At 41.8% G+C, this 144,179-nt stretch overlaps 1 protein-coding gene across 12 annotated transcripts; it reads left to right on the forward strand.

Moving 5' to 3' along the window:
* Nucleotides 1-22,898: 22,898 nt before the first annotated feature.
* On the forward strand, nucleotides 22,899-97,514 carry TANK (TRAF family member associated NFKB activator). 12 transcript variants are annotated; one of them, XM_069982801.1, is made up of 13 exons: nucleotides 22,906-23,004; nucleotides 23,598-23,700; nucleotides 44,719-44,798; nucleotides 56,360-56,455; nucleotides 59,746-59,847; nucleotides 59,928-60,077; nucleotides 61,623-61,728; nucleotides 63,560-63,687; nucleotides 65,559-65,729; nucleotides 68,056-68,120; nucleotides 80,538-80,662; nucleotides 83,997-84,556; nucleotides 94,309-97,514. In XM_069982801.1, the coding sequence occupies exons 6-13, from the start codon at nucleotides 59,979-59,981 to the stop codon at nucleotides 94,483-94,485; spliced, it is 1,431 nt and encodes a 476-aa protein (XP_069838902.1). In that variant the 5' UTR covers nucleotides 22,906-23,004; nucleotides 23,598-23,700; nucleotides 44,719-44,798; nucleotides 56,360-56,455; nucleotides 59,746-59,847; nucleotides 59,928-59,978; the 3' UTR covers nucleotides 94,486-97,514. The 12 variants fall into 12 exon arrangements, with proteins under 12 accessions (XP_069838908.1, XP_069838902.1, XP_069838904.1 ...); XM_069982803.1 differs by lacking the exon at nucleotides 44,719-44,798; XM_069982802.1 differs by lacking the exon at nucleotides 23,598-23,700 and having other exon boundaries at nucleotides 22,909-23,004.
* The last annotated feature ends 46,665 nt before the right edge of the window (nucleotides 97,515-144,179 follow it).

A 144,179-nucleotide genomic window follows, 5' to 3' on the forward strand; every position in this document is an offset into this window, starting at 1 on the left:
CCCTGTAAGGTGTTGCCCTGGGTGCCTAGTGGTAAATACGGCCCTGGCTGGAGGGCTAAGGCTCCCTATCCATGCTCTACAATCTAGATTCAGGAACTTTCCAGTCTGTGTGTTACCTAAAACAGGGCCATGACCTGCATAGGGTCAGTTGAGGTTGTTAAAACTTCCTCACCCCTCTATTACCGCCTTTTACCTTCTATCCCCAGTAATTGGGACAGGCACCAGGATGGAATTAAATGGCCACAGCAGACGTGGAAACATGTTGACATGTGCATGAATAACATTTTCAGTCTTTATCCTCAACACACGTGACAACAGGGGAAGTTCTTGGAGCACAAAACATCTGCCAACTCTCTTCCTACCATTAAATTACCTCCAGCCGTAAACCTGGCTCAACGGATCACCACCTGCAAAGGCTCCTCCTAGGTCCTAAGCAGCATCTTCCCCCCAGCTCTATATTGCCGGCCTCCCCTTCAGCTTGTGGCCCTGTATGCCCACTATTGTCAAAGCCCAGTCCAGTACTACACCTCTTAGAGACTGAGGGGCAGCTTTTTAACAGATTCTTCAAGTGGTCCTCCATGCATCCCTCTCCCGTCTATTATTCACAATCCACTATGTTGAGGAACGACTCATAGAGGCTTTAATCAACCCACCTATAATAGGACTCCCCTGTACAGGTTTTTTTTTTTTGTACTATGGGGCCCTATGAAATAAACCCCCACCCTAACACACACAAACACACACACATACTCACCTGACACAGCACAGTTCCCCAGCATTCCTTCTGTCTCCCACCTCTGAAGTGCACAAGTGACTTCACTTATGCTTGGGGAGCTGGGAAAGAGAGTGGATTCTTCTGGCTGGAGGTGCCATTCTGCCTCCAACCACAAGAGAGACTGTCAGGCAGAAAGCCAATGGATTCTTGCTTTGTCAGTCACAGCACTGCAGCATTTAACTGTTGCATGCCACAGTAAAAAAGCCAGATGCTAGTCTGGGCCTTTGGGGCCTCTTGGTGCACAGGTCCTGTAGCAGTGGCATGGTCTGCCTGTATTGTAGCTATGCCATTGGTCCCAACAGAGCTGACACATATTTCAACCCTGACTGATCCCAACTGACTATCCCCACAGCCCCAGCAGAAGTTACCATTTGGGCCAATAACACACCTCTGGCAACCCTGCATGAGCTGCAGACCAAAGTCTTACCCCATTACAGCTAACCACTACCATCCCCGGACCACTTATGGTCATTTAATCACTTATCTCCCACCCTACGACACACGTCCCAGCCACATCCAAGTACAACAGCCATACTAGACAGGTCTCACTATCAACACCACCATGACATAGCCTTTGTGCACCGCAGGGGGAAATGTTGCTACTTCCATTGATTAATCAGGGCTCAGACCAACATCAGTCAAACCATGACATCTCAAATGGCATCAATCCTCCTCCTCAATAGCCAACTTTACCCACTTACAAGTTATTTGGGGGGGGGGGGGGGGGCCCGTATCCAACAAAACTTTAATTAACCCCTTTAAGGACCAAAACAATCTGCAAAGGGGTTAAAGGGAAACTATCAGGAGGTTAGACAAATCTAACCTGCTGATAGTTCCCTATAGTGCATGGGGGTGCTGAGGATGAAGGTATGTCTCTTTCCTTCATCCTCAGCGCTGTTCCAGTGCAGTTTTAATGTAGTGCTCCATATGGTTAGACCCATTGGAGAACTGCCCCACCCCAGGAGGGCTGATCTGCCGCTGGCTGGCCCACCTCTACTAATAATCATGAATTGTATTAATTGGAACAAATCAGTGCTGCTGCTGTTGGATCCAGAGATTGAGGTTGAGCCAGGCCTTGAGTTACAGATACTAAGACCGGAGGGCTCCTTTAAATATCTGGGACTTATGATTACTGCAGACATACGGAGATTTGAAGAGCTGAATATTTCCCCTAGATTAAATAAAATGAAACAACAAGCCCAGATATGGAAAAAATTACCCTTATCTAGAGCGGACAGAATGGGGTTAATTAGAATCATATGGTTACCCCAGTTGCTGTAAGTATTGGCAGGAGCACCAGTATGGCTGGGTAAACGGGTGTTTCGGAGGATAGAAGCTGTATTTAACATTCTTATCTAGAGAGGTAGAAGAACGCGTATTAGAATGAAATACTTAACCTGAAGAAAAGGGAGGGCTAGCTATGCCTGATGTGTTTAGATATTATGTAGCAATGGTATTGACATGGCTGACTAAATGGAAATAGGTGCAGGTACTGGCAAATTGGGTGGAAGAACAGAAGGGAGTAGCTGGTAATATATTTGAGGTGCTGGAAATGAAAAGTCAATCAGGGTACCCTAAATACTCTATACAGAGGAAGCTGTTAAATGCATGGTGTCTTGTGAAAAAAGGGGAGGGGGTTGTTGGGTCTTAATTTTACACCTTTGTTTCGAAACAATCACTATCCAGAATTGGAGGGGTTAACAGACCCAGAATATTGGTTACAAAGTGGTTTGAGGTATGTGGAACAGTTTTTTACAGATGGAGTCTTGAATAAATATGAAGACCTATGCAAGTCCACTGATAAGAAGCTGTGTAAATTAAAGGGATAGTGCGGCGCTCAGAAATTATTCACAGAATAACACACATTACAAAGTTATAAATGTATGTTATGTCTGTGAATCGCCCCCTTTCGTGTCCCACCACCCCCACCCGTGTACCCGGAAGTGTTGGTGCATTATACATTACCTGATCTGTGTCGAGGGCCGTCCGCCATCTTGTGCCAAACGTCATCTTCGGACGGATGGCCGAGTCGCTGCCGCTAATCCCCCCTCCGCCGTGTCACAACTGTGCTCAGCAGCGATTGGCTGAGCACAGTTATGCTCAGCCAATCGCAGCTGAGCATCGGATGACGCTGCAGAGGGCATACGCCCGAAGAAGACGTCACTGAATTTAGATCGGAGACTGGTGTTGGCACGTGACAGGTGAGTATAGCGCACCACACTTCCGGGTACACAGGTGGGGGTGGTGGGACACGGGGAAGGGGGCCATTCACAGACATAACATACATTACAAAGTTGTATAACTTTGTAATGTGTGTTAGTCTGTGAATAATTCTTTACCGCCACACTACCCCTTTAAGATACCTCCAGTTATATATGTCAGTAAGAACAGTAACAGATGTAAATAAATGCCGGGTGATGAGCTCCAAAGTGTTTACACAAGTCATCCAGATGGACGGTAAGGCTGCAGGGAGAGTCACAAAAATGTATAAAATATTGGGCGCACTAGAAGATGGGAAACTGACAATGAAATCACAAGAAAAATGGGAAAAACACTAGGGGTTAAAGAGCTGGAATTTTGGGAGGAAGTGTATAAATCTGCAAGGGATCATATCACAAATAGTTCAAATAAGGTGACACAGTTTTTTGTAAATCATAGATTATATTATTCAATAAAAGATATGGTGAAGTGGAAAAGAAATAAAAGTCAGAAGTGTATAAGATGTGAAGACACGAACACAGATTTAGATCACCACTGGTGGTTTTGTCGAAAGGTGGTAACTTATTGGCACGATATTTTTTTAGTTATGACAAAGAATTTTGAGTTAAAGGTTGAAAAAGAATATGAATGTGCAATATTGGGGGTGATGGAGGTGGACCTTACACCTAAAATTAGAAAAGGAATCATATATAAATTGTTCTTTGTTGCACGGTTAGTGATTTTAAGAAACTGAATTTTGCCAAAGTTTTTTTTTGTTTTTTTTTCCCCCTTTCTCCCGCCATTGGTGTCCGAGGGGAGGGGGTGGGATAGGGGGTGGGGTATAATTAATATAGAATTGCGTACTCCATACTATACCTCATAATAAGTAAAAGTCATGTCTAGGTCTAGGAAAGGAGTAAATGTTATTGAACTAAAACCATGGATGAATATATGTTATATTTGTAACCGGAGAAGGAAGAACCAGGGTGGCTGGTTAACCTTATGTTGATAATGGGTGAAAGGATGGGTTGTAGGTGGGGCCGTGGGTCTGGACACAATCGGGAGAGAGGTAAAGGTAAACGAGTGATTATAAGATTTGAGGGATCGCCTCGGTTGTTTTTAAGGCCGGCACTGCTCTTCTTTAACCCTTAGACGACCCAGGGCGTATAGTTACGCCATGGAAGTCTGTCCCCAGACGACCTAGGGCGTAACTGTACGCCCTGGTTGTTTCTCCCGCTATGAAGCGTGCTCCGGAGCGGACCTCACCGATAATGACACGCTGCAGCGATCGCGCTGCCGCGTGTCATTAACTCCTTAAACGCCGCTGTCTCCTTAGTCCCCTGTCACTTACCGATCGGGACCCCCGCAGTCTGACTGCGGGGGTCCCGATCGGTAAAAAAGACCGATGGAGGTCTCTCACCAGCCTCCGTGCGGTCCGATCAGCGATCTGCTGCACTGAGCCTGCACAGGCAGGCTCAATGAGCAGATCGCCAATAACACTGATCAATGCTATGCCTATGGCATAGCAATCATCAGTGTAAAAATCAAACTAATGTATGTAGAAGTCCCCCAAAGGGACTTCAAATGTGTAAAAAAAAAAAAGTTAAAAACACTAACACACTACCCCAAAACCCCTCCCCCAATAAAAGTTGAAATCACCCCCCTTTCCCATTATATAAATAAAACATATAAAAATAAATAAACAAATAAACATATAATATACCGTAGCGTGCGTAATTGTCCAATCTATTAAAATATAACAAGCGTCATTGCGAACGGTGAACAGCGTAGACGAAAAGAGGGAAAAAAGTGAGCGGATTACCGATTTTGTTACATTATATATAAAAAAAATTAATAAAAAGTGATCAAAACGTCCGATCTTCACAAATATGGTATTAATAAAAACTAGAGATCATGGCGGAAAAAATGACACCCCATACAGCCCCGTAGGTGAAAAAATAAAACCGTTATAAGCGTCACAATAGGCCCATTTTATTTATAATTAATTGCCAAAAAAAAGGATTTCATTTAAAAAAAATATATAACATTAGAGAATCTGTGTAACCTGCATATGGTTGTGTTCAGACTGACCTATAGAATAATAGTATCACGTCGCTGTTACCATATAGTGCATTACGTAGACACAGGAACCCCCCAAACGTTACCATATTGCATTCTTTTTTACGGTTTCACCAATTTATATCTTCATAAATAATATATTTGGGATTCCATCATACATGTTATGGTAAAATGAATGACGCCATTACAAAGTACAACAATTCCTGTAAAAAACAAGCACTTACATGGCTTGTAGATAAAAAACTGAGAGTGCTAGAGCTCTTAGAAGGGGAGGAGGGAAAAACGAAAACACTAAGATCAAAATTTGCGCGGTCCACTGGGTCATTTTGGGCCTGGTCCTCAAAGGGTTAAAGGGGTAGTGCGGTGGTAAAGCATTATTGACAGAATAACACACATTACAAAGTTATACAACTTTGTAATGTATGTTATGTCTGTGAATGGCCCCCTTCCCCGTGTCCCCCCCCCCCCCCCGTGTACCCGGAAGTGTGGTGCGCTATACATACCTGTCACGTGCCGACTCGTCTCTGATCTTCAGTCTGCGATGTCGTCTTTGGGCGGCCGGGCCGAATCCCTCCGAGCGTCCTGAGTGCCGCCTGCCCTCTTCAGTGTCATCGTCCGCCCTCTTCAGTGTCATAACTGTGCTCAGCCAATCGCGGCTGAGCAGCCGATGCAGCTGAAGAGGGCGGCCGGCACCCAGGACGCTCGGAGGGATTCGGACCGGCCGGCCGAAGACGGCATCGCTGACTGAAGATCGGAGACGAGTCAGCACGTGACAGGTGAGTATAGCGCACCACACTTCCGGGTACACGGGTGGGGATGGTGGGACACGGGGAAGGGGGCCATTCACAGACATAACATACATTACCGCTGCACTACCCCTTTAAGTCTCAGTAGCAAAATTATAAATATTTATTTAATTAATTCTTATTTATTATATATAATTTTATTCATTTAGTTTTTTTGTTTTTTTTTTACTTAGTATTCTTTACTATTATTATTATTTAAGTTTTAATTTAAGTTTTATTTCACTTATTTATTTATTTATTTTTATAACACCTGAGGTGTGGAGGGATGATTTGGAATGGAAGCTGACGGGGGGGACCATAATTTATCATGATAAATGGTGGATGAGGCCCTTCCGGGAGCTTAGTTGAGTGTATGGAGCACGGGTGGTCTACCTGAGTGGGCTTTCCTGTGCTCCAGGAAGGAATGGTTGGTGGGAAGGGATCTGCTGGGCAGAACGGCTCCAGAGATGGGGCGGTTCGGCCAAAGAGGGTACCGTGAATGGATGGAATTACCAGGTGGATAAAGAAGTATATCTCTGTAATCTTGTAATTTAGTTTTGGTTTTTTTTTTTGTTTTGTTTTGTTTTCTTTCCCTTTTGTTTGTTTGTGTTTTGGTTTTTTTTCTCTCCTCTTTTTCTTTCCCCTTCTTCAGGGGGGTGAAATGTATGCAAGGGGAGTGGAACTCTGCTAAGGGACAACCGAGTGTGCTGGCTAAGTGTTGACTTTATAATTTTTCAATTAAGTTAGTTTGTTGTGCTCTCCCGGCGGTGTCTGGATTCTGAGGTTAGTATAGTGGTAAGATATAGTGATGGTGTTAGTAAACTGGGATATACTGATGGTAAGGGGAAGATTTTAGATAGTACCTGGTAAAGGGATGGATTGAGCCCCCTGGTGAAATCCCCTCCGGACCATAATGCTGTTTGGTTATGTTTTATAATGGATGGTAATGAACTAGACCGGGTATATTTAGCAAATGGAGATTGTATGGGGTAGGATGTGGATAATTGAGGTTTTAACATGATTTTGTACTATGGAAAATTAATAAAGAGAAGAAACTAAAAAAAAAATACAAAGGTGGAATCTACTGTACCCTAAAGCATTGCCGTCCCTTTAATAAACTTTTATAGATAAGAGTGAAAAAAATAAATTAAATAAAATAATCATGAATTGAGCGGGCCAGCCAGGGGCATGCGCTCTGGGGTTGGGGCAGTGCTTCAAACGGCTTTACCATATGGAACACTAAATTAAAACTGAACGGGCACAGCGTTAACCTCTAATAGTTCCCCTTTAAGTGTGTTTCATCCACATAAGAATCGGCATAGAACAAACTAAACAGGAAGACTTCTCAGGTGGAATTTTATTGTTTAGGTCCCCAGAATGGCAGACAAATAGTTAATTTTTTTAAATTAAATCTATTATGATATTTGTTTTTTTCTGCCAAGATTTTCAGCCGAGATTTGAAAAAAGGTCTTTACAGGTACATCTGCATTTCTATTTAAAAGGCATAAGGTGTATTCTTGGCTCCCTAAAACCTTTACATTGATGTGCACAATCTCCGTCTGTCTTTTTTAATGCTGCCAAGTGGCATCTGTTGAGAACGCAGCTACTGTACATAGGTGAATTGCTGTGTTTTGCTTTAATAAAGTAGCCCACCTGTTTAAGACAGAAAAGAATCTGCTTGTTCTGCAGAAGGGAAGGCTGGACACGTGTGCCCACTCCTCCACTAAAATCAATGAGAGTAACAGAAGTAACAAAGAGAGTGACAGCTCCTATGGAACTAGATATGTCCTATAGATCGGATTCCACCTCTGGACCCCCGACTACATGGCAAGTGTGATTGTTCAGCCATTTCTTTCAATTCGGAAAAATTAATCAAGTGACCCAGAGACCCACCTAGACGCCCCTTCTCAGGCAGAACAAAGGGGAAGGCAAGGGATCCCCATTGCCTCAATGGGTATTAAACATGGAGTACAGACGCAATCGGGGGGATTTATGGAGGCTACATCCGGGGCGCACACCAGGGAGAAGGCGCAAAGGGGGGCACCAGGGGGGCGCAGTAAGGCGGGGAGGAGGTGTGGCCACCTACAGTCTTTATAAATGTCCCCCAATGACAGTCTTACGACATCTGTACTCTGTGCACTTAGCTTTCCAAGTAAAGCCAGGCTGAAACTAAGGGACAAAGCATGCAGTTAGGCACTTCTATCCCTTTTTAGCAATCATGGGGGTCTCAACAGCCGGACCCTCACCAATTACAACTGTCGCCATGACGTGTCAAAAATTGGATAAAAGTTTAGATGGGCTTAAAGAGGTTGGACAAGGTAGTCATAATATTCACGCAGGGCCGATTCTAGGGCCGATTCTAGGGCCGATTCCCCCCCCCCCCCCCCCTCAGAGCAATAGTCAGGGAGAGAAGATCCAGGACAGGCACAGTGCAGCACCGCAGTGTGTATGGGACACCACAATAGATAACAGTGTGCTCTGTGCGGTGACCAGATTTTTTAACTGTTTGAGCCACTATGGGCCCCCTGGGAGCTTCAAAACAAACAACAATCTACAACTGCTGACCTCTGACCTCAGGAGCCGGAGAAGAGCCATAAAACGGGCTGCTCTGTTAACTCTTTCAGTACTGCAGAATGTAGAGTGTTACTGTGCATCACTTACATTCTACAATACAGTAAGAGTTAACAGCAGTGCAGAACATTACTTTTATGCCTCTTCTCCTGCTCTTGCACTATGCTGAGGTCAGCTCGGAGTTCGGCAGTGCAGAGAAGACATAATATAGCGTCCCCGCTGCTGTTTACTTTTTCTTTTCTACAGTGTGTAAGTGATGTAGAGTATAATAAATCTGCATTATTGAAAGGGTTAACAGCAGGAGACACTATATCTCTGCCTTATGTGATGTGAATACCTGTGAATACGAGGCTTCCAGTGCCTCCTCAGCGCTTCTCATGAGGCAACTGACAGGAAACACGGCTGGGCACTGACTAGTTGTAATGATAAGGACACAGGACACTGATGCCGCCCCCCTCAAGGGCTGTGTTATCTGCTGCCTGAGGCAAACACTTCACCTCGCCTCATGGCAGATACGGGCCTGTATTCACGGTTCTATCCAACCCAACCCCTTAGTCACTATCTTTGGAATGTACCCTACAGTACTTCCGGGATATGCCAACGCATGTTGCAGCATACTCGTGCCAGTTCCATTGAATTCAGAGGATCGAACACAGTCTACTAATGACTACAGTCGGACCATTTCCAAGGGGGCCACGGTTTTGAGTTCAGCAAAAAAAGCAACAGAACACACTTGAAAATAGACCAAAAGACAACAACTAGTAGACTAGGTTTGGTCCATTGAACTAAATTGGACCTGACACAGGAACTTTTCAGATTCTAGTCAAAGTCTAGTCTTTTAAACTATTGTGCTAAATGACACCTGAATTCGACCAGAATTCCTCAGTAGCCCAATGGGTTCTATCGAAAGCATGCCCAGCCAATGGCATACAGTGGAGAGGGCTCTTTTAGCAAAGGTCACCGTTCACATGATCCTATTTGTTCCATCTTCTCCAGGCTGCGGCATCAAAACGCAGAGTTCATGTGAACTCAAACCTTATGTAAGTTCACCATCCTCCATAATTCCAGATCTGCCATGTTGATCAGTGTGGAGACATGCAGAGGACACCCACAATGCACATGAAGATGGCCTTATGACGCTCCTTGGCTTTGCATTACTAATCTATACACATATTGACTCTTTATTCGCATGTCACCTTCAGACCTTACTACATGAAATCCAGTGCCGGAAAATCGAGCATGATGTCTAGATCACATCACCATCATGACTTTTCTGTTTGTCATAAGTAATTCCAGCAAAACCTGTCTAATTGGACACCGTCTCTTCTTACCCTGACACAGCCATCTGTCTACACATCATTCCCCCAACTGCCTCCTCTCCACTAACACCTGTTCTATTATAATCCCCAACAAGAATTGATTCTGTCGCTTTCTCCGCTTCAGATCATGTGCTGGATACAGATGAAAAGGAAAATTACAAACAAGTGTATTTTATGTTTTGCTATCAGCCCTTTGGAGACAAAGAGGCAGATTTGTCGATGTGTACAACTGGTCATGAAAATGGCGTCTGGGTCAGGTTTCATTTCATTGCCATAATTTATGTATAGATTTCCTATTTACCTAATGTCTTTCTCTAGTTTGCTATGGCTATGGGCCAACCAATGACCTCCCTACACGCCTCATGACCCTATCATGACCATATGACTCTAAGGGTCTGTTCACACAGTGTATATACCAAGGCCGCTGTTCGACATGTTCCTGCAGCAGATATTACAATGTCGGCCCTGGAACATCATTTTGTTTTATTTAGAGTGTGGGCACAATGCAGTGTGTCTGCAATCCAATTAACCATTGAAGTCCATTAAATGTACGGCCGTCAAAACTGCCATATGTTATGTGGATAGGGAGGGAACAACAGCCGTTGTTCCTGCATTACTGGCCACAAATAATTGACAAGAAAATTTGTGGAAGGCCGCTCGACCGGTTACTTACTAGGTTGTCCCTGGTGACGCCACTTCTATGGTGGTTGGCCGGCAGTGCAGTAAAGCTAAGCCGGTGATGGTACTGTTGTGACGCTGGTTCTCCCTGCTTAATGTCTGTGTATGTAATAGCCCAGACAGTGTGCAGGAAACAGTATCAAGCAAGCACATAATATGACAGGTCAGCACTCACTTGCTCTAATAAGGCCCTTAGACTATTCTTTAAAACAGTGCTTCTCAAACTTTTTGTTCTCGGGCCTCACTTGGCAGTCCATATTGATGCTCGGGCCTCACCAACAAACACCTACTACTATGCATTGCCTGATACCACCATATAATGCACATTATATCCCAAAGCAGCACCAAAGTGCAGAAATAAATACTGCTCCACCTGCAGTAACACAACACCACATACTGCTCCACCTGTAAACTAGCACCACAGTGCAGCACTCCTTCCTCTGTGACCCAGCCCTCTACTCACCTGCCAGCTTTACCGCACACACACACACCCCAGTATGATTCCATTCTTAGCGTCCTCTCTCTGGTGCAGCTCTCTTTCTCCTCCTTACCCCATTTCTATGTATCCAATGCTCCTGGCACTGTCAGAGTGTGCCACAAATAGTTAATAATCCCAATGGTGTTCCACAAATAATTAATAACCCCACTAGAGCCCCACAAATAGGTAATTTACACATGTATACATACAGATATTACAGTCATCAGCACACATGTATACACACAGATCAGCACACGTGTGTGTGTGTGTATATATACACACACACAGACACACACACACACACACACACACACAGATCAGCACACATGTTTATATGTATATATATATATATATATATATATATACACACAGACACAGATCAGCACAAATGTATATACATATATATATATATATACATATATACACACAGATCAGCACACCTGTATATATATACACACACACAGATCAGCACACATATATATATATATATATATATATATATATACACACACACACAGATCAGCACACATGTATATATATATATACACACACACAGACACACACAGACACAGATCAGCACACATGTATATATATACACACACACACAGATCAGCACACATATATATATATATATATATATATATATATATATATATATATATATACACACACACACAGATCAGCACACCTGTATATATATACACACACACAGATCAGCACACCTGTATATATATACACACACACAGATCAGCACACACATATATATATATATATATATATATATATATATATATATATACACACACACACACACACACACACAGATCAGCACACATGTATATATATATATATATACACACACACACACAGATCAGCACACATATATGTATATATGCACACACACACACACACACACACACACACACACAGATCAGCACACATGTATATATATATATATATACACACACACACACAGATCAGCACACATATATGTATATATGCACACACACACACACACACACACACACACACAGATCAGCACACATATATGTATATATATATACACACACACACACACACACACACACTTACTTAGCAGCATGGGCCCTGGAGCTTCCCTGCAGAGTATCTCCTCCTCCTCACACAGCGGCTCCGGCCCCTTCCCTTCTTCTCCGACATCCTAGCACAGGAGGAAGCAGCTAGAGGAGATAGTGAGGGGCCCAGGGGGAGTAAGGAGGGGGCCCTGTGTCTCTACTGCTTCCTGCCTGTGCCGTACACCTGTCAGGAGATTGGATGCAGGGAGGCTGGATGGCCGGGTCCCCCTGGATCCCTGTTTGACTGCATCTCCCTGTTTCCTCCCCAGCGGGCTGCTATGAGAGTCCGCCCTCTTCTTCCTGGCCGATCAGGTGACCCTGCTCCCACCACTCCTGCGCTGCTGCTGCTCATAGATCCCTGGCTGAGCGGGCAGCTATCAGCAGTGACTGGGGCTTCCCGACTCCAGGCAGGGACCTCGCGCCTCACCGGACTGTGGGCTGCGCCTCACAGTTTGAGAAGCGCTGCTTTAAAATACTCTTCTTTATATCAGTAAGTGGTCATCCCCTATAATGATTTTGATAAGGATTTACAGTCATAAATCTGCCACTAAATAGTTAGCCTACCTTTGACATTTGATAAAATTACGTCACGTATATATATATATATATATATATATATATATATACATTAGAGTTAGTTTTTGGCAATAAGAAAGAAAGGCAGAGGACCACAGGTGAGAAATGTTGCTGCCCACCTTAAATTTTAGCAAATCACTAGATCAAAATGAGAGAATGAATCAGTCCCTCATAAATTTAGCTGCTTTCTCTTTATATTGTCAGTTTCACAATTAATATCTTTCTAGGTAACGTTCTTCATGTACACAAACCAACAGTTTTGTTATTTTCATCACCAAGTGAACTATAAGATTTCATAAAGGGGATTCCAAAACATAAAAAGTCATAGTGGAAGAGGCAAAGATAAATGAACACAATTTTCCATTCCTTGTAGTTTTTTACACAAATTCTACATTGGTTTCTCACATCACCTACTCAATATATCTACAACAAATGGGGACTGCCATAATACTGGCTTGTGTGGCCTGTAAAAATGATCAAATTTCCTAAATGGAGTCCATAGTCCTTTATAATATCTGCCACAGTGATATCTAAACACTTTACTTATTTTCAATTCGATAAAATTACTTTATGCTGTTCAATATATTACCTGTATGCAGAATTCTCCTAGGCTCCCCCTAGTGGTGGCCACTGGTAGCAATGATTTTGTCCTTCAGCTCAAGTCTGTGAAGCTTATCAGGAAAACAAAGCTCTAATTGTTATAAGAAATGAATCAGTATAGAATTATGCCCCTTTTTAGATTGAAAAATGGTATTTAAGAATGGATATTTGTAACGCCTGGTGTAGTGGACCCTCTGTACCGTCACTAGCGATGGCACAAACCGCACCAGGGAGCGGAGTCTAAGGGGCCGCTGGTTTTCACCAGAGCCCGCCGCAAGGCGGGATGGACTTGCTGCGGCAGGCGACCCCCAGGTTGCTACCCCTGGCTTGGTTGCTAGTGACGGTAGGCGAGGTGTGGCAGGAGTAGTAGGCTGGTGATAGTGCTGGCAGTGGTATATAGGCGTCACCGCGGATGACAGGCAGAGCACAGAAACAATGGACTAGGCAGCGGACGGGGACTAGGAACAAGGACTGAGGTCAGGAACAACAGGGAGCTGGGCCAAACGCTATGGGAAGCTATGTAGAGGCTCCAACACGAGGGACAGGGCATGCTGGGATTTATAGGGAGTGACTTAGTGCAACTTCCAATTAGGGGCGGACTGGCCCTTTAAATCTTAGACAGCCGGCGCACGTGCGCCCTAGGAGGCGGGGACACGCGCGCCGGCCGGGACAGACGGAGACAGGAGAGGGGCGAGGTAAGGCGCCCCCCGGGGCCGAACTAGTAGCAGCGCCGGGTCCCTGCACATGGACCCCGGCGGCTGCATGGGGCAGAGGGAGGTTGCTGCGGCGGCCCGGAGCACGGGATGCCGCCGTAGCCGTGACAATATTCATGTTTTTTTTTTTAACCCAAACGCTCAGCATTTGACTACCAGGCTCCAGAGAATTTGGATGCCACCCTAGGGCTGCCAGGAAAACGCGGATACAGCCTATGGCCTATGGCTGTATCCATGTTTTCAAGGACTCCAACTTCTCCAGATGCCTACACGCCTTTTATGAGCCACTAAATATTTATAATATCGTATGTCAAGGCCATAAAAGTTCTAGAAAAGTTTGATAACTCAGTGACAAACACAGCTCTACTACTTCTATAACTGAATCCCCAAGTGTCTTTCACAAGTGCAATACACTGCTCTGCATCTGTAGAACAATTTGGAGATCTTGCAATTCAGCTATAGATGTAAACACGGTTGGAATTTTTTTTTTTCATAGTATGTTTGTGAGTAAGTCTGCCATATGCTCCACTAAAAAAGCATGTTAATTACTGAAGATAAATTACATCAAAAGGAATGCAAACTGCTACAGATTGACGGAGCTGTTGATCAACAGGACATTATTCCTGTGTTATGGGAATATTCATTTTCATATATGCCCAAAAATGTGCAATCATTTAATAAGTGCACTTACTTTAGAAAGAAAAATTAATGCAAGTAAAGCGACATATAGAGTCTCAAACATAAAAGTATATACTATATAAACCAGAGATGGGGCACCTTCGGCCCTCCAGCTGTTGCAAAACTACAATTCCTATCATGCCTGGACAGCCGAAGCAAAGCTACAGAGATACAGTTGTCCTTGCAATGGATGGAGCACTATGTACCACTGTAGGCTGTGCTCCCTTCACTCTCTAAGGGGCCGCCACACATTTCCAAATTCAGCGCCCCATTTAAAGGCATTGTCTTGCTATAGAAAAAAAAATTAAAAGGAATTAGGCTGTCCTAAAGTGGTGACCCAGGTTGAGGATATCAAGCACATGGAAGACTTTACGACACAATTGCATGACCACTCCTCTCGTTTTTTCCTCACCTTGTCCTACTGGGACCAATTCACCGATACAGATGAATACAAATCTCTTCTCACTCAGTGAGGTGCCAGGCTTTCTCTATGCCCCCATTTTTCCCTCCCCCCATTTTTATTTCTCTTCTTCTCTTCTAGAGATGATCGAACATCGGGAATTGTCAGGTTCGATCGAACTCAAACCTTCGTCATTTGATTCCCGATGCCTTCCCGTTCCGTAGAGAAGGTGGAGACAGCCTGAGTACAGCTTGGAAAGCACGGATACAGCCTATTACCTATGCTGTATCCCTGTTTTCTAGGTGGTACTTGGGCTGTCTCCATCTTTCCCACGGAACGGGAAGGCATCGGGAATCAAATGACGAAGGTTTGAGTTCAATCGATCTCTATTCTCTTCTACCTCCTTTGCTCCTCTCCTTCTTCTTTCTCTTCCTCCGGCTTCATGTCGTTTTGCCCACTCCCTTTACCTCTTTTTTTTATGCCCAAGATGTTTGCGGCAGTGATGAGCCAATAGTAAAATATTCGAATATTCGATATTCGTACGAATATCTCCCAATTATTTGAATATTCGATTGAATATTCGATCCCATTAAAGACAATGGGAACAAGTATTCGATTATTAAAAAAAATATAGATAAAAAAAATCTATTCGACCATTTGGAGGTAAAAACCGGAGGCTGGGGGATTTGAATGCTTATCGAATACTTATCGAATATTTTACTAACTATTCGATAATATTCGATAGATCGAATGCCTTACTATTTGATCGAATATCTATTCGATCGAACAGTATTCGCTCATCCCTAGTTTACAAAAGTCTTGTTATATTTCCTCCCTTCTTTTGTTATATACTTTGCCTTTTAAAGTGTAACTCGGCCAAACTTGTTGTTTATTGTATTGTTCACATGTTGTGTTCTGTGTTTTGTGACCCGCGCCTATTGGACTCTGTTGTATTGTTGCCTTTTTATTTGGAAAAATTAATAAATTAAGTGGTGACCCACGTCGGCCAGTGATGTGACGGCAAATAGGTATTTCCTGTTGTTTAAGGTAAAAAGTGGTGCGCACTGAGGACCTGGGTATTGTTGGGATAGCAACAGTGGGGGTTGAGTAGGTAAGTATTTTTTTTTACTGACCCTCTAAAAATGTATTCAGCCAGACAACCTCTTTAACTCTGGTGATCCTTCTACTTGATCCTTTGGGCTCATTATCATGTTAGAGCCTGTGCCCACCAGAGGTTCCTCCAGTATTGCGATGTTTAGTCCAACCCTGTAAGAACAATAGAAATAATCAATGAGCAGATTCGATTACATCATGTTCATTGCACAATTATGTTATCATTTTAGACTAAGTCACCATGACAGCAGGAACCAAGAATCCTTTACCTTGTAATGTAATCTATGGACTGTATCCGGCATGATGTCACATGACACATTGCATTATGGTGGTGGGTCTATCGTAGCTCTGTATTACCTGGGCCAGACAAAGAATGAATCAACTAACATCATGTAAAACATCCCAGCAGTCAAAAATAAGTAAGATTGAGACTGTGCTTGGCAGATAGAGGCAAGCAGCAGCTGAAGCGATAGAGAGAGCCATATGTTTCATGCTGTAAATGCTTCTACATTTTAGCTGACTGCTCGGTGGAGGAATTTACATATTAAAAAGTTGTTGACTTTATTATCGGCAAGATAGTGGGGCAGATACGTCATTGTGTTAACTCCTGGTTTCTGGCACAAATAAATTCAAATATGGTATTTGGGTAAAAAAAAAAAAACATCTTTATAAAATGCTCGATATTACTCACCTCACCCTGTTCCAGTGCCCAGTCCCTACTGGCAACCTCAGTTCTGGCAAGTTGGTGGGAAACAGACTCAGCTCTCCTCTGCTGCACCTTTCGGCTTGGACTCTCCTCCTCTTCTTTGCCGCCTGTGTCAGGTCGATGACCAGAGCCTCCTGGTTATGTAAAGGGGACTCTTTGCTATCTCATCTGTTCAGTAAGGTATTTCTATATTCTCTCTATTGTATTTGCACTGTACTTGTATAAGATCTCAACCTGACTTTGACTCTGATGTTGACCCTGTTCCTAACTAGAGATGAGCGAGTAGTGAAATATTGGAATTTCTAATATCAAGTCAAGTAGACCCCGATACTTCACTATTTGATCGAATATCGAATCCCATTAAAGTCTATGGGAGAAAAATGCTTGACACTTGGAAATCAAAATTCGACTACTTGGAGGTAACCAAGTCCACAATGACACCTCTGGATGCATATAGGACAGCAGGGGAAGCATGCCTGGGTGCATCTAACATGCCAAAGTTGCAGTATTACGCCACTATCACAGCCTATCAACTACACACTCCAAACACAATATAACCTCAATGTAAAGTGGAAAACATAAATGGAAATCTTCTTTCCTCTACATTGGCATGGACAGAAAGACACATTTTAAGTCAAAGAAACATTTTCATGCACCCCTTTAAATCACGTTGCCTATGACAACTACAGATGGCATAGGCAAGGGGGAAGTCAAACAGCACCCACGGCTAACTGTGATTGTGTGTGTGAGATGCGGTCAGACACGTTCTCTTTAAATAAGGGAATGTGTGTCTCATGGCACACAAGGAGTATACAGCCATATACCCTCTCTATGACGTATTAGAATGCCCTGCAGCAGGCAACAGGCGTTACACTTTGTGTTGCGCACAGCATGCAAAACAGTAGCACCATGCTTTTATTTTTTGCCTTGGCACGCAAGGAGTATACAGCCGTATACCCTCTCTATGACATATTAGAATGCTGTAAAGCAGGCAACAGGCGTTAGACTTTATGTTGCGCACAAGCTCGTAGAAAAGTAGCAGCACACTTTTATTTTTTGCCTTGGCACAAAAGGAGTATACAGCCATATACCCTCTCTGATGTTTAATAAGAGTGTCCTACAGCAGGCAACAGGCGTATACCCTATACAGACAGATACACTGCAGCCCATTCCTCAGACTGCACTCCAGCTGCCTGTCTGTCTGTACCACACCCCTCCCTGCATAGTTATTGGTTAAAAAAAAAAAAAAAAAAAAAATGCCAGGGAAGGTGGGTGTGGAATCAAATTTTTACTGGGGTTTTGATTAAATACTCGATCGAGATTGAGTATTTCGAATAGAGTACTATTCAACTGAATATCTACTAGATCAAGTAATACTCGCTCATCTCTATTCCTTACCCTAATAATTCATTCCATACATGTCATTATCTGATCTCTCTCCTACCTGAAGTTTTGAGCCTGCTTCTTTCTGCTAAAGACATAGAAAACTGTATCTGAGCTGTTCAGTCTGTCTTTACTCTCTACCCCCTCCCTTCCGAGACAGCTGATGTAAACAGCTTGTACAAACTTTATAATGTTGGAAGGATTAATTAGAGTGCGTTCATCAGCAATTTGACCTCAGATTAACCCTCCCAGCATCACAAAGAGGCTACAAAGTTGCAGAGAGAGACCTGTTTACAGCCATTTTGGAAGGGAGGAAAGGGGGGGGGAGAAGGAGAGAAAGGTTTATACACATTTTTTTGTGTCTTCAGCAGAAAACAGCAGCTCAGAACTGGGGGAAAGAGATAAAGACATGTATGGAATGAATATTTTATCTAACTGAATAACCCTTTTAAGAAATCTATTTTTTAAATAGTTTGTTCACCAATAGGACTGCTGATATGGTACCTTAAACAAATTTTAAATTTTTAGCACCATAAACCTTACTTGTGTAAGAAAGAAATTTGGGCATGGGTCACTATGACACTGCTTGATGTCAACCAACTTGGGGGATAATTCTGAAGGTAAGTATGGAGGTAATTCTAACTGCTGAGACCCCCTGCTGATCAGGAGAAGGAACAAGGAGCAGATTCAATCCCTAGTGTCATTTATCTGCATCCATTTTCCCCAGAGATAAATTATAATGGATCTTCCCGGACAGATCACAACGATCAGGGATTGAACGTGCTTCTCCCCATCCTTCCTTCCTTCCTCTCTTCTCTCTGCCAGCCACAATGTAATTAGCTATTGATTATTAAACTCTCAATATGCTGCTAAATATTAAAGGAGAAGTCCAGCATTTTCTAAAAGCCGTCAACCTGCAGGTGGAGGGGGGAAACTGATTACAAGTAGGAACTTACCTCTCCCCGTGCCCATGGTGAGGAACTCCATGACCTCTGGGATGTCCATGATGGACACCATCTCCAGGCGCTCATTACATGCATGGGGAGAGGTAAGTTATTTATAATCAATTTCCCCCCTCCCCCTGCAGGACTTCTCCTTTAACTGAATGTCAACTACATGAATGGCCCTAAAAAGGCTTTATAGAAGCTTCTCTTTTTACATGGCTTAGAGAAATAGATGGATCACATGTCTTTCAATAGTGTCAGATCACTATAGTGCAAGATCACCATGACTGTATGAAGAAAACACTATGCAGTATGCAATACCTTGGTGTACCTTCATGCTAACCTGGTTTATCCAAAAATACACAAATAGAGCATTTCGGCAACAGATGCTCTTTAAGTCTTTGCAGCAGTTTTTTTGGTTTTTTTTGCCTTTCGGTTCACCATACAACATGAGTCGATCTTCATGAACTTCTCCAATAACGTTGACAGATACACAAACGTGCAACCCCATCGTCCTCTTATATTGGTTTAGTCTAAGGGCCCTATTCCACCGGACGATTATCGTTTGCATAATCATTAACGATTAACGATCTCAAACGACCGCTATTCCGAAACACCTGAAAACGTTCACTCATTTCCATGGAACGATAATCGTTACTTATGATCGTAATTGCGATCGTTTTTCTTCGCTATTTATTTGCTATTGCGTTCGTATCCATTGCGAACAACCGAACAATGTCTTATTTAATGTGAACGATTTGCGAACGTTTTGCGAACGAGCAACAATAAAAATAGGTCCAGGTCTTATAAAGCGATCAACGATTTCTCGTTCGGTTGTTAATCGTTAACTGCATTTCAACCGAACGATTATCGTTTATATTCGAACAATTTAACGATAATCTGAACAATAATCGTCCGGTGGAATAGGGCCCTGACTTTAAGTCCATATTGTGCATTTTACTTAAACTTGTTAAGTTCTTCTCCGGAGAGTCAGCCTCGTATTCCTTGTGATATAATTATCATAATAGATATAAATGATCCCCCTCATGCATTTCCCTAGCAGCGCTCCTGTTCTGCAATGCTACATCTCTCATAAATATCTTTTATTTCCACCCACTAATCCTCGGTGACTGGTGAACGCCACAAATTAGAATGATGCCGGGAGATCTGAGCGGAAAATCTGTCACCGCCGCAGTAAATGGGTAAAATGTTATCGGAACAGGTGTGTTTTGCCTTTGAAACAGCATCGAGGAATAAGAAGATGTTATAGCAGCTGCTAAATGGAAATGCTGAAATCCGGCCAGATTATGTTTTTTTTTTTTCTTCCTCTCGGTTTTAACTTTTTCAAATCATAGTTGTGTTGACCAGACAGATCCAGAGCAGATTTCCATCATCATCATTGTTCACCATCTTTCAAGCTCACACCCTTTAGGGACACAAAAACAAAAAAACTTGATTTTTGTATGACTTTGGGTAAAAACACAGATCTGAATTTGTACTGTGTTTTTAGGTGTTTTTTTTTTCAGCCAAAAATAAAGCATGTCAAAAAGGCTTAAGGTTTTTTTTTCTTTTATTGTATTTTTGCTTGTACAAAGCCTCAAAAAGGATTTTAAGTGTTTTTATTACTTTTTACATGCCTTTGATTATATATATATATATATTTGCAACTTTTTGTTCTGCAATTTTTAAATTCCTATAGAAAAATCTATGAGGAATAAGAGCAGAAAAATGCCATACCAAGTGCATGTGCGAAATGCAACAAAACAGCTGAAGAAGAAATTGTTTGCAGAGCATTCAAGGTATGTTCGTATGTATCTAACGGGGTACAAGGGGTACGCTGACAAAAAAATCTTTCAAGTCAACTGGTAGCAGAAAGATAGATTTGTAATTTCCTTCAGTTTCAAAAATTTCCAATCCTCCAGTACTTATCAGCCGCTGTATGTCCTGCAGGAAGTGGTGTATTCTTTCCAGTATGACACAGTGCTCTCTGCTGCCACCTCTGTAGAACAGTAGCAAATCCCCATAGAAACCATTATCTGCTTTGGACAGGTCCTGACATGAATATGCAAAAGAAGAGCCTGTGGAGCATCATCAAAGAGTCTCGAAACACAGGACTAGCCAGATATCCATCCGGGACCCAGCCAAGGGGTGACTCCTGTAAGGAAACCACCAGAACCACCATATTAAGTGGCTCTATAAGTCAATGTAATGACAAGGGGAAAACCAAGGCCAGGTATCCATCCACAGACAGCTGTTTCGGGGTGTTGCCCCGCATCAGGGTGGAGCAAGATTCTGGCTAGGTAGGAGCAATGTCTAGTAGAGCCATAAAAGAAACAGATCACTGATCTCAGGGAGACCAGCCAAACGACAACACTGCCGGCTGCTAGTTCCTGACATGGACAGAGGTGGCAGCAGAGAGCACTGTGTCAGACTGGAAAGAATACACCACTTCCTGCAGGACATACAGCGGCTAATAAGTACTGGAATTAATAGAAGTCATTTACAAATCTGCATTTTTGCCGGAGTACTGCTTTAATCCACTCTGAATTTCACACTGCAGTTTTCAAGCTGCAGACTTTATGCTTCAGATACACTGCAGTGGGTAAAAGGGAATGTGTTATTACAAAATGATCATGCTAATTTTACTTTATATATTATAAAATGATACTGAAATTTTGCCGTTTTCATTCTGGCCACAAGGCTTAAAACTAAGATAAAACTTTCCGTTCTGTCTGTGATGATAAAGCAGAGGCTTGTGGAATGACCTTTGCACAGGTCACAGAGGTCAAACAGTATGCTTACAAATGTGTTTCCTACAAAAAAAATTAGGGTCTGGAGATGTTCAATGTGTCTATGTCCATGAGGCTTGCTGTAAAGCATGTCCCTAAATGCTGTTATAGGGATTATCCAGAATTCTGATATTATTTTTTTTTATTAGTAGCACATACTATTATGGAGGCAGCCATCTTGCTTAAGCCCTTTTAAAGGTGTTAGAAGAACCTGGTCACTTTGTTCCAGAGACATCACCACTCTTGTCTCCAGTTTGTGGTTTGCAATTAAGCTCCATTCACTTCAATGGAACTGAGTTGTAAATCCCCACCCAAACAGGGGACATGAGTGGTGCTGTCTCTGGAAGAAGGTGACCATGTTTTTCTAATGCTGGATAACCCCTTTAAAACTGCTCAGGCAAGATGGCCATAACAGTATGCAACACTAATTAAAAAAAAATATATTACTACCAGGACAAAGAAACAGATTGACAAAAGAAGCAGTTTCAGTATCTGGATCCCTTTAAATCAGGGATGAGGAACCTTCAATCCTTCAGCTGTTGCAAAACTACAATTCCCATCATGCCTTTCCAGGCATGATGGGAATTGTAGTTTTGCAACAGCTGAAGGGATGAAGGTTCCCCATCCCTGCTTTAAATGCTCTTCATAGTTTACTGACGACTTTCATGTATCCCCACCCCCCCCACTCCAAATCTCATAATGTCCTACTGCAACAATTTCATTGAAAGAGGAAGCGTATGTGCCCTGTCATTTCTACGGGACGTCATCCAGCTTGAGCTCCGTGAATACAACTCGCAGTTCTTGTTCTATCCGGTGATTCGGTTTTTTGCAGAGACAGAACTTTAAAACAATTCAAAACATTAGGTATTCTAAGAAAAAAAAAAGTGTAATGTCTAAGAATAGCCCAGAATTACACAGCACATGGGGTTAAGCTACTGAAAGCAATTGGTTGATAGGTATAACAAATAAGGAAGCGAAGCTTGGGGATTCCCCCTGGAAGTTCCCAGACATTACTAGCATATGCACAGGCCAGTGTACTCGCTGAAACTTCACTGGCAAGACCTGCCGAGCCCATTCCTGGATCTAGAAGAAGAATCGCTCCTTTTAGATGCAGAACCAGAAACGTAAGTGCAAATATAACACTTCAAGAGTTCTTAACTCAACTTTATTCGCTTAATGTAAAGTTTAGCATTGCTGTGCTCAGAACACAGTGAGAGTTCATATTCCAGATCATGGGGGCAGTAATGTGAGCAGCATGAAAGGGTCACAGAAGTCATTTTACATATGCATAGAAAAAAGTTTCTGCATGGAAGTTGTTTTGCATTATATTTAATCGAGAAGGGGGGGGGGAATGACCACAAAAAATACTACTGAAATGTAACGTTGTGCACTTAAACCACTGCAAAATCACAAGAAGGTGGCTTAAAGCGTACTACAACTGGTCTAAAGATCACCGGGATCTACAATGCTTTCAGTTCGGACCATCGGATCTGTGGTCGGACGGAACCCGACGTAGTTGTGAATGCAAAAATGTTGATTTATCATCCGGGAAAAAAAAAAGGATTGTGAGATTTTGATTCCATTTTATGAACAAGGAACAGAAAAAATTACACAATGCACACAATTGTCATTGCAGAAGTCTGCTTTACCATGTATACTGATTTTTATATAGTGATACACACATTTTTTTTCTTTTATCTGTTTTTTTAACCATTAGATGACCTGTGACGTACCGGAACAACATTGTGTCACTGAGGGGGCACATAGAGGGCCCCCAACATGAGCCCTCTCTGTACCACACCACTCCCGGACGCTATCAGGTCGGTTCATGCCGGCTATTTAACCATTTAGATGCCGCTGTCTAAAACTGAATGCAATTGTGGGAAGCCGATTTGTTCTGCTTACCACCCGAGGCCTCTTCTGTGCTCCGGATTCTGTTCCGGCTCGGTGATTGCTATAGGCTGCCTTCAGCATTGATACATGCATTACATAGGTAGGCATGGTATTGCTCATAGAAGTCCACTGGGGGGACTACAAAGAAGTGTCAGTTTTTTAATATATATATATATATATATATATAAATACCATCAAATAATAAAAGTTTCAATCAGCCCTCCCCCCTTCTTATTTTTCAAATAAAAAAATAGAAACAATTGAAAAACTAAACATGTTTAGTATAGCCGCATGCAGAATCACCCTAATTATTAAATGATAATCTCATAGGGAATTGGCGAAAACTGCAAAAAGTACAGAATTAGAGATTTTTTTTTGTCACATTACAGATTATGGCAAAAAAATTGACACCACAAATAGCTTCATGAACCATAAAATAAAAGTGTTTTACTTTAAATATATAGTATATAGTAGTAATAGAGTAATTTTCAGCACATACTATTTTTTTTTTTTTTTTTACGTTTACATTCTTTAAAAGTAGTAAAATAAAATAAAAGTTGTATAAATTGCCTATCTTTGTAATTGTAATGACTTGAGCTTAGATGTCAGTTTCATTACAGAGTGAATAGCGTAATGATGACACCCCTGATAGCCTTGTGGCACTGTAATTATAAATCCCAATCACAATCCACCGTTTAGTTGGTTTTAAATCTCTGAATGAACAGATTTTGTCATTGCAATAAATAAATATATATATATATATATATATATATATATATATATTAGAGAGAGAGAGAGAGTTTGGATTCTTGAAAGAAATTCCTTATTTTATTATTATTACAATTTTTTATGCAAAAGTTTTATGAATAATCTTGTTAATCTTTGTCATTTATTTTATTCAGAACAAAAACATTATTCAATTTTTTATTAGTAGTAAAGTTAGTAAAATTAGTAGTAGTGGAAAAGTAGTAGCATTATAAATACTGGCAGTAATAGTGACAGCAGTAGGCGGGGGATGGAATTAGTATTACTGGCAGTATTATTTCTTTTTATTTATGTGTTTTTACTTCCAAATTATTTACTTTTTCTATCTATCTATCTATCTATCTATCTATCTATCTATCTATCTATCTACTGTATATCCTGACCCTGCACACATAGCGGATAGCAATGCTATATATACATGCAGTGTTGCCATAGCTCACAATGTGAAATGGAACACACAATATAATGGAAAACAATAGGCCATGTGTTTTCTTTTCGTACGGGTTTATATTGAAATACACATGAAAAATGCATAGTGGGAACATGAGGTATTTTGAGAATCTAGATGCTCAACAGTGGTTCTATATATCCAAACTGAGCATCAAAGATCCAGAAAATCTTAAAGGCCTGGGGAACCCCCCCACCCCTGTTATAAAAGAATGGGGTTTCTTTATACAATATGTAACATTAATATTGGCAGTGATACTGCCATTGGAAAAAGTCTGACATGTTGCTGAGTTTTGGTCATTTGGGGTCTTAGTGTGCAGACCCCCAAACAATTGTTAGATTCCTGGAGAAGTGCACGGTGATGGTCTTCACTGCCCCCGCTCACTGCACCAGACAAGCTGCATGGACTCACAATGGAGTGTGTCACATGCAGCGGGACGGAAATCACAGCGAGCCAGGGAGTGAAGCGTATACCCACTTCTTCCGGCTCTAACAATTGCTGGGGGTCTGCATGCTCAGACCCTCACAAATCAAAACTTTTGATGTGTCTTTGCAACATGTCAAAAGTATTTTTTTTTCTGAAGAGAGGGACACTTTAAATATATTATAGATCTATTTTGCATAGATTTTGTAATGAGCCGCCACTATGAGCCCATAATGTACCTATAATTTATAGGGAGGCAAAAATGATTGTGCATTCCATATAACGTTATGACATGCTCTATCTCATGCTGTACTAAGGAAATATATTCCCCATGGCTTTGCTTCTAGGGGAGAATATGGTGAAAGTACATGGAGTGGCTACCCTTCTGTATGGGCCAATTCACACCATATTTTGCTCCGTTTGATTATTTTTATTTTTTTATCTGAGGTTTTGTTAGTTTGTACGGTTTTGAACAATAAAAGGGACACAGCGCTGAAAGCCCATTATAGTGAATGGATTCCAATGGGTGCCGTCAGTGTTTGACATCCAGTGGATCCGGCCCGGTATGAGACATGCCTCTGTTTTATCTTTCCATTAGGATCGTAGCAATAGGATAATACAAAAGCCTCTGTTTTTTTTACATAAAACTTTCAAACAACACATAAAAAACAATACAAATAAAAAAGCAAAAAGCATTATTAAAGGAATTGAACACCACAAAAAAAAAAAAAAAAAACTGGTAAAAACTGATACAGTGGGCCAATCAAAATAAGGAACAATTGATCTTAAAAAAACCTATTGTTTTTTTTTCTTCTTTTTTTTCTAGGATTGAACAGGATGAAATAACAGGATAGTGTTAACCTAACGCTAAAGGGGTTGTCCAAGCAAAAAGTATGAGATTGCGGGAGGTCCGACCGCCGCACCCCTTGCTGATCTCCATATCGGGCACCTGGCTTTTGTGTTATGAATAGAGACTTGGGAATGGCACGTAAGCCGCAGGTCTATTCATTCCTATGAAGGTGCTGGAAAGATCCAAGCACACCAGAAGATTGCTGTACTCGGCTCTTTCTGTCGGCTCAATAGGAATGAATTGAGCCACGGGTCAGGTGCCGTACCTGCGGCTGTATTCATAACACAGAAGCCTGTGGCCGATATGGAAATCAGCGAGGGGTAGAGAGGTCGCCCCCCCCCTCCACAATCTCTTACTTTTCCCCTATCTTGTAGAAGTTGATTTTGCCCATCCAACTATTTTTTGGGCTACAGCAAGAGGTATAACTTAAAAGCAGCTCTCTGTAAATAAAATGTTTTTTAACACCCCAAAATATGTGCCAAACTACAGATGTATGAACAAATAGGGAGAAATGAGGGCCCGCAGACTGCCCAATGACTTGGAGCTGGCTATAGTTACAATTTCTATGAATGGATCATTGTGGTATGGAAACCTGTCGGTGTTTCATGCTGTCCGTGCTTGTGGCTGCATAAAACTAGTGACAGGTTCTCTTTAAGGGTATGTTCACACATAGGTTCTCTTTAAGGGTATGTTCACATATAGGTTCTCTTTAAGGGTATGTTCACATATAGGTTCTCTTTAAGGGTATGTTCACATATAGGTTCTCTTTAAGGGTATGTTCACATATAGGTTCTCTTTAAGGGTATGTTCACATATAAATTTTGTGCTGCTGATTTTCTGTTACAAATTTGAAGTTTTGGCTGTTCAGACATGATGGGAGTTGTAGTTTTGCAGCCGCATTGAGGGCTGACACCCCTCTAGGCAAAACTGAGACACTAGATTGTGGTCTGGGGGTGATTCTGTCTCTGGTGTTCTCTATATCTGAGTCACTTGCCGCCCACTGTTCACATGCACTATTTAGCGATAGTAGGTAAAGAGGGGGCCGCTTTGCTTGGGCTTCCCCTTAGTTATAGTGGAGAGCTACATATAGAGTCGCTCTTGTAATTGGAGGACTGCATGTAGATTGACTGTGGCGGTGCAGCCTCCCCGCTGTGCCCGTCTATTGGAAATAAATTTTAATCTAAAAAAAAATAATAATCAATTCTGACTTGCAAATGCAAGTTTGTACAATGGGTTGTTACTGCCCGCTCTCTCAGTTCCTCTTTATTAACAGTGATGGAATAAACAGATGGTAGTACATGTCGGTACTGTTATATTGGATGGGGCTTTATAATTAAGGGCTTTTCATGCAAATAGAGACACAAAAATACAGACTTTGATTAAGTTACTAGATGTAACCCAAGGACTTCTGGGAATTATTATGGGAGAACCGAGAGGCATACTGCAAGTTGTATAACTTAAAGAAGACCCAGTATTATTGGTTTTACCCACAAATTTAAGAAAAATGCAGTGTTTTTCATTAAGTTTTTAATAAGAATTTTGGAGGAGATTGATGAGTGAAGCACAAACATTTCATTATTTAAAAAAAATAAGATTTACTACTACATTGCACCGTAGTTTGTGTCATTTTCATTGCATGTTATGGGGTCGATAGCTATGTTTTTGTTTTATATTTTTTAAACTATGATGTTTTTTCTTGAAGTTTCTCTTTTGGACTTCTCTAAGGAAGAAAACATAGAAACATAGAAGATTGTCGGCAGAAAAAGACCACTGGGTCCATCTAGTCCGCCCTTTTAGTATTTTCTTTCTTATTATCTTAGGATAGATATATGTTTATCCCAGGCGTGTTTAAATTCTGTTATTGTAGATTTACCAACCACCTCTGCTTGAAGTTTGTTCCAGGTATCTACTACTCTTTCAGTAAAATAATATTTTCTCACATTGCTTCTGATCTTTCCCCCAACTAACCTCTAACTGTGTCCTCTTGTTCTTGAGCTCAGTTTTTTACTAAAAACACTTCCCTCCTGAACCTTATTTAGTCCTTTAACATACAGTAACTTAAAGGTTTCAAACATGTCCCCCCTTTCCCTTCTTTCCTCCAGACTATACAGATTCAAATCCTTAAGTCTTTCCTGATATGGTTTATGCCTCACACCCTCCACCATTTTTGTAGCCCGTCTTTGGACCCGTTCTATTTTATCAATGTCATTTTTTAGGTGAGGTCTCCAGAACTGGACACAGTATTCCAGATGTGGCCTCACCAGAGCTCTATACAGCCGGATCACAATCTCCCTCTTCCTACTGGTTATACCTCTAGCTATATACCCCAGCATACGATTTGCTTTCCCTACCGCCTGGTTGCACTGGTGACTCATTTTAAGGCTGTCTGATATCACTACCCCTAAATCCTTCTCTTCTGAAGTCTTTTCCAACACAGTACTGCCGATGTGATACTCGGATAGAGGATTCCTCCTCCCCAAGTGCATTATTTTCCATTTGGAAACGTTGAACTTTAATTTCCACTTGGTCAATAGTCATGCATTTTGTAAAATAAAACATATTTCCAATATTCAAGCGTTTCTTTAAAAGTATAGTTTGAAAAATATGGATTTACTAATCCCCCATGTGCTGTTTTGTTTTATTATCTGTTACTCCTGGTTACGGCCCACCAGGCATCCACTTTCTTGGGACGTCTATGCTCAGTTCAATCCTCCTATGATCTGTCCCATTAGTACTGGCAGTTGAATTTTCTTACCTTATTCCTCAGCCTAATTTCCATGAGGTTTCTAGGTAAATAACTAGGCTAGTAAGACGGCAGGGCTAAACCGTCCTCCAAAACGGTGCACCAAACCACCTTACTAGCCTAGGGATTTAACTACAGACTGCAAAGAAACCTACCTTCATCCTTAGAGCTCTGTGCACAATAGGGACATGTCAGCAGATTATATTTGTCTAACCCAATGATAGTTTCCCTTAAAGTTCTTGCATTCACTAAAGAATAACATTTCTCGAATTATGTGTTTGTTAGTCCTCCCTGAAATAGACAAATAAATTGTCAACTGGGAGTTACCATTCCTCTTGGGCGTGTCCCTATGCTTATACTTTGCATTGTCCAATCAGTACTGACAATGTTAGGCATTGTAGGGACACGCCCTATTGACAAAAGAAAATGGTAACACCCATTTGTCTTTGTACTGAGTAGGTCTGACACAAACACTGTTGCATTTTATAGAGAATACAAGTATTTACTAAAAACAGGCAGGTCACCAGAGTTGACGGGTTATTTTTACACATACTTCGTACTTCCTACGTCACTGTTTAGCAAAGTAAACTCTTAAAACCTTCTTCTTACCTGTTCCTTTCATAATGCATAGGTAAGAACACTAACATAACACTTGACCTCATTTCTTACATATTATGTAGATCTTTGTTGTGGAACTTGAGAACTTTTCTTTGAAGCGCAATTTACGTTGCTAAGCAATGTCATAGTTAAACGTAGGCCAACAAACACACAGCTAAGATATATATATATATATATATATATATATATATATATATACTTATAAAAGTATTTTTACAGGATGAATTTTTCTATGTTATGGGCACAGCTGGCAAACTGGTGTAGTGTATCTGTCTGTGCTGCCTGCTCAGATTCAGCATCCTTAGAAATTGTGATATATCCATGCATAGGTTCTGTCTGGTATTGCAGTTTTTAATTAAGTGAAGAAGAGCTTCAATATTGGTCACAACCGATGGACAGACATGACGTTGTAAAAAAACAGAAGGTGCAACAGCAACCTACAGGTGCAAGGGCTTACCATATATACTTCTCCCAGGGTACACATGGTAAAAACCTGCTCTGTAGATATTAAAAAGTTAGGATCTTAGCAAACTATTTGATCAAACAGGGTGCTATAAAAAGAGATCATTAGGCTCCTATCTGCCCAGTTGTAGGCTTATTTAGCCCAGGAGAGGCCATTGCTAGTGTGATAATGCTAGAGTAGGGACCATGTCTTGGCGACACCTTAACGTGGTGACATGGTACACTCAATTTGATCAAATAGTTTGCTAAGATCCTCACTTTTTAATATCTACAGAGCAGGTGTTTACCGTGTGTACGCTGGGAGGAGTATATACAGTAAGCCCTTGCACCTGTGGGTTGCTGTTGCACCTTCTGTTTATTTATCTGTACTTAAGCCACAGTGTGACAGTGTGAGTCATAGATGTGCTGCCAAATTTTCCTTTTTTTCTGTAGACATGACGTTGTGTCTGGAAGTGAACAAGATCCTTTTTTTTTTAAATCTAGGACAACCTTCAAGCATCCTACCTGTGACACACGACTAGCAGATGGCAATGTCTTAGCACAATGAACAGAAGCATTGCCATTGATAGCACAGTGTTGCACCACAGTAACCCATTTATTAACCTGCCCCCCCCCCCCCATTTGACCATTGTTGCCCTCGATTCTTGTTCTTGACCAAAGATGTAATCTAACACTTGGAGGTGACTTGGGCTTCACAAACCAGGAATACAACTAACACTGACGCTTCTACCAAAGATATGTTGCCCTGGTGCCAAGACAAGGCAACGATATTCAATAAATCACGACATTCAAAGGGCTCCTACCACAGATTGAAAATCATAGAAACATGGTCTGTCTAGCCTATTGGGAGCCCTTACGGTTAAAAACTGTACATAGGTGCAGGAGCAGACTACCTTCTACTTAAACCCTTATGTACTGCAGTGTGTTAGTGACCCACAGTTCAGCTACATGCTGCAACACAAAAAAGGGTTAAAAAAAACCTAGGAGCTCTCTGGCTTACCGCTCTGATAACCCTGACCTTGAAGCTTTCAGCAGGAGAACAGAGGTGAGGAGTTATCAAAGCAGTGAAGCAGAAATCTCTTTGTCTTCTGCTTTTTAACCCTTTTTTGTGTTGCAGCATATAAGTGAACTCTGGTTCACTTACACACTGCAGTACATAAGGGGTTAAGCAGAAGGACACAGGACGGCTTTTACCTTCCCTGTGCATCCTTGGCCCCCCTGTGGCATGGGCCTATAGCAGCTGCTTGGCCTGCCTCTATGGTAGCTACGCCACTGAGAGCCGCTAAATGACATAAGGCCTTTAAATTGGCTTCACATAGCTGTAATATGTAATAATGGTCCATTTTAAAAGAATATTCCCATTATAGAATATAATCAAATATCACTAGGATGTGCCTTACCATTCTAATCAGTGGAGGTCCAACCTATGGAGTCCCGATGATTCCCTGTGCAGGGGGTACAAAACAGGGGGGTAAAACAGCTTCGAAATGTATTCCATAGAGCTTATAATTGCAGCACCCTGCTGTAAAAAAAAAAAAAAAATTCAATAGAAATTTTTTTTCTTTCGAGAACATAAAATATCCTTAAATTATGAAATATCACTTCCCCTACTCCCCAACCGTCCAATAGCATCCTGGGCAGCCGACCACTGTGCCTACCTCTCGTCCTACCGCTGTATAATAGATGATCTCACGCCATGGATAAGATTTTATGCAATTTTTTAAACTGGGGCCGGGGCTGCAACATTTGTCAGAAAGTCAAGAGGAGATTTCTATTTCCCTTCCTTGTAAATGTGACAGTGCTGTATAGTCAGCCCTCCGCCCATTGCCATCTGCCCACATACTTTCTGTGGTAAGAGGATAACTGACAGTCGCTATCACAAGGCACACCAAGTCCCTTCCTCATTTATCTTATCTCTCTGTCTTCAATTATTCATCTTAAGAAGGCGAATACAGCTTTGAGAGCCTCAAAAGAAGAAATATCAAAAAAATGCATTGAAATAAAACCTGCAGTAATAATTGCACCTTGCCCATTATATTAGATCCCTGAGCTCATTGTTCAGTCCTCTACGCCTGAACGTCATACTGGATGAATTAAGATTTTATTGCATCTGAATAAAACTTGCAGAAATCCATGTACTTGCCTCCTCCATTCAGTTTCATGGAGATATATTTTTAGTTGCAGAAAATTAGTGCAGTAAATCTACCATGTGCGAATATACCCTTAGTAGGCACTTAGCACCGGTGGGTCTCTGTCCTTGTTTTGCTTTTCCCCCGATTGCCACAATGCTGCTTTCTCCTCCAAGGAAGTTCCTGATATGACCCATAGAGGTCACCCATGAGCTCTGGCTACAACTTTTAGAACCATTGAACACGTTGCTTATGTGTCTCCCATCAGTATCTCCTATTTAAAGCTACATAATGACTTTCATACATGAGCAATATTGTCATTTACCATAGCAAAGGCCTTATCCTGGTTTCTGGATCCTGTTATAGGACTTACTGAGCTCTGCTATATGATTGAACCAGCCTCTGGATACTACATCTATTGTTTCTGGGTCAGTGTCAACTTTCTACCCAAATCTGGACTCTCATTGCTGTTCTATTAGGTCCTTGTACCAGTCTTACCTGGTCTATTGGGCAAGCAGATACACACACCAGAACCACTCTCAGGAAGCGACCTTGTTTCCTTTGGCCCAATGCCAAACCAAGTAGCACAGTGGGTCCACATCTGCCGCACATTACAGGTGACATCTCTGAAGGCAGTTGAACTAGGAGTAATATTAAAGGGGTTATCCAGCGCTACAAAAACATGGCCACTTTCCCCCTACTGTTGTCTCCAGTTTGGGTGGGGTTTTGAAACTCAGTTTCATTGAAGTAAATGGAGCTTAATTGCAAACCGCACCTGAACTGGAGACAACAGTAGGGGGAAAAGTGGCCATGTTTTTGTAGCGCTGGATAACCCCTTTAAGCTCTATTCATATACAGAAAATATCTTAATGCTCTATGATTACTGACTCACATAGTTTCCTTGAGACATGTCAAAAGTATTTGCTGGTTGGGGTCTAGATGTTCAGAACCCCGGTGTGCTGCCGCTGCTCCTGTCGCGCAGAGCAACATGCAGCAGGCTGTCACCGACAAAATTGTAATCTTTCAGCAGGTTGAAAGACCATGATCAGGTGATATTGTACATGTCGGATGATGACTGCCTTTTAACATGCACTATTACACTAAACAATTTTCGGCCTGAATGTTCGGGAATCGGCCAAGTATGGTCGATAATCGTGTAGTGTAATAAGACCTCCATAGGAGTCTATCTCCTGCAAGAAAGGAAAGCACTTGGCCAGTGCTTCTCCCTAATGGTTCTAGCGATCGGTGGGGCTCTGAATAACTACGATCCAAATGATAAAAGCTTTGGTCAAAAGATTTTTGAAATGGCAGTGCCTATTTGCCTTTTGTTCTCTTGGAGATAATTAAAAACCAGAGAAGTCTAGCCGCTTTATTCTAATGGTACGTTTACACGGAACGATTATTGTTCAAATTTTCGCCATAACGATCGCATTTGAGTGATAATCGGCTCGTATAAACACAGCAAACGATCAAGCGACGAGCGAGATATCGTTCGTTTTGATCTTTCAACATGTTCTCAAATCGTTGTTGGTCGTTCGCTAAAAATTCGCAGATTGTTTCGTGTAAACAGTCTTTCAAAGATTCACCCTATGTGAAAGATGGGCTTAAGCGATCTTAAAAACGATCTCAATAACGAATATTCTTACGAATTTTCTAATGATTTATTTGTCTAAACGCTGATTGTTATAAAGACCAAATTGTTGCTTCAAAATTGTTAAACGATCGATTGAGCAAATTATCGCTCCATGCAAACGCAGCATTAGTCTAAAGGCCCTATTTCACTGAACGATAAGTGTTCATAAACTCGCTCCAACGACCGCTCGTTAACGATAATCGCTTCGTGGATTTGGTGTAAATGAGCGAACGACAAAGGCAAAATCGTTATATTGTCGTTGAAATTTGTTTTTCAGCATGTCGAAAACAAATCGTTGGTCTTTGAAAGATAATTGGCTAATCGGTTCGGCCAATGATTCGTATCATTTGAGCAGGATCTGCCAATGATCAGCTAGTTATTTAGAGCAGAACCTGCCAGTGATCAGGTGATAATTGGGAACAGGACCTGCCAGTGATTGCCCATTGATTGGGAGCAGGACCTGCCAATGATCAGCCAGTGATTGGGAGCAGGACCTGTCAATGATCAGAAAATGATCAACTAATGATCAGAGCAGCATTGGAACAAGGAAACCGGGCAAGGTTTTCAAAAAAGAACCACGCCACCAGAATCCCTATGCCAGCACTGATCAGATAAATGTTTAAAAAAAAAGCAATGTACCTGATTGTGCATTTCCCAATTAATATTGCACCAAACAATTTTCACTTAGCCCCAGTCCACCACTGCTCCCCTTCAACTCCCTGGATCCCTATTTCCAAGTTAAATGCTTGGAAGCTGGACATGCCAATGACCAGCCAGTGATTGGGAGCAGGACCTGTCAGTGATCAGTCAATGATTGTGAGCAGGACCTGCTAGTGCTGTGATAGCGAACCTATGACACGCGTGTCAGCACTGACAGGTGTTGCCAAAGTCACTGACACATGGCCGCATACAGAAAAGTATGCAGCCGCATGCAAGCTCCAAGACAGCCCCGTGCTCTTAAAGTGTGGCCTGACCCCACAAATTCCCTGCCCCACGTACCCCCAGATGCAGCTACTGGGACGTCACCTGGCACAGTAGCTGCTTACGGACGGCCACAGCGGTGCCGCACTCCAGCCCCGTCTTGCTCCTGTCTCCAGCGTCCTGGTGCCACAGCCCGCATCCTGGACCATAGCAGTATTGTAAGTGTGTGTGGGGAGGGATGGGGGTCGGGGGATTGGTGTCCGGGGATGCGTTAGTTGGGGTATTGTGTGTGTGGGGGGGGGGGGGGGGATGGGACCAGGCGGGGTAATGTGTGGGGTGGTGGGGTCAGGTTGGGCAATGTGTATGTGGGTGAGGAGGTCAGATGGGATAGTGTGTGTGGGGATGGGGGGCAGGTAAGGTTGTGTGGGGGGATGGGGGGTCAGGTGGGGTATGTGGAAGGGTCAGGCAGGGTAGTGTATGAGTAGGGATGAGGGTCAGGTAAGGTTGTGTGGGGGATGGGGGTCAGGTGTGGTAGTGTGTGTGGGGATGGGAGTCAGGTAAGGTAGTGTGGGGGGATGGGGGTCAGGTGGGGTAGTGTATGTGAAAGGGTCAAATAGGATAGTGTATGGAGAGGGATGGGGGTCAGTTGGGGTAGTGTATGTGGAAGGGTCAGGTGTGGTAGTGTGTGTGGGGATGGGAGTCAGGTAAGGTAGTGTGGGGGGATAGGGGTCAGGTGGGGTAGTTTGTGTGTGGAAGGGTCAGGTAGGATAGTGTATGGGGAGGGATGGAGGTCAGGTGGGGTAATGTGTGTGTTTGTGTGTGTTATGGTCAGGTAAGGTAGTGTATGGGGGGATGGGGGTCAGGTGGGGTAGTGTGTGTGGAAGGGACAGGTAGGGTAGTGTATGGGGAGGGATGGGGGTCAGGTAGGGTAGTGTGTGTGAGTGTGTGTGTGTGTGTGTGTGTGTAAGGGTCAGGAAGAGTAGTGTATGGGGAGGGATGGGGGTCAGGTAGGGTAGTGTGTGTGTGGAAGGGTCAGGTAAGGTAGTGTATGGGGAGGGGGTCAGGTGAGGTAAGTGTGTGTGTGTGTGTGTGTGTGTGTGTGTGTGTGTGTGTAACGCTCAGGTAGGGTAGTGCATGGGAAGGGATGGGGGTTAGGTAGGGTAGTGCATGGAAAGGGATGGGGGTCAGGTGGGGTAGTGTGTGTGTTTTTAGTTTACTTCACATAGTAAGTACAGTTAGGTATTACAGTTACGTATTTTTGTTATTTAAACTACAAATAACACAAAATTATGGTGTTTTTTTTTCTCGAAGTTACACACCATTCGAGTTATACTTATTTTTTTGCCGAATACTGACACACCAAGCTCAATGATTGGAAGCAGGACCTGATAATTAGAGACCTGAATTGATCATAGACCATATTGTCTATCACTTAACATTTCACAGAATGTTTAAAAGGAACAAGTCGCAGAATGCAATCTCCCAAATTAGAAAACAACTTTTATGTTTACAAGAACTAAAGTTATTACAGAGATCTAACATACAGTATGGAGGAAGACCGAGTATCACTGGGGTAGATGTCAGATGAAGGAAACATCATGGCTGCTACAACTACAATATGTGTAGGTGTCAGACAGTTGATTGTATACCACAACCTCCAACAAACAGGAGGCTGAAACTTCCTCAAAAGTCCTGATAATGATGGGGGATGAAGACGCTCTTTGCTATTCAAATGATTTACAAGCTACTCTCTGTTTGCAAACTTTGATTTTTTTTTTCTCCACAAGACCGGAGTCATTACTTATTAACGTCATCGCTGGAGTCATGTGGTTGACTTGTACATTATGTTCAGAAATGTTGTTGTATCCGCTTCTGGGCTTAGATTCATTGCAATGGTAAAAGTGATGAGTATTGACCTGCTCCTGCTGCATAAACACTACCAGCTCATTTCTAGATGCTAATCTGCAGAAACAGGATATTTAGCTTGAACTCTGCCAGTTAGTTTCTCTTTTGATATAACTTGTTTTGCAATGTGTTGGTATGTCACATAAAGGTAACAAGGAAACCTGCAATAAAAATCAAGTTTTTACAACTGAAATAAATATGTATGGGAACTTTAAACTGACAGAAGGGACCTCTTTGTCCTGGAGGACCCAAAACTGGGCGCTGCGTAATGCTGCATTTCTCCTATGGTGGCGCTGTAAAGGCCTCCACCTGTATAACCCCACACAACACTGCATCAATAAATACTGCTTCACCTGTATAACCCCACACAACACTGCATAAATTAATACTGCTCCACCTGTATAACCACACTCAACACTGCATCAATAAATACTGCTCCACATGTATAATCCAACACCACGCTGCAACAATACTGCTCCACAAGTATAACCCAACATTACTCTGCAACAATAAATACTGTTCCACATGTATAATCCAACACCACTCTGCAACAATAAATACTGCTCCACATGTATAATCCAACACCACGCTGCAACAATAAATACTGCTCCACCTGTATAACCACACACAACACTGCATCAATAAATACTGCTCCACATGTATAATCCAACACCACGCTGCAACAATAAATACTGCTCCACAAGTATAACCCAACATTTCTCTGCAACAATAAATACTGCTCCACATGTATAATCCAACACACACTGCACTAATACATACTGCCCCAGCTGTAAACCAGCACCACAGTGTAGCCCCCCCCCCCTCTCCATTACCCACCCCTCTACTCACCTGCCAGTTTTCATACACACAGGCAGATACAGGTAGACACACAATCAGGCACACATACAGGTACTGGCTCCCTACTTCACTTTCTCTTCTACCTGTGGCATCCACTCTCTCTTCTCCTTGTTCCTACTTCTTCTGTCTACTGCCCCCTAGGTTAAGGACTTGGGAGATCATGGTCATGTGACCATGATATCATCCCATGTCCTTAACCTCCTGTTTGTACTGAGCCCACAATAACCTGTCATCATCATCATCAGTGTAGTCTCTGCTTTGGAGTCCCTGCTATGTGCTAATTTCAGGAACAGGTAGGGACCCTGTGCCTCACCAGTGACCAGTGCTTCACATTTTGGCATCGTCCTATGTTATTGTTAGGTCTGGGCTTGTCCGTTGGTGGCATGTTGGTGAGCTGGGGGCAAGGGCAGCTTGTCCATTTTGAGAAAGGTGGCAGAATCCAGAGTGAGTAATGAGGAGTCTATAGATATATTGCATGGTGGGTTAACTAGTATGCTTTTGGGGGAACCATAGAAGAGCATTGCTACATTAGCAAGGCTTGGAGAATGTCAATGGATTAAATAATTGTTGCAGTAAAATAGTATATAATAGTTTAGCTGCAGGAAGGGACAGCTGGTGTGGCTCTATGAAGGTTGTCATCAAAGTGCCATGGTGTGAAGGGGCTGCTAGCCTTGTTCGAGTCTGTTCTAGTCTGCTGGGGTTGAGAGAGACTTCAACCCAGAGGAGAAATGAGAAGGCTTGGATTGTTGGAGGCCTCAATAATGAAGGAGGACTATAGCTGGAACAAAGGGGAACCATGTTAAACACCAGCCTGAGGAGGACCAGTATAGTAGGAGATTGGCTTCCATAAAACCTGACATGTGGACTAGGTAATCCAGTCCTGTATTTAGTGAACTGTTGAAGGGATCCGTCAAAAAAAGCTCTAAGCAATAGAGTCAAATCCAATGGGGACCACAGTCCTGTTTTATAGAAAGTTGTATTGATAAAGTTATATTGTGAGTTGTTATTTAATGGTGTTACATTGTAGAGGGTAATGTCAAGGCATCTTTGCTGTAAGGTCTGTGTAAGAAATACACTGACTTTTCTGACATTACAGCTGTATTCTTTACAGCACTGTTTAAAGCCAATGGTCTCAATGATAAGTGAAAATCTCAGTGATCAGTACTCGTTTGCTGAGCCTTTACTAGGCTGCATCAATGGTGTGGTCTGGCTGCACAAACCATTTCTGAATCATTTGTGCAGCCCTTTAAAGCATCCCTGTCATTTACCCAAACTTTTGAGATATCAGATAGACGTATCAAAAGTTTTTATCACAATGACAGTGAAGACAACCGGCGCAGATACATTATGTGTGGACGCACACTTTAGGCCATTTTTTTCCATGACCATAACTTTTATATGTATATATTTTTAACATAGTAGGAAGACTTGTTTTGCAGCCCAACAGACAGCCCTGCGGACTTCTATCAGCCTACACAGCATTTCCATTAAGGGTGAACAAAGGGAGCTCTGGTATTACCCTTTTGTGATCAGATGCTTCCTTTTGAATGATGACAACCATCAATGGCAGCCATTACACTTCCTGGAATGACTGTCACTTAACTCTTAGATAGATAGATAGATAGATAGATAGATAGATAGATAGATAGATAGATAGATAGATAGATAGGAGATGGATAATAGATAGATAGATAGATAGATAGATAGATAGATAGATAGATAGATAGGAGATGGATAATAGATAGATAGATAGATAGATAGATAGACAGATATGAGATAGATAGATAGATAGATAGATAGATAGATAGATAGATAGATAGATAGGAGATGGATAATAGATAGATAGATAGATAATAGATAGATAGATAGATAGATAGATAGATAGATAGATAGATAGATAGATAGATAGATAGATAGATAGGAGATGGATAATAGATAGATAGATAGATAGATAGATAGATAGATAGATAGATATGAGATAGATAGATAGATAGATAGATAGATAGGAGATGGATAATAGATAGATAGATAGATAGATAGATAGATATGAGATAGATAGATAATAGATAAATCGATAGATAGATATTAGATAGATAGATAGATAGATAGATAGGAGATAGATAGATAGATAGATAGATAGATAGATAGATAGATAGATAGGAGATGGATAATAGATAGATAGATAGATAGATAGATAGATAGATAGATAGATATGAGATAGATAATAGATAGATAGATAGATAGATATGAGATAGATAGATAATAGATAGATCGATAGATAGATAATAGATAGATAGATAGATAGGTAGATAGATAGATAGATAGATAGGAGATGGATAATAGATAGATAGATAGATAGGAGATAGATAGATAGATAGATAGATAGATAGATAGATAGATAGATAGATAGATAGGAGATAGATAGATAGATAGGAGATAGATAGATAGATAGATAGATAGATAGGAGATAGATAGATAGATAGATAGATAGATAGATAGATAGATAGGAGATAGATAGATAGAAGATAGATAGATAGATAGATAGATAGATAGATAGATAATAGATAGATAGATAGATAGATAGGAGATGGATAATAGATAGATAGATAGATAGATAGATATGAGATAGATAGATAGATAGATAGATAGATAGATAGATAGATAGATAGGAGATGGATAATAGATAGATAGATAGATAGATAGATATGAGATAGATAGATAGATAGATAGATAGGAGATAGATAGATAGATAGATAGATAGATAGATAGATAGATAGATAGATAGATAGGAGATGGATAATAGATAGATAGATAGATAGATAGATATGAGATAGATAATAGATAGATAGATAATAGATAGATAGATATGAGATAGATAGATAATAGATAGATCGATAGATAGATATTAGATAGATAGATAGATAGATAGATAGATAGATAGATAGGAGATAGATAGATAGATAGATAGATAGGAGATAGATAGATAGGAGATAGATAGCTAGGAGATAGATAGGAGATAGATAGATAGATAGATAGATAGATAGATAGATAGATAGATAGATAGATAGATAGATAGGAGATAGATAGATAGGAAATAGATAGATAGATTGATAGTCATGACTACCTATTAGTGGCATCCTTGGGGGGTTAACTACAGTACTATGGGCATCCTAGGGGAAGAGGGTTATGTACAGTATTGGGGGCATCCTAGAAAAGAGGGGGTCAACTACAACATTAGGGGCCTCCTGTAGGGAAGAGGGGTTAAATACAGTACTGGGGGGGAGGCGGCATCTGCTTAATTGGAAAGGGTTAACTATCTACGACAAACTGGGGGTGGCAGGGATCATCAACTTAACTGCAGGTGTGGCTTACCTACTGAGGGTATTAACTTAATGGGGTTGGGGGTTAAATACCTATTGAGGGTATATTCCCATTTGAGCTTGTTGTCCTATGGATAACAAGCTGACTGTTGAAGATCTGACTGCCAGGACCTACACCAATGCCTGGGCAGCCACACTAAGCGCCCCACTCACTGTAGGTAATATGTGTCCCTGTTTTCAGGATTGAAGGAGGTCCCGGTGGTAGGACCTCCAGTGATCAGCTTAGTGGTCTATTTAATTGTTGGGGTGGTTAAAGTGCACCCATCATTAGGTTTCCTCACTCAATCTTTGTGCAGTCGCTCCCGCTGCTGGAATTTTGGGTAATAATGCATAGTACCTGACCCGTTCAGTCCCATGTACGAGCCCTATTTAATCAGAATAGGCTATGTAAACAGAACCGACCTGGTGTGGTCATATCCATAGTTACCTGGACGCCTAGCGGTGGGAGCCGATAAGGTACGCTTTCAACTCTTACATTTGTGGATCTTGGGGGTATTGTAATACTTTGCCTTGCCCCGGGTGCTACCAACCCTTGCTCTGCCTCTGACTAGCTTCTTCTATTGAAGAACGAATTAGAGGAAACAATCGACTACTAATGAATAAGAGTAAAAGTCCACTAACAATGAGGAGGGAACCCTCTATTATCTGTCTCTATTGAGTGCATGTGAAACATTTCCCAGGACAGTCGGAGCTGCACATAGTTTTAGGTTGCACAAGTGACTTGTCTGAGATCACTGAGTGTTACAATGTGCCCTGAAAGCGTGTGCAAAGGAGGTGTTCCTGCTGACGTCAGAGGGAGCGTGGCTCAGCTTTCACTCAGTTTCCTCTTCCCATTGAAACTTACTAGTTGTATTACTTAACCTCATCTGCATAGGGGCAGGTCTGGTCAGCCTGAAATGCAACTGCTATGTGTCTATTCTTCCTACTGCGTCCTAGGCAGAAGCTCACTTCCGTGTTTAGTGCCAAGTCTACACTGGTGAGTAGTAGAAGGGGGTCTTAACAATGGGGGGGTTATCTAGGGGTATGTTATCAGACTTTGTATCAATGGGTTATTGTGTACGGTGACACAGAAGAAGACAGTGTGCCGTTAGAAACGTATACGCTGGAGGTTGGGGCTGAGAAGTGGCAGATGAGGCTTCATACAGATACTGTAGATGTAAGGTTGTGCACGTGGAAAAGAGAAGTTCATGTCATCATTACGTACTAAATAGGAAAACACTGGGAAACATTTACATAGAAAAGGACTTGGTTAATGTAACTGTAGACGCCAGGGTCAGGCGGCTGCTGCCAAGGCAAGTAAGGTCACGGGGGCATAGCAAGAACATACTGTACTTCTATCACTGGGCAAATCACTATTCAGACTCCACATGGAATATCGTGTAAAGTTTTTTGGCACCAGTGCACACACCAAAGGGATAAAGGGAATGGTGAACTACAGTTTCTTAGAAGATTATCAAAATTAGGGTTACTCCATTTAGAAAAAAAACGTCTAAGGGATAACTATTGTACTAACATGTCCGTAAACATTACCAACCACACCTGAGACCTGCTGGATTCCAGAGATACAGTCGGGGGCAGTGGGCCACGGGAAGATCCAACTCATGTGCCCCATTGAAGCCAGCGATTCAGATTTGGTTGATAGACACACTCTGACACACGCCTCCAGGCTGAATCTCAGGATCACAGCAGGTCTCAGGAGTGTCTGGGCACATGCAAAAAGTTACTTGAAATTACAAAAACACTTTAAGGTGCATCTAATAGCAAGGGGTAAATGTCCAAATACAAGAGCATACTATTCATATGGCATTCTGAGAAGCAAGCAGTGATTATACCAAAGCGAAGAGGGTACATGGAATCCGAGGAGTCATGGTGGATAGAAGGACACTGCAGCCAAAGGCTAGGTTCACACTACGTCTTTTATAACAATGGGCGTCATTGCGCAAATAACATTTGTTTGTTTTTAATATAACGGATGTTATTTGCGCAGTGACGGCTGTTCTAAAAGACGGGCCTCATTTTTTCATAGTGTGAACTTATCCAAGCATAGGCATGCTGACAGTATACAACAGCAATGCCCCCGTGGGGGTCCATGTCACCTGATACGATATCAGCTCTAGTCCCTGCTGCCCTCACTTGTCATGGACAGTGCTTGTTTTATGGACCGGGACTAATCTACCATTTACGTTAAGAAAGAGACAACCAGTCCACACACAAATGAATTGGCTGTCACATTGGCGCGGACCAGAAGCGGTGTCCTACCGGGAAGCAGAGAGGGGGAGCAGGGCAGCTTAAGCTGGTAGGCCATTATTTTATATTCAGTATTTAATTGTTTAGACAGAGAACTGAACGGTTATGTTTTCCTTGCAAAGAGACGTTTTATAAAAATCACTATCTGATAATGAAAGTTACATGCAGGAAATAAATCTGGTGTGGGTTTGTGGACACGTTGCCGCACACACAGGCTCTGCCACACACAGCCTCCTGCAGGCCCGGGCACAGCACTCAGCAGAGCTACAAATGGCAACACCTTGCATTGGTACATCAGGGCACGTGTATCCATGTCTCATCCAGAACAGACTGCTCGGGTGGATAGGAGCTCCATGCTTAGGATGACCATGTTCTAGATACCCACAGAGAAGAAAATCAATGTGGACTAGGCATTCTTGCAGCATTCCCTCCACATTATAAGTTTTATTGCATGCATACGCATTTGTATTAGGGGAAAGCCAGGGACAGAGCGGATCTTCTGATTAACCCAGGCTCTGATACAATAATGTTCTCCATTGGTTCAGCAAGGCACTCCATTTGGTGCTGTCTTTGAATCCAGTGAATTACCACTAGGGTCTATGTATCATGATGGTTCACAAATAACCTATTAGATTGTACCCATATGATTGGTTGTGCAATGCAATGTAAGTTGAAGTGCACGTGTTCTATATAGATGGAGGGTTAGGAAAGAAACCCTGGCCCAACAAAAAAGGCTGGAGGACAATGTTTCCTGCCCACTTGCCCCACCGATTGAGAGAATGGGGACGCAATTGCCCTGCAATGAATGAAGCTCATCTGTACAGCCACCATAGCCTACACTCTATTCATTGTCCATGGAGCCCTAGAATGAGTTCAGTACTCAAAGTATTTAGCAACCCCATAAAGAATGGATGTCCTGACAGCCAGATCCACAGAAACAGCTTGGTATCGCCTATCCTATAGATAGGATACATTATACAGTGGTGGACATTACATTATTTAGTGGTGGACATAACGTTATATAGTGCTGGACATTACGTAATATTGTGTTGGATGTTAAGTTTAAGCGAATGTACCATCAGTACATTTGTTTTAAGCTTTGCACATAAAATAGAATGGTGCGGGGAAGCTGGTGCCACGGCCCCTTGTTTGAATCCGTTTCTGGCGTATGGCATCGTTCTATTCCAGGCACCAGCTGGGGGTGAATCACTGGAGGCGGACTAGCCTGCCCCCACTGGGAGGAAACCTCTGTCCCTCTATGACGCGGCTCCATTAGTGCCCAGGAATAGAACAGCGCCGTGTGCGGGAACTGGGGTACAGTTCAATAAAAGGACAGCGGCTCCGGCTTCCCTGCGCCGGCGGCATTCTATCCATGGGCACAGCTTAAAGCGAATGTATTGATGGAACATTTGCTTTAAACACTAATGTATATAGTATATCATACAGCGCTGTACACAAGAATATACAGCAATGGACCAGACTATGTATGTATTAGGATTTGAAATAAGGTTGTGAAAAGAAAATGCACCACAAGCTCTTAGACCATGTTCTTTTGCTCTGTAGACTTTCATAAATTTGGGGTTTAAGAAAATTTGAAGAATAAAACACAAGTCAAGACTATTGCTGATGATCCTGGAGTTCAGGTTTGTGTTTTCTTTCTTTGACAATCTGATAAAAGAGAATTATAGAATCCAGCAGGGAGGGAACTGATTACAAGTACTGAGCGGTGGGACCGGCTGCAGGACCCCTGCCAGGCTCCAGTATCTCGAGAGCTGACATGTCAGGATCCAGATGATGGACTGGCCCCTCACTGATTGGCTGAGCGGCCAGTCCATCAGCCAGGACTGGCCTTTTTTTTTCCAGAGTCGTGACGTCATCACAACTCGAGGGAAATTGCCTCCTGCGGCCGGTCCCCAGTTTCCCCCCAGTTGCTGCCAGCTGCAGGATTTTATAATCCGCCGGACTTCTTTTTTAAACTATTTGAGGCCTTTATGGATTCAAGTCTTCATTTATTTGGGGATCCATTGTGAATTTGATTCAACCGTGGTGAACATAAGCTGGAACTGGATATGTGCACATAGTGGTCCATGCTACCCACATCCGGAATACTGTTTCTTAGTTATGGAGTTATAGACCCAGGAAAAGGGTTTATTTTTTATTTTTTTACTTTCAACATGTCCAAGGTATTGTTCTTGCAGGAGATATGCCTCGGCCTATTCATATGCTTGAGCCGAGCATGTGTGGCATTGGTTAAATCAGGGGGGGAGATACTGTAGCTCTTTGAAGCCTTTCCCATAAGGAGCCACATTATATTAGTTAGGGCTATTCATAAAGATATTTTTATGTCAACGGTTGACAGACAGCTCAGTCACTTCCTTTTTCCCTAGTTATTTTGCAGGTCGTACTAAGTTAGTCACTCAGGAGACAATGAGAACAACCTGACCGACAAGTGATCTCCGTTCTCTTTTACACAACTAAGAAAAAATTAGTATAACCCAGATTTGAGCAATGTTGGGCTTGGCTTGTGTCATCGACATTCTGCGATGTAAGAAAGTGCTCTGCATTCCCTGTTCTTAACTCCTGAGGAGGAAAAGGGGAAGAAGAAGAAAGGAACCGTGTGATTCATAAAAAGGAATCATCTATGTAAACATGGCTGCAGTCCTAGGACGTATCATGAACTTTTCAACATTCCATAATGTGAATGAGAAATAATACTTTTTGCCGCCAACAAGAATCTCTGGCCAGACTAGTAGTTAGCTTTATACTAGAGATGAGCAAAACTAATCTGATGAATTCCAATTCGCAGCGTATTCAGGCATCAAATTCGCTTCATAGCCATTTGCAAACTCATTAAACATGGTGGCCGCTCAAGTTTTCTTCTAGAACTGTCTTTTCGCAGGAGCAAGAGTTTATCTGTAATCCCCAGCACCCATCCAATCAGCTGCAAACCTCACTGTGATGTCAGCACCCCCCCCCCCCCCTTTATATAAGGTGATTGGCTGGAAGTGGCCAGTCAGAGAGCAGGTTGCAGCTAGCAGAACAGGGAGAGAAATACAGAGAGAGATAGGGACAGAAAGGAGAGGAGAGGAGAGGAGAGGAGAGGAGAGGAGGGGGGATTGTGGGTGGTTTTCTGTGGGAGCAGTGAAGCTATTGTCCAGTATACCAACTAACTGGGTGACTGTTGTTCCTTCTGCCAAGTCACTGGGTGCTGGGTGCGCATTATAAGAAGTCACTGGGTGCTGGGTGTGCATTATAGGAAGTCACTGGGTGCTGGGTGTGCATTATAAGAAGTCACTGGGTGCTGGGTGTGCATTATAGGAAGTCACTGGGTGCTGGGTGTGCATTGTAGGAAGTCACTGGGTGCTGGGTGTGCATTATAGGAAGTCACTGGGTGCTGGGTGTGCAGTATACAAGTCACTGGGTGCTGGGTGTGCATTATAAGAAGTCACTGGGTGCTGGGTGTACATTATAGGAAGTCACTGGGTGCTGGGTGTACATTATAGGAAGTCACTGGGTGCTGGGTGTACATTATAGGAAGTCACTGGGTGCTGGGTGTACATTATAGGAAGTCACTGGGTGCTGGGTGTGCATTATAGAAAGTCACTGGGTGCTGGGTGTGCATTATAGGAAGTCACTGGGTGCTGGGTGTGCATTATAGGAAGTCACTGGGTGCTGGGTGTGCATTATAGGAAGTCACTGGGTGCTGGGTGTGCATTATAGGAAGTCACTGGGTGCTGGGTGTGCATTATAGGAAGTCACTGGGTGCTGGGTGTGCGTTGTAGGAAGTCACTGGGTTCTGGGTGTGCATTATACAAGTCACTGGGTTCTGGGTGTGCATTATACAAGTCACTGGGTTCTGGGTGTGCATTATAGGAAGTCACAGTGAATACAGGGTCCATCTTAATAACTCACTCATATACCTATGTCCACTGCTGCCCTAGGAGAACATTGATATTATGCCGCTGATCCACCAACATCCACTACTGTCAATGGCGGACATTTTTTTTAAATTGACATTTTCCAATTTTGGCAACAGCTGTTAAAAAACTGCTGCTCTGTAATAGTCCCACTATTGTAGCTACTATAGATTGCCTGTTTTAATGAGATTTGTTTGCATGTGATTCACGAATATTCACGATCTTTCATTGTGATTCGCTCATCGCTACTTTATACATTGACATAGCTTCACAAGTTGCCTGTACACTGGTGCTTTGTAAGTGCTATTTTTTATAGTGGCAGTCCCTGAGATCTCGGCACAAGCCTGTCTATGTGAATAGTGTACATGATAATTTTTAATAACATCTTGGGCCTCAAGCTAGTTTAAGCAGGAGCTGGAGGCTCTCTACCACTGGTTTTACAAGGGTTGGCACTTAAATTATGATGGTCCTTACAAGGCATATGGGTCAGGCCATCGGATACCATTGCCAACCCTAACTTAGAATCAGAAGTCAGCTGTTTTTAAGGCCTGTCAAAAAATGTAAGTAATGATCAAACAAGTTCCTATGGACATTCAACTCTTATGTGTTCTAGTGCAGACAGTGAGGTGCAGGAATTTAATAAAGTATGTATACTTACCTGCCCCTGTGCCCCGGCAGCGCTGCCTTACCAATCGATGACTGCTGCCAGCCTCTCGCAGCTCCTGCTGTTACAACATCACATGTGATGGATGATGGATCGCCCACTCACCCAATCATTGACTGGAGCAGAACGCCACTGCAGTCACTGACTGGCTGAGCGGGCAAACCATCAGCAGGGCCACGACACACCAGAAAGCCATAAATGACATCCTGTGGCTGTCTGAGAGTGGTGAGAGGGTCGCTGCTAGGGAATGGGGTGAGTAAGTATACTTTTATAATTTTTTTCCAGCACCCAACTGCCTGCCTGTGATTTTTTTTATTTTCATGAGACTTCTCCTTTAATGGTAGCAAGTAATGGGAGTCCTAGCAAAGGGATCTCCTGTAATTACCAGGTGTGAAAGGTTCTAGCGATAGGTCATGACTCAAATAGCTTATGAACATTAGGAGTAGTTCACATCTTACAGTAGGCCGTGGAAGAAAATCTGCACTTACTGTACTTAAAGTGACTCAGTACCCACAATCTGCCCACCCCAAACCACTTGTACCTTCGGATAGCTGCTTTTAATCCAATATCTGTCCTGGGGTCCGTTCGGCAAGTGATGCAGTTATTGTCCTAAAAAACAACTTTTAAACTTGCAGTCGTGTGTCAAACTGGCGTTGCCTAGAGTGACTATGCATTAGGCTGGCACAACCTCTCTGTCCCTCCTCCCCGCCCTCTTCATCATTAGGAATTCTCCAGGCAGGTATTCTCCTATTCATCACCTGTGTGAACACTGCACATGGGCTGGATCGTTAAGGCACCTGTGCAGTGTTCAGACAAGTCATAAATAGGAGAATACCTGGCTAGAGCAGAGGGAGTCACTTCAAACATTGTATAACTGATACTGGATTATTATCATGGTATTTATGACAGCTGTACATGCTCCTTTGGACTAATCAGCTCTATGCAAACACAGCAGATGTTTTTTTGCTAAGAGAAGAACCTTAAAGGGGTTTTCCCATATTACAAAGTTATCCCTGATCCTCATTCTCTATGGGAGTGGTGGTGTATATGTGTGTACTGCAGCCCCATTCTAGAGGGAGACTTGGGCGAGATTGTGTGTGTGTGGGGGGGGGGGGGGGCATTAGACTCCCGTGATCAGAGAGTTATCCACTATCCTGTGACTTGGTAAGATGGGAAAACATGCCATCTTAATTCCTTCATCCCCTCCGATATGGCTCTTCAAATGCAGCCTACGTCTACCATAATGCTTATGACTTTGCAGAGACAGAGGGGGTGGAGTCTCAACATTGTACTAACCCTAGGTCTTAAAGGGATTGTACAGCGAAAATCTTTTTCTTTCAAATCAACTGATATCAGAAAGTCATATAGATTTGTAATTTGCTTCTATTAAAAAATCTCAAGTCTTCCCATACTTATTAGCTGCTGTATGTTAGGCAGGAAATGTTGTTTTATTTTCTGTCTGACACATTGCTCTCTGCTGACACCTCTGGCCGAGACAGGAACTTTGTCTTGGTTTTCTATGAATCCCCATAGAAAACCTCTCCTGCTCTGGACAGTTCCTGTCTCGGCCAGAGGTGTCAGCAGAGAGCACTGTGTCAAACTGAAAATAAAACATTTCCTGCAGGACATACAGCAGCTAATAAGTATGTAATGATTTTTTTTAAAAGAAGTAAATTACAAATGTTTATAACTTTCTGATATCAGTTGATTTGAAAGAAAAAGATTTTCACTGGACAACCCCTTTAACTAAGTGCAGCAAGTGATGTGTCAGTGATAAACTGTAGAATTTATTTCTCTTACTCACCTGCAGAGCCTCAGTGTATTCCTATAAGATGCAGCTTCCCCCACTTACAAGTAGGAGGCAGGGGATAGAAAAGTCAATCTGCATCTCATAGGACACACTAGAGAATCTGTACACAGCAGAGGCATTATAAGTCAAGGAAGTTTTATAATACTGCAACTAATGCTTGTATAGGCTCCCCTACTATATCACTGCTGTCCTGGTCCCTATAATTACACAAAAATATCTTCTGCAAGATTCTCTGCATTGTTGAAATAGAGAGAACATTTAGTGAGGGGGAGGGGTCTGAGAGCTGCCAGGAAGCATCTGATAGGAGATCATGTCTAGCTGTAGTTCACAAGAAGTCAGCCACACAGGAGAGAGTGTTCTCATGTCTACACAGCAGATCATGTAATTTACTGGTGGGCTCAGATCACATGACCCAGCTTCAATAATGAAGGGGTTAAAAGGGTTGTGCAGTGAAAATCTTTTTCTTTCAAATCAACTATTGTCAGAAAGTTATATAGAGTTGTAATTTACTTCTATTAAAAAATCTCAAGTCTTCCTATACTTATCAGCTGCTGTATGTACTACAGGAAATGTTATTTTATTTTGAGAATCTGTTCACACGTACAGACTCGCTGCGTATTTATCGCTGTGAGTTTCTTGCACATAAATTCACAGCGATACTGATTGCTATCAAGTCAATGCATGTGTATTCTCACTGCGTGTTTGGTGCAATTTTTACATGCGCGTTTTGATTTTCACATGATTTTCACAGGCAAGTTCAACACCACAAAAAACGCAGCTACTTTCATGCGAGTTTGGTGTGAGTTCTGTGCGAGTTTTACGCAGCGAGTCTGTACGTGTGAACAGACCCTCAGTTTGACACAGTGCTCTCTGCTGCCACCTCTGGCCGAGACAGGAACTGTCCAGAGCAGGAGAGGTTTTCTATGGGGATTCCCATTGAAAGCCTCTTCTTTTCTAGAGAGCTCCTGTCTCAGCCAGAGGTGGCAGCAGAGAGCACTGTGTCAGACTGAAAATAAAACAATTCCTGCATGACATACAGCAGCTAATAAGTAAGGGAAGACTTGAGATTTTTTAATACAAGAAAATTACAACTCTATATAACTTTCTGACAACAGTTGAATTGAAAGAAAAAGATTTTTGCTGGATAACCCCTTTAACCTAATGAAAATGGTGTGGATGGACCTGAAGTTTGCCGTTCATGGGAGGAAACCACCAGCCGAGTGTTTTGTATGGAAACCAAGTTACACAAGTTACACAACTTCTATTGACTTTAAAGGGAATTGTGCAAATGGCATAACCCATGTGCTACAGCTGGTGTTTGTGCAACTTCCATTTAAGTCATTGGGAGTTGTGCGTAACCTGCCAGATTTGACTATTTTCCGCTTCCAAACCACTACTGGCCCTTAATCTGAAGACAGGTGGGGGTCTCAGACGTGGCATCTAGATTTTCCCTGGACAACCCCTTTAATATGTACAGATGCAACTGAGCTGGGATTAAACAAATTACATTGCAGGAATATTGTTATTGAGATAGTTATGTATATGTATGTATATATACAAATTATTCTTTTTTTGTTTTGTTTTTTTTTGGGGGGGGGTGTTTTTTTTGTTGTTGCCATAGTGCTTATATTTAACAGTCCAGCTAAACGGATTCAAAAACGAAGGCACTGCAGAACACAGATACTTTTATACATTAGTCAATTCTTTGTTAAGCAGATTGTCTTCACATCCTGTGTCTGTGATTTAAAGTGACTCTGTACCCACAATCGGACCCCCCCCCCCCTCCCCCAAATCGCTTGTACCTTCAGATAGCTGCTTTTAATCCAAACAAATCTAAACTTGCAGCCTTGTGCCAAACTGGCGTGGCATAGCGTACCCATGTCCTAAGATTGTGACGTCCCTCCTCCCCACCCTCTTCAGCATTAGGAATGCCCCTAGAACAATTTCTCCTATTCATCACCTGTGTGAACACGGCACATGTGTTGGATCTTTAAGGCACCTGTGCAGTGTTCAGGTGATGAATAGGAAAAATCCTGCCCAGAGGCATTCCTTGTGATGAGGAGGGCAGGGAGGAGAGACGAAGGGGCGTCGCAATCCTAGGGCACAGACACTTTAGCCCACACCAATTTGACACAGGGCTGCAAGTTTAAAAGTGTTTTTTTTAGAACAACTGCATCACCTGCCAAACGGACCCCAGTACAGATCTTGGATTAAAAGCAGCTATGCAAAGGTACAAGTGGTTTGGGGGAAGGGGGGTCAGATCGTGGGTACAGAGTCACTTTAGGCAGACAGCAGCTCAGCATATACACAACCATTCTCTACACTCTTTATGGGATGGAGTTCTGTATTTGGTTTTATCCACACATGGAGGACTTGAGGCGGATTCAACCCCTCGTCCCCGCATGCTCCCATTTCATTCTCCACCTGTTCCGCCATCTGCCAAAAGAATAGACAGGTTCATCCTTTGGGCAGACGGTGGAATCTGCTGCAAATCCTCTGCGTATTTTCCTCAGTGTGCACACACCCTTAGATAGTTAAGGCTTTCCTGGTTTTCTGCTTCAGGCCATCCACCATTATTGTAGCCTTTCTTTGGACTTGTTCTATTTTATCTGGACACAGTATTTCAGAGGTGATGTCACTAGAGCTCTATACAGCGGGATCACAATCTCGCTCTTCCTACTGGTTATACTTCTAGCTATACAGCCCAGCATACAATTAGCTTTCCATAGTACCTGGTTGCACTGGTGACTCTCCGCCCCTCTATGACACAGTTCCATAAGAATCAATGGAGCCGTATCATAGAGGGGCGGGGTTTCCTCTCACTGGGGGTGGGTCAGCCCGCCTCCAGTGCTTCAGACAGGGCCTGATGATACATTCACTTTAAGGCTATATTCACACAACGTAAGTAAAGTATTAATCACGGCCGTTGTTGCCGATTTTCAACACTAATACTTTACCTACATTGTGCTGCAGCTGAGGGAATCCTGGCCAGAGTATATAAACATAGTATACACTCCGGCCAGGATGGCTAGCAGCACCGAAAAAACTGACATGTCAGTGCACACAATGGAGCGTGCCCGCATCCCAATTCATCAGTGAATCATCATCTTCTCTGACACCGGCTATTCTGTGACTCTGCCGGGTCACAGAACGGCCAGAATCTTACACCATGGGAACATGGCCTAAGGCTTTCAGAAATCACTACCCCTAAATCCTTCTCTTCTGAAGTCTTTGTTCCTAGTTTAGGATACTCCTCTACTAGCAAGGAAGGAGAGCAAGTACAAATAGTCTCTCTTACTGTGGGGGACGTGGCACATCTATATTTACAGTAAATAGACTGCTTAACCCTTAGGGGACACAGCCAGTTTTCATTTTTGCGTTTTCGTTTTTCCCTCCTCGTGTATATAAGGCCATAGCGCCTGCATTTTTCCACCTAGAGACCCAAATGAGCCCTTATTTTTTGCGCAACTAATTGTACTTTGCTAAGGCAGATGTAATTTTTGCCTAAAATGTGCCGGGAAACCAGAAAAAAATTATATGTGTGGTGAAATTGAAAAAAAAAACGCATTTCTTTTATTTGGGGGAAATGTGTTTTTACGCCATTCGCCCTGGGGTAAAACTGACTTGTTATGCATGTTCCTCAAGTCGTTACGATTAAAACGATATGTAACATGTATAACTTATATTGTATCTGATGGCCTGTATAAAATTCAAACCGTTGTTAACCAATATACGTTCCTTAAAATCGCTCCATTCCCGGGCTTATAGCGCTTTTATCCTTTGGTCTATGGGTCTGTGTGAGGTGTCATTTTTTGCGCCATGATGTGATCTTTCTATCGGTACCTTGATTGCGCATATATGACTTTTTGATCGCTTTTTATTACAATTATTCTGGATTTGATGCGACCAAAAATGCGCAATTTTGCACTTTGGGATTTTTTTGCGCTGACGCCGTTTACCGTGTGAGATCAGGAATGTGATTAATTAATAGTTCGGGCGATTACGCACGCGGCGATAGCAAACATGTTTGTTTATTAATTAATTTATTTATTTTTATTTATAAAATGGGGAAAGGGGGGTGATTCAGACTTTTATTAGGGGAGGGGATTTTGTGTTATTAAAAATACTTTTTTCTTTTACTTTAGACATATACTAGAAGCCCCCCTGGGGGACTTCTAGTATATGCACTCTGATCTCTCATAGAGATCCATGCAGTATAGTTATACTGCATGAATCCATGAGATCGGTGTTCTATTACTTTTGGCTGCTGCAGCCAAAAGCAATAGAATGCCGAGCCGGGATCAGCGCCATTACGGAGCAGACCCCGGCCCGGTATGGATGCAGGGATCGCCCCCCCGCAATCGCGCCGCAGGGGGGCGATCCCCCCACTAGACCACCAGGGATGTATAACCGCAAGTATTTAGAAGCAGCTGTCAACTTTGACAGCTGCTTCTAAGTACTTAATTAGCGGGCACGGCGATCGGACCGTGCCCGCTAATAGCCGCGAGCCCGGGCTACACGCGGCACCCGGGATCGCGGCAGTTCAGAGGGTGGTCGCCGCGCGACCCCCCTCTGAACTCCCATAGCGGCACGAGGACGTTAAATAACGTCCTGGTGCAGCTATGGGTTAATAAGGTATTCTGGAATTTTTTACTTTTTTTTAAATCACCTGGTGTCAGCAAGTTATACAGATTTGTAAATTATTTCCATTTAAAAATCTCAGGTCTTCCAGTACTTATCAGCTGTTGTATGTCCAGCAGGAAGTTGTGTGTCCTTTCCAGTCCTTTCCATAGTGCTCTCTGCTGCCACTTCTGTCCATGACAGGAACTGTCTAGAGCAGGGGAGGTATTTTGTGGACATTTGCTACTGCTCTGGACAGTTCCTGCCATGGACAGAGGTGGCAGCAGATAGAACTGCTGCCACCTCTGCTTGCACTAGGTCCGGGACACAGGGAATACACAGACTAGGTGAAGCCCGGACACTGCTCCCACCCACTGCCCCTGCTTTTTGGGGAACCCTTAACAGGCCGGCCCCAACCTGAAGACTGCAACTGCTCTAAAATCAGTGCAAACACAAGACAAACGTAATACACAATAATGGAGAGGTCAGCAAACCAGATCAATAACTATGGGGCAATGAGGGATAAGCTGCGTTTACAAAGACAGATTTATCTGACAGATTTTTTAAGCCAAAGCCAAGAATGGATTAGAAAAAAGAAGATATCTCAGTGTTTCCTTTATGACCCGTTCTTTGTCTATAGTCTGTTCCTGGCTTTGGCTTCCAAAATCTGTCAGATAAATCTGTCTGTGTAAATGCACCATTAAGCTACGTTTACACGGAACGATTATTGGGCAAATTTTCGCGATACCGATCGCATTGAGCGATAATTGTTCCGTGTAAACGCAGCGAACGATCAAGCGATTAGCTAAAAATCGTTCATTTTGATCTTTGAACATGTTAATAAATCGTCGGTGATCGTTCGCAAAAAATTCTCAGATCGCTCCGTGTAAACAGTCGTTGACTGATTTTACCTATGTGCGAGATAGGCTTAAGCAATCGCAAAACAAATTTTCTGTACGATATATCGTTCCATCTAAACGCTGATCGTTATAAAAAAAATCGTTACTTCAAAATCGTTAATCGTACGATCGGGCGAATTATCGCTCTGTGTAAACTTAGCATAAGGGTCCATTTACACAGAAAGATTATCTGACAGATTATCTTCCAAAGATTTGAAGCCAAAAGCCAGGAATGGATTTGAAAAGAGGAGAAATCTCAGGCTTTCCTTTATTACCGGATCTCTGTTTATAGTCTGTTTCTGGCTTTGGCTTCAAATCTTTGTCAGATAATCTTTCTGTGTAAATGGATTCTTATGGTGCGTTTACACAGAACGATCTTCGTTCGAATTTTCCCGATAACTATCGCATCTGAGCATTAATCAACTCGTGTAAACACAGCAAACGATCAAGCGACAAGCGAGAAATCGTTCATTGTGATCTTTCACCATGTTCTCAAATCGTTGTTGGTCGTTCACTGAAAATTCGCAAATCTCTTAATGTAAACAGTCTTTAACCGATTCACCCTATGTATGAGATGGGCTTAATCGATCTTAAAACGATCGCAATAACGATTTTTCCATATCGTTCCGTCTAAATGCTTATCACTATGAAAAACACATTGTTACTTCAAAATTGATTGAGTGAATTATCGCTCTGTGTAAATGCACTATTAGGGTGGGTTCAGACTGAGGAATTCTCGCGGAAAATGTCAGCGGAATTCCATCAGCTGTCCGCGCGCACATCTGGGCGCTTTTCCGCTGGCTCCATAGACATCATTCTATGGGCCGGCGTATTCTGCGATCCGCTGAAAGAAGTGACATGACACTTCTTTCAGCGGATCGCTGAATACGCCGGCCCATAGAATGGTGTCTATGGAGCCGGCGGAAAAGCGCACAGATGTGCGGGCGGACAGCTGACGGAATTCCGCTGACATTTTCTGCGATAATTCCAGTCTGAACCCACCCTCAGTCAGGAGAATGAGAGCCAAGATCTAGTAACAAGGTATCAAAGAAAATAGCAAGAGATAGCTAGTCACTCCAAATGAAGGCAGGCAACTAGAACATGGTGGGGGTAGTAGTTACATAGAAGCTGAAATCCATTCCTCAGAACGAGAACCCAGTCTGACTGGTGGGAAACACCTGTCAATCAGGAATCAAGTGCAAGGTGATTAATGGCTCAGGACGAGCACTGCAGCTGCCGCCGGCTCCTGACAATCCCTCTAATAGGAAATGTCAATGTTTTATTTCTCCTGCAGCTGCACTGTCACAACTTCTGGGCTTCCCACACAAATTACAGCTGATGAATGAAGAGGTACCAGCAGAGGTCACTCCTATGATCCCATAATCTCTGTGTAAGTCTGTAATGTACTTTAAGGCTATGTTCACACTACGGTGTGGAACATTGCCTACATTTCTATCGGGATCCCGTCTCAGTGTAGGAAGGAGGTACAGAGAAGGTTGTCCGGACTGGTTACATTGGAGCAGATATTTTGCATGGAAAGAATATTGTATCTGGATAGGTTTTTGGCTGTTACTTTTTTCTCGTATTCCCTGAAAGCAGACGGAGCTATTACCAAGTGAATATATAATTTCTAGAAGTGGTATAGCGACTATGTAGCCCAGTCATCTCCACATGACCAGACAAAGCAATGCTGGTAAATAGTTTCCCATTAGTGGGGAAACTACCCTGACTGGTCTCTCTTCCTCATTCGTGTTGTGGACAGGATGAAAAAGTGAAATTATTATTGTGACTCTGATTCAAGACTCGTTTTGTGGTAGATTTTAATTTCCCTTCTGTCCTGACACTGTGTGGGCTGTATGTGCCAGGCAGGGATCTCATGTACTTTTCCTTACTTATAATAGTATCTGGTATAAAAACAGAGCGTGCACATCTATTAAAGCTGGCTGACACTCTGTTTAGCAATTAAAAGAAATATTCATAGTAATCCACTCTGTAACTTTTTTTTAATACCTTTGGGCTATGTGCAGATAGAGGGGAAGAGTTATCAAACATGGTGTAAAGTGAAACTGGCTCAGTTGCCCCTAGCAACCAATCAGATTCCACCTTTCATTTCCCAAAGAGTCTGTGAGGGTAATCTCTCCAGAGTAGGCATGGTCCGAACCGAGTTTGGTTCAGGTTCGTACAAACCCGAACCCTCGGTAATGATTCCCGCTGTCTGCTCGCTCCGTGCAGCGGGAGGACCGCCTGGAAAACTGGGATACAGCCATAGCCATAGGCTGTATCCTAGTTTTCCAGGTGGTCCTCCCGCTGTATCCGCCCGTTGCACGGAGCGGGCAGACAGTGGGAATCCGATGCCGAGCGTTCGGGTTCATCCGAACCCGAACCTCGGCAGGTTCGGACCATCCCTACTCTAGAGTGTTAACTTTAGACTGTTAAATAGGCCACAAATTGCTGCTTTACAACTCAAAATGCCCCCCAAACAGCAAGGTGTATAATGCTGCATTTACACGGAACGATTCGCAGATTGTTCCGTGTAAACCAGTCGTTCACCGATTTTTCCTATGTGCGAGATAGGCTTAAGCGATCGCAAAACGAATTTTCTGTACGATATATCGTTCCGTCTAAACGCTGATTGTTATAAAAAAAAAAAATCGTTAATCGTATGATCAGGTGAATTATCGTTCCGTGTAAACGCAGCATAATAGTCTATAATTAACTAATGTTAACCTCTTATGGAGGACGGAGCCAGTTTTCGTTTTTTCCTCCTTGTGCATAAAAGGCCATAGCAGTTGCATTTTTCCAACTAGAAACCTACATGAGCCCTTATTTTTTGCATCACTAATTGAACTTTGCAAGGATAGGCTGAATTGTTTCATAAAGTATACTGCGAAACAAGGAAAAAATTTCGCATTTCTTTTATTTGGGGGGTATTTGTTTTTACGCCATTCGCCCTGGGGTAAAACTGTTGTGCATGTTCCTCAAGTAGTTACAATTACAACGATATGTAACATGTATAACTTTTCTTTTTTCTGATGGCCTGTAAAAAATTCAAACCATTGTTAACAAATATATGTTCCTTAAAATCGTTCCATTCCCAGGCTTATAGCGCTTTTATCCTTTGGTCTATGGGGCTGTGTGAGGTGTCATTTTTGCGCCATGACGTGCTCTTTCTATCGGTACCTTGATTGCGCATATACGACTTTTTAATCGCTTTTTATTACATTTTTTCTGGATTTGATGCGACCAAAAATGCGCAATTTTGCACTTTGGGATTTTTTTTGCACTTGCGCCGTTTACCGTGCGAGATCAGGAATGTGATTAATTAATAGTTCGGGCGATTACGCACGCGGCGATACCAAACATATTTATTTATTTATTTACTTTCATTTAAAACATGGGAAAAGGGGGGTGATTCAGACTTTTATTAGGGGAGGGGGCTTTTTACTAATAAGAACACTTTTTTTTTTTTTTTTTACACTTATACTAGAAGCCCCCCTGGGGTTAGGGCTATTTCCCCTGAGGTTAGGGTTATTCTCTCTGGGGTTAGGGTCATTCCCCCTGGGGGACTTCTAGTATAAGTGCACTGATCTCTCGTTGAGATCTTTGCTGTATACTTTTGCAGCAAAGATCAATGAGATCAGCACTCGTTTGCTTTCGGCTGCTGCAGCCGAAAACAAACGAGTGCCGAGTCAGGGTCAGCGCCATCTTGGCGGAGACCCCGGCCGCCACCAGCCACTAGACACCAGGGAAGTGCGGCAGAAGGTAATCTGATGCAGCTGTCAACTTTGACAGCTGCATCTGATTAACTGATTAGCGGGCACGGCGATTGGACCGTGCCTGCTAATAGCCGCTGTCCCGGGCTACACGCAGCACCCGGATCGCGGCGGTTCAGAGCGGGGTCGCCGCGTGGCCCCGCTGCGGACACATGACGTACGGGTACGTCATGCGTCCTTAAGAGGTTAAAGGGATTGTCCAGGCTTGGAGAAACAGTACCATTCCTGTCCTCAGTTTAGGTGTGTTTTTGTATTTTTAGTTTCATTGATGTGAATAGAGCCCAAATGCAATACCACACACAACCTGAGGACATGGAGTGGTGCTGTTTCTGCAAGAAAGTAGCTTGACTTTTTCTAATTCTGGATAACTCCTTTAATGTTTATATGTAATATTCAGCGGAGTCGCCACACTGTTCGGATTTGGCAACATTCTCCGAACCTGAACACTCAGCAGTTGATTCCCAGCAGCGGGGGCCCTAGGGCATCCTATGGCTGGATCCATGTTTTTCAAGACTCCTTATGGCAGCATCCAACTTTTCCAGCCGCTGGAAGTCAAATTCTTAGCCTGAAGTTTGCCGTTCACGGAAGGAAACCACCAGCCGAGTGTTTTGTATGGAAACCAAGTTACACAATTTGCGTAACTTCTATTGAAGTTACAGCTGGTGTTTGTGCAACTTCTATTTAAGTCATTGGGAGTTGTGAGTAACCTGCCAGATTTGACTATTTTCCGCTTCCAAACCACTACTGGCCCTTGATCTGAAGACAGGTGGGGGTCCCAGACGTGGCATTTAGGGGACACTTAATACATATACTATACTGCGGGTATACCATAAGATGGGTACCCAGGTAGGTACTCCTTTAATGCCTTTCGCTTTATATTTATTAGATTTTTTTGTTCTCCTTACAGATCTAAAACAAAGCTTTAACTCCATTAACCCCCTGAGGATGACTTAAAGTAGGAGGACTCTCAGCAGTGTCTCTGGAAACCTTAGCTTTACTTACTTTTCAGGTGAGTCGAGCTGCTGTTTTTATGAGATGACGTCAGAAAATTTCCGCTGATTCATACCTGCTGTTCTTTCATCTTTGTAGGTTGCTGTTACTCTCCACACCCTTTATAGTGATGATACAGAACTGGGAAATATGGATAAAAACACAGGAGATCAACTTAATAGAGCCTACGAAGCATATCGTCAGGCATGTATGGAAAAGGATCGAGCCAGAAAGGAACTGCAGCAAAAGGTACCTAGTCTGGGTGAGATGGGTGGGGGATAATCCAAAGTTTAATAATGTTTACCAAAAGTCTTCTCATGTTTCCCACAGGACAGGTTACTTAAAGGGCCAATAAACCAATTAAGTAAAGCATATAAATAGATCATGTAATATCATTAAAGGGCTTGCACTTCAAACAGCGCCACACCTATCTATGGTTCTGTCTGGTATTGCAGCAATGGGACTGCGCTGCGATACCTTATATAATCCGTGCTGCTGTTTTTTAGCCCTGTACAACCTAACCCCTTCTCGGCATCTGATGAACGTGATCATAAAGTTAGGTAAGGAGTATGGAGCTGGCTCAGGAGTACTCGCTATTATACAGGCAGCACCTAGTCGTAGCAGTTGGGATAGGAAACTGTTTACTGCCCCCAGAGCACCAATCCACCCCTCAACTGGCCCACTCCACTGATAATTATTAGAAGAGGTAGGCCATCGGTGGCGGATCAGTACTCTGGGGATGGTAGCCCCACTCCCAGTGCTCCAAATGACATTACAGGACACAGGATTACACTACACACTGCACAGACACGGAGCCGAGGATAAAGGTAAGAGATGTACCTTCATCCTCAGTACCCTGTGAACAATAGGGACATATCAGCAAGTTAGATTCATTTATCTTGCTGATAGTTTCCCTTTAACCCCCTCGATGATGCAGTCAATAGTGAAGCAGCATCTAGGTGGTTAACCCGAAGAAACAATCCTGATATTCTGACCAGTGATAAAATAGGGGTAGATCCATTCCCTGCACCACATTGCACAAATTATTTGCACAAACTCCATATTTGCCCCCAAAAAGTTGCAACAAAGATCCCAGTTTGCACCAAAACATTTTGAACAAAAAAATTTCTCCCCTTCAGTGTATGTTCAAATAGGCAAAACTGCATCAAAAAACGCCATTGATTTCAATAGGAGATATGATCACACCGAAATGTTACTTTTTGCCCTATGGTCCTTTTATGAAGTTTTCATTGAAACGAATGGAATCTTCACCCCAGGACCTTGCCGCACTGAGCGCAGCTTGTAGAGAACCGTGGGGCAGTGAAGCACATAGGTGAGGTTTTTGCCTATTTTAACCCTTATAATAGGCTAATCCTGTTTGTAAAAATCAGTTTACAGCTTGTGACGGGTTACACCACTGCCAAAAAGTGATGAAGACGATTCACTCTTGTCCAAGTGGTGGAGCCTCTTCATTCTTCACCAGCACGTGTACCTGCATCCCTATACTATTAGCAGCCGTACAAGGTAGTACAACGTTAGCTGTGGTGCTCAGACCAGAGCCATGTCTTGTGAAAATAGCCTATTGACAGTCAAGTCCCTATGGTCTAACATGACGGGCTATACAGGATAGGCCATTCGATTTAAAAGGCCCAATTACCCCTTCAAGAAAACACAGCTTCCTAATATGCATTATGGTATTATTTTTGGAAGAAGGTAGCCATTTTTTTTGTGATCTCATACAAGACTTTTGGCTATTTTGACCTAATCTTATAAAGTTCTTCTTGTGTCCCTCAGACAGCTGTGTATGAGAAGCAGCTACGTGATCAGCAGAAGCAGATAGATGAGCTGAAGGGTCGTATTGCAGTCTTGACCACAAATCTCTCGTCATATGCCGGAGCAGGTAACGTCCATCAAACCCATTAGATCAACAAAAGTTTGGTTTTAACGTGTTTGTGTGGTGTCCCACCACGGGTGTTGCTATTGGTTACACCCTTTGCAAAAGTCTGTACTTATGGCTGGGTTCACACTACGTATATTTCAGTCAGTATTGTGGTCCTCATATTGCAACCAAAACCAGGAGTGGATTAAAAACACAGAAAGGCTCTGTCCACACAATGTTGAAATTGAGTGGATGGCCGCCATATAACAGTAAATAACTGCCATTATTTCAATATAACAGCCGTTGTTTTAAAATAACAACAAATATTTGCCATTAAATGGCGGCCATCCACTCAATTTCAACATTGTGTGAACAGAGCCTTTCTGTGTTTTCAATCCACTCCTGGTTTTGGTTGCAATATGAGGACCACAATACTGACTGAAATATACGTAGTGTGAACCCAGCCTATAAGTGTAAGTGGTAATGTAGCAGTACCAAAGTTTTACCACTTGATATCGTTGTTGCAAGTATTTATGTCCAGATATTGCACAGCTGTAGGAACTAAAGGGTCATTGTTTTCCTATGTATCACATGAATCTGTACACCAATGGGAGTTCTTTCTGTTCTTTCTGCTTCTCACCTATCACCTTTCTCTTTACATCTTACACGCACTCCTCACCCACTCACAGCATAGTTTACACATGCTGTAGGAAGGAAGTCACATGGGTAGAGAAAGTGTAGGGTCTTCTTGCTTTGGATTCTGTAGAGGAAGGACACAGAAGAGTACGCTCCCTACAGCAGTCAAGTTGGGTCCTGGCTCCTGCTAGGTCCCTGATTCAGTTATGGTCTAGACGTTGAGCAGAGCACAGGTCACTGTCCACAGGGGATAAAGGTATAGCCAGCCCACTCAAAATAAAAGCAGGTGTTCCGGCATATCTGTGTGCCCAACCGGCACTGGCCTCATGACAAATTACTGGGAAGGGCTATACCTCGGCCAACCACTACACCAGTGGAGTCACACTGTTCCATCTAACTTGTGACCGGCCGTCTGTCACTGCTCACCGGCAGGGCAGCAACCACTCGTTCCACCACATTTGCTTTTAATAATTCTGCAATGCATCTGTTCTATAAAATAGCATAGAAAACCATCAGTTTGATATGTGCACCCCCCCCCCTATTCTCAAACATCCTGGTTATTTAAATTAAAGAAGTCCAGTAAAATTCAAGGAAAGGGTCTTCAGGGTCCCACTGATGGCCACTGGATGATTATGTCGTCTGGCATCCGGGTACTTCTCATACATACGTCTTCTAACGATTGTGCCTCCCCAGTCACTGATTGTCTAAGCGGGCAGTCAATTACCCGGATATGTAACGTTCCAGGTGGCACTCCGGGGATAGGTAAGAATACTTTGTTTATTATTTTTACGCACCTCCTGGCTTTCTCCCTCTTTTTAATTTCACAGGACTTCTCTTTTAACCTCCTAGGTGTTACTCCAGGTAATGTAGTTCAATTGCGTGGATGTAAATGGGTCTAAGCTGTAAAGCCACATACAACCTGTAAACAGGTATGGTGCTGTTTCTTGTAAGAAAGCAGCCATGTTTCCTTAAAGGTGTTATCCAGTGCTACAAAAACATGGCCACTTTTTTTCAGAGACAATACGACTCTGTCTCCAGTTTAGGTGCAGTTTGCAATTAAGCTCCATTCACTTCAATGAAACTGAGTAGCAAAACCCTGCCAAAGTTTGAGACAAAAGTGGGGCTGTTTCTGGAAGAAAGTGGCCATGTTTTTGTAACACTGGAAAACCCCTTTAAAGAAGTCATGAAACTAATACTGTTTTGCTAATTTTCCTAGCAGGGTTTGGTGTTCCACCCCTGTCTCCAAAATTCGAAAATTCAGATGGTTGGAAAGGTGAAGCTGCTACCATTGAGGTTTTGCAAGAACAGATCAAAGTCAGTCTGCAACGAGAAAGGAATCTCAAGGTAACAGTGTACACAGTCGCTGTGGCTGTATATTGTACACCATATATTGCACATATTCCACATTAAAGTCCACGTTTACATCTAAGCACTACCCTACACTTGTGGTATACATCAGAAAACAGGCCAGAACGTCACAATGTGTCCCACCAGATCCATTGATTTTAATGGACCAAAAGTAGACTAAAAGTGGTGTTTGGATGAGGAACGATGACTGATTTCATTCACTAACAGCAGAGATCTTGAAAATGTGGAGAAATTCATGAGCCAAGTATATTGAGAAACTTTTTTTTGCATAGCACTGGGAAATCCCTTTAAGGATGATGCAAGCCCAAACAAGGAAACAGCAGTTCTGCTTTAGCTTTGTGTACACTCACAACGTATAATCACTGGTAAAAAGCAACAATATGACTTACTCATTTCCCCGTTTTTCCTGAGTCCCATACTTGGTTGATATACAGTGTACCTTTATTATTAGCCTGACTTAGATTTCTGCGGACAATGAGATCTTGATTTACCAGTTCTACTCTTAACAGATTCCATAAATGGCCACTGGTACTTAAAAAAAAATTGATATACTCTAAAGACACATCAAAACTTTTGGTTCATTGGTGTCTGGGCGTTCAGATGCCTACCAAACATAAGATACAGCCAGAAGAAGCACTTGGCTGAGAACTTCACTCCCCGGTTTGCTGCAGGATACAGTCTCCATTGTAATAGTCTGGCAGATGATGAGTGTTTTCAAGGCTCGATTTAATTGTTCAACTGAGCTGCATCGGCAACTAGGACCTCTCATTTACCCAATATTCAGCCCTTAATGGTATGTGTCCCATCTCAGCTAGCTGTTGGTAATAGCTGATAGCTAACTTCCCTCCCGATTGCCCTATATACATGAATGCTTGACTTGGCCAAATGTTTTTGTATTCTGAATGTCAGGGTGGAGAGTAAGCTGCTGCTACTTATCTTCGGTGAACAAAAGTTTTCAACATGCCTCATCCTTCTCATAGATGATGGTGGAGGATAATCAGGAGAGACCCCTTAAATGGTAGATAGTCAGACAGTCTCAGCAAAATCAAGGACTTGGCTTAAAGGATACTTAAAGTAAAAAAGTTAAAATAATAATAATAACTTCTGACTAGAGATGAACGAACCTTGAACATGCTCGAGTCGATCCGAACCCGAACTTTCGGCATTTGATTAGCGGTGGCTGCTAAACCTGGCTAAAGCCCTAAGGTTATCTGGAAAACATGGATATAGTCATTGGCTGTATCCATGTTTTCCAGACAACCTTAGAGCTTTATCCAAGTTCTGCAGCCCCAGCTAATCAAATACCGAATGTTCGGGTTCGGATCGACTCGAACCCGAATCCGGTTCGCTCATCTCTACTTCTGACATATCATATTGACATGTTAGAACATTGAATTGGAAGGACGGGTGCTGAGTGAGCGGTGTACATAATTAATGAGTCTAAGAGAGTTAATTTCCCACTGCATAATGTGAATATACAGCGGAACAGCTGCCACTCTGACCGTCAGTCAGGCTGGCCCACCAGGAATTTGCCCGGTACGCCACATTATCAGTCCGGGCCTATCTATCATCTATCTGTCTATCTAACCGTCTCATATCTATCTTTCTCTAAGTATATATATAGTATATACTCAACTAAAATCCTGTCCAAACCTGTTCTTTCATTCCTTTAACCGTATATTTGATCTAATGCTGAAGAATATATACAGAATATAGTAAGTTAAGCTCAGAATAATAATAAAAAAAGATATAATTCGCCTCAGGCATCAGATATACAATAGTCTAGACCAGCACATGTAGCACGTTTTATGACGTTTGCTTATCAAATGCCACATGTTCCATTCCAGGATCAGCTGGATACAGAAAAACTCTGTGCCTTGAAATTGGAAGAGGAACGTGACAAGTTGGAGTCTGTCCTCGCCAATAAGAACGATGAAATCCAATATCTAAAAAAGTCATTGAAAGAAGCAAGAGAGATGAAGGAAAGACCAGAACAAAGAACAATGCTGGATGCAGAAGTGAGTATTGTTCTCATTACTCTGGAAGGAGTCTACATTGCCTTGTACATTATTGATGTATATAGGTGATGGCCACCTTTCTATCCTCAGGTATATAAAGTGCCTGCAGTCCAGCTGCTCCTGGTTTCTGGTATACATCAATCAGCCACTAGGAGATGATCTAACACTGCAGATTGTATATCTCATTGTCCTTTATTGCTATTTATTACCAGGAAACCCTCATCTTTATCGCTGGCTTTTCTATATAACATACAGAAAATTTTAGATTTTATTGTATATTGAGTTATGCCCTATAGAATATATCGCCTCAAAAGAGAAAAGAAAAAAACAAATAGATAGATAGATAGTGGTATAAGGAGTCTGGTATAGAGCCATTCTAATAAATTGCATATGAGAGTAGGATTCTATTAGTCTATATTGTGCTCCAATGTAGGCCATGTGCAGGGCTGGCCTTAGGGTAGATGGCTCCCTGTGTAGAATATTCTTCTGCCCCCCCCCCCCAAGTATATATCCTGCTAACACAGACACACATACAGTCACATATACACATACAAGTAGACACATATATACCCTAAAGCAGGGTATATATGTGTCTCTTTTCCCAGTTCACTGTCCCTCAGAGCAGTGGAGAGCCGGACTATATACTGCTACTATATCAGGTCCGCGGGGAGCTGTTGCACCTGGAGGATGACACTGTCTCTGCCCATGAGGAAGAGGTGGAGGATCATACTGCTCATCTGTCTTTGGTCCGGGGGAGGATCATTGGGGGTGGCTTAGGATGATGAAGTTGTAGTTCTACCACAGCCACACAGGAGCATGCTGGGAGTTGTTGTTGTTGTACCACATCCACACAGGAGCATGCTGGGAGTTGTTGTTGTTGTTGTTGTTCTAACACCAGTCTGCCAGCCCTTGTGTTTACCATCCTCTCCATTACTGTACAGTAACTTATAATTTGACATATTCAACTGTTTCTAAATGTTTGTTTAATTTCTTTTACATGTTGTTCAGAATTTAAAAAAATCATTATTTTTAGGGTGTGGATGGCGCCCTGTGCAATGTCTTCTATTGTTGAGCCCCTATAATATACCATATTCTGTAGTACAGCCATATAGCACCTAACTATAGCAGCCAGTGCTCAAACATTGTCCAACCAATGGACTAGAGACTAAAGCTGCATTCTGTGCTGCCTTTCCATAGGTTACTCTAAGAAGTATACGTTGAGGGGGTACAATCTCCAGGTGCCCTTACTATTAAGACCAGTGCACTTCCCTCCCTCCCAAAATTTAATTAATGACGGGCGATGCATCCTTTTTATTATTAGAGAAGACACATTGAAGATGTTCCATGTGGATTTTAAAATTAAATGATAGGGAAAAAAAGAGAAACGTTTTACCTAAAATCAGCTTAAAGTGAATGTACCACTAGGTGCATCGCTTTGGGATTTTCACATGAAAAGACTGGCGCCAGTGCTTGGATATCGGTGGCACAGTCCTTTTTTTGGAACAGCCCCCCCAGTTCCCCCACACAGCGCTGGTCTATTCCTGAGCACCGGCCCGGGCTGAAGCACCTGAAGTTTGCCCACTGGCCCCCAATGTGACAAAACCCCTGCCCTCTGTGGCGTGGCTCCAATAGAATCAATTGAGCCGTGTCACAGGGTGGAGGGATGAATGTCACACTGGGGGCTGGTGGGTGCCTCTTGTGCTTCAGCCCGGGCCGGTGCTCAGGAATAGACCAGTGCTGTTTAAGAGAAAAAAGGACTGTGCCACCAGCATGCCAGCGCCAGTCTAATCATGTAAAAAAAAGACCTCAAATCGATGTACACTCGCTTTAGGAAAAAGGGGGGGGGGGAAACAACTGAAAACACATCAAATCTTTGTTTAAAAAAAAACTGCATCTAAAAGTTTGGGCACACCAGAGAAACTCATTAAAAATATAGTTATATTTGGCATTTCTAGGTACATTAACTCTGATGCCACGCCCCTCTCAGAAAGCCCCACCTACTTCCTATTAAAGTATAGGAGCAGCATCAAAAGTAAACAAAGACTGGTACAAACTGCCCACAGCAACCAATCATAGCTCCTCCTTTCTTTCACCAGAGCTGGAAGCTGAGCTGTGATTGGTTGCTGTGGGCAGTTTGTAAATTTTACACCCCATGATCTCCAAAATCCCCCAAAAGTCTTGAATATTGGTGCAAAACAAGCATGTGCCAAGAGTTTAGATCTTGTTTACTACTATAGTGTCAGACAGCCCTTATATAGCTTACATGGTGCTTGTACAATGGATAGTATTCACACTTGTAACTGGATTTGTGTCTGTTTTTCATGAGATGAGAAATATGAACATTACTCAAGATCCCTCTGCAGGAGCTCCGGCCCTCAGTGATAACACAAGGTTCAGTATTATTATTATTTATTGCTATTCATTTATATTCTAGTAAAGACAAACAGTATATATGCATAGAAGCCACATGTACAATACTCTATTGTCTGTACTGTACGTTAACCCCTTAAGGACAGAGCCTGAAATGGCCTTAAGGACCGGAGCAAATTTTATGAATATGACCAGTGTCACTTTATTCATTAATAACTTCGGGATGCTTTTACCTATCCGGCTGATTCTGAGATTGTTTTCTCGTGACATATTGTACTTCACATTTCTTGTAAATTGGAGTCGATACTTATAACGAATCTTTATGAAAAAACCCAAAATAGCGTGAAAAATTGTGAAAAAATGCATTTTTCCAACTTTAAAACTTTTCTGCTTATACAGAAAATGGTTATACCACATAAATTATATATTAAATAGCATTAGCAACATGTCTACTTTATGTTGGCGGCATTTATTAAACTATATTTCATTTTTTTTAGACAATAGGAAGCTTAAAACATTAGCAGCAAATTTCCAAATTTTCAGTAAAATTTCAAAATCAGATATTTTTAGGGAACTGTTCAGGTTTAAAGTGTATTTGAGGGGACTGTGTGTTAGAAAGCCTCACGAAGCACCCCATTTCAGAAACTGCACCCCCTAAACTCTGCAAAAGCACATCCAGAAAGTTTTTTAACCCTTTAGGGGAGTCACAGAAATAAAAGCTAAGTGTGTAAGAAATTTGAAAATTTTAATTTTCTGTGCAGAGATTTTATTGTAATCCAATATTTTTCATAATTATAAACCTATTACCAGAGAAATGCACCCCAATATTGATTGCCCCATTTCTGCAGTTTATAGAAATACCCCATATGTGGCCCTATTGCGCTATTTGACGCAACCACAAGCCTCAGATATAAGGGAGCGCCTAGTGAATTTCAATGGCTCCGTTATTTTTGGTCATTTTTGACTGTACCACTTCAGGTTGGCAGAGGCTCTGGGGTGCCAAAACCTAAAAAACACCCCTAAAGGGACACCATTTAGAAAACTACACCCCTCAAGGAATGTAACAAGGGGTGCGGTGAGCATCTGGACCCCACAGGTGCTTCACAGATTTTCCAAACAATATGGCTTGAAAAAAGACTAAAGTATTTTTTACACTAAAATGTTGTTCTAGCCTTCAATTTTTCATTTTCACAAAGGGATAAAAGGAAAAAAAAAACACAAAACATGTAGCACAGTTTCTCCCGAGTACGGAAATACCCCACATGTGGACATAAAGTGCCAAGCGGGCGCAGGACGAGCCTCCAAAGGGAAGGAGCGCCAATTGGCTTTTGGAAGCTGGATTTCACTGGAATGGATTTCAAGGGCCATGTCGCATTTACAGAGCCCTCGTGCTGCCAAGACACTGGAAACCCCCCACAAGTGACCCCATTCTGGAAACTACACCCCTCAAGGAATCTAACAAGGGGTGCAGTGAGCATATGGACCCCACTGGTGACGGGCACAAATGTGGAAAAATGTGACGTGAAAGTGAAAATTTTTCATTTTTTCACTTTCATGGCACAAATGTGCCCGTCATCCAGGGGTCCATATCCTCACTGCACCCCTTGTTAGATTCCTTGAGGGGTGTAGTTTCCAGAATGGGGTCACTTGTGGGGGGTTTACAGTGTTTTGGCAGCACAAGGGCTCTGTAAATGCGACATGGCGTTCATCATCCATTCTAGCCAAATCCAACCTCTAAAATCCAAATGGCGCTCCTTCCCTTCGGAGGCTTGCCCTGCACCCACATGGCGCTTTATGTCCACATGTGGGGTATTTACGGACTCGGGGGAAATTGCTCTACACATTTTGTGTGTTTTTTTCTCTTTTAACCCCTTGTGAAAATGATAAATTCAAGGCTAGACCAACATTATAGTGTAAAAAATTTAATATTTCATTTTCACGCCACATTGTTCCACATTTGTGCCCGTCACCAGTGGGGTCCATATGCTGACTACACCCCTTGTTACATTCCTTGAGGGGTGTAGTTTCCATAATAGGGTCACTTGTGGGGGGTTTAACTGTCTTGGCAACACAGGGGCCTTTTGAATGCAACATGGCCCCTCGAAATCCATTCCATCCAAATCCAGCCTTCAAAAACCAAATGGCGCACCTTCCCTTTGGAGGCTTACCCTGCACCCGCATGGCGCTTTATGTCCACATGTGGGGTATTTCCGTACTCAGGGGAAATTGCTCTACACATTGTGTTTTTTTTTATCTTTTAACCCCTTGTGAAAATGAAAAAATCAAGACAAGATCAATGATTTAGAGTAAAAATTTTAAAAAAATTACACTAAATGTTGGTCTAGCCTTGATTTTTTTCCATTTCCACAAGGGGTTAAAAAAGAAAATGAACACAAAACGTGTAGGGTAGTTTCCCCTGAGTACGAAAATACCCCACATGTGGACATAATTTGCCATATGGGCACAGGGCAAGTCACCAAAAGGACAGAGCGCCATTTAGAGGCTGGAATGGGGGATGGAGGCCATGTCGCAATTACAAAGCTCCTGTGCTGCCAGAACAGTAGAAACCCCCGACAAGTGACCCCATTCTGGAAACTACACCCCATAAGGAATCTAACAAGGGGTGCAGTGAGCATATGGACCCCACTAGTGATGGGCACATGTGTAGGACATGTGCCGTGAAAATAAAAAATACCATTTTTTTCATTTTCACGTCCCAAATGTGGCCGTCACCAGGGGGCCATATACCCGCTGCCCCACTTGTTAGATTCCTTATGGGGTGTAGTTTCCAGAATGGGGTCACTTGTGGGGGGTTTCTACTGTCCTGGCCGCACAGAGGCTTTGTAATTGCATCATGGCATCCTCTAATGGGAATGGCGGCCATACCTATTTAGCTGGGGAAAAGGGACAATTCTAATTTATTTGGGGGTATTAGGTCAATTATTAGTTTATAAGGTTGAAAATGACAGGTGTCCATCAAATTCAACCTGTGTTGATCCAGAGGAAGGCAAAAACCCCTCGTGAGGCAGACGACAGTAGCCTCATCACAGGGGAAAAATTCCTTCCCGACTCCATAATGGCGATCAGAATAATCCCTGGATCAACGTGACCCCTGTAATAGGAATAAGGGACAGAATTTAGATAATGTAGAACCCCAATGACGTGTAGTGCGCCTTGGAGCGATCCAGTATGCAGAGGCCGGGGGGATCAGGACAGGTGTCACACTGGTAAATGGTGTCCTTCCTGATCCCCCTGTTACCCCACACTCTGCACTTCTTCTGGGGTCTCCTGTTCTCCAGTGTGGGGGACGTCACCTGGAAAATGTTGTCCTGGTGCGATACGGGGTCCTTCATATCCAGAAGCGCTGGGTCCGCTCCATGGCTGCTAAATATTAGGGCTCTATTACTACTTCTGATATGTTCGGATCGTGCCGCAAGCTACAGTAGCTCGGGCAGCGAGGGACCGGAAGAGGGGGTGCTGGTATAAAGGTTATCCCCGTACGGGTGGTGGTGACCTTTATCCAGCAGTGGGAAGATCAGTTCCCGGACGATCTCCCCACTAACTCTGAGGATGGGGGGGGGGGCATCTGGCGGCTGGATTCGAGTGTCCCTTCCTTCATACACTCTAAGGGTACGTGCACACTGCGGAATCGCGAAGGATAACCCTTTGTGCATTCCGCAGTTGGCACCCGCCGGCGGACTGATGCAGGCGCACGTCTCCGTCCGTGTCGTAGACTCCATTCTATGCACGGGCGGATTCCGCTCTGCGTCCAACGTGTTGATGGAATGACGGATAATGGAATCCGCCCATGCATAGGATAGAGTCTATGACACAGGCGGAGACGCGCCCCTGCATCAGTCCGCCGGCGGGTGCCAGCTGCGGAATGCACGAAGGGTTATCCTTCGCCATTCCGCAGTGTGCACGTACCCTAAATCTGTAAGTGTACCCTGAGGTACTCTCACAGAGTTTGTAGAATTTCACGCCATACCGTCATCTCTTATTGGGACGGTACTGGCGGAAAAGACGTGTCTGGGGGGCAGCGTACGCTACGCTACTCCCAGACACGTCACTGGATGATGAGGAGGATGAGGATGAATGGAGGAAAGAAGGACCCCCCAATTCATCCTCACTGGCTGTTTCGGTGTCGGAGGCAATAATAATGTATGCGTCCGACACCGAAAACACCCTGGGGGCCATCTTTATATGGGGATTGGTATATGGGGTATGTAGTGGTGTAGTGTAAAACTTTATTCAATGTAGTGTGGTGTAATGTAGTGTTTTTTTACGTGTTTTTTACAGTAAGTATACAAAAAAAACCTACGCCAAAAATGGTGTTGCTGATGAATGCCGCACTTATGTTCGGCACTTATAAGCAGACCGTGGCAGTAGGATATAAAAAAAAAACACCCAGACCGTGGCAGTAGGATATAAAAAAAAAACACCCTACGCCAAAAAGGAGGAGTTGCTGATTAGCAGCGCACTTTCGTGCGATGCTGATCAACACTCAGCGGTGATAGGGTGCGGAAAATAGAAAAAAAAAAAATTGGGAAAAAATTTTTTTTTTTTACTACATTCTGAACATCCCTGTAGTGGCTGATACGTGTATTACACTTATCAGCCGCTAGGGGGCAGCAGAGCGCAAGATCCGAAAATAGACGACGCTGGAGCCGGAAAAATACGAAAATAGACGACGCTGGAGCCGGAAAGAGACGATCGGGACTCACTGAAGAAGCCGAAGTCCCAACAAGAGGAAGTGGACGCCGGGAACCCGGAAGACGCCGATCAGGACCCCGGGACAGGTGAGTAATGTACAAATACCTGCTCCGGACCCCTCAGCTACCTAGCTGAGGGGTCCGGAGCAGGTATTTATTACTTGTGGGGACTTTGATCGCCGTGAACGGCCGGCCGGCTGGCCGGCCGTTCACGGCGATCGGGACGGTGGTACCGTGACCACCATTACTTTTTACAGTAATGGCGGTCGGTGCCGTCCTCGGACAGCACCGACCGCCATTTTTTTCCGGGTCATCGGGCCACCGATGGCCCGGAAAGGTTCCGATCGCCGCTATGGGCTTATCAGCCAATAGCGGCGATCGTCGGCATGGGGGGGGTTAACAACCCTCCATGCCGACAGGGAGAGATGGCCTGCTATGTATTATAGCAGGCTATCTCCCCCGATCGGGACCCGGCCGGCCGCGGCGCCCGTTTAAAGGGATGACGTACCGGCACGTCATGGGTCCTTAAGTGACAGTGATCCATGACGTGCCGGTACGTCATGGGTCCTTAAGAGGTTAAAGGAGAAGTCTGGCAAAAATTTTTATTAAAGTATTGCATTGTCCCCCAAAAGTTATACAAATCTCCAATATACACTTATTACGGGAAATCCTTCCTGGATAACATGGTGATGTCACTTCCTGCATAACATGGTGATGTCACTTCCTGGATAACATGGTGATCTCACGCCCCGACTCCCAGAGCTGTGCGGGCTGTGGCTGCTGGAGAGGATGATGGCAGGGGGACACTGAGGAACACAGGGCACTGGAGGGACAATGAGCATCCCTCTGCCATCATCCTCTTCAGCAGTCACAGCCCGCACAGCTCTGGGAGTTGGGTCGTGACATCACCATGTTATCCAGGAAGTGACATCACCATGTTATCCAGGAAGTGACATCACCATGTTATCCAGGAAGTGAAGCCTTGATGCAGTAGTAAGTGCTGGGAAAAAAACACTTTATGTGCATTTCCTGTAATAAGTGTATATTGGGGATTTGTATAACTTTTGGGGGACAAATTTTTGACGGACTTCTTCTTTAAATCAAGTGACATTTCAGTCCTACAATAAATTTTTTTTCCAGCTTGAGGCTATGTTCACACTACGTATATGTCCGGCCACATATTTTTCGTGTCCGGACATATACGTGTAAAACTCCGGCCGGGATTTACGCAAGTTGCTGCCGGCTACGTACGGTCCGCGAACTTACACCCGTAAGCTACGTACGCTTCCCGAGCGGCGTACGTAGCGATCTGACAGCGGTATTTTACTTGGATATCTTCTGCTAGCCCCGGACACCCCACAGAACCTTTTGGATCGGCAGTTACAGCATTTCTGTCCCAAAACAATGGTCTGGTTCATTTTTTACGGCGCCGCATACGATCCGGGCGTAAGTTCTTACGTAGTGTGAACTGTGCAGCTGTAGATCGTATACTTTCCATTGTACGTAAACTACGTAAATCTCCGGCCGATTATTCACTGAGTGTGCTACGGAAACTTACGTAGTGTGAACCTAGCCTTAAAGAGGTTAAAATTATAGGACTGAAACGTTGCTGCTTAACCATGTGCTGCTTAGCGGTGAAAAAATAAGTGTTTTTTATTCGCCAAAAACCGCAACGTTTCGACCTCGCTATGAGGTCTTTTTCAAGCAGTGACACTGCTTGTAAAAGACCTCATAGCGTGGTCGAAACGTTGCGGTTTTGGGCGAATAAAAAACACTTTATTTTTTCTCTGAATTTCGAGTGTCACGGCTTTCTCTATTTGTATAGTCCAGCACCTGTGGTCGCAAGGGTGCATGCTGGAAGGCACCGAACTACAATTATAAAAAGGAGTGCTGCACTAATAGACTTTTTTTTAATTTATCTATTTATCTATCCTTTTGTCTGTCTGCTTGTATCTCACATCTGTGCAATAAATAGGGAAGACGGTGACCCTCACATTTAGATGCTGATTGGATATCGTACTGTATCTATTTGAAATCAATGGTATCAGAATACCACTTTGGTTGTAGGTTGGTGCGGTGGCAGTATTCAACAAAATCCCAGACAAGTATTTATATCATGAAAGAATTTTACAATTTTAGAAGTTACCGGTGAATTCCCTTAAGAATAGGAGATATTTTCATCCAGTTCCCACGGCTTCTCTGCTCTTTTATTAGAATAATCGTGCTGATAGAATGAGCGGCTGTAATAATACAGACATACAATACTGTAGCTGTACGGGCGGTAACCTAGAGCATCCACTGAACATCCAGCTCTATATCTGGTAGTCACTTGTAAACAAATATACCGTATATAATAGAATACAATGGATGTGTGTTTATATAGCTGCCTATACAGTAGCTCAGATTTGCTTCTAATGCGGCAGAGCGGCTTTACTGCTCATCACAGTCTTAATATTTTAGTATTCAGAATATTCTCAATTTGGGTGAGTTCACACTGAGGAATCCGTAGTTCCCGCGGATTCCATCGCTCGCCCCACTTGCATTTCCACCCATCCCATAGACTCTATTCTATGGTTGGACCAGTTCCGCAGTAAGAATTGACATGTCAATTCATTAGGCAGATGGAGGAATCGGACTGTGCATAGAATGGGTTCTATGGCACAGGCGTAGATGCAAGCGGGGGCGAGTGATGGTTTATCCAGTGAAATTCTTTTACTTTCCAATCAACTGATTTGTAATTTACTTCTATTAAAAAATCCCAGGTCTTCTTATACTTATTAGCTGCTGTATGTCCTGCGGGAAATGTTTTATTTTCAGTCTGACACACTGCTCTCTGCTGACACCTTTGGCCCAGACAGGAACTCTGTCTTGGTTTTCTATGAATCGCCATAGAAAGCCTCTCCTGCTCTGGACAGTTCCTGTCTCGGCCAGAGATGGCAGCAAAGAGCACTGTGTCAGACTGAAAATAAAACATTTCCTGCAGGACATACAGCAGCTAATAAGTATAAGAAGACCTGAGATTTTTTAATAGCAGTAAATTACAAATTTATATAACTTTCTGACACCAGTTGATTTGAAAGAAAAAGATTTTCGCTGGATAATCCCTTTTAATAGAGAGGGTTGACCTTTTCCTGATCCCCATTCCAAGGCCAAGTGGTTACAAAGAGCTGCCCTGTCCAGCCCCTTCATTTTTATTTATGTGTAATGCTTCATTTCACCTCTAGTAGTGCTCTGCTGACACTACTATCCCCCGATCCTCACATACATATGAAACCTCAACGCATCCAAGCCTTTAGATGCTCAGAATAGATAGAGAACAACATTTTCTGGTGGTGCTTTACATTCCAAGCACAAAAGAATATGTCCAATCCAAGAACAGATGGGAAGGCCCCATGCACATTAGATGGTAAAGTGACATGTCTTGGACAAGTTGTACAGAGTTTATTATCATGGAAACCTTCCAAAAAGCAGGGATTGACCATAGCGGAGAAAATTACCATATAAATTTATATATATGTATAGTGATCTGTACAAAATTAGGCTATGTTCCCATGTTGTCAAACAATGGCCGGAATTAATGATCAGTTCGTTGTGGGAACAGCCTTATAGTTATAGGTGACCCAAATACAGTAGATAGATATGACAATAGCAGCTCAGCCTCCCTCCACCCTGTAGAATGACTTCTACAGAGGTCACAGAGCATGCTTACAAACCTCCCGCATATAAAGAATAGGATCTAGAGATGTTCATGTGTCTATGTCCCTGAGGCTTGCTGTAAAGCAAGTCGCTAAATGCTGTTAAAAACAGATCAGGCAAGATGGCAAGCCCTGTATTAATACACTTAAAATGAAAAAAAAAATGAATATTTACGATAAAATGGAAATGGATTAGAAAAAAAAACCATGTTCTAGTATCTGGTTCTCATCAGTAAAAAAAATAAATAAATTTAGGGGGCACATTCCCTTTAGTAGTTTTAATCAATGTTACCGGGGTTATCCAGAAAGCAGAAAAGGTCCTACCTCTTCTGCGCTCCGGCGCTTCAATTTCTCCCATTGTGCTGTTAACTTCTGCAGACAAGAGGGGTACGGGAACAGGTTGTAGGCAATGACCAATAGCTGCCTGATGTTACAGATGTCACAGCGACATCAATGCCCTCAGCATCCACATCATTCTCCCGCCAGCCTCTTGTCTGTGGAAGTTATCAGCACAGACGAGCAGAGGGAGGAAGTGGAGCGCCGGAGAGCAGAAGAGGTAGGACCTTTCCTGCTCTCTGGATAACCTTTTTAAAGAACTTTTCATCATACATTAATTTAAAAAAAATTGTTTATGCAGAGTCGGAAAACCTGACCCTTACTACAGGTAAATACAAAAAAAATTATGTAAGCCAAAGGTTTGTTCTTCTTTATTGAAAATTATTTTTGTTTCTAAAATTATGTATTCATTTTATTTTGTAGACAAAAAGCTTTAATTAACTGCAGTCACAGAACATCCGCCATCATTAACATTCATATTTATTTTTTTTTCCTTTCCAGTTGGGTTCTTTGTAGATAGATGGAATATGTTACCGCACATCATTGTTGTGCCGCCTCCTCTGTCTTTTGTTAGCATATTGTATCTTCATATTCTATAATTAGCATTTGCGGGTAATGAGTTTGGCACTAACCAGCCGCTGGTAATGCTAATTAGTCTATGCCGCGCTTTGTTACCGTCCATTAATACTTTACTAGTTTTTTAATAGTTTGCATTAGCATTCACTAGTATTAGTTGTTAAGTGTAGTCCTTTGCTTCTGTAAGCATTTATTAACACTTTACTCCATTTTTTTTAACAGTTCGTAGCATCTGCTGGTTATATTTGCAAGCACTTATTAGTAATTATGTCATCCGTAATTAGATTCCAATAACGTGGGTGCCATAGCCTTACATTCATATTCATCATATTTATAGCGCTATTTCCACAGGTAAGGTTGGGTACTTCATGATTAAAGGAGTACTCCGGAGGAGAAAAAAATTCTGAAAGTTAAAGATTCATAAATTGCTTCTATTTAAAAAAAAAACAAAAAAAAAAAACTCATCAGTACTCAGCTGCTGTATGTCCTGCAGGAAGTAAAATTTTCCTTCCTGTATGACATAATGATCTCTGCTGCCACCTCTGTCTGAGAATTTGCTCCTGTTCTGGACACATGGACAGAGGTGGCAGTACAGAGAACCATGTCAGACTTTTAATAGAGGCAATTTACAAATCTGACTTTCTAACACCAGTTGATTTTAAACAAAAAAATAAAAAAATCTGGAGTACCCCCTTAAACAATTATTTGTACTTTCTATGTAAGTATCCTACATTGTGTCCCTGATTCATTTCATAGTGTAAATGCCAGAGACCAGATTAATTTCTGATGCAGATCTCCTGCATGGAAATCGTTACATGATAAAATTTTGACTGTATGACCCTACCACTAGGGGGAGCTATCAGTACAGTAGTCATGAGGAGATATAGTTGTATAGTCTAGGACCCTATATGTAATCTTAGACAGTAGGAGGCTATATTAGACTGGTGACTGAGCCATTTTGGGCCTTATTGCCTTGTTATTATTATTGTTATTATTATTTTATTCCAAGACTGGGTTTACACACAGTAAAATTAAAAATGGGTGTAAAGTAAGTAATAAAAAGGCAGTTTTTTTTTTTTTTTTTAACTAGTTCTATAACGGGACTTTCACTTGCAATGTTCATAAAATACACTGCACTACTATTGTGGTAGCCTAATGCTCACAGGCAATGTATATATATCTGCATCTGCAGCATGGCTGTATATAGGCATGTACATAGTAGACTATCTGGGGGCCCCCAGATGACATGGAAACCCATCAGCACCCAATTATCAAGCCGATGAGGTAACCGAGCCCCACAGATAACTTACATGTATAATACATGCATTATAATTCCATAAAATAATTTAAAGTGCTCTGATCAGAGATTTCCACTGTTCTCTATTTAGTGCCGGCCATGCTGACATTCTGCCAGACAGCTAGGCTTCTGTCATAAAATGGCAGCCAAAAGCCCCTTTAGTAACCCCTGTAAAAACATATATTGGTGGTGACTAAGGGGTTTAGGCAGCAACGTAGATAGGATTCATGGGGCCCTATGGCAAAAAAAAACCTGTAAGGGGCCCCATGTGTCCTGTACTTCCCCCACCCCCATACACCAATACAATACCCCAATTTTGAGGACCTGTGGGTCATGTGATCCAGGTCCTTCGACATTCTCCTTCTCTGTATTCCAGACACTGACAGGTCCTTCTCCTCTGTTCAGATCCTTTTGATGATCACATGTACAGCGGCCAGAAGGCGGCGTATATATAAAGTAGGCTCCAGTCCTGAGCCCATTCTGTACAATGTTGACAGCATCAGGATGAGCACGCTCATTCTGTGTGGTCAACCGGTTAAAGGGGAACTCCAGCTTTCCTTGATGGCTGAATGAATGCATAAAGATTGTCAACAAGTTTGTCATCTGTTCCTAGTGAGAATAGGCAAAGTACAGAGTGCAGCGTTTAAGTATAATACAGAAAGTAACTCAGGATCAGTACAGGATACATAATGTATATACACAGGGACCCCACCAGCAGGATAGTGAGTGCAGCTCAGGATTATAATACAGAAAGTAACTCAGGATCAGTACAGGATACATAATGTGACCTTACCAGCAGAATAGTGAGTGCAGCTCAGGATTATAATACAGAAAGTAACTCAGGATCAGTACAGGATATATAATGTATATACACAGGGACCCCACCAGCAGGATAGTGAGTGCAGCTCAGGATTATAATACAGAAAGTAACTCGGGATCAGTACAGGATACATAATGTATATACACAGGGACCCCACCAGCAGGATAGTGAGTGCAGCTCAGGATTATAATACAGAAAGTAACTCGGGATCAGTACAGGATACATAATGTATATACACAGGGACCTTACCAGCAGAATAGTGAGTGCAGCTCAGGATTATAATACAGAAAGTAACTCAGGATCAGTATAGGATACATAATGTATATACACAGTGACCCCACCAGCAGGATAGTGAGTGCAGCTCAGGATTATAATACAGAAAGTAACTCAGGATCAGTACAGGATACATAATGTGACCTTACCAGCAGAATAGTGAGTGCAGCTCAGGATTATAATACAGAAAGTAACTCTGGATCAGTATAGGATACATAATGTATATACACAGTGACCCCACCAGCAGGATAGTGAATGCAGCTCTAAAGTATAATACGGGATGTAACTCAGGATCAATAATATATGTATACAGTGACCCCACCAGCAGGATAGTGAATGCGGCTCTGGAGTATAATACATGCTTTAACTCAGGATCAGTACAGGATAAGTAACATGTACACGGTGACCCCACCAGCAGAATAGTGAATGCAGCTCTGGAGTATAATACAGGGTGTAATTCCGGATCAGTACAAGACAGGTAACACCATGCATTAGAATGAATAAATGTATTCATAGATATTGCTATATTTTCAGCGTGACTTGTACTAAACAGCAGCTTTTCGGTTACAGTGACTTTCTCTGGTATTTTCTGGGATTTGGTTCCTTAGCATATAACGCACCAACAGTCACAGGTTATAAGTTAATTCTCCAAAGAGATTTGTAAGTCACAGTTCTGTGTATTTCCATTGCTGCCTCTGAATGCCTCTCAATGAAATGTTCTACACGCAGGCTAGGTGTTGAACGGATTTTCTCCGATCTAAAGGAAGAATTCAGTCGGATTTGCAAGTTAACAAGAGAACAAAGCAGCCAACTGAACACGTTTCTTATGAAGAAGGAAATTGCATCTGGTAATGGTATGATGTGTTTTACATTTTACTGTGAATGAAATGTATTATTCCCGCTCCGGTGATGTCATTGTGGCTGGGAGCTCCGATCCAGAAGCAAGAAATGTATTCTGTATAGAAAGAGCTTGTGGTGAATGCTGACGGTTATGCTTGTAATTGTCTGTCTATCTATCTATCTTCTATCTATCTATCTATCTATCTATCTATCTATCTATCTATCTCCTATCTATCTATCTATCTATCTATCTCCTATCTATCTATCTATCTATCTATCTATCCTTGCACAACATTCTGATCTTCCCACATTATAATATTCTCCTTCTCTTGCTCCTTCTCTATTATAATAACCTAGCAGGACACCAGAATTTGCTTATCCAGCAGTATAGTTACCTAACAGGGCACCAAAGTCTGCTCCACCTGCACCATATGATATAGATACAGAACAATAAAGTCTGCTCCACCTGCACCATATGATATAGATACAGAACAATAAAGTCTGCTCCACCTGCACCATATGATATAGATACAGAACAATAAAGTCTGCTCCACCTACACCATATGATATAGATACAGAACAATAAAGTCTGCTCCACCTACACCATATGATATAGATACAGAACAATAAAGTCTGCTCCACCTACACCATATGATATAGATACAGAACAATAAAGTCTGCTCCACCTGCACCATATGATATAGATACAGAACAATAAAGTCTGCTCCACCTGCACCATATGATATAGATACAGAACAGTAAAGTCTGCTCCACCTACACCATATGATATAGATACAGAACAGTAAAGTCTGCTCCACCTGCATTGAATGAACTACACACACACAGGATACCTGAGTCTGTTGCATTTAGAGATGAGCGAACCTCGGGCATGCTCCAGTCCATCCAAACCCGATCATTTGGCATATGATTAGCGGTGGCGGCTGAACTTGGATAAAGCCCTAAGGCTATGTGGAAAACATGGATATAGTCATTGGCTGTATCCATGTTTTCCAGACAACCTTAGGGCTTTATCCAAGTTCAGCAGCCCCAGCTAATCAAATACCGAACGTTCGGGTTCGGATGGACTAGAACCCGAACCCGGTTCGCTCATCTCTAGTTGCATTATATTACCTACTCAGATACAGTAGGTCAATCTGGTCTTCTGTGTCCCATTATCATCCGTGAGAAATCTAAATCTATTAAGGGATTATCCAGGTTTTGAAAAACGCAGCAGCTTTCTTCCAATAACGGCGCCACCCCCATCTTCAGTATGTGCGTGGTATTGCAGCTCATTTCCATGACATGTTGTAATACCATACACAGGACAGGTGTGGTGCTGTTTTGGAAGAAAGCTGCTATGTTTTCTACTCCTAACCCCAGCCCTAATGTGATGGGGATGGACTCACATTTACTACAAGGGGTTTAAACAAACTTTCTTTTTAAAAGATTCTGTCACCAGGTAATAAAATTGATTTTAAAAAAACCCTAAAAGAGATACTGTAAATTAGAGAGTGTTATTGCCCTTAGACTATAGTTAACTGAAGCTTTTGTATATGCCAGTAGGGTGCCCGACCTATTAGAGGAGCATCAGAGGGCTGACGTACAAATGTTTTCACACTTCTCAGACTTGTAGAAAGTGTAAAATGTTTAATGTCTCCATCAGTAGCAGGTATGTCTTTTTGGCTCTTGAGAGTGAGCAAACATTTTTATTAGGGAGTACCTTAAAGGGAACCAGTCACTAGGAAAATGCTTTATAAGCTATCGACATCGTGTTATAGAGCAGGAGGAGCTGAGCGGATTGATATATAACTTTATGGGAAAAGATTCAGTATAACTTGTAATTTATTGATTGAAATCTCTGATGTTTTCTTGCTAAAGAGTCCAGTCCATTGAGTGACACCGCCCACTGGACTCCTTACCACAGAATGATCAGGGATTGCAATCAACATATTACAAGTTATACTGAATCTTTCCCCACAAAGATATATATCAATCTTCTTCCTACTCTGTAACATGATATAATATACTAATATATAGATATTCAAGCAATATCTATTTTTATTTCCCCCAAGTTGTATGCAGATGTGTGTGTGTGAGTATATATATATATATATATATATATATATATATATATATATATATATATATATATATATATATATATATATATATATATATATACATATACACACACACATCGCATACAACTTGGGGGAAATAAAAATAGATATTGCTTGAATATCTATCGTTCATCCTTGAGCATTTCTCACTGTTGTATATCTTACTATGATCACTATTTTGAAGACAAAAAAATAATAATAATAATAATAATAATAAAAAAAATATATATATACACAGTGGTGCCTTGGATTACGAGCATAATTCGTTCCAGGACCGTGCTTGTAATCCAAATCCACTCTTAGACCAAATTTTCCAATAAGAAATTACTGAAATGCAGAGAATTGGTTCCACACCCCTAAAAATAATGATTTATTATTCTGAATAACATGTAAAACAGATGAAACAAACATTTAGAAAAAGCAGAATATGTAATATTATAAGTTACTGTACAGTAATGGAGAGGATGGGAAACACAAGGACTGACAGAGACTGCAGGGAGCATGAAGGAATGAGCAGGATAGATGTGGGCACATACATGCAGCACTCTCTGTCCGGGGAGAGAGGGGTTACAGCTATGGAGAGATTACCTCCACAGTCCTGTCCCCTGATGTAAGCCCCAGCCTGAAGTGGATCTGCTATGATTTGGAAGGTGAGGGAGACTTCCTGGGTCAGAGTACAGGGCTGTGAACCCCGCTATGCAGACCTTTTTGTGTCTATCAAAAAAAAAATTCGTTTTGATCAGGTTTTTTTTATAATGTAAGTCAATGGAAAAACAGATGCACACAGTTGCATCTGTTTTTTCCGTCCATTTTTTTTTGCAAAAAAAAAAACAGATTAAAAAAAAAAGGTTGCAAAAACGTAGTGTGAACCCAGCCTAAGAGATATAAGAGTGAGAAATGCTCAAGGATGAAAGTGGGGTGTGCAATAAATACTTTCATAGTACTCTACATTAGCAGGTGTCGGGGTGACCCCATAGCTCTATTACTATAAAATAGCTGACTATAGTTATAACTGTTTCTCCTCATTTACACTAGGGAGATCAGCTCTGGAGCACAAACTTCTCCTGTACCTAATAAAAAAAAAATTACAGGAAGAGATATTATGAATTCTTGTCTTCCCATTTCTTCCTCTTCATCCACTCCCTTCTTACTTGACTGTGTAACTGTATAAGATGCCCTTTAAATATTCGCTTCTGACCCTGTATACATTGCACACCATATCTTACAGATCTCCGCTTGCAGTTTTCCATGCCCGTTCAGTGCACCGATGAAGAGAACGAGGGAGTGCAAATACTACAGAAATCAAAGGATAAAACTATCAGATCGCGATTTGCACCCATCACTCCTCGAGGTTTGGGACCAGACGATGAACTGAGTATCTCCGTAGAGTCCCTGTCCAACCTGAGCGTTAAGTTCCCTCCGAGTAGTGATGAATCAGATTTTTTGGAGAGCTCTCCTGGAAAGCCTCCAATTCTTTCTCCGGCTTCAGAGCAGGATGTGAATCCCAATATACAGCTCCCAGACGCCATCATAAAGAATTTTAGTGCGGCACGAATAAGTCCGCCATTTTCCCCCCGATCACCAAGGACTGTCTGCCACCTGGATAAGCATGTTGAACTAGTAACCAACTATAGGGGCACGACTGTGGCGGCGGATGAGGACTTCAGCCTCTTTTTGGCAGCCAATAGCCCAGCTGGCGACTGCAAAAACACTTTCCACCTTCCAGATACTCCAGATGTGGACAAATGTACAGAGCTCTCCGAGAGGACAGTGCGAGGACCTCAGCAGGTAATGGATAGGGAGCATCCACAGTTTATTTCATAGCATTGGCAAATGGCAACTATTTACAATTATTACTGCAATTTACAACATGTATTATGCAGGGTGGTCCAAAAGTAGGTGGACAGTATGTGTATGGGTTATGGAACGGGGTGGGGGAGTGTTAAAATAATGAAGTTTCTACATACCTCTCCACACTCCAGAGTGCTTCTGCCTGCTCCGCGGTGTCTTCCAGGCTTCTGCCCGCAGCCACTGCGAGAACTGCAGAGCCGGTCTCTGAAATGACAGGCCACTCAGCCACTCACTGGCAGCGGCACGGTCCCATATTACCCAGTGACTGGCTCTGAAGTTCCAGTGGCGGCTGTGGAGAGTGGGCACAAGCAAAGGGAGGCATGGACAGGTATGTATAAACTATTTTTTTTTTACAGATTTATCACCCGGTGGCCGTGCATCGCTATTACACCTAGCAACGTGCGGTCGGCAGCCAATGATTTTAGGTCGGGACCAAAAGACACAAGACTGTGACGAATCGGCCTGATTTGGCAGATTATCACTCTGTGTAATAGGGCACTTAGGCCGTATGGATGAAATGAGTCCAGAGGACATCCACTTACAATGACTTATCTGTCAGGAGGGATCGTTTTGGTCGGGAGTTAAAAATACACTTTATGTTATGGGCAGCAACATATGATAAGTTATTCTTGAGCAGAATACCCCTTTAAGGAACTAAAAAAAAAAATCACAGGTTTTGTGATGGGGTTCTAACAACCCACGTACTGGTGCTCAGCAGTTTGTCAGGAAAACAGACAGCACCACACATTATATGGTGGCCATGCCAACTTACTGCAGTTCAACTCTAATTCACTTCAATGAGAACTAAGCTGTAGGAAACCATGACTGCCACTACACCATACAATAACAATCGCATATACCTGCAAGTCTTTTGTGCTTAGTAGAATCGGTTGTATACATATAAAACTGGCCATCAACTATATTCTCTTCTTTTTTACGGAGGTCTATAATGGACTGACTGTGTGACCTCCATAAATAGCAGAACTAAGAATAGGAAAGTGTCCCAGTGCCTCGCTGCCACTTTATAGAGATGAGCGAACCTTGAGCATGCTCGAGTCCATCCGAACCCGAACTTTCGGCATTTGATTAGCTGGGGCTGCTGAACTTGGATAAAGCTCTAAGGTTGTCTGGAAAACATGGATACAGCCAATGACTATATCCATGTTTTCCACATAGCCTTAGGGCTTTATCCAACTTCAGCAGCCACCGCTAATCAAATGCCGAACGCTTAGGTTCGGATGAACTCGAGCATGTTCGAGGTTCGCTCATCAGCCACTTTGTTTTAACATTTGGTAGAGGTCAATGAGGATGGACCCCTTCCAAAGAACCATTGATGACATGTACAAGCAATATGCTATCAATGGATATCTGAAGGGAAGCAAACAACTTTAAGGGAGAAATAGGGGCATATTGCGACTCATGACCATCCCTCCTGCCGCAGATCTTACACAGCAGCAGTGATGGGTTGAAATAAAGGAAATTGTCAGAGAAACAAAGCTCACAATTGTGAGCTTTGACCTGCAGTATGCAGTTTCACCACAAGGTGGCAGTCTGCATTGTGTTTTCTTCCCATACCAGAACAGAAGAAACAGCTGGTATGTGATTACAAGTTGATGGGGGGAAGAAAAAAAAATCAGCTTAAAAAAAAAGAAAAGAAAAAAATTGGTGTTGAGCTGTCAAAAGGCACAGGGCAGAAGGTTAGATAATTGACTTTCACACCAGGGTGAAGGGGGGATCTTGAGATGACTTTGGTTTGTGAGTTTTAGAATTGTTTATGGAAGGAGAATCTGCTTCTTTTTTTTTTTTCTTTCTTTTTTTTTTTATGTTTTATCTTGTTTTCATATAACTTTTGCCGCACTTGAGCTGGTGCTTTAAAAATCAAAATAAATTTTTATAAGCTTATTGTTTAACTCGCAAGAGGAAGTACGCTATGCGCAAAAACTGGAACATGAGATTTTACTGGATAAATAGCTGTGAACAGAATGGTAATATCATATTAAGCTTGCTAAAGGTCCTGTTACTGTGGACGGTCATGTGGGCAGAGTTATGCTAATATATACTTAAAATGCGTTAACATATGTCGTGATGTAAGATTTGAATGTGGACACATATGCAATGTATTCTATTGTCTACTGACCTAGTACATTAAAATCACACAACCTAAACGGTTTATTACTGCTCTACTCTTAAAGGGAACCTGTCGCCCAGCATTACGGCGCAGAGCCCGCCCGACCCCCTGGTGGAGCCCCAATACTTATTCTGCAAGTCCCGCTCTTGGACCCGGTCCCCGGAAGGAGATATCGGCGCCTGAAGGTGAGCGCGAGCTGTATGCAAATTACCAGAGATGAGTCCGATGCCCATAGAGGTTGACTGGAGCTCTCATTCTCTATGGGTGTCGGACCCATCTCTGCAGCGCACACGCACCGCCTCCAACGGCGAGATCTCCGTCCCGGAACCGGGTCCAGGAGCGGGACTTGCAGGAAAGGGTAAGTATCCAAGGCTCCACCGGGGGTTTGGGCGGGCTCTGCGCCATAATGCCAGGTGACAGGTTCCCTTTAAGTATGTAGGTACTTGGTTACCAGGAATAGTCAGTTTGGCTGGGTTCACACTACCTTTTTGCAATCCGTTGCTGTTGGGGGTTTTTTTCATCCGTTTTTGCAACAAAAAAAAAAAACAGATGGAGAAACTAATGCATTTGCGTGCATCAGTTTTGATCCATTTCTCCATTGACCTCCATTTAAAAAAAAAAAGCATTTTAGACGTACACAAATGTATTTGACCTTATTTTTTGTGTATGTTAAAACGGATGTGTTTTGATCAGTTTTTTTTTCTTATAAAGTCAATGGAGAAATGGATCAAAATGGATACACACAAATGCATCTGTTTTTCCGTCCATTTTTTGCAAAAACCAATGAAAAAAAGATTGCAAAAACGTAGTGTGAACCCGGCCTAACAGACTATATATTCTGTTGTCACTATTGTCTGTCTGTGTGTGTGTGTGTGTGTGTGTGTGTGTGTATATACAGTGTTATATATAATAGCCAAGGTAGCATTTTTCTTTCTTCTTGTGCTCACTCCTAGGTAGACAGCTATATTAGGGGTCTATGGTACGATGCTCACGATGGTTAGAAGGCCCTAGCATAGGTTTTACATAAATGTCATCTGCCTCCAAAAATGTACATATAAATGATGCTTGTTTCCAGATACATACTATTTCAGAATATCTAAGGAATGAGTTATACTATCCATTGAAAACCATTTTGTATTTTCTTTTTTGATCCCCAACGATAAATTGTGATCTAAGGGAAATCCTGGAAGAGAATGTTAAATGTCTCTGCAGCACCACCACAGGGTAAATGAAGCATTACAATTAGGTACCATCAAAGTTAAGGCAGTAGTCACCAACCATTGGCTTGAGAGTCATGTGTAGCCAGTTACTGTTGAGCCAGCATCAAGCTTGAGGTGCTCTGGTAAAGGTGGCCATACCCCTTCAAGAACTGATAACCAAAGGGATTTGTGTAAATATACACAAATTAGAATGAAGAAATGCATTACGTTTCAGTAAGACCCATTAGATCTCAATTGGCAATTGGCGGCATACTGCCGGAGTTCTAATGTTTAAGGTATTGCATTTTTTTGTTCTAATTTTTGTATATTACGTTTACTCATCCCAAAATTTAGGGCGGGTTCAGACTATGGAATTCTCGCGGATAAATTCCGTGGAATTCCCTCGCCTGTACGCGCTCAGCCGGTGGAAAGGTAAGCGGCCGTGAGTGCGTACAGGCGAGGGAATTCCGTGGAATTTATCTGGGAGAATTCCATAGGGGAACCTGGTTATATGCTTAAGTCTCCCATTGGCTTACGAACACTCCAGCATTTTAGTCCCCGCTCAACAATATAGCAGTGAGTGAATGTTGTCTGGCTCACCACAACAGTCCTGAGTTATAACTATATGCATTATTGTGGACACATCCTATTCACCAAACAAGACTAATCCGCATTGGTCGCACATATTCCCATATAGTTGGGGATATGTGGACAAAAAGTGTTGAAATCAGGCGGCTGCATGAACGATTTAGGGATCCTTGAGCCTTGTAAAAGGTTCTTTTAACTACGAAATCAGTGCTCCATTAAACCATGTTTCGAGCCATGTTATAGGGTTCTGTCGATAACTGGTGTAGTCTTCCAATGACAGAATACACTGTTATAATAAGACAGCCATGCAAACTGATGGTTATTAGCGGAACATAATAAAAACTGATTATTTGCTTAGATTTTGCCGGTGTCCAGTGAAGGAGGGTAAACGGGGAATAAAGTAATACAGTAATACTATTTGTTTCCGCTCCAGAAGAGATCTCTGAACCCCAATCACTCTGACATACCATCCATGAAATCACCATAAAGGGTTTGCCTGTCTTTGATAATCCTTTTATTTTAGAATGATTGACTAAAAATAAACTGATCATATGTGATCTGTAATGGGGAACCTCTCAAAAGGTGCTCAATTCCCCTGCAGCACCACCACAGGAAGAATGAAGTATTGCAGGGATCGATATTCTGCGTCTTTTGCTATCCATATTCATTGCTATGTTATTGACAAGCTGAGGGGGGGGGGGGAGGGAGTAATCAGCTGATCGCTGCTAATTTGCAGCAAAGCTCAGCATGGTCATAGAAAACTCTATAAACATATCAGATTATTTTACAGTGGCTCTCAGTGATAAATGTGGCACATCTATAGGCTATGTTCTCACGAAGTTAACCCTTTAAGGACATGGCCCATTTTCGTTTTTACGTTTTCGGTTTTTCCTCCTTGTGTTTAAAAGGTCATAGCACTTGCATTTTTCCACCTAGAAACCCACATGACCCCTTATTTCTTGCGTCACTAATTGTACTTTGCAATTACAGGCTGAATTTTTGCATAAAGTACACTGCGAAACCAGAAAAAAATTCAAAGTGTGGTGAAATTGAAAAAAAAAAACGCATTTCTTTTATTTGGGGGAAATGTGTTTTTACGCCATTCGCCCTGGGGTAAAACTGACTTGTTATGCATGTTCCTCAAGTCGTTACGATTAAAACGATATATAACATGTATAACTTATATTGTATCTGATGGCCTGTAAAAAATTCAAACCGTTGTTAACCAATATACATTCCTTAAAATCGCTCCAGTCCCAGGCTTATAGCGCTTTTATCCTTTGGTCTATGGGGCTGTGCGAGGTGTCATTTTTTGCGCCATGATGTGATCTTTCTATCGGTACCTTGATTGCGCATATACGACTTTTTGATCGCTTTTTATTACATTTTTTCTGGATTTGATGCGACCAAAAATGCGCAATTTTGCACTTTGGGATTTTTTTGCGCTGACGCAGTTTACCGTACGAGATCAGGAATGTGATTAATTAATAGTTCGGGCGATTACGCACGCGGCGATACCAAACATGTTTATTTATTTATTTATTTGTTTACTTTTATTTAAAACCTGGGAAAAGGGGGGTGATTCAGACTTTTATTAGGGGAGGGGGATTTTTACTATTAACAACACGTTTTGTTTTTTTTTTACACATATACTAGAAGCCCCCCTAGGGGACTTCTAGTATATATACTTTGATCTCTCATATCTCATAGAGATCTCTGCAGCATAGATATGCTGCAGAGATCCATGAGATCGGCACTCGTTTGCTTTCGGCTGCTGCAGCCGGAAACAAACGAGTGCCGAGCCGAGGACGGCGCCATCTTGGACGCGTCCCCGGCCGGCATCAGTAACGGAGATCGCTCCTCCGGGACAAGGTCCCGGAGGAGCGATCTCCCCCACTAGACACCAGGGAAACGTTGCCTCCGGTAATCGGAGGCAGCTGTCAACTTTGACAGCTGCCTCCGATTAGCTAATTAGCGGGCACGGCGATCGGACCGTGCCCGCTAATAGCGGCGGTCCCGGGCTACACGCGGCACCCGGGATCGCGGCACTTCAAAGCGGGGCCGCGCGGCTTTGAAGTGCTAATGAGGACATAGGACGTACCGGTACGTCCTATGTCCTTAAGAGGTTAAAGAGTCACTGTCGTATTTTTTTTTTTTTTTTTTTGCAGAAATCAATAGTCCAGGCGATTTTAAGAAACTTTGTAATTGGGTTTATTAGCCAAATCTGCCATTATCTGCATGTAAAAAGCCTTTCCCCAGGTCCCCCCCTCCTTCCTCTTTTTCATCCACTCAAAAAAATCTGAAAATTGTGACTTGTTGCAGGAGTCGTACCCTGTCTGCTCTGGGGAGAGGGGAGGGGGGAGGAGGAAGGAGGGAGTTAGCCGGCAGCAGAAAGCAGATAACAGAGGATTACAGGCACGGAGCTGGGTGACAGCTGTAATCCGAGCTCAGACAGGTTACTGGTGATGGTCAGAAGAGATAACGGGTGAGGGATTTGTAGATGATGTGTATACCCGTGATGTGTGATGTGTATACCCGTTTTCCACTCTGCTGAATTTTTTAGTCTGAGTGAAAATTCATATAAATTTTTATAAATGACCTGAACATAGTCATTAGCTGACTTCCTCCAGGCCATAGAACTGAATGGGGTCTGTACCTGTGAGTGCACAGATATGTTGGCACCAGATTTTGACAGGGTGCAGACATATCTGTAAACCTCAGAAGGTATTATCATAATGTGAACTCTGCCTTACTCCTAATTTTCAAACCTATGCACTGAATTATGGGAAAGAGACAACGATGACAACGCAAGAAAGGTCGGCTACCAGAATAGTATTGCGACAGCTGGAAACACAATTGGGAACGATGCGCATCGTCGTCAATGGTGGTCCATGGAATTCTTCAACACATAGTCATCACATGAACGTACTGCCAAGTAATTCCCTTCCCTAATCTCAATATGCTTTACTCCTTGTCCTAAAACATCCAATTTGGACAGCTGTACACAACTTCCTTCCACTCTTGAGGTTGACGTATTAGCATGGACATCTCGAGTTATGCTCAAGAGATTCCATATGGTCCATATGTTTGGGCCCCAACCCGACGAAGGAAAGAGAGCGCTGTTATCAAACATAGCTATTAATAAAACTGAGCAACGCCGAGTATATAGATGTAAATGCTCAGAAGAAGACTTAGCAGCTCTGGTGGGCTGTGACGCTTTACTTCACAGTGGTGAAAATGAACATTAACTGTTACTTGTATTGTATCTTTAGGGAAATGCATGGGGGGATGCAATATTTTTATGTTTAATAATCTTGAAAAAAATAAATAAAGGGAATGTTTAGCTCTAGACAATAAATCCCCCTATACTGTCTAATTACATTGATTACTTATTAGCTAGAACAGAGGGCAGCTTCTCAAGACTTGTCTTAGCCCTGGAGGACCCGACATGTCTGGGCGTTACACAGATAGCCCATTGATTTCTATGAGAATGCCGTAATACTTAGTTTACCCCGTGATGGCGCTGCAGAGAAACTAAACACTTATTATATTTAGCATAATAAATGTTCCATTATGACTAAATCTATATAAACACCAACAAAAAAATAAAAGCAAATAGATGATATAATCTGTTAGAAATTGACATCCACTCATTACATGTATTAACACATACATACTTACATTAATTCTATATGCAACCCCTTTATAGCCTTTTATGCTGAGGAGCTATTGCTTAACAAAACACTTCTTCCGTTCCTATTTAGTTATTTTTTTAATTATATTTTTAAAATGATGAAGTACTCTCATATTACTGGGTGATTATCCTCTCCATACACTAGATCTATAGATGTGGTCTGATATTTTGTATGATGTCTTTATGGGTGTTTATTACACCTCTATTTATAGATAATTATTTTTTATTTAATTTTTTTAAAAGACCCAGACTAGTCAACTTTTGCCAATATATTAATTTGTAGATATATATTGGATTTATATATTTATATTAAAGACATTATATTATATACACAACATAATTTTTTCCTATTCCTTCCTATTGTTGACAGCTCATTGTCTAACTTACTGACCACCGCTCTGCTCTAAAAGCAGTGGTCTGGCTGTTGTACAGTAAATATAGTGTACATGTTTATACACTATGTAGTATACTGTATATACACAATGGGGGACATTTATCAGGACAATTTGATCAAATTGTAGATGGTGACTACGGGACAAGCTATCATTGTCTTATGAATTATGTAAAAAGATGACATAATATAGTGTATAGCCCATTAAGCCAATAGAAATAAATTAAAGCAACGGTCAGAACTTTTCATTAAACTTACTATCAGGTTGGTGTCAGAAATCTTGATTCTTTGTTGCTTGGCTCCCATCACCGTATTGTCAAGCTAAAATGATATTTTCTACTTGATTTATTTAAAAAAATTAAAAAAAGAGAGAAATGAGGTAAATCTAAGGAATTAACTTAAAGTCAGATCCAGAAATTATGACCGCTAGTGATTCCACTGATCATAAACCATTATAGAGTTCTATGGTGATGTAAGTTGGGTTCAGTAGAGTTGCAGTAAGGGGTACAATGTCTTGCTGCTATAATAAATGCAGTTGTATTATGACCTTGTTTATCAACAATTTCAAAGGAACCTGTTATTGCTTTCAGTCTGCCCGAACCACGAGTTATCAGGGCAGTTACTGGAAGTTTCTTACCACCCCATTAGCCTTGATAAATAGTTTTCCTGTTTAGATAGAAAGATCTATCAGTCAAGACCAGCAGTGATCCCCCAGGGACCGCCCCAATGATTGTGGTACAGTGATAACAGGTTCTCTTTCAATAACAAATTCTTGAAAATTATCTTCATTTCCAACATTAAAGGGGAACTCCAGATAAGAAAAGCTTGTTTTGTATTAAAAGTACATTAAAAGTGATATAGATGTGTCTATACAATGTATTACTGTATCTGTACAGTTCTGCCACACTAGTAGCTGATAGAAATCCAGGAAGTGAAAAAAAAAATTGCCCCTGTGCCAATTCACTCTGTCTCCTGCTCCTTCTGCTCTCCCCCCAGGAGACAAATCTTCCATGCCTCTGTCTCACATTGTGTGTGTTTGCTGATGATGCATACAGGGGACAGGGCGTGATCTCACAGGAGGCTTGGCTGGATAACCCAATCCCCTGAGTGATTCACCATCTCTGACCAAACAGAAGCAACTGCTGCACTAATTTTACTGATTGTAATGGGTGGGGGCTGTGAAGTTCACATGAGGGAAAGCATTGCATTTTGGGAAATGCCAAACCAGGAAGAACAGAAACACAAAACCCCCAAACAAATGGATTTTTGGTAGTTTCAAAACTGGGATAGACAGGTAAGTAATGCTATATGCTTCTGCAGAAGTTTCATATTTTTAACCTCTACCTGGAGTCCCCCTTTAAAAATAAATATAATAAAAAAAAATTGTATTTCTAAAATATTTTTGATAACCGGAATCTTTATGACCTTCTATATCACTAATTGACAATCTGAATATGTATAAAACAAAAGGAAGTGAACCTAAATAAATCAACTGATCTTAAATTTAAAACATTCAAAATTCTAAATATTGTCAAAATTGTTTAAAATTTGTTAAACTATTAAATATTTTGTTCAGTTTTGCTTGTTTTACATTTGAAGACCAGAACCTGTTATAATTTTGTATATTTGGTATATTACCTATTTGACATAACTAAACAAAATATGATTTTTATTTTTTTTCTATTTTAGCCAGTTTGGAAGCCTTCATCACCTCATGACAATGACCTATTAATTCCAGGAAATGAGAAACTGGATGAGGATAGTTCTAACGTATGTGAATTTTGCCAAGCTGTTTTCCCACCATCGAACGAATTAGGAGGTGAATTTCTCAGGCATCTGAACACACATTTTTATAAAAATTCTTAAAAAAATCTCCACCCAGACAATTCTCGCGATATCCTTCCTCTATGCCATTCTCTAATCATCATTTCTTTTTTGGACTATTTCCACTCGTGGATATGTATCTGGATGACTTCATTTTATCTTGAAGGCCATGTCTGGGTTGTGAATTTCTAATGTCCCCTATGTACCCCCAAAAGGAATTGCATTAGTTTGTTTTTTCTTACCAGCATATACTGTAAGTGGTAATAAATGACTATACTGTTGTAATTTTTTGGTAGTTTTTTTTTTTCTTTGCAAAAGTTTTAATTAGGCATCATGGTCAATATTTACTGTTGTTGTTTTTTTTTTTTTCCTATCAACAGTTTTTTTTCCCACCCGATTTAGTAATCTGACTCACCAATAAGAATGGCGATTTCCACTTCAATTTTAGGTTTAATATTAAATATTCCTAAAAGAAACTAATTTTATTTTTATTTATTTTTTTGTCATGCTTTAAAATAAATTTATTTGTATTCAGGTCCAATCTCCCGAACGAAGACTGCTTTAAAGTCTTGCAATGGTAGAGAAAGGAGACTAAATGCAGGAAGTCCCTGTCATCTGCACTCAGAGAAGGCAGTCATGTAATTGACGGATGCATTTAACAGTGATACTCTGTATTGGCCAGGACTTCCTGAGTTTTTTATTTTAACCAGCACAAGACTAAAAAGCTGCCTTCATGAGACCGGACCTGGAAACAAGTAAGTATAGCTTTGTTTTTAAAGCATAACTAAAAAAATAATAATAATAATAATGTAAATTTCTAACTTTATTTCACATATCTGTTGAATACAGTTATAACAACAGGTTCACTTTGAAAAAAGATTTTAAAAAATTATAAGCTTGGCTTCACACATTGTAAAAAGAAAAATAAGTGGCTGTAAAATGGGGATAAAAAGCTGACGTATTTTTATTATATTAATCATCTCTATTAAAATCTATGAAAAGGCATTGGTTTTATGAACCATGGAATTTTACTATGATCAAATGAAGTGTAAGTTTTATCGCCACTGGAGTTCTTTTTGCTATCTGACTAAGTAAAAGCCACCATTGGTGAACACAAATTTTGAAATTACAACCTTATTCAATACTATGTGTGCTATGCCGGAAGCATTTCTATAGACTTTTATAGAACTGCAAAAACTGCCACTTTTTATACATATATTTATGACAGTTTTTTATTTAGTATTTTACATTGTGAACCCAGCCTATAATAATTGAAAGAAAAAAAAACCTAAAACCCTACAATCATTTTTCATACTTACACTATTCTGTTGAATTTTTCTGACCATTTTAAGGCCTCGTTAACACGTTCGCAAGACCTGTGATTCTGGACAGTACTTTATGCCTCCATAGTGGTCCAAAATTCATGGACTACTACATTGTAGACAATGACCCATTTTACTTTTTTTTTTTTTTTTTTTGTGGCCTATTTATAAATCCGCAAAAAATGCAGATAATTGAATTGCCACATTGAAATCAATGCGTTTTAAATTTGTTTATAATTGCGGATCCGCAATTATGGACAAATTTTGTGGACGTGTGAATGAGGCCTAAGATTGGTGGGGGGAAAAGTTACAGGTAAATCAGCAGTTTTTAGTTTTCAATAATTTTATTTGCCCAGAATCGGACCCATTTTTGTCTCGGAGAGATAGCAGGAAATCGTAGCCCATTGTGACAAACAGAAGCTGATCTGATTTTTGTCACCGATGAATTAATAAATCTGAGCCATTAAATTTTGTGTAAAAAAAAAAATAAAATCACTCCTAGGTGGGTTTTCTTTCTTCAAAGCGTGGCAAAAGGTGGGGCCTTTTACACAAACCCTTCAAAGTTGTCCGTCATTGTGGATGCACAATCACGGCCCAAGTTAGTGCCCATTGGTTTCTATTGTACTATCCACCTTTTTGTAGATCCGCAATCCGTTCCGTGCAAAAATAGGACCTGTCCTAGTGCGGATTGTAATTGCAGGACAGAATAGCCTATAGAAGTCTATGGGATCCATGTTTTTGCAGACGTTATGGATGTGACATCCGTGGAAAACGCGAGTCAAATATAGGCATGCTAGTTAAATGTTTTTTGTTTGTTTTTTACCAGTTCAACTTTATTAACTAGCACTGAACAATTTTAGCTGATGCAATTAAGGACTATTTTTTATGGATAACAAAGTAAAAATATTGGCTCTATATGCGGACCTGAAAAATCAATGAATGTGTGAATGAGGCCTAAGATTTTGTTGTGCAGAAACATGCAACACAATTGTGTCGCAAAAGCCGACCATTAGGCTAGGGTTACATAGCGATACCTGGTAGCGCGACCAGGAGGCACCATGTTCAGGAACCACTGTATCGTGCACATTGCAGTCCCAAAAAAATCCATCCAAGATGTGACTATGGGGGTCATGGTGAAGTCACACGGCCAGGTAACGCAATACAATGGTTCCTGGTGGGACAACCAAGCAACGCTCTGTCGTCTTAGCCTAAATTGGTAAATTGATATATTAAATGTATGTGCGATGTTCCAATTTTTGGAGATCCATCAAATCATATCAACTACAAATAACTGTATACAATGTATTGTTTCTCCACCAAGTCCAAACACTTTTTCCTACCTTTTGCTTAAAAATAAAAAAAAAATAAAGAAAGCAAAATGCTCTTTTTCTCTGTTTATAAAAATAAACTGTTCTAAAAAAATTCACAAACACTTAAAGTGACAAACCCCTTAAGCAACACCCTAACAGCATTCCTGTATTCTAGCACTAGACTCTACGTCAGGTTGTAAGCAAAAATGCTCGTAGGTGCATTCCTTTATTATGAACGTGTGACACAACATTAATAAAATGTGTTAATGAAGAGAAAAATAGATAAAGTAACATATCACCTAAAAAAAAAAAAAATTCTACCTTATAAATACCACCTCTAAAATGTTTGTATTGAAACAATATATATGTATTATATTCTATGGGCTTTGTATAAAGCTGTATGTGTACTTTTCAGGAAAAAAATTCATATTTATATTTTTGGTCATTATTTTCATGTATGTTTTAAGCAATGCATTAAATTGAATTACCAAAAAGAAACCTTTACTATCGGTCTGTTTTTACTTTATTTTATTTTTTTTAACTATTTATTAAAAATGTGCAAAATTGGACAACCAGGAATTTATTTTATAGAAGCCTCCAATTCTGAGAATTTTTTTATACTGATATTTATTATAGTTGTTTATTATTTGTTTGTTTATTGTGTTTATTTTATATTGTTTGCTTTCATTTTTTTTTTTTGCCTTTTTTTTAAGCTATTTTTGGCACTTACTTAACAAGACGTTCTCACAATTTTTGCAACACAAAAGATTTGCCAAACTAGACAGTAAACGGCAGCCTTACACCATAGCGATGATCAGAACAAGGTGTCTAGTAAAAATGCTGCTATTCAGCTGTGTGGGCAGAGGCCGTAGTGTTTGGTCTGTTGAGAGCGTCCCCATAGTAGCAGATCCCCAGGGATATTGCACTTCTCCCTTACAACCTTGTACAACATACTAAACCCTTAGCCCACATTAGTTCTACTACAGCAGCAGCTTCTCTCCTTCGTTTTATACCTAGAGACTTTGTTTATTGTGAGATGCTCGAGTGAGAAGAGCGATACATCCCAACCCACCTCTTACTGCCCCTGCCTAAAAGGAGCACCACTAATTATACCGCGTGTGTAACAGGGAACACACCCGATACACCAGTAAACAAAGGCAATCTACATTGCAGCAATCAAACCTGACATGAAATATGTCAGTGAGGAATCTGTCTCTGCGAACATCCAACCTACATAGTTATAAGAAATACATTTCGTCATGTGGCCATTCAGACTTCCTTCACGTTACTGCTAGTACATCGAACGGCTGTGTTATGAGAACAGAATGGAGGAAATGATGCCTTTTGTGCATTGCTTAATCCGTTTAGTTCTCCTAAGAGTACAATGATAAAAAAAAAAAAAACTGTAAAAAGCAGAAGACAAATTTTTTACTTTTATTTAAACTGGTCTGCAGTATGGTTGCAAAAGCAGTATTATTTTTATTCTATATATCTTTTATATATATTTTATTAAATGGTGTAATGCTGACAGTCGTCTTCTGCCGATGCTAAATTCAGTGATTGGTTACTGGCTTGGTCTATGCTCCCTCTCCTGGCCTCAATTCCCTCTATTTGAAGCTGGTTCCCATTCTGAACTTTGCCGAACACTTGTTACTGACTGGCTGAACCTGACCTGACCACTGTCTGCCTATCAACTACGAACATACTCTGCCATCCCAGACCTTGGCCTGTACCAGGACTCATCTCTGGATTATCCCTAGTTCTTTGTACCAGTGTCTCTTGGCCCTCAAGACAAGCCACCACCTATGTAGGGATTAGGCCTAGAGGCAAAGTCAAGGAGAATACTGGGAGACCACTTAGACAAGACCTTTGGGAGTGTCCAGAAGGCAAACCAGTTGGGTGGGTCAACACCTGATGGGGATTACGAAGGGGATTTCCGAGACAAGAACACTGACTAATATGGTCTATGCATATCAGGGGATTGTATGTTGTTAGAAAAAAAGGCTGTTCTGTTTTTTCTTGTCTGTGTGATGTACATTGAAACAGGCAAGTAAAAAAAGGAATTAAATGGCCACTGTCATTTCAAACTACTTCCATCCATGTCATAGTTAGGGATAAGTGAATTGACCGAGGTTTACGTTTGTATGAGGACCGCCTAGAAAACTGGGATACAGCCTATGGCTATGGCTGTATCTTAGTTTTCCAGGCGGTCCTCCGGGTGTATCCACCCTCTCCACGGAGCGGGCAGAACGCGGGAATCAGAAGCCGAGAGTTCAGGTTCATACAAACCCGAACCTCGGCTGGTTCGCTAATCCCTAGTCATAGTCTATGTGATTTCTAAGATATTTGTAAAATGCTTCATTTCCAAAAATGGCTCCTTAGGCCAAAATAAACATCTGAAGCCTTGGCCACTAGGGGTCTCATTTCCTTGAAATCCACTGAAATTCCTGAATCCACCGTCCAATGTCTGTTGTTAGGCTTAAAGGGTTTATCCAGCAGTACAAAAACTTTTTCCAGAGACAGCCCCACTCTTGTGAGGTGGAGTTTTGCTGCTCAGTTCTATTGAAGTGAATGGAGCTTTAATTGCAAACTGCACCTGAACTGGAGACAAGAGTCGTGTTGTCTCTGAAAGAAAGTGGACATGTTTTTGTAGCACTGGATAACCCCTTTAACCATCTCTATTAAAAGAGAAACCAAGACTGAACCTAGGAAGTGGGGAGACATGTTTGTGCCGTGTGCAGAATAGAGAGATAAGAGAGCCTGGACTGGGTATCTGGAACCTGCAAGCCTGTCTCTCTTCTTCAGAGGGTCCACACAGTCTTTGAACAGTAAATCAAGGCTTCTCGCTCATCTCTGACCACCCTTAAAGAGGTACTTTGGCCAAAGTGATATTTAACGATTATATTTCCCCACAAAAGATATGACATTCAAATATACTCTGTATACTGCTTCATCTTGGGGCGGTGACATGTCCAGTTTGACGTCTGCTTGGTGGTCCTGAACTTAGTGGCAAGGCTCTCTCCTGCCAAGCACCAGTCTTAAAGATTGTCAGGAGAAGGGACAGGGGTGTGTGGCTATGAATGGCTGCTCAGTTCTCTAAGTGGTAGGGCATGGTGTTGAATCACCAGGTCACTAGGGAAGCAGTCGGGGAAGTCTGACACTGTCAGCCATCCTGACTGTGGATTAAAGCATTCAGGCTGTTATTTAAAAAAAAAAAAAAAGTGTCATCTAGAGCCAGATACTGAAATGTTCTTTTTCTAGTTTTATTTTTTAAATTTAAATTTTTTTTTGTACTTTATTGTGGGGCGTGCTTAGAGATGAGCAAACTTTTCAAAAGTTCGTTCCGATCGGACGTCCGGATTTTTAAAAAAAGTTCGGTTCGACCGGATTTCGGATTTGTTCGGATTTCATAGTTTTAAGCATCTATATGATATGGGGGTAGTTTATTTGGTTGAATTTAGGGCTCTACATGTCAGTAACATCAATATCTTTTCTTTATCTCAAAGTCAATCTTTTTTTTAGACTTCAATATTCACCATTACAGGGTCTATGCAGGAAAAAGGTCACAAATGTAGTGAAGGAGCAGCAGTAGTCATTGGAGGCCAGTGGAGGTCCAGCAATAGTCATTTGAGGCCAGTACAAGAGCAGCAGTAGTCAACATGGAGGCCACTCCTCTTAAAGCTATACTGATGTCACACAGGGGGTGGGCTAGTGCAACATCCCTGCTGGTTGGAAGTGTTTCGGGCATCATGGGAAAGCACTTTTCCCACCCCGGAACACTTCCTGCTTTCTAATATGGTGGCTGCCATTTTAGAAAGCAAGAAAAAAAAATTTGGAGCGGACTTTCAAAAATCTGAATCCGACCGGACTCGGACTTTCAGGAAAATCCGACCCGGATCCCATAGCGGCCGAACCGGTTCGCTCATCTCTAGGCGTGCTATCGACCAAGTTTCTGATCTGCTCAGTCAGCAGCATTTAGAGAGATTCTTTACAGCATCCATATGGACATAGGAAACTGTAGACTAGGGGAGATTCATCAACCTCAATGGGAGAGTTTTGTAGGCCTGTTCTATGACCTATGCACAGGACATTATGCAAGCAGTGGAGGAGTGGAACTGTGTCCATGACCTATTCTGAATTGTCTGATACCATTTTATCTCTACATTATTGTTGCTTTTCACTGTAATCCTGCCTGTGCGGATAGTGAGGAGACTGCTGAAACGTGTTCTCCACACTGTCTTTTTAGACATGTTATCCAAAAAGGAAAAAAAAAGGAAGATTTTATAATGATTTTAAAATATGAATGAAATATATATATTCACAAAAAAAAAAAACTTTCTGCGGCTCTGGTTACTAGGCAACCAATGGCAAATTTGGTGTCACCACATATAGAAATGACTATGGGATTGGTTTTATTTCTTTCCCTTCACCCAGTGCCATAGCTATAGAGGTTGCAGTGCCACCAGGTCTCAAAGATAAGGACTCAGAATGGCAATGTGCTAAATTCTGTCTGCCAGCCTGCTGGGTCCCTTAATTTATGAGGAAACCGTTTCCCTAGAAAAATAAACCCAATTAGGTAAATTATGGCAAAAGTGGTGGCCAGGTCATGGGCACTGGGAGGAGATAAAGAGTTAGTCTGTCCAGTCGCTTGCTCCAATATAAAGTAGTTCAGTAGCCCACCCACTAGACCAATGTCTACTACAGTCTTTCAACTCTAAGCTACAGAAAAGGAACTTTTTACACCAGCATCCTAAGACTTTAGTTACGCCTCTGCCTCTAGTGGAGGAAAAAAATACTAAAGGGTCAGGTATATGTTAACCTGCATCAAGTCTAAAGCTAGCCAGAATCAGATGCAGTTGGTTGGGTACTACCTACATATCACATATATCACTAATATCATACAGTGCTTACAGGAGAACTTCAGCAAAAACAAAAAATACAGTGTGGGCAAGGGGTGGGGGGAACATAATAAAGAATGTATACTTACTGGTCCCTGTGCCCCCTACAGCATCGAGCCAACATCGAGCTCACGGACCTCCGCCAGATATAATTTTTCCCAGTTTCCTAGTAAGTCACGATCTAGGGGAAGTACATGCTCAGCCAATCATTGACTGCAGTTGCGTCCTGCCCCAGTCACTGACTGGCTGAGCGGAGCATCCATCAGTTGGGTTGTGACATGGCAGGAAAGAGAGCAGTAGGATGCCAGCCAGGGTCTGGGAGCAGGGATGTGGAGCTGCAGGGGGCACAGGGTCCGGTAAGTACAGTGGTCCCCTGACATATGATACCCCCCGACATACAATAGATTCAACTAACGAAGGCTTCTGAGAAGCCATTGTTAATGAAAAACAACAATTTATGATGCTGCTCACATCAGTATGGCGGGGCAGGGGTGTAGCTAGAGGCTCATGGGCCCTGGAGCAAAACTTGGGCCCCCCTAATGAAACTTTACCACCACAGTATGAAAGATGCACAAGACAAGGGCGCACACCAGTGGCGTAGCTACCATGAAGGCAGGAAAGGTGACTGCTATGGGGCCCCTGCAGGAAGGGGGCCCGAGGAAGCCTGCCCTGCCTTCATGCTAGATACCGACCACTGTACCCCCAGGGGTCCAGAGAGGAAGAGGGACCCCCACTACACTGTTCAGCCCCCTCACTGTAGTGCCGGGTGAGCGGGCTGAACAGAGAAGCAGGACCTGCCAGGTCCTGCACGGCACAGGAGAGGAGTGAAGGACCTTTGGGTCACATGAACCAAAGGTCCTGAATACTTCTATGTGAAGATCAGCTTGGACTACAGGAGGAGGAGGGGGAAGCCTGGGAGCTGTAAGTGCTGTGTATGTGTGTCAGTGAGTGTATATATGTATCTGTGGGTATATGTATATGTCAGTGTGTGTATATATGTATCTGTGTATATATTTATATGTCAGTATGTGTATGTATCTGTGGCTATATGTGTGTGTATGTCAGCAATGTCTGTAACACTGGTGTATATGTGTGTGTGTTTGTGTATGTCAGTAGTGTCTCAAGTGATTGACAGGTTTGCTCCCAAAGATGTTCTGCAGCAGCTTCTATTAATGCTGGGCTCTAATAAAAGAACCCACCATTAATATCTGCAGCATTTTCTTTTATTTCTGGTTGAGTATTTCTTATTACACTTAGATGATTTCCCTGTGTACAGTCTACTCATGGTGTATACATCAGCACTAGTGTAATCACATTACAGCGTATATGTGTGTGTATGTCAGTGGCGTATCTGTATATATGTTAATGGTGCCTCTGTGTGTGTATATGTGCGTCATAGTCTGTGTTTGGCAGTGGGGGGGGGGAGCGTACAGGATTCATGGGGCCCCGTACAGTTTTTTTCTATGGGGCCCCATGAATCCTAGCTACGTTCCTGGCGCACACTATGGGCTATGTACAGGACAGGTGGCACACTATGGGCGTGTACAGAACAGGTGGCACACTATGGGCTATGTACAGGACAGGTGGCACACTATGGGCGTGTACAGAACAGGTGGCACACTATGGGCTATGTACAGGACAGGGGGCACACTATGGGCTATGTACAGGACAGCGGGCACACTATGGGCTATGTACAGGACAGGGGGCACACTATGGGCAATGCACAGGACAGGGGGCACACTATGGGCTATGTACAGTACAGGGAGGCACACTATGGGCTATGCACAGGACAGGGGGCACACTATGGGCTATGTACAGGACAGGGGGCACACTATGGGCTATGTATAGGACAGGGGGCACACTATGGGCAATGCACAGGACAGGGGGCACACTATGGGCTATGTACAGTACAGGGAGGCACACTATGGGCTATGCACAGGACAGGGGGCACACTATGGGCTATGTACAGTACAGGGAGGCACACTATGGGCTATGCACAGGACAGGGGGCACACTATGGGCTATGTACAGGACAGGGGGCACACTATGGGCTATGTATAGGACAGGGGGCACACTATGGGCAATGCACAGGACAGGGGGCACACTATGGGCTATGTACAGTACAGGGAGGCACACTATGGGCTATGCACAGGACAGGGGGCACACTATGGGCTATGTACAGGACAGGGGGCACACTATGGGCTATGCACAGGACAGGGGGCACACTATGGGCTATGTACAGGACAGGGGGCACACTATGGGCTATGTACAGGACAGGGGGCACACTATGGGCTATGCACAGGACAGGGGGCACACTATAGGCTATGTACAGGACAAGGAGGCATGAGGAACCAGTTTCTGCAAATAAATAAAATTCAGCAGACACTTAATGCAGTGTGTAGAGTCCCTAGCAGCAGCTGCAGGCCCAGCATGTCAGGTCTCAGGCCGGCTCCTGAGCACACAGAGCTGAGGGGAGGAGGAAGAGGGGCGGCTGTTCTCTGCTGTAGCTCTGCCCCTCCTCCTCCTCTCCGTCCACAGACACGTCTGGAAATACAGACTGCCCCTTAATAAGGAAGTGTGCTGCTGAGGCAGATAGTGACTCCCCCCATCCCCATAACAGATTACAATCTGCTAACTGCATCGCTGGGTGTGTGAGAACCATCGGTGCAGTTACAGCTGCACTCAATAAGGTGATGGGGGCCATGCGGGTCCCCTTGATGAGTGGCCAGGTCGCAGGTGCGACCACTGCAACCTCTAAAAAAAGTAGGAAAAGTAGTTTTAATCAAGTGTGCAAGGCCAGGAGAGCAGCGGCAACTAGTCATCTGGGTGGGGAGCTGTCTGTGATTAGTCTGGGGATGACTGACAAGCAGAGAGGCCACTGTTGGGTCTCTCTTCCTATCAATCATCCCCACAGACGAGCTGACATGCAGAGAGCCGTGACTAGTCACAGGCAGATGACTAGTTACCGCCCCTTTCCCGACCTCGCACACGCGATTAAAATTATTTTTCCCCCACTGAAAAGCTACTCCTGAGGGAGCTTCACTGTAGATCTATACTGTGCTGCTGGGAACCATATCAGCACAATCATGCTGATTGGTTCCCTTTAAATACTCAAGTACTATTGAGTGTAGAAGTACTATTTTGTGCGTATTTTCCTTCACATTTTATGTTTGCTTGTTTGTTTGTTTTTTTTAGACACTGTAGACACTGGAACCAATTAAAAGTTTTCCATAGAGTTATGGACTCAACCCCCCCGCCCGCACTGCAAAATTTTCCCCTGCTTTATTTCCATACACATGTACAATGAGGAAGAAGGCGATTGGTCCAAAGAAAAATATGTTGGTGTCAGAGAAAACATCATAGACCCATGTAATTTTTATCCCCATTTTGGTCTAGGCTGAAGATCAGTTTCTACAATATACTTGAACAGATTGATGTGCCTATAGTACATAATAGAAAAAATGCATTACCTATTGTTGAGGATAGAGCATTATACTCCTATTATAGTGAGTCCATAACATCATGGGCAATTATATATATATATATATATATAATATATATATATATATATATATATATATATATATATATATTATTTTTTCCGTTAAATATCGCTTTAAATTCACAAGAGATTAATGGCATTTTTGGGTATGTGTATACAGTACAACACAACCACTGTACGAAACTGCCCCATACTGCAGCCTTAACTGTATCTTGGACATAGTTTTAACCATACATAAAAGGAAAAACAAAATGTAACTGTTATTTAATTTTTTTTTCTTCAGAAATCTATAGTACAGGCGATTTTAAGAAACTCTGTAATCGGTTTTATTAGGCAAACATGTCTCTTTCTGTACTCAAAAAGCAGTTTTACATCCCCCCTCCCCCCCCCACACACACTTCTTATTTGCCCATTATCAGGCAAAGCCGTCTTCATTACAGAAAAGCAAAGTGAAGATGGGTTTGAGTCCATTATACCCTATGGATGGGTGAGAGGTTCAGGGGGATGGGTGAGCAGAAAAGCTGCTGTAGTTTGCAGACTGTCTGGGCACATTAAAAGCTGGATTTAGCGGTCAGAAAGGTCAGTGCTTATCTGTACTCCCTCACCCTCCTCGACCCCTCCCCTCTCCATAGAGCATAATGGACACAGAAATCCTGCTTCTTCTGAAGTGAGGGGGGAGGCTGCAAAACAGCTTTTTGAATACAGAAGGAAACTCTTTTGCTTAATAAAACCTATTACAGAGTTTCTTAAAATCACTTGTAATCTTGATACTTAATAATTTCTGAAAAGTGACATTTAAATGACAGTTACACTTAAAGTCCCTCAGCTAAGATGCCCTGACCCTTATTATTTCTCTTAAAGCGAATGTACCATCAGGTATATTTGCTTTAACACGACACATGGATAGATCGGCACCGGCGCAGGGAAACCGATGCCATGGTCCTTTTTGTTTGAACCGCAGCTCGGTTCCCGTATACGGCGCCGTTCTATCCACGGGTAATGGGCCATGGCTGAAGCACTGGAGGCGGACCGGCCCGCCCCCAGTGGGAGGAATCCCCTGCCCCTCTATGTTGCGGCTCCATTGATTCTAACGGAGCCGCGTCATGGAGGGGCGGGGGATTCCACCCACTGGGGGCGGGGCGGCCCACCTCCAGTGCTTCAGCCCCGGCCCGGTACCTGTGGATAGAATGGCGCCGTACATGGGAACCGGGCCGCGTTTCATAAAATAGACTGCATGACTGGTACCGATCTATCCGTGGGTCGTGTTAAAGTCAATGTACCTGATGGTACATTCGCTTTAAATATAGTTACTAAAAACACATTGTCTTTCTCGCACGTATTGATCTGTTATTGTTCTGTAGATCCAGAGGAAAAGTTAACAAAGGAGATTTCTCAATTTGTTGAGACAGAGGAGGGTTCTGCATCCTTTATTCTACCTTCTTGTCTCCTTCTCGAAATCTTCAAAAAAGGAATGCGGGAAATAAAATGCTGGAAGTGACAGCAACACTGCACCTTGAGCTGCTTATTATTTTGTCAGTGTCTAGATGTAACGCTACGCACAGCCTGTGGCACCCCCATTCTCTCCCTGGAATCACAGACAGCTGCTTGTAGATAATTATACTGTCACTGCTTGTTATATTAGAGAGGAAAACAGCGCTGTGACAGATTCCAAGACTCTCCATTTTGTCATTGATTTTAGTCTATTAGGCTATTATTATTACTATATTTTCAGTTTCTGCTGTTTTTATTCCTGTAGAAATTATGTAACATCTTACAGCTTCATACTATGGAACATATGTTGTTTTCTACAGTTCCTCCAGGGAAACACGATAGAGCACTTTATATATTTATGGTGAATTATACTGGCTCGGTGTACTTGTATACTGGTGTCAGTTTCAGGCATACTTTTGTGGCCCTCAAGCTTGAACCATGGAGATTAGAAATGAGCAAACCTTGAACACGCTCCATGTCTGAACAAATGCTCTACATTTGATTACCATCAGCTAAAAAAGTTGGATGCAGCCCTAGGGAGTCCTGGAAAACATGGATACAGCCTATGGCCTATAGCTGTATGCATGTTTTTCAGGCAGCTAACTTTTTCAGCCACCGATAATTCATCGAGCGTGTTTGAGGTTCACTCATCTGTAGTGGAGAGTCTTTGGCCAGCTATAGTTTAGGTCAGATCCTATAGCATTAATCATAGGAATGACAGCTGAGGCCAGGCTTGGACTTGCCCACTAGTTTACCAGAGGGTTCCCCAGTGGGTCTAGGCTAATACTCAACATTGGACTACTGAAACTTAACAGAAGACAACCTATTTAGACTTACCAGAATCATCTCCTAAGGTGGGCCTAAACATATGGGATGTGTCAGATGGACAACAACCAGCCAACCATCTAATGTATATGGGGATCTCATGACTCTACCTCGATGTCTGGTGACAGGTAGGATCAGGCACGTCAGATATCCGCTGCCTTAAAGTGATATTGTCACTCCCCTTTCGATATGTGCCGTTCTCAGCACCAGTTAGAAATTTAAATGCTGCATAGGTCATGTTTACCTGTATAAAACATGTCTTTGTTATCTTTCTGGTCAAAATCATTGGTGGACAGTGTCATCTTGGCAGGGCTCCACAGACATGGACGAAGAGGTCAAGCAGTAAAGTTTCATTACGCCCCACTCCTATCATCTGTTGGTGGAGTCTCGGAAGACCTCCATACACTTTATACTGACGGCCGAACCCTTTAAACAGTGTAAGTATAAAATGTATGTATGAAGACCTTCAACCTTTTGTTTTCAGACACATAAGATAATCTACTTCATAATGTCTTCTTATTTAAAATACATTCTTGGCCAAGCCAAGCCGTGTGTTTTGGGGAATCGGGAGAGAAACGTGTTGGCCAGTAGTTATCTGTGTGGCTGTTTTGAGATGCTTGCCCCTCATCAGTACAGAATAGGGTAGTGGTTGGCTACAGAGATAACCTGGCTATACTCCTGTGGGTATTAACACAATAGAAGAGATTACATATACATGACATCAGACGCATGATAGAACCACTATATTTAGTTATGCATAGGCCTCACAGCTGTATTAGAGACCCTTGTTGGATGAACTATAATACAACACTCATAGACTGCATTATTTACAATATAAAATTTTAGATCCTACAGAAAATCCTTATGCCGAGATGAAGGAATTCATGTATGTCCAAATCACATTGATGTTTCTGGTCTATTTTGTTGCATATGGAATTTAAATTCTATTGTGCTTTATTGGTGTACCTTTCCTTCTTTGCCATATACATGGTTGTAGAAGTTCGATTCAGCCCTAAGGAGTCAAGGAAAACATGGATACAGCCTAAGGCTGAACCACTGCTGTCTGTGATGTTCACCCTGCCGGTACTGTGGTATCTGCCAGATGAACTTCACTTTATGTTAATTGGAATGCGCACTCTAATTAACCATAGCAAACAATGTAAAGTACGGCCGTGAGCCGTATATGCATTGTGTGCGCTGCTTATTCAGTGAAAAGTGGCCGCACGAATTGAACATGTCAGTTTTCATGTCAGAGTGTATAAACTTCGGCCGTTGTTGCATAGAAAACAATGTTATCTCAGATTTGTAATAAATAGCGTCCGGTGTTGCAATCTGCAACAACGGTCGTTATTTATTGAAACAAAACATTGTGTTAACAGGGCCTAAGGCTGTATCCATGTTTTCCAGGCTACCTTAGGGCTGCATCCAACTTTTCAGCCATCGGTAATAAAATACAGCATTCAGGTTTGGACGAACCCGAACATGCTTGAGATTCGCTCATCTCTACTGAGGTTTTCTCCTCCACGACTATTGCTCCTAAAGATGAATATTGGGCTTCATGGAAACAAAATACAAAAGCAAACAAGGGGCCTAGAGGTCTTCATGTTATGGTACAGGGTGCGTACGTGTATATATGGAATTACATTGATTTGCATTAATTATAGATGAAGAAATAGTGAACATATATTGATATACTGTATACTGGCAAAGGTGAGAGAGCAAAGTAGTATGTAGATAGATAGATAGATTTATTTGTTGTTGCAGACATTGTTCTTTGCACAATACACACTGAGGTGCACACATGCAATTTATAATTGACCATAAGACAGCGGGTATGTCCATGGAAATATATGCCAATGAATAGAATAAATCACTGTGAAATTCATATTATATAGCTGCATTCTATAGCACCAACGTATTCTCCGGCACAGTGTGCTGAATGTATTCAGTAGCCTCGGCCTCCGTCCCCAGTGCGGATCACAATCTCATTTTCCTACCACACATACACACAAGCTAGGGACGACTTCCTAGGAAGCCAATTAACCTAGCAGCATGGTGCAGCGCACAATACATTTAATCTCACCTCCGCTAATCTTATTTTTATTTTTTGGGATGAATAGGGAAGTGTAAACGCTGCCTCCTATCGTCTGCTGACCTTAGGCATGGGCCTAGCTAAGGCTGCATCTGGCCCAATGTACAATTCTATACATTATATTACTAGATCATTATACTGTTTGTTGATATCATTATTATACATTGAGGGTGTGAATAAAATCTGGCATTATCACATTGTTCTCCTTAAAGGGGCAATTTTCCCCATCTTCTTGTCCTAATGTTATAGATCTTACTCAACCGTCTCTGTAGCTTTTATAGATGCCAATGGAGAAAGCCATGCACAGCTCCTTCCTTAAAGGCTGGAACCCTCATCTATCAGAAATTAATGGCATTTTGGATTTGGCTGAATATCCCTTTTAGGTTGAAGAATGTAGTTGGTTGGTTTAAGGAGCCACATATTATTTCCCCTTGCTTACCATTGTATTCATGAGATTCTCTATATGGGCTCCAATGATTACCATTCCTTCTTGGCATATCAGTGGAAAAGTCAACCTCTTGCGTTGGATGGTTTTTCCTATGGGCAACCACTGGCAATACAGTTCATTTTTCATCCTCAGAGCCCAATTGTGAAAAGTAGTTTTGAAAGTCGTAATCTAAAAAATCTAGTTTAGTGGTTCCAAACTTCTTCAGGACAGCAGCAGTTGCCCTACTGCAGAACCCAAACCATATGAAGAAACCACCAAACTGTGATGGTCATCTTGTCTACAGTGACATCATGTCTATGGGATGAGGTAGACAGGTAAACTGGCCCCTCTAACCCCTGTGCCGCCGCAGGCCGCCCGCAGCTTACAGCCCCGGCCCCCTTAAACCCCCGCACGCCTGATCGCTGCCCCGGCACGCCCGATCGCTGCTTCACTCAAGGTGTCAGCCTCACCATGGGGATAGAAACTACTAAGCTATTGTACCCAAAACTACGATTGTTACAGAATCCAATAAGGAGAGACAATGGAGAAGATCAAAAAATGACTGACCTTATTGGTAGCCCATCTATGAAAACCACAGACTCTACAGTGACCCACTCTTAACCCTATTATAAGGCAGTCTAGCCTAAAGGGACTAAGCGACTATCCAGTCTTCAAAAAGTGATCCAAATAGGTCAAACCTTCCTAAAGTATGGCTACTGGAAGGTTGAGCAGAAGAGGCTTCATCCATCACACAAGGGTGCCAGGAGCCGGACCCCCGCGAATCTAATATTGAGGGCCCATCCAGAGGATAGTTTATACATTTTAAAAGCTGGATAACCCCTTTAAGATATGGCTAAGGAGAATCTATAAAAATTGAATACCTAAAGGCAGGGGTAGGGAATCTTGGTTCTCAAGCTATTGCAAATCTATAACTCCTATCATGCCTGGACAGCCAAAGCTAAAGCTTTGGCAGTCCAAGCAAGATGGAAGTTGTAGATTTTCAACAGCTAGAGAGCCAAGGTTCCCTACCCCTGCCTTTAGGTCTTAAATTATCAATGTTTTTCTTTTACTTTTTAACTTCATAATTGAAACTACATAAATAGAGATGAGTATTCATCTAGAATCATATATGATATATGTAGGTATAATATACGGTATATTTATAATAAATTCTGTAGGTATAACATATATATTCTGTAGTTAGAATATACGGTATATATATATATAATAAGTTCTGTAGGTATAATATATATGATATAAATTCTGTAGGTATAGTAAATATATACATATATTAAATATATTATACATTTTCTGTAGGTATAATCTGTGTAATATCTAATAGGAAGGTTAGGGATTTGTGCGAGAATATAAGTTTCCTGAGTTACGGCAAGTAATGTAGAACCTTTCCACATGGAATTATTTTTACTGATCTATAAGAAAAATACTTTAGAAGAAGGAAAATACGAATAGACCCTGAAAAGGGAAAAAAAAAAAGAGAAAAAAGGAAAGAAAGAGAAAAGCAGCAGGCTGATTATGAGGTGTCAAAACTGCCAGGAGCAAGGAGGTGATAGCAATCAGGGGTGAGAAGAGTGCGGCATCCGTACGGGGCAGCTAATTATCCGTCTCATTTGAGGAGCAGCGTCTGAGGCAGCAGCGTCCTCTGGCTGAGCTGTGACAGATTGTAGCGCTGAGAGGTAGCTACGTGCAGTGCACTGAGCTGCATGCTAATAAGACCATGCACTGCCCTGCTCACTCGCCCAGGGACTGGTGCGGGCCCAGCTCTGGGGGCCAGCAAAGCATCATAGTCTCCATGTTATTCTTCAGTCCCAGAGGCATACCCTCTAGATTGTTAGCTCTATAGCGTAGATGTTGGCCTTGCGGTCACTTGTGGTTTTCCTATGTCTTCGAAGGTTTTTTTTTTCCCGCAAAATCAACAGATCCTGTTTATTGCAATTGGATTTTACCTGTATATTTGTACTGTATTTGTTTTGTTTTGTAGTGTAATAGATGTATGCTTGTTAAGGGCATATAGTCATTTCTAGTATGAAAACTACTCCGACACATTCATTGTCTAGTAGGGATATCGTATGTGGTACGTGTGTAGTATGTGTACACTTCCACAAGCCATAACATAAAACCATTGACAAGTGAATATGTTAGGTAAAGAGCGGGCAGTCAGTTAGTGGTTTGGAAACAGGAACAATGGGCAAGTCCAAAGATCAGAGGGACTTTTGACAAAGGCCAAATTGTGATGGCTGGATGACAGGATTATAGCATCTCCAAAACAGTAGGGATGTAAGATGTTCCTGAGGTTAGTACCTCAAATCCAAGAAAGGACATTGGGGGAACCTGTGAACGAGGGAGAGGGTCATGGGCGCCTAAGGCTCATTTATGTGCTTTGGGCAGCCAAGGTGCCAAAACAAACAGAACATCACAGCTCCAAGTGTATAGAAGTGCCTACAACGAACAAGTATCAAAGCCAAACTATAGAGCAATTGAAAATGGTGATATGGTCCAATGAATCACATATTTTTTTTCTTCAGTTTGAAGAAACGTGGAGCTGCCACCAGGATGAACTATGTAGGAAGATAAGCCAGGATCGGCAGTATAATATTCTGGGATGTGTGGTGCCAAGAGACAGACTTACACTATGTGGCCATCACAATCCCGTGGCACAGAGCCAGAAGAAAATGTGCTAAGTGTGGACTTCTCCCAACTCGTTCCCCTGATTTGTCAGGGACTGAACACTTAAGGCCCTATTACACGGAACGATTATCAGTCGGATTCAGCCGATATCGACCTTCTGTTTAATAGAAGGCATTGATCAGCCGACATGAACAATGTCGGCTGATCGTTGCTGTTGTCTCGTCTTTCAACATGTTGACAGACAAACGACAATGATGGGCTGACTTGACAATCTAGCGACCACCTGGGCAGCCCCCCCCCCCCAGTTCCCGGCGGCCCCTCCTGCACTTACCTACTCGCCGCCGACACGTGTAATAGCGCTGGCAGCGAGCGGGGAATGAGGAGCAAACGAGCACTGACCGCTTGTTTGCTTCTCATAGTCTTCCAGTGTAATAGGGGCTTTAGGATCCTATAAGATTAAGCAATGTGTAACGATTAGCGATTAACAATTAACGATTGCAAACGAGATTGTTTATCATTAACCTGATCGTTCAGCATATTACACAGAACAGTAGTCGTTAGTTCCGAACGTTTGCTTCATCAGATTCCAGCAAAAGAAGGAACGTTTTGAAATGACACTGAACGATTAGTGAACAAATCTGGAATTACAGCAAATTATTAGCAAACGATTAATGATGATTTTAGGGTCTGATCGAAATGGTCGATCAACCACACACGGACATTTCTTTGATGGTTGCCTGCTATTACACAGGACGATAATCGTTTAAATTCGAATGATATAACGATTTTCTGCACAATAATTGTCCCGTGTAAATGGGCTCTTAGACTTTTAATTTATCTCTCTGAAATCAAAATTTTAAAAAGAATGTCAAATTAAAGATGTTGACTTGACCCTCAGACTACTTAGGGCCCACGGGCCAAGCAACGATGTAAACGAGCGCCGATCTACTAGATCGGCACTCGTTTACTGGGCCTATTCCACAGCCCCGATGATCATAAAGCAAGGGCTGCAAAGACATTGTTACCGATGTCCTTGCAGCCCTTGTTTCATACATTACCTGTCCGGGCTGCAGGTCTTCTTCTCCCGGTCCCGTGCGGCAGCATTGGCTTCGGAGCGGGGCTGTTTGAACTGACAGACCGCTCAGCCAATCACTGGCCACGGCGTTTACGGCCAGTTATGGCCGAGTGGTCTGTAAGTTCAGACAGCCCCGCTCCGAAGCCGATGCTGCCGCGCGGGACCGGGAGAAGAAGACCTGCAGCCCGGACAGGTAATGTATGGTTCTGCTAAAATCGTTGGTCACCGCCGCGCACCACTATTCAACCGTAGCGATGCGCTGGTGGCGAACGACAATTTTAGGTCTGAACCTAAATGAACGATCAGCCGATGACACGATCATCGGCTGATCGTTCTCTCTATTCCACTGAGCGAAAATCGGCCGAATCGGGCCGAATCGGGGCGATTCGGCTGATTATCGCTCCTGTGGAATAGGGCCCTTAGCCCTTGGTCTAACTGAACATCTGTGGGATGTGGTGGGAAAAAAAACAAAAAACTATCCGGATCCATGGAGAAGGGGCACCTTGTAATTTATGAGAACCTAAATGGTCTGGTACCAGATACCAATCTTAGGACACTTTTATGTGACTTGTTTTTTTTTTTGCAAGAAATACTTGAGGTTTCTACTGTTATGGGAGACTCCTTGGGAGTGGGTATGGTCATTGGTGTCGGTATAATCGCTTTGTGTAAACATATATGTTTTTTTTTTCAGTACATGTTAAAGGCAGAATAGTAAGAAATTATTGTCCAACGAAGAGGGATTTTACCACGGCTTACAAAAATGAAAAGGTCATTGTGTTTGGAAAGTGTAGCATCACTTCACCTCCTGTCAACTATGGCCCATTTTAGTCTATGGCTAATAATGGCAAGTCAGTAAGACACTGCTACCTCGTTCTAGCAATTAGCAGACACATCAACTGGATCCCCACCCATCAGACATATCCTAGCTTTACATCGAGAAAGTCTATGAAAATAGTTAATAATTCTCAATTTTTTAAAAAAGAAGGGTCATATAGAGCAATTGTACAGTCTGTTGTCAAGGAAACAGTTTTGCTCTTGCTATACTGCGACTAACTACATCATGTACCCCACTTCACGCATTCTCATACTATGTATGGGAACTGAAGAATGCATTGTTTTATTACATTTTGCCAATGTGCTACCTCCTCTATCCTTATGCTTATTGTAAAACCATGTATGGGTATATAGGTAGGTATTTCCTGCTCCAAAGCCAATGAAAAATAAATGATTAAAGGGGTTGTGCCGCTGAAGAAAAAATTGAAGGTGTACTCACCTGCCCTGATGCCCTGCCGCTGCCGTTATGACTAAGCCCAGTCCTGCTGCTCAGCACTCTCAATGTGATTGGCTGAGAGTGCACTTGCTTGTGTCAAGACAGAGACCAGGAAATGCTGAGCAGAAAGACCAGGCATCATAACAGCAGCTGCAGGAGATCAGGACAGGTGAGTACAAGTGTTTTATTGTTGGTCTAGCCTGACCACTTTAAAAGTATAGTGTGAGACAAGCCCTTTAAAACAATCTCACCATTATCTGTATTAAAAAAAATGAATCTTTATTATATTTGCCCTCTAAATAGACACTAATAGGACAAAAGGATGAGTGAGAGAGTGGCCCGGAGTCTGTGTGGGAGTAGAATAAGTGACAAAATAACTTAACTCTGTAGAAATGTGTAATATGTCATTTGGGTTCAATGAAGAGCTGAGCGACAGTAGTTTTCTAAAAAGGAAATCAAGAATTCAAAAAATTGATAAAATATTGGAGCTTTTTTAAATTTCGTTTAGAAAGAAGTTTGTGAAAATAGTAGAATAGATATAATCCGGTTACTGTATTGTGCAAAGTGCAACCTATCTGCACATACACTGGGGGAAATTTATGATACCTTGTGCAGAGGATGGGTGGGGAGGTTGCCCATAGCAACCAATCAGATTGCTTCTTTCATTTTTAAAAAGGCCTCTGAGAAATAAAAGCTGTAATCTGGTTGCTATGGGCAACTGCTTCACTATTCATTTCATAAGTTTTACACACATAAGCAGGAGCAATCAGCCGTGGGCAGTGCAGTCACATGGTCATGTCACATGACTGCATAAATATGACATACTGCCGGACAATAACCAATTTAGAAAAATTTAGTTAATTGAGAGGGAATAAAAGTGACTATAAGGACTATCTCTTACTATGGAGGAACTCTATACATTAAATGGAAGGCCTATTGATTTGAAAGGGTAGAGCTTATTACTCCATTTTCCCTGTGGTGGTGCCGTGGTGATATTTAAAAGGAATCTGTGGCCATTAGGCTACATTCACATAATGTAGTAATTTCATTAACAGCGGCCATTCTTTGAACGACCGTTGTTAATGAAATTAATGCAGTCCCATTGTTTACACCACGGCTGTTGTTCACTGTCAAAAAATTTACAGGCTCCTGCCGTACTTTACATTGTGGTCAATGATTAATTGGGTGCCCGCAATCCAAATAGTACAAAGATAACAGGTCCTACGGCTGATACTGCAGTATAGGCTACAGGAACATGCTACATATCGGCCGTTTCCTGCGCTGTCATACACTGGCTGTTGTTAAAGGGGAACTCCAGGTAGAGGTTAAAAAAAATGAAACTTTTGCAGAAGCATATAGCATTACTTACCTATCTATCTTAGTTTTGAAACTACCAAAAATCCATTTGTTTGGGGGGGGGGGGGGGGTTGTTCTATATTGTGTTTCTGTCTTTCCTGGTTTAGCATTTCCCAGAATGCAATGCTTTCCCTCAGCTGACCATCACAGCCCCCACCCATCCCAATCAGTAAAATTAGTGCTGCACCTGCTTCTGGACGGACAGAGATGGTGAATCAGTCAGAGGATTGGGGGATCCAGCCAAGCCTCCTGTGACATCACGCCCTGCCACCTGTCTGTATCATCAGCAAACACACACAATGTGAGACAGGGGCATGGAAGATTTGTCTCCTAAGGGGAAGAGCAGAAGGAGCAGGAGACAATGTGAATTGGCACAGGGGCCATTTTTTTTCTTTTCCTGGATTTCTTTCAGCTACCAGTGTGACAGAACCGCACAGATACAGTAATACATTGTATAGACACATCTATATAACTTTTAATGTACTTTTAATAGAAAACAAGTTTTTCTTATTCGGAGTTCCCCTTTAAGCAATGGCTGTTGTATTACAGCATGTGAACATAGCCTAACCATGCATACTAACCTAAAGTTTTCCTGCACAGGTTATCATGGACAGCTGGATGGTCCAGAATCAACCTCTTTAAGGGTATATTCACACTGAGCAAATTAGGTGGAATTCTGCGGCGGAACTTTCCGCCACAGAATCCCGCCGTGCTCAGTGTGTCATTGCCGGTCTATGGGAGAGCGCACGCTCCTCTGCTGCCGTGGCTCTCCGCTCAAGGAAATGACAAGCGGACGCACGCACGTGCCGTCTCTTTCCCTCACTGTAGGACACTGAGCACGGCGGAATTCCGCTGTATTTGTTCAGTGTGAACATACCCTTACACTGGGTTTGCATATTTCTGGCATTCTTTAACTGCCCCAGATAGGAAAGAACAGGAACACCAGATACTATAATCTGGATCTTTTGCGTCCCATATCCCATCCATTGCCCTATAGGCTGAAATAGAGCATGGTACAAGACATGTAGACCATGCATATTTACCATCCAATAGAATTCCCCCAATCTAAAAAACATGCAACTTTTTTTTTTGATCCGCTGCTTCCAGATGTCGGATGAATGGGGACATTGAACCAAGCCTATATAATACCCTAATCTGAGCTTTTATTATTCATTCGTGTTCAACCTACACCCATAAATCTCCTTAAAAGAAGCAAAAACAGCAAAGTTCCCAAAACGTTAAATAGTTCTATTATGAAATAATACTAATTAAAAGTCTCCATTGTTTAATTAGGAATAAAAACACAAGGAAAAAAAAAATCTCTATTCCGTAAGTGAACATGAGAAAAATACAATCATTTTGGTAATTAAAACAGTAGGTGTGATTTCCAGACAGCCCTTGCAAGCTTGGTTACGTGGATGAACACGATGAAGGAGATTCATGTGAGGATTTTGATGTCTAAAGTGCCCTATTGTAATAAGCCATCTGTTATAATTACAGCTTGTCAAAGCATATAACTGTTAGGAGGGAAACTATCCACATTGTAGAACGGATCACACAATAAACGTATCATATGGACAGGCCTAAAGGAAAACCGAATATGTGGGTGTTCTGAGCGCATATACAACAACAATAATAATAGGCTGATATACTGCACAGCTTTTACTCGCCATACAAGAAACAAAGCATATTATATGCAAATGAAGATGGGGTTGCTTTGAAATGTTTATGGTCAAGGGTTTGTTTGTTTGTTTTTTGTGGGGAAAAAAAAAAAAGAACAAACTTTATAGGAAAAATGTAAGAAAAATGCTTTTATATAAAAATTTTATAGCAAATCTAGTGTAGTCCTACGTTCACACCAACCGGGTCACGGAAAGGCCCGTCTCTGAAAAGCTCATGCAGTACCGGCCGGATGATCTTTAGGGCCGCAGAGTTCTGATGCGGGCGCATCCGTGTGCGCCTGCATCAGAACTCCCCACTGCTCACTATGGAGCGTGCGGCCGGAGCCGCTCGCTCCATAGTGTGCACTGACAGGGTTTTCTGCGACCGCTATTCAATGAATAGTGGCCGCAGAAAACTGACATGTCAGTTTTTACAGCACAGCTAGGGATCCCAGCCGGAGTGTATATTATGTGTATACACTCCTTCCGGGATTCCCTCAGAAGGCAGCACTACGTAAGTTCCGTCGGAATCACAGCCGTTATAACTTACGTTGTGTGAACATAGCCTTAAAGTGGTATTCTCATTTGGTATTTACATAATGCAAATGCCCTAACACATATTAAAGGGGTATTCCTTTTAAATTAATACGTTGCTGCCCTTGGTGAGAACATAACAAACAGGCTATTCTTACCTTCCCGCACTCCCCCGGTGTCCTTTTACGGCAGTGTTTTCCAACTCTAGTCCTCAAGACCCACCAACAGGTCAGGTTTTGCGGATATCCCATATAATGAACAGCTGTGGCAGTTACTGGTGCACTGACTATAATTATATCACCTGTAAAAATCCTCAAAACATGACCTGTTGGTGGGTCTTTAGGACTGGAGTTGGAAAACACTGTTCTAAGGCATCTTTGGGTCCTCAACTGAATGATCCCACATCCGCTTCCAAAAAGGACTCGTCTTGACAGTGACAACTCACTCAGCTAATCACTGACTGATATGGGAAAGCGCTGTGGTCAGTGATTGGCTGAGAAGAGTCTGTGTTGGAAGTGGAGGAGGGATTGTTCGGCCAGAGACCCGTTGATGCAGTAGGAGGACACCGGGGAGCGTGGAAATGTAAGCATAGCCTGTTATGTTCTCCCTAAGGGCAGCAACATATTTAAAGTTTAATTTGAGCAGAATAATCCCTTTAAGTTATTTTTACTAGAGGGACCAATTATTAGCTGGCAGGACTGCTTGTCATTGATAATTGGCCAACAAGAAATGCTCGTTCATTGCCTCTTTTGTGCAGTCATTAAAATCATCTCGCTAGTCAGCAGCAGATCCTCCCATGTAAATTAGAATATATGGCCTATTATGATGCTTTTTTTTAACTTGCTCCCCGGCTACAGGCTCGCCCCTATACCCACCTGTGATGATCTTTCCCACAGAGCGGCGTCATTCCAGTGCTACAACACCATTCAAATTCTGCTGGATGACCTCTTCCCAGGCTTTTTCGTATCTAAATAGTCCAGAAGTCAGTGCCTACAATGCTTCACTATGAGAACGCTCATCATGGATATCTGCCCCCATTATTGGGACTTGCTCGTTTCATCTCAAAAGAACCTTAGTTTATACCGACCATTAGAGTTGTTCAGTCTAGCAATACATGATCAATGATAGAGGGTAAAGGAAGAACCATTTTGGGAACATTTCTTCTAAAACATTGCTTGTGGATTTTCCTAAACAAAAAAAAAAAAAAAATCTTTCATTTGACTTTCTTTCCAAACAATGACAGTCGGTCTCCTGTTTGATATTTAAACTTCAAAGGACAAATGATAGCTTTAGTCGAAATCATCTGTGTACATCAACTTACTTACTGTGTATAAGTATTTTAAAGGGGTTGTTCCACTATTATAACCCCACTACCAGTGTCATACTGGCCCACCAGAGTACCAGAGGATCCTCCGGTGGGCCCCCAGCTTAAGAAACTGCACGAACACTGACTGACATGTTGTTTCTCACTGGTTCTTCATTGGTGGGCCCCCAGGATCATTTCCTTTGATGGGTCCCAGATACCCCAGTCCGAAGCTGCCCACCACCAGCCATCTACAGCCACTCCCATCAACAATGGATGAAACAGGGCACACACACTTGTCCACAGCTCTGTCCCAACAGAGGACTTGAAACCTTGCCCTCAAGATCAAAATCATACACCAATCTTGTGGATAGGGAACAAGCCTTATAGCAACTCTGTACCAACAATCTGACCCCCCCCGTCCCCCAAACCGCTTTTTCCCTTTGGATAGCTGCTTCCTGGGGTCCGTTCAGCAGGTGATGCAGTTATTATCCTAAAAAACAACTTTTAAACTTCCAGCCCATGCCAAACGGGAGTATCTGTTCCCTAACTTTGCACCACCCCTCCATCCCTCCTCCCCACCCTCCTCATCATTGGGAATGCTCCCGGCAGATTGTCTCCTATTCCTCACCTGTGTCAGCACGGCACATGGGCTGGATCGTTAAGCACCTGTGCAGTGTTTAGCATGTAGAAAATTTTCCAGTGGCATTCCTAATGATGAAGAGGGTGGGGAGGAGGGACAGAGTGGTGGTGCAAAGTTAGGGCACTGATACTCCCGCTTGGCTTGGGCTGCAAGTTTAAAAGTTGTTTTTTTAGGACAATAACTGCATCACCTGCCAAACAGACCCCAGGACAGTTCTTGGATTAAAAGCAGCTATCCGAAGGTACAAGTGGTTTGGGGGGTCAGATTGTGGGTACAGAGTCGCTTTAACAGTGGAACACTGCAAATTGTTAAAAAGAGCAGGAAGAAGCACAAGACAGGAGATGGGCCAACACACTTTCCATTGAAGTCACCTCCAGTAGTGCACAATAAACATGGTTAGCACGCACTTCTAAAGACCCTGTAGGACTAAACGCTGGTATCCCAACTAAGCAACTTTTTGGATATGTCCCAATGGCATGTCACTAGTTTTTGTTAAAAGACAGTGCCCATTTAAAGTTTGTTTTTTACGATGAAACCTATTTTTAACTGTCTTAAAAATGAACATATATTAATAAATAAACTTATTGTGCTGCCTTCCTGTGATTTTTCATGCTTTCCTTTTGATTTTGATCCAAAATGTAATTTTTGATGATTCCCCATATTAAAATTTGTTGTGAATGTAAAACGAGTCATAAGCCCTCCTCCTGATGACACATCTTCTAGTTTAGTGTGTATATATATATATATATATATATATATATATATATATATATATATATAATAGCAAGAAATTGCAGCACTTCCAAAGTAGTGAAAAAAACTGGTGGTTTATTTGGTGAAGCAAATTACAAAAATCAGCAACGTTTCTGTCTCATCACGAGACCTTTCTCAAGCTTGAGAAAGGTCTCGTGATGAGACAGAAACGTTGCTGATTTTTGTAATTTGCTTCACCAAATAAACCACCAGTTTTTTTCACTACTTTGGAAGTGCTGCAATTTCTTGCTATTATCTGAAGAGGAGACGTGGATCCAGTCTCCATTGCTGGCACTCCGAGCACTTATTCCTGTGAGTGCACTCCGTTCTGCTGTTTATATATATATATATATATACACTCACCGGCCACTTTATTAGGTACACCATGCTAGTAACGGGTTGGACCCCCTTTTGCCTTCAGAACTGCCTCAATTCTTCGTGGCATAGATACAACAAGGTGCTGGAAGCATTCCTCAGAGATTTTGGTCCATATTGACATGATGGCATCACACAGTTGCCGCAGAATTGTCGGCTGCACATCCATGATGCGAATCTCCCGTTTCACCACATCCCAAAGATGCTCTATTGGATTGAGATCTGGTGACTGTGGAGGCCATTTGAGTACAGTTAACTCATTGTCATGTTCAAGCAGAAATCGAGACTCATCAGACCAGGCAACGTTTTTTCAATCTTCTACTGTCCAATTTCGATGAGCTTGTGCAAATTGTAGCCTCAGTTTCCTGTTCTTAGCTGAAAGGAGTGGCACCCGGTGTGGTCTTCTGCTGCTGTAGCCCATCTGCCTCAAAGTTCGACGTACTGTGCGTTCAGAGATGCTCTTCTGCCTACCTTGGTTGTAACGGTTGGCTATTTGAGTCACTGTTGCCTTTCTATCAGCTCGAACCAGTCTGCCTATTCTCCTCTGACCTCTGGCATCAACAGGGCATTTCCGCCCACAGAACTGCCGCTCACTGGATGTTTTTTCTTTTTCGGACCATTCTCTGTAAACCCTAGAGATGGTTGTGCGTGAAAATCCCAGTAGATCAGCAGTTTCTGAAATACTCAGACCAGCCCTTCTGGCACCAACAACCATACCACGTTCAAAGGCACTCAAATCACCTTTCTTCCCCATACTGATGCTCGGTTTGAACTGCAGGAGATTGTCTTGACCATGTCTACATGCCTAAATGCACTGAGTTGCCGCCATGTGATTGGCTGATTAGAAATTAAGTGGTAACATGCAGTTGGACAGGTCTACCTAATAAAGTGGCCGGTGAGTGTATATATATGTCAGGTGGCACACATTACCTAGTGCACTTTGAATTGTTGGTGATCTGGAGTACGTTTTTGACAAGTACATTCACAACAAATTTTAATATGGGAAGTCATTAAAAATTCAGTTTTAAATTGACTCTGTACCCACAATCTAACCCCCCCCCCAAACCACTTGTACCTTCGGATAGCTGCTTTTAATCCAAGATCTGTCCTGGGGTCTGTTTGGCAGGTCATGCAGTTATTGTCCTAAAAAAACAACTTACAAACTTGTAGCCCTGTGTCAAATTGGGATGGCCTAGAGTGTCTGTGCATTAGACTTGCACCGCCTCTCCATCCCTCCTTCCCGCCCTCTTTATCATTAGGAATGTTCCAGGCAGGTTTTCTCCTATTCATCACCTGTGTGAACAATGCACATTTGTTGGATCGTTAAGGCACCTGTGCAATATTCAATTAAATATTTTTTTTTAAGTCCTTCCTATATCTAATGCCTGTCACTCCCACCCCCCTGCATGTTTATTGGCTGAAAAAGGCACCAGGGGGATGGGAGGGCCAATAGAATTTTTACTGTGTTCTCAATCAAATATTCGATTGAAAACAAATAGTTTGAATAGTGTAGTATTCAGTCGAATAGCTATTCGATCAAGTACTACTCGCTCATCACTAGTCTTTAGGCCAACATCCGGTCTAGTGTACATTCTGTAATGGACTTCCTGCTCCTGTGTACAGGACACTCTAGCCAGGAATTCACCCAAATCCAATGTGAGAAGGGTTATGGTTGAGAATATGTAGGGGGAGGGAGATAGAGTTGGCTAAATTCCAGGCTAGAGTGTCCTGTACAGGATATACACCAGAGAGGATGTAGGGCTGAAAACTTCAGAGCAGACATTCGGCCTTAAAATCTAAAGGAAAGACTACTGGAAGGCAGCAAAATAACTTTATTTATCAATATATTTTCATTAAATAGACCATTAAAAATTGTCAGGAAAACCCATTTAAAGGAGAATTATTAGTAGGTTAGACCAATCTAACCTGTTGATAGCCCTCTATAGTGCACTGGGCACTGAGGAGGAAGATATGTCTCTTACCTTCCTTCTTGGCGCCATTCCTGTGCTGTTAGCAATGTAATCCTCAGCTACAAGCCTTGTTAGGAGCACTGCCCTGCCGAGCCGGCCTGCTCCTTCTAATGATAATCAATGGAGCGGACAGACTGAATCTGCGCTCTGGGGGCAGGGCAGTGCTCCTAGCGGTGCTCCAGACCAAGGAGTAAACTGCTAACAGTACAGGAACACCCCCAAGGAGGAAGGGGGAGCTATCAGCAGGTTAGATTTGTCTTTGTCTTTACATTAGAATTGCTCTATAGATATTCTATATTGCGGCAATCGTTCCATAGACATTGAAGAGATGAGGACTGGTGTATCTTTATATAACATCTCTATTTGAATACTGTTTGTAGGAAAATAAATAGATTCTCCATGACTTGTATCCGGAGCTCTCGCAGAGATCTTTCAATCTATTTCACATCCTCGCACTTTATTACTTTACGCCTATTGCCTTTACATTTTTTGCTCACTATGAGATTGCCACAGTTTTCCCTCAATGTGATTTGCCTTTGTTGCTGCTAGAATTAACTGATACATCCATTCTATTTCCTTTCGTTTCCAGATTTTTTTTTTTTTTATTCTTCGTTCCCCCCTCTTTGAAAGGCTCAGGTGCTAACAAGTGTGAGCAAGTGTACAGAGGCATGTGGTCACAATGATCATAACTGTCACAAATGAGAGACATTATACAGAATGGTATTATGCAGCTGACATATTGTATCATTACTTGGCATTTCTGCCATAGAGAAAAAGTCCAACCAACTCGCGAACAGTCTCAGACACATAGTGACAGATGGGCATAAGTGTAGGTAGCCAAGAGACCATGTATGCGTTAGTTTGGTTGCTGGGGGCTGAATTCACAGCTTGCTTCATAAAAATGGCTGTCTGTCCTGACAGTATACATGTTTATAATTAAGGCTATGTGCCATCTTAAAATCTCAATAATAAACATAGTGAGATTGTAATGTGGGTTTTATCCATGCAACAACAACAATGGAAATATTACTTGGCTTTTCTTTCCTATTGAATTCATTGTTTTGTTTTTGTTTTGTTTTTTTATATTTGATTTTTTATATAAATAATGCATGAAATGAAAAAAAAAATATTTGGTGCGTGATCTTAATATACCCTAGTGGAGAATGACTCCAAATGCCACCCTGTCATCTTGTAATGATCGTCTGTACATTCTGTGACAATCAGGATCAAAATAGACAAAGTTTAACATGTGTGTAGGAGAATAGCGGGAGCACGGAAGCGTTGCTCTTTAGGTTGTTTTGACATATAGATGGTACTAAAAACTGCAACAATGGAAAGTAATGGAAAGTACTTTAAAAGGGCAGCAAATTATGTGTGAATATATATATAGCTTTTGATATTGCTTTAATAAAGTTACTTTATTAAAGATTTTTTTTGTTTTGTTTACACTTTTACATTAACTGGCAACCTTAAGGGGCAAGAGAGCCCTTTTGCTGCCACTGATGTCTGTGAAGGGAACTGCAGGACTACTCAAGCCTTGGTCCCTGTAATGGCAGGAGTCGTGGATCCACAGTACCACTGGTAATGATGACATAGCCGCACTAAGGAGCAGAGTCTAAGGGATTGCTGGTCTTCACCAACGGCCATCGCAAGGTGGGTTGGACTTGCTTTGGCAGGTGACCCCCAGGTCGCTACTCTTTGTTTGGCTTGCCAGCAGCGGTGGGCGAGGTGTAGTTGGAGGAGCAGGAAGGCAGACAGGAACACAGCAGGACTCACGGCTGGAACCAGGACAGCAGTCATGGGCTGAGTCCACAGGCAGGCAACAGCAACCAGGGGCAGGAATCACGGGCAAAGCCGGGACTAGAAAGCATGCAAAGGCTCCAGAGGGGTAAGGCAGGTGCAGACATTTATAGGGAAGTGTGCTGCTCCTTTAAAGGGGTTATCCAGTGCTACAAAAACATGGCCACTTTTCCCCCTCTCTTGTCTCCAGTTCAGGTGTGTTTTGCAATTAAGCTCCATTTACTTCAATGGAACTGAGTTTGAAACCCCACCCAATCTGGAGACAAGAGAGGGGGAAAGTGGCCATGTTTTTGTAGCACTGGATAATCCCTTTAAATTTCACTTGCGTGCTGGCATCAAAAATGAAGAGCATTACCCAAGAAATTTATTTAGTCAAGCCTGTGAAAAAGAATATTCACCTCTTAATAAACCTGTCCGGCCCTGCTCCCCGCGCAGGCTCTGCATAATAAATGTACACCTGCTCCCAGCATGTAAAACACAGGAAGTCGCGGTCATCTGCACAGAGAAGACAGTTAATTGATTGATGGACACATTGAGCAGTGGCACTCTACACTGGCTGGAACTTTCTGCGTTTAGTCTCTTTTTTTCAACCAGCACAAGACTAAACATCTGTCTTCAGGGGACTGGACCTGGATACAAGTAAGTATAGCTTTGTTTTAAAGCATGATAACTAAAAAAAAAATAATAATTAATGTACATTGCAAACTTGCTTTATATCACATCCCCAGCTGATTTACATTTTGATGGCAAATAACGGCCGTTGTTTTAAAATAACAGCAATTAACTCAATTTCAACAGTGTGTGAACATAGCCTTACTGTGTTTTCAATGTACTCCTGGTATTGGTTAAAAAATACTGACCAAAATTCTGACTAAAAATACTATATGGGAACATAGCCTGATAGTTACAGTAACACTTTAAGGCTAGGTTCACACTATGTAAAAACAATGGCCGTATTTCATGAAATAATGGCCATTATCTGCACAACAACGGCTATTGTTATGAAATACAGCCATTGTTTTTACATAGTGTGAACTTAGCCTAAATGTATGTTGTAGCATTAACATTACCGCTCACTGGAAATAGGGAGTCTAACCAAAACCTTGAAATCTCCATACCATTATACCTTCTTACTGTTATAATATATATATATATATATATATATATATATATATATATATATATATATATATATATATATTCTGGCATCTTGCATTCTTGGGGCCCCCAAGAAACCCAGATTGAACCATCAGACTGCAAGTTACTACTCCAGGCAACTTTTCCATTGCTCTTCAGTCCAGAACTAGTGAGCTTTACAGCACTAAAGCCATGACTTGGTATTTGGCATGCGTAGGTTGATCATGAAATCTTATTTCCGGTAGCTCCAGACCCGCGGTGCTGATGTTACTTACGGTGGTGACAATTTAAAATCCCTAGTGAGCAGATTTTTACACCCCCACACTAAGGGCAAAAATCGTTATATCGTTATATCGTGCAAAAAATTGTTATATCGTTCGAATTTAAATGATAATCGTTCTGTGTAAAAATCGAAAAATCGTTCGTGTGTCATTGATCGTTGATTTAGATCTGAACCTAAAATTATCGTTAATTGTTTGCTGTAATTCCACATTCATTCGCTGAAGTTCCGTATTTTTTCACTAATCGGTCAGTGTAATTGCACATTGTTCAATGTTTTACTGGGATCAGAAGGAATAAACGATCGCATTAATGATTATAGTAACTATCGTATCTAACGATTATCGTTCTGTGTAACAGGTGAACGATTTCAGGTTAGCGATAAACAATCTCATTTTGCGATCGTTTATCGATAGTCAGTAACCTCTTAGGCCCCGTTCCCACTGAGCAAAGGTAGCGGAATTCCGCGACGGAATTGTCCGCCGCGGAATGCCGTTAGCCTCCCGCTCATAATGGGAGTCTATGGGAGGCGCGCTCATTGTTCATTCTTCAGCGCGTACAGAGCAGGAGCGCACACCTCCCATAGACTCCCATTATGAGCGGGAGGCTAACAGCATTCCGTGGCGGACAATTCCGTCTCGGAATTCCGCTACCTTTGCTTAGTGGGAATGGGGCCTTAAGGACAGAGCCAATTTTCGTTTTTGAGTTTTTGTTTTTTCCTCTTTGTGTTTAAAAGGCCATAGCAGTTGCATTTTTTCACCTAGAAACCCACATGAGCCCTTATTTTTGCATCACTAATTGCTCTATTCCCAAGCTTATAACGCTTTTATCCTTTGGTCTATGGGGCTGATTGAGGTGTCATTTTTTGCGTCATGATGTGTTCTTTCTATCGGTAACTTGATTGCGTATATGTGACTTTTTAAACGCTTTTTATTACGTTTCTGGATTTGATGCGAATAAAAATGCGCAATCATGGTACTTTGGTGGGTCTTTGCGCTTGCGCCCGTTACTGTATGAGATCAGGAATGCGGTAAATTAATAGTCCGAGATATTATGCACTTGACAATACCAAACATGTTTATTTATTTATTTTTATTTATAAAATAGGAAAAGGGAGGAGGTTTTTTATTAATGAAAAAACACTTTTTTTCCACTTACACAGTAATTAGAAGTCCCCCTGGGGAACTTGTAATACAACTAAACTGATCTCTCATAGAGATCCATCAGATCGGTGCTCTATTGCTATAGTCTGCTGCAGACCATTGCAATAGAATACTGAGCCAGGATCAGCATCATTACGATGGCATCGCGATCCCGCCACTAGACACCAGGGATGGGCTGCAAATAACACTGTTAGATGCAGCTGTCATGTTTGACAGCTGCATCTAACGGTGTTAATTAGTAGGAGCGGCGATCGGCCTGCTCCCGCTAATAGCCACGGTCCCGTGCAGCAGATAGCAGTCGGGATCGCGGCAGTTCAGAGCATGGTCGCGGCACCGCCCCCCTCTGAACTACTCTTGCGGACATATGCTGTACGGGTACGGCATATGTTCTTAAGAGGTTAATCGGTAAAAATTGCTCCTAGTAATAGGACCCTAAGAGTTGTCATATGCATGAGATAATGGTTAGCCAAATTGGACAACCATTCTCTGTGAATTACATGCAAGCAATTTTTCACTTCTTGGAACAGTTCTTGGAATAAGTAGTCAAGTTTTGGCAATCCAGTGCCATTTTGCATTAGCCCAGTATGTTTGTTTGTTTTTTTTTTGGCAAAATCATACAAACGCTTTGCAGATTTTGCCCTTGGTGGGATTTTGAACCCAAGACCCCAGCACTGCAAGGCTATACTGCTAACCACCAAGCCACCATGCTGCCCATACCATAAAAATAGTCCCATCAACAGGCAAAATATCTCTCTCCATATATCCTTGTACATGTGATGTCTAATTATTCAGAACTTTTTGCTCTTTAATTATGAGATTTTTAATTTTTCTTCATATATATATATATATATATATATATATATATATATTTATTTATTACAATTACATACATTGAGGGTCAAGAGTTTCTTTCATTAACTTCCCTGGAAGCACAGACAGAACATGTTACTGCCTATCATTGTGCCCTAGAAGCTTACCTTTGCTTTTCAGTGTTCACAGGCAAAGAATTGGCCTTGATATACTGCAAAGAAAGTTGCCATATCTTGCTAGCCACTGTTGTCATAAATCATCTTCTTTCATTAATATCTGTGTCAGGCTACGAGTGAATCAGTCATGTGTTTTCTGCTTTGGGTTTTTAATGGTGTAAAAAAAAAATGTCATTTTTCGGGGATAGTTGTAATGAATTGGTCTTCCAGTCTGTTGCCTTTGATGAAATGTGCAGTTTATGTTGTTGGGGTTTTTTTATATAAATTTTTACATTTTAGATCAAGAACCAATTGTTTATGTGAAAATAGAGTTCAAGACGCTGAGAAGTTACTCCTCCCTCCTGCCGCCGCCAGCCTGTGATCGACATGTTTCTCCCTATAGAGCTGATGAAGATAAGATGTCAATCACAGGTGGTAGCGGGAGGGAGGAGTAACCAGTGTATTTCATGAATATATCGGACTAATTATCAGCACGGAGCTATTACACAGTGACTGAAGATCAGCAAGAATTTTCATGATGGGTTCCCTTTAAGCTTACTATAAAGCTGCCATTAAATATAATGCAAACCATTAACCAGTGTGATGGAAAGTAGAAGCCTTTGGGAACCACAGAAACTCAATGGAGACAACATAAAGTTATAGAGCTGGTGGGCTTAGTGCTCAGTAGTAAATCCCCATAGAAAACCTCTTCTGCTCTCCAGACTGGAAAGAATACACCCCTTCCTGTAAGACGTGCAGCAGATGATAAGTACTGGAAGACTGGAGATTTTTTTTTTTTTTTATAAAATTAAATTACATATCTCTTTCTTGCACCAGTTGTTTTTTTTTTTCTTTTTTTGCTGGAGTACTCCTTTAATGCTTCAGCCCACTGTAGTAATTTGCTTGCATCCAACTTTGCAGAAACAGTTTGGGTTTGGCCCTTTTCTGTTCCACCATCCACAAAGCAAGGTTCATAAAAACTTGTGCAGCAGGCCACTGGGAGCAGCAGTGACACAGGAGGGCAGATGTTGGGGTAGCATGGAGGACCACATGGGCACTTGTCACGGTGAGCCATGAGTGGGACCAGCTGGGCACCCCTGAGCGTTGGCTTGGTAGTAGTGCCCATAGTTTAGAGTCGTACTCGCTGTAGGGCAGTAGAGAGACCTGAGACTGACCCAGTTGCTGTGTATATATGTATATATATGTATATATCCAAAGGGACACAGGCTTAGTAAACCAAGCATAGCTTTGAAGGTCAAGTATAGAAGTTCACAGCTTTGAGTACAACAATTTTTTGTTCACAGAGATACACGCTTTTGCATATATATATATATATATATATATATATATATATATATATATATATATAGTCCTGATAAGACTTGGCAATCTTTGCAGTTAAAGTGCTGGGAATATAGCAGAAGATTTGACTGGTAGACAATATACTGACAGTTAGTTAGCAGTAGTTGAAGTAGACCTTTGTAGTTAGTTCAAATAGACAGTAGTTGTAGAGCGTGGGTAAGTTAGGATACTGCGGATTATTGGAAAAGGGGACCTATTGGCACAGCGGCTCAGCTGGGGCTGTAAGAGACAAGTCCTGAATCCACGGAAAGGACATCTGCTGAAACTACTATATGGGCACAAAGTGAAACGCTAATAGATAATACAGGCCCACTTAGTGGAAGAGATAGTTGTTCGGGAGACCCCCTAGGGACACGCTAGAGACTCAGCCTTTGCTATTAGCTAAACTACTGACTTTGGTACCTCAATAAATCTTGTAGACTCCTTCAGAGATAGCCGAAATAGAGAAGACAGCCCCTCAGCGTAAAAGGTTAGTCCCATCCTCACCGCTCCACGCGGTGCTCTAGCCGGACATGGCTAGGATCTAGTGGTAAAAAGAAAATTCAGAAGTCCCGAACAAGGCTCCTAGTGGTAGGTCAGGGCCTGTGGGCACGCAGTCAGCAGGCTCTGTGAAACAGCTCTCGCTCATGGCTCTAGATAGACTAGATTCTAGAACTACTCTGAACCCATCAGTCCCACCCCAATATATATATATATAGGGCTAACAGGAGGGGATATGATTGGGCAGTAAGCTAAAAATACCGCTCTGTGATAGGGTAGAGCTCCTGAGGTAACTCGCTCAGGGACTGCTATGTTTAATATCTGAGGACAGTGGCAGGAAATACATGCTCAATAATAGAGATATCAGTTAACCCTTCTGAAGCTTTAGCTATCAGCTGGGAATTACAACAGTGACACCTAGTGGCGGGAATTGTGCGATACAGTACCTATTATAGTGCATACACATATACCGACCTATACCTGTTTAGAAACAGTGGACTCTGGGACACTGCACATGAAGAGGGATGGTGTGCAGTAGAGTCTGAGTAATAAGCTCATGTTCACATTTTAGAATCCACACCATTAATTCTAGACAAGGCCTTGGGTTTTACATGCAGATATGATTTTGAATAAGGCTAATCCACATGACACCATTACAAACAAAGATGGTGGCTTACTCCTCCACTTAGTGACAATTTCCCTTTTCTTTTAGTAGATCTGGTCACTGTACATCATGCATCATATCCCGATGTTAGCCCTGGACACTGACAGTCAGCTAATGATGGTAATGAATGCGGCACTGTACAGTTCTATATTTAGCAGTGTTTACTATGTGTGTTATTGTGTATTATATGACAGCTTCTCTGATGGGGCCAAATCTACTAATTAATAGCAGCTAAACACAATACACTCTTAGGAATTTTCTGCATTCCAAGGTGGTCAGATTTTATGTAAATCAATGCTATAATGATTAAATCAAATACAATAAATGAAACGCCAAGCACATAAACATTTTTCATTCAATTATAGATCAAGCAATCTTTTATATCATGGAGTCTTATGGAATTCTGCTACTAAAAGTGGCTACACATTATGAGGCCAGAGAAGGGGGGCAGAGGTAACCCAGATATACAGATATACAGGGATACTCTGAAGAGTAAGGCTATGTCCACACTGTGTTTAAAAAAAAGAAGAAAAGGCGTCCCTTTTATTTTTATTTTTTATAAATAACATCTGTTATTACCGAATTGTAATTGAAGTCAATGGAATGTATAGACGTCTATGGAATAATGGCCACCCAATACACATTTACTAATTTGTGTGACTCATCTAATGAGGATTGGTTTATATTTTGTTCCAATATCTTTTTTTTTAAATCTTTATTTATAATTAAGTTTTTACAATTAAAAAAGACCAACATAACAAACAAACAAACATTACAAACACATTGCAGGTACAACAATTATCCACCTTACCTAACAAAGCACTTATATGCGGGCAGTCAGACACAGAGAATACCCCCGTGACCCCCCCCCCCCCCAATACTATAAATATTCTACCCAGCACATATACTCCCTCCAGGAAGAGAAAAAAAATAATAAATACACATATATCTATATATATAATTCCCTACTCAATCTATAAGCAAATACAGAAATTGTGATTTCAGCAGCCAAGCCCACGGACCCCAGATATTCTGAAATCCGGCATGCACTCTCTGCCACCAACTCCTCCATCCTTTGTATAACATTAACCTCATGGATCCATTCCACCACTGTGGGAGGATCCGGACTCTTCCACTTCCTAGGTATTAACATTCGAGCGGCTACTTAAAGATACCGTATTAATCCCAACCTAATGGAGGTCCTATGCTCAGACATATTAGACAATAAAGTGATCTTGGGAGATCATTTTCTAATGGAAAACCCACAATCTCTTCACAAATCTGAAAAATTTTCCCCCAGAAAGGCTGGGTAAGTGGACATTCCCACCATATATGTATTATTGTCCCTTCTCCCTCTCCACATCTCCAACATTCCACCGGTATGTCTGGGTACATCTTATGTAACTTGGCGGGAGACCTATACCATCTGGAAAGTAATTTATAATTCTTCTCCTGTGCAATACACGAAATGGACATCTTATATGTATATCTGAAGGCTGTAGACCATTCTTCTTCCGTGACACTAACCTTCATCTCTCTTTCCCATGATGCGGTATTAGGCTATGTTTACACTACGTATATTTCCGTCCGTAGTGCGAACCGCAAATATACGCCCGTAGTTTTGAGGTTGATGCGTACGCTTCAAAGTATACGATATAAGGCCGCACAGTGCATACTACGTATGAACTTACGGCCGGATCGTATACGGCGCCGTGAAAAATGAACAAGACCATTGTTTGCGGCCGAAACTGTTCCAACTCACGGCCGTGGATTTCAATGCGGTCCTGTACGGAGTACTTATTTCAGCCAAATTTAACTTGATTTTTAGATTAAAAATGTTCTGTGTGGTTTATTGGGCTGGGCGAAGATTTCCAAGTAAATGACCTGTTTCAGACCGCTTCGAAACAAGCTAGGGAAGCACAACTGTACTACGGGCATATGTTCGAGGTTCACCCGCATGTTTGCAATCCGGCCGCATGTCTATTTTTCCCACGGCCGTAGTTTCAGCCGCACATATCCGGCCGCGTACGAACTACGGCCGGACATATACGTAGCGTGAACATAGCCTAAGGGGGAAGACCCCGCGATACTGTACCCAGCAAAACTGAATACAATAGTGACAGTGTTCGTGTGGGCGTTCTTTTTCTAACATTGTAGGTGTGGCTATCAGTGTGTGCTTATTATGTGAAGTGTTAATAAACGAAAATAATTTGGTGACTGTGTTCTCAGGTCTTCTAACCCCAACAGTGTTTTCCCACCCAAAATGTTGCGAAATCTAATGTCCATCCCATTATGCCAGCCCATAAAACTACTATCTGTCAGACCTGGCCTAAAGGATGGATTGTGAAAAAGGGTGGCCAAAGGCCCTACATCTGTTACTTACCAACCCATTCCCTTTAATAATACTATCCCATAAACTTTGTCTGAAAATTATGAAAACTTAAAATCTTTTGGCCTATCAGACCGTGATAACCAAGGTAATTTATGTAATTGAGGGTGTACTAACCGAGATTCAATTCCAACCCACTGTTTAGTGTTCCTGTGGAAATGTCAATCAAATACCCGCTGTAATACTGCCGAAGAGTGGTACAATTTTGGATCCGGGAGCCCCATTCCCCCCTTTTCTTTTGGTCGTGTCAAGGTTCTAAAGCTTATTCTACAACCACCTCCTCCCCTCTACCAATATCTTGTGACTGATTTATTTAAATGTAGAACTGCCATAGTGAATACATCTTAGTAAATATCATATAAAGATTAAGATTCATGTCTAGGTCTAGGAAAGGAGCAAATGTTATTGAACTAAAACCATGGATGAATATATGTTATATTTGTAACCGAAGAAGGAAGAACCAGGGTGGCTTGTTAACCTTATGTTGATAATGGGTGAAAGGATGGGTTGTAGGTGGGGCCGTGGGTATGGACACAATCGGGAGAGAGGTAAAGGTAAACGAGTGATTATAAGATTGAGTGATTGCCTTGGTTGTATTTAAGGCCGGCTCTGCTCTTCTTTAAGTCTCAGTAGTAAAATTATAAATAATTATTTATTATATATATTTTTTTTATTATTTATTGATGTTATTATTATTATCTATTTATTTATCTAATTTTTAATTATTATTTTATTTCACTTATTTATTTATTTATTTTTTATAACACCTGAGGTGTGGAGGGATGATTTGGAATGGAAGCTGACGGGGGGACCATAGCTGTTTGGAAGGAATAGCTGGTTGGGAAGGGCTCTGCTGGGCAGAACGGCTCCAGAGATGGGGCAGTTCGGCCAAAGAGGATACCCTAAATGGATGGAATTACCAGGTGGATAAAGAACAGAAGTATATCTCTGTAATTTTGTAATTTAGTTTTTTTTTTCCTTTTGTTTGTTTGTTTTCCTTTTTTTTTTTTTTCCCCTTCTTTGGGGGGGGGGGGTGAAATGTATGCAAGGGGAGTGGAACTCTGCTAAGGGACAACCGACTTTATAATTTTTCAATTAAGATAATCTGTTGTGCTCTCCCAGCGGTGTCTGGATTCTGCCGTTAGTATAGTGGTAAGATATAGTGGTGGTGTTAGTAAACTGGGATATAGTAATGGTAAGGGGAAGATTTTAGATAGTACCTGGTAACGGGATGGATTGAGCCCCCTGGTGAAATCCCCTTCGGAGCATAATACTGTTTGGTTATGTTTTATAATGGATGGTAATGAACTAGACCGGGTATATTTAGCAAATGGAGATTGTATGGGGTAGGATGTGGATAATTGAAGGTTTTAACATGATTTTGTATTATGAAACTTAATAAACATAAATTATGTTTAGCAAAAATTGCGTAAACATATTCACCTGGTACTGACCAGACGTAGGCCTGCACCTGTGTGTGTGACTTTTTAAAAAGTCACAAATGATAAATTGGTAATCCTGGATTATGGGAACTTTTGGGTGAATAAAAAATAAAGATGCATCTAAAAAAATATTTATCCATCGAAAACTGGTTCATAAACAGAACTTAGACCAAATATAGGCGAAAAATCCAATTATTCACCTAAAAATAGGCACAAAGCCCTTGATAAATTTCCCCCATAGTGTATTGAATAGCTGATTGTTATTGTACCAACGTCTGTCATTGTAATGACTGGTGCCAAAAAACACGAAGTGACGGATGTCATTTTGAGAAAAAAAAAAACGGACAGAAAATAAGTAATGTGAACATAGCCTACTTTTATGTAAAAAAAAAATTGGTTAGATTAAAAGAGTACTCTGAAGATTAACATTTTTTAAAAATTAATTTTTATATACATTGCTTTAAAGTGTACCTGTTGTTATAACTTTCAAAATCTAAATCAACTGTAGATGTGATATAAAGCAAGTTTGCAATTTACATTCATTATTTTTGTTGTTGTTATCATGATGTAACACAAAGCTGAACTTACCAGAAATCCAGGTCCAGTCTCCCGAAGGAAGATTTTCTGACTTATGCTGGTTAAAAAAAACAGACTAAACACAGGAATTCCGGACAGTACAGAGAGTCACGGCCCAATGTGTCCATCAGTCACATGACTGCCTTCTCTCTGTGAGCGCTCAGATGGCCTGGGATACACTGGACTTCCTGTTTTCTGGGAAAAAAAATGTCAGAAAACAGGAAGTGCAGTGTTTTCCATGATAACAAAAAACAAAACAAAAACAATGACTGTAAATTGCAGATATGCTTTATAACACATCTACTGTTGATTTAGTTTTTGAAAGTTATAACGACAGGGAAAATTTAACAAGTTTTAACAAGTGACTTTATAATACAACTTCATAAATGTATAATTTATTATTTATATACTATTGTACATTGAGTGGCAACAGTAAGGAGCCACAAAGCCCCCTCTGCTGAAACCAATGTTTGTGTTGGGAACTGCAGGGCTGTCCAATCTTTGGTCTTGTAACCGACACAGCAATACTGATACAGAGCCTCCTCCTGTGTGGTGTATGGAAGATAAGGGTGACTGTTGTCACATTGCATAATATTTAAAAGACGATACGATCTTAACATGATTCAGACGGACACAGCTGCATCTAATTGTGTATATATGCCTTATTAATGCACCTGAATTCAAATGGACATCATACCTGTGGCTATATTGGATTTTTCATTTTATGATATCTATGTAACACAGGAATAGCCCCCTGCACCTGGCAGCATGGGGACACCCATACCGGGGGAGGGGGGGAGGGTCCTACTATAATGGTTAAGCAGGGCATAATGGGAATGTACATAGGGGGAGATTTATCAAACATGGTGTAAAGTGAAACTGGCTCAGTTGCCCCTAGCAACCAATCAGATTCCACCTTTCATTTTCCAAAGAGTCTGTGAGGAATAAAAAGGTGGAATCTGATTGGTTGCTAGGGGCAACTGAGCCAGTTTCTCTTTACACTATGTTTGATAAGTCTCCTCCATAGTGTATAATGTATTTGTTTGTGTGTGATCATTTGTATTCATCATACGTAATAAATTCTTCAAGCACGACCAAGAAGATTGTTTAAACAGTGGTTTTCTTTCCAGATGTTATTTGCCTATTATGAAACTGTAAACTTTACGTACTGTATGTACATCTTTTATTTGGCATAGATTGAACAATCTAATAGGTTATTGCCATCACACAGCGCAGTTTTTGAGCCAGAACTAAGAGTGGATTTAAAAGGGACAAAAACTATAAAAGAAGGAATTATACTACTGATTTCTGCAGGAACCACTTCTGGGGCTCCCTTTCCTAAAGGGGTTGCCCAGGATAACATTATATTTTTCTATGTTGCCAGGGCTGTGGGGAGATGTCAGGGACATATATGTAACCATCCCGCGGCCGTTCCCGGGTGCTGGGCCGTCCACTCTCAGCAGGCACCAGTATTTTTAAAACATTTGGTGAAGCGCTGTTACTGCCCAAAAATGGAAGCTCAGTATAGTTCACAGAGGAAGCACATAAAATATACCTGTATGTATATACAAAAAATAATCTAGATGCTCAGATGAAAGTAGACAGCAGAATTAGGAAACGCGGAGGGCTTCAGCAGTTCGTTTAACTCTTCGATCTATTCTCAGAACAGCCCATATCACTGGTGGTGAGTACACTGTTCCGGAGCTTCAGCTGGAGGGAGAGCAAACAAATGTAGCATAGGTATATAGCTGCCAGTCCCTATTATGTCCTACTATGGCTATAAGCCATATCAGGGCATAAAAGTTGGCTATGAAGGGCCGCCATACGCGGGTGTAGCACCAACCTTTTTTTTTCTGATACCCATTGGATTCATTGATAGTGACACTTATATGATTTTGGTAGCCACAGTTTATTCATTTGGTATATTAGGATTAGTGTAGGGCTAGAAAGGCGGAAATTCTTTATACTCCTATTCTTTATACTCTATACTCCTATGCTACGTTTGTTTGCTCTACTTCCAGCTGAAGCTCCGGAACAGTGTACTCACCTCCAGTGATATGGGCTGTTCTGAGACTAGAACAAAGAGTTAAATTACCAGCTGAAGTCCTCCATGTTCCCTAGTTCTGCTATATACTTTCATCTGAGGGGTAAGACAACAGAGTGTATGGCCAAAATTTATCAAAAGGTGTACAATTTAGACTGGTGCAAACCAATGACAGCAACCAATCACAGCTCTACGTTCATTTCACCAGAGCTGAAAGCTGAGCTGCAATTGGTTGCTGTGGGCAGTTTGCACCGGTCTAAATTTTACACCTTTTGATAAATCTCGCTCTATGTGTTTTTGATCTTTTTGGTTTATAATTTTTTGGTTTTTTTTTTTGGTGTGTGGAAGAGTAATTTATGTTTTAAGATCAGACGCATAGGCCTGTTTTTAAGGATTTAATATAAAATGTATTTTATATGCTTCCCCTGTGAACTATTTATAGATTTTTTTACGTATTTTGGGCCACAGCTTTTGGAAGCTGAGTATAGCCAGTATAGATTCTGTACTTCCAACGGAAATGGTGCATTACCGGGTGTTTTGAAAATGCTGGCGGTGGTGGAGAGTAGGTGGCCCAGGAGCCAGCAACGAGAAAAATATAATACGACATGGAGAGAAAGGAGCGGCTGCACATCCCACCTATGGCTGATACTAATGCTGCTAGTCCTATTTTAAAAACCAACGCCAGGATGTCGGTATATAATTTGATCAAGCCATATTGCCCCGTGTACCACGTGCAGGTCCTCTGGTTCACACGGGTCCCTACGCTAACTCCACACTGTGTCGGTCAGTGACCGCCAACCCCGCAAAGTGTAGACATGCAGGGAAGGGAGGCCATGGAATGGCCCTGCAACCCCAATGTCACAGGACCAAACCCAAAATGCCCCACCAAAACCCATCCGGCACCACCGGCAGGAAAGGCTGCCCCCCAAACAACATAAGTATGGGTTTTGGTGGGGCATTTTGGGTTTGGTCCTGTGACATTGGGGATGCAGGGCCATTCCATGGCCTCCCTTTCCTGCATGTGCACGCTTTGGTGGGTTGGCGGTCGCTGACCGACACAGTGTGGAGTTAGCGTAGGGACCCGTGTGAACCAGGAGACCTGCACGTGGTACACGGGGCAATATGGTTTGATCAAATTATATACCAACATCCTGGCATTGGTTTTTAAAATAGGCCTAGCGGGATTAGTGTCAGCCATAGGTGGGATGTGCAGCTGCTCCCTTCTCTCCATGTCGAGAAAATTATAATATTTTTCCGGGAGATCCGCTTAACTGTGTCCTCTGACATCATGATCATTGGCGTGAGATCCCAGAGTCTGATATAAGGTCGAAGAACTGTCTTGTAACAGTTAGATCACCATTTAAATAGATTACTAAAAATAAAGTGAAATAAAAACACCGAAAACTTCAAAATAATTTAGTAAAATGAAAACATACATACATACTGTGCTTGGTTTGCTAAAATATTTTTTTCTATCGACACTTTAGCATTTTATACTAATACTTCTGTAACACGGCATAAGATAGAGCGTGCCATTGTGGTTTTCTCTTGGGTTTATACATAAGACATTGAAAAAAAAACCAACAAAAATATGTATAAATAACAATATAAAATTGGGGGTCCAGTATAATTCAATGGGTCCCATATTAGGTATGAATTTATACATTACAGATATATGGCTATATGTATGAAACCTTCCATGACATCATGTCTTACACATAATTCCTTATAGGCGATGAGTCTGCGTTCTACCAGTTTGTTACCAATAGGCCAATCCATTATAAAGCATAACAAGCCCATATAATGGTGCTAAAAACATCTCTGTCCCCTATGACCTGAGTGAATTCGGTCACCACCGGGCTTTAGCATACTAATAATTTTCCGTAGCTGACATACTGGCCAATATACAACATAAGTGGATTTGCAATTGCAAGTATATAAATTTACACTCTAATAAACCTGGTTGTAAACATTATATACGACCTGAAAATTAAATCAGCTATAGGGCATCCTTCTATTTTCCCAATCACTGATGAAATAGGACGCTGTGATAATTTACAACACATCACCGAGCCTTGAAGTCTTAACCTTCCATCATTACCTTGTTAAAGCATGATTATTTTTCTCAATATCTCGTTCTGTTCTTCAAGTCCCCCGGGATCCAATAAAGCAGTGAGGATTTTCTTTCCACCAAATGCAGTCCAGCAGGGGGTCATTCACCAGCTAGTTGGCGCTTATTGTGTGGGAGGTAGGGCGTCTAATAAACAAGCCGACTGCCGAGCGAGTGGGAAAAAGGAAATCTATTCCTCATTCCATAAATTAGGTCAGTCCAACAAATTACATTTATGCCACTTAGACAATAAAAAAAAAAAAAAATAATATAAAAACAAGCGCATTAATGTTGCACTTTCCGCCTCTTAGATGAGAGACGGCAAAAATAATACGATGTATAATTACATTTTTTAAAGATTTTTTTTTATAACTATAGTTCGAGGAAAATGATATACGATCTGGTTGACCTGTTTATTTCGAAACGTGTGGGTTTAATGCATGGAAATAATATACGTCATTGCTTTATTCTTTGAAAATAAATTTGTTGCCCAAAAAAATTTTTTTTATTTTTTTTTTCTTACAGCCAATGTTTTTTTCTTATTTTTACTATGTGGCATTGAACAAAAATTTAATGGGCCTTTTTGCAACCATATTAAACCCAATTATTATTTTTTTTCATTGCTATTGTTAGGTTTTTACATTGACATATAACTGCTGGAAAGATGTCGCAGCTTTATAATAATACCTTGTTCCTCACAAAGATTCCAGCATGATCTAGAAGTGGACGTCTGGCTTTCACAGAACATGGGGTTGAGCTAGAATGTCAATATATTTCCATATTCCCACTAAGAAAACTAGTTTTGGTAGACCTGCCCATCATTATATAACATGATTGACCATTCACTGCAATAGGATCCCCAAACTGGATGAAGAACAAAAGGCTGAGCTGCAAATTACAGGTTAACCTATTTCCACATGTCCTGTCTGCCACAACAGAGGGCCACTATGTAACAGAGGCTACAGTGGTCCTGGGTGATCCATGTATTACTAGGGGGACCATTCATTTCAATGGTCAGTATGTAATACCATATGGAAGTCCAGATGCAGCTTCTCCCAGGACAGCACTGATGGACCCACAGTGATCAGCTGATCATGAGAAAACTCTCATGACCCAAACCTTGACCCAGGACAAAGTATAAAATCTGTAGGCTTACAAAGCTAACAAAATATAATAGTTGAGAGAAAAAACGTGCCACAAAAGGGAGTACATGACCCTCACCAAATATATTCTGTGTTATAGATATACAGTCCAGTCACTAATTCTATTAACTGTCACTGTTGATGGCCTTAATGTCCATTGAAGTCATGTTGTAAGATATAGTATGAAGTGTATTCTACAGATACTTATACATAATATACATTTATAGTAACTATAGGTTTAGTTTACACATGAAATGACGATCAAATATCAAACACAGTTTTGGACCTGAATTTCCATCAATTCTGCATTTTATTATTATAATGTCTCCCCAATCTCATGTTTCAGATCTAATTATATCTGTAATAATTATTAAATACTTATATCTATCTATCTATCTATCTATCTATCTATCTATCTATCTATCTATTATCTATCTATCTATGTACAGTATGCCCAGCAGAAGTCTGCAGCACACCAACATAAGATGAAACAACCTTATTTTATTCAATCCAAAAGTGCATGGTTACACAGCTTGGAAGTTTGGATATCTATCTATCTATCTATCTATCTATCTATCAAAGATTTTACAGTTAGGAAAGTGAGATGAAAATATAAGATAGACAGATAGATAGGAGATAGAGCGATAGATAGATAGATAGATAGATAGATAGATAGATAGATAGATAGGAGATAGAGCGATAGATAGATAGATAGATACATAGATAGATAGGAGATAGATAGATAGATACATAGATAGATAGATAGATACATAGATGGGAGATAGATAATCTTCACAATAGAGCGCACTCTCAGTTCCAGTGTTGGAGTGCCAAGCAACGGAGATTGGATAAATGTCTCCAACTAAATAAGTCCAAGAATTTTGCGGCACATCCGTATGGTGAAAAAAGTTGTGGTATTTATTTGTACATCAAAAAACAAGTGCAACGTTTCAGTCTCATCTCGAGACCTTTCTCAAGCCGAGAAAACTTGAGAAAGGTCTCGAGATGAGACTGAAACGTTGCACTTGTTTTTTGATGTACAAATAAATACCACAACTTTTTTCACCATACGGATGTGCCGCAAAATTCTTGGACTTATTTAGTTGGAGACATTTATCCAATCTCCGTTGCTTGGCACTCCAACACTGGAACTGAGAGTGCGCTCTATTGTGAAGATTATCTATCTATCTCCCATCTATGTATCTATCTCCTATCTATCTATCTATCTATCTATCTCCCATCTATGTATCTATCTATCTATCTATCTATCTATCTATCTATCTATGTATCTATCTATCTATCTATCTATCACTCTATCTCCTATCTATCTATCTATCTATCTATCTTATATTTTCATCTCACTTTACTTACTGTAAAATCTTTTATATTGTCAACCAATCTAATAAATAAATAATCTTATACCTACCTATAATCAATCTATCACCTATCTATGTCTCATATGTATCAATTTTTAATATTTATTTATCTCTCTAATATTTCATATCTAACAAGTGTATCACTCTTTTTTTCTATCCATATAAAAATACCTGTCTCCCATCCATCTATCTGTCTATTATCTATCTATCTCCTATCCATTTATCTATCTATCTATCTATCTATCTATCTATCTATCTATCTATCTATCTCCTATCTATCTCCAATCTATCTATCTATCTATCTCCTATCTATTATCTATCTATCTATCTATCTATCTATCTATCTATCTATCTATCTATTATCTATCTATTATCTATCTATCTATCTCCTTCCTATCTATCTATCTATCTATCTATCTATCTATCTATCTATCTATCTCCTATCTATCTATCTATCTATCTCCTATCTATCGTCTAGCTGTAGCTTACTCCTAGTACTGAACTACTAGTTATAAATGTATTAATAGACAGACATGTATTATCCAGATTATTACCCATCTCACATGATCTAGTTTATCCTTCAAATCTAATATCTATCCGTTATCTATTTTTCCATCCATCCATCCGGGAACAACATGCCGCGTATATCATATTTGCGTTATTTGGCTAATGAGTTCCCTTTCCTCCAGCCGGCAGTTCCAGCCAATCTCAGAAGCAATATGGTTTGAGAAGGGATTATTGTAAACAGGATTGTAGGCTCTTCCCCCAGTTAGAAGGAACCTTTTGCTGTCTCATCCGCGGATATATCTATCTTGCATTAGCAAATGTTTTTGATTACTAATTAAAAAAGGAAACCCGGTGACTCTTTTTATGGAAACTGAAAATACTCACAAATGATTTAATAAGTGAGGTGTCTGACAACTTTAACACTTCTAGCGTTTCTTGTTAATAAATGTAATTTGAGGTAGATTAAAAAAAAATAATAATAAAAAATAAAAAATAAAAAATTCAAACATAGATTTCATTACATAGAATTCTGATCCCTGGATGCCTATGGACATTATAGACTTAGGTGTTAAATAGACAAAAGTGAATCAACCTGCCTTTAAAAGCACAGCATGACCATGTAATTCTTTTTCCAGTTTGTGGTAAGAGATGATGAAACTTCTTTCCAAGTAGCTATCACCCAGATTTAGTGTGAAAAGTAGTGTAATTGTAATTCACGCCATCAGGGTTTATCAGCTGTTCTGTAGTTAGGGAAGGCTTGCTTTTCAAATAGGAAAGCTGCCAAGTGCTCTGTGTTACCTCCAGCAAGCTTATCGGATTCAGATAGGAGCCAAAACAGCAGCTGCACA

The sequence above is a fragment of the Dendropsophus ebraccatus genome, chromosome 9 (genome assembly GCF_027789765.1).
Source record: "Dendropsophus ebraccatus isolate aDenEbr1 chromosome 9, aDenEbr1.pat, whole genome shotgun sequence".
Taxonomy (NCBI): Eukaryota; Metazoa; Chordata; class Amphibia; order Anura; family Hylidae; genus Dendropsophus; species Dendropsophus ebraccatus.

Excerpts from the sequence above, each read along its gene's own strand:
- TANK (XM_069982807.1), top strand. The coding sequence starts at position 59,979 with ATGGATAAAAACACAGGAGATCAACTTAATAGAGCCTACGAAGCATAT. Across the intron at positions 80,663-83,996 it reads GGAAATTGCATCTGGTAATG|ATCTCCGCTTGCAGTTTTCC; the intron begins GTATGATGTGTT and ends CATATCTTACAG. Across the intron at positions 84,557-94,308 it reads CAGTGCGAGGACCTCAGCAG|CCAGTTTGGAAGCCTTCATC; the intron begins GTAATGGATAGG and ends TTTCTATTTTAG.